At 38.9% G+C, this 144,179-nt stretch overlaps 6 protein-coding genes and 1 long non-coding RNA gene across 13 annotated transcripts; 6 read left to right on the top strand and 1 right to left on the bottom strand.

The window, feature by feature from the left end:
• The first annotated feature begins 1,712 nt into the window (after window positions 1-1,712).
• On the top strand, window positions 1,713-27,180 carry cbfa2t2 (CBFA2/RUNX1 partner transcriptional co-repressor 2). 3 transcript variants are annotated; one of them, XM_026923859.3, is made up of 11 exons: window positions 1,713-1,857; window positions 18,757-18,900; window positions 19,488-19,729; window positions 19,832-19,921; window positions 21,592-21,773; window positions 21,865-22,106; window positions 22,890-22,975; window positions 23,130-23,337; window positions 23,867-23,935; window positions 24,156-24,346; window positions 24,477-27,180. In XM_026923859.3, exons 1-11 carry the CDS (start codon window positions 1,830-1,832, stop codon window positions 24,768-24,770), a joined length of 1,776 nt encoding a protein of 591 aa, XP_026779660.1. In that variant the 5' UTR covers window positions 1,713-1,829; the 3' UTR covers window positions 24,771-27,180. The 3 variants fall into 3 exon arrangements, with proteins under 3 accessions (XP_026779660.1, XP_034153772.1, XP_026779662.1); XM_034297881.2 differs by lacking the exon at window positions 1,713-1,857 and adding an exon at window positions 10,494-13,514; XM_026923861.3 differs by lacking the exon at window positions 1,713-1,857 and adding an exon at window positions 10,496-13,509.
• A 2,156-nt stretch (window positions 27,181-29,336) lies between these two features.
• On the top strand, window positions 29,337-46,845 carry LOC113534445 (uncharacterized). The gene is made up of 3 exons (XR_003403497.3): window positions 29,337-29,697; window positions 35,802-35,908; window positions 46,725-46,845. It is a non-coding gene; the product is annotated as an uncharacterized LOC113534445 (long non-coding RNA).
• Window positions 38,183-78,996, bottom strand: necab3 (N-terminal EF-hand calcium binding protein 3). 2 transcript variants are annotated; one of them, XM_026927245.3, is made up of 13 exons: window positions 78,681-78,996; window positions 71,360-71,384; window positions 59,684-59,792; window positions 57,794-57,819; window positions 50,861-50,958; window positions 46,718-46,854; window positions 45,150-45,271; window positions 44,194-44,273; window positions 43,193-43,246; window positions 42,738-42,850; window positions 40,083-40,160; window positions 39,731-39,822; window positions 38,183-39,093 (listed from the first exon to the last, which is right to left on the bottom strand). In XM_026927245.3, the coding sequence occupies exons 1-13, from the start codon at window positions 78,795-78,797 to the stop codon at window positions 39,065-39,067; spliced, it is 1,080 nt and encodes a 359-aa protein (XP_026783046.1). In that variant the 5' UTR covers window positions 78,798-78,996; the 3' UTR covers window positions 38,183-39,064. The 2 variants fall into 2 exon arrangements, with proteins under 2 accessions (XP_026783046.1, XP_034155878.1); XM_034299987.2 differs by lacking the exon at window positions 78,681-78,996 and adding an exon at window positions 74,982-75,175.
• A 500-nt stretch (window positions 78,997-79,496) lies between these two features.
• itcha (itchy E3 ubiquitin protein ligase a) lies at window positions 79,497-97,231 on the top strand. Of its 4 annotated transcripts, none has more exons than XM_026916061.3 (25): window positions 79,497-79,672; window positions 80,655-80,761; window positions 86,453-86,517; window positions 86,657-86,798; window positions 86,907-87,031; window positions 87,994-88,125; window positions 88,579-88,621; window positions 88,916-89,094; window positions 89,340-89,523; window positions 89,723-89,818; window positions 90,003-90,177; window positions 90,305-90,374; window positions 90,547-90,631; window positions 90,856-90,984; window positions 91,173-91,245; window positions 91,368-91,439; window positions 91,551-91,639; window positions 92,107-92,266; window positions 92,586-92,719; window positions 93,107-93,247; window positions 94,004-94,124; window positions 94,223-94,327; window positions 94,436-94,532; window positions 94,655-94,727; window positions 95,177-97,231. In XM_026916061.3, the coding sequence occupies exons 3-25, from the start codon at window positions 86,493-86,495 to the stop codon at window positions 95,274-95,276; spliced, it is 2,550 nt and encodes an 849-aa protein (XP_026771862.1). In that variant the 5' UTR covers window positions 79,497-79,672; window positions 80,655-80,761; window positions 86,453-86,492; the 3' UTR covers window positions 95,277-97,231. The 4 variants fall into 4 exon arrangements, with proteins under 4 accessions (XP_026771862.1, XP_026771852.1, XP_026771871.1 ...); XM_026916051.3 differs by having other exon boundaries at window positions 80,599-80,761; XM_026916070.3 differs by lacking the exon at window positions 80,655-80,761 and having other exon boundaries at window positions 90,311-90,374.
• A 5,961-nt stretch (window positions 97,232-103,192) lies between these two features.
• On the top strand, window positions 103,193-107,538 carry snrpb (small nuclear ribonucleoprotein polypeptides B and B1). The gene is made up of 7 exons (XM_026937005.3): window positions 103,193-103,349; window positions 104,104-104,255; window positions 105,783-105,894; window positions 105,981-106,133; window positions 106,430-106,562; window positions 106,869-106,994; window positions 107,358-107,538. Exons 1-7 carry the CDS (start codon window positions 103,347-103,349, stop codon window positions 107,393-107,395), a joined length of 717 nt encoding a protein of 238 aa, XP_026792806.1. The 5' UTR covers window positions 103,193-103,346; the 3' UTR covers window positions 107,396-107,538.
• A 2,224-nt stretch (window positions 107,539-109,762) lies between these two features.
• Window positions 109,763-125,341, top strand: ddx27 (DEAD (Asp-Glu-Ala-Asp) box polypeptide 27). Its single transcript, XM_034300796.2, has 21 exons — window positions 109,763-110,058; window positions 111,453-111,602; window positions 111,701-111,760; window positions 111,842-112,070; window positions 113,531-113,580; window positions 113,718-113,801; window positions 113,974-114,079; window positions 114,845-115,018; window positions 116,413-116,563; window positions 116,866-116,965; window positions 118,489-118,630; window positions 118,758-118,911; window positions 119,132-119,213; window positions 121,353-121,530; window positions 121,710-121,816; window positions 121,923-122,019; window positions 122,126-122,217; window positions 123,501-123,621; window positions 123,745-123,841; window positions 124,677-124,748; window positions 124,893-125,341. The coding sequence occupies exons 1-21, from the start codon at window positions 109,975-109,977 to the stop codon at window positions 124,906-124,908; spliced, it is 2,346 nt and encodes a 781-aa protein (XP_034156687.1). The 5' UTR covers window positions 109,763-109,974; the 3' UTR covers window positions 124,909-125,341.
• An 804-nt stretch (window positions 125,342-126,145) lies between these two features.
• znfx1 (zinc finger, NFX1-type containing 1) lies at window positions 126,146-138,761 on the top strand. Its single transcript, XM_053229443.1, has 15 exons — window positions 126,146-126,283; window positions 128,596-128,665; window positions 128,782-130,109; window positions 130,270-130,556; window positions 131,034-131,275; window positions 131,618-131,740; window positions 132,018-132,166; window positions 132,374-132,514; window positions 132,671-132,776; window positions 133,631-133,902; window positions 134,548-134,687; window positions 134,915-135,215; window positions 135,609-135,719; window positions 135,866-135,961; window positions 136,091-138,761. The coding sequence occupies exons 2-15, from the start codon at window positions 128,626-128,628 to the stop codon at window positions 138,536-138,538; spliced, it is 5,784 nt and encodes a 1,927-aa protein (XP_053085418.1). The 5' UTR covers window positions 126,146-126,283; window positions 128,596-128,625; the 3' UTR covers window positions 138,539-138,761.
• Window positions 138,762-144,179: the final 5,418 nt, after the last annotated feature.

Raw genomic sequence — 144,179 nt, 5'->3', positions numbered from 1 at the left:
CTTGTTTCTACTGGTGTCCCATCCAGGCTGTAGTCTTGCCTCCATTGTTCCCAGAATAGGCCCCAGATCCAAAACGCCCCTTAACAGGGTAAGGCAGTTACTGAAGATGAATGAATGAATGAATGGACAAGTAACATTAAATAGGCAACATTTATTTCTCATGCTCTGATTATTGAATCCTGTCTTCATGTGTGTGGGTGTATGTGGTCTGTGTTTTTGGTGTAGGCATTGTGACGCCAAAGGCAATTTTCCAGAAATGGACAATAAATCTATCTATCTATCTATCTATCTATCTGTCTGTCTGTCTGTCTGTCTGTCTAGCTATCTATCTAGCTGGCTAGCTATTGTATACACTTATATTTTATCATGGCTAGTATTTTATGCTAGCACTCTAGTAGTATTATTATCAAGTTTGTGATTAAGTGGTTAAATTTAACCTTGGGCTTTTTTGTCTGTTTAAGGATGTGAATACTGTGTGGCCAGTCCTACTTTCACCACACTTAATCATTTTATGTTTCTCTTTTGAGCATTATGGAAGAATTTTTCTGTTATCTTTATCAACATTATTTGTTAATCAGTAAAACAGTTAAACTGTATTGTAATGTGATCTTGTGTTAAACCATGACCTTAAATCACCTCATGTATTCAAGGAAGTACCTAACTTTCAGAGTTTCACCCATACACTACACTGTATCTTTTCTCATAACTCTTTATTTAAAAAAATAGGCAAGTATAATCAAATATAAGAGATTTAGTACATTTAGAGAGTGACTTTATGCATATAATTTTACAAGGATATTTCTGTGTATGTGGATCAAGAAAACAAACTGGTGTGACCTTGCAGTTGGGCTGTGCTTTTGGGAAATACAGTAAGCACACCATTTTCATTCATACACTGTATCTTATCCAGTCCAGAGGGGAAGTATTTTTCTCTCTACCAGACTACTGAAGTGCATTGCTGAAGTTGTGATGAAGGTTAATGTTTTGTTTTTTTTTTTTAAATAAACTGACTGAACTGAAGACAAAGGGACAGTGAAATAATTGTGGCAAGAGGCAGGTGTGTGATTACAAGAAAAAAGAGAAAACTCCATCTAATGAGATAATTGTTTTAGAATTGTATAAAAGCATGAACCACGACTGACAAACCCCTTGTCTTTGGAAGTTTTTTTTCTTATTTTGAATTGAAGAGTTTTCATAATTTCATTCATATTTCAAGAAATATTGTACCCTAACCACTAAGCCACTGTGCCCCCCACCACTGTTGGCAAAAGGTTACCAAACTTGACCTAGCTTTCTGGCAAACCTGGCTACTGCTTTAATAGCATAACAGTTACCCTAATGTGAGCTGCCTTGCTAGTGAATTTGGATGCTAGTTTTCATTATAAAATATAGTTATCTAGTTAGACTGAAGCTGAAGTTGTAAACGGAAGAGTTTTTGCCACGACAGCATCTGCTAATTAAGTTAATTAGAGTGACATTGAAGGTGCTAAATATTTGCTTGCAGTGAGTTACAGAACAAAGCCAGAAGCTAATGGCTATTGGTTGAGCAGGTAGCTAATTAAAAGCAGGTGTTTATAGGGCGCTTATGAATTACGAATAATTTTTTCGCACGTGGTGAGACACGTGACGAGGCAGCACGAGCTCGTGTGCCTGTTCAGTGTTAGCCCCGCCCCTCTGCGCCTCTTATTCCGCTTTTCTGTCAGTTGTTTAGTTTAGCGCGCGCGCTTCAGTCACAGAGTTGCGCGCGTGAGGCGTGTAGGCGCGAGCAGGACAGCAGAGTCACTCTTTTTGTTTTAACGGACACAGCGCTGACGTTTCGGACCCGAGTAATGGTCGGAATTTCGGGCACTTTCCAATGTAAGTGATTATTACTACATTTCGGTTTGAATTTTGTCAGGCTTTTAGAGCACCGGTCAGCTGAGCCGGCTTGTATTATTGATTAAGTTGCATTTCATTTCAGATGATAATTAGGTCAGCGCTGCTAACGTTAGCTATATTTCTCGAGGTGGTGGTATTGTTTTTTATTTTACATGCGTTTGAGTTTTGCTCACTGACGTTTGAATCCTGTGGGTTTTAGTATAGAGAAAAGAAATATCAACATGTTTATAAAACTATAGTATCCTAGGAAGTGTTTTTTTTTAATCTGGTGGTAAACTACTTTCCATAATACTTTACACTGACCGGAAAAAAAAACATTATTTATAACAAATCTTCATATAAATATACATTCTCAGGAATAAAAACTGGCACTAAACCCTACTTTTCCTTGTCACTGGGGTGGTTTATCTTTTGTACCTTTTAGTGTGTGTGTGTTTTACATTGTAATATGACTGTTTGAATAGGATTTAAGGAACATAACTGAACCTTAAGGACCACTCTTGTGCCTTTTTATTTAGCTTTTTGAGTAATACACTATATGCACCTTTCCAGGTAAAGGTTAAGACCTTTGAGGCTGCTACAACACTGACAAGGAAAGGTACAGTTTAGTAAAAAAAATTTCCCTGAGTGTAGAAACATCTTTCGTTCCACATGTTTGGACTTCTCCATATAAAATTCTTAAACTGTCTATTTCTGCTTGGTTTACCCCTGTGGGGTAAAATAGCCTCAAACCCTAGGAGACCCTAGGAGTTAGTTCACTGCTGCTTTATATACAGCTTCAACCTGCAGAAGTTCTGTCAGACTTATGGAGACCAAAGTTTCCTTCAAGCAAGTCTTGTTTTTGTGTGAAATGCTTAGAGGAGGACTACAGCCCCCCCTCTTCCCCATCCATTCCTCATACTGGAGGATTTGGAGCTAATCCACTCAGCGAAGTTTCACACCATCTGGACCTTAGTGCTGCTAAAGAACAGAACTGCAGGAGGCCTCGCTGTGCCGGTGCGTCTGTCTGTCTTGAGGCACATCGGTGCCAAAAACCCAGAGACGAGACCGGCTGTTGTTGAACCGTTATGGTGTAGCTGAAGCATAAATAACGAAACTTAGTGATGAAGGCGCGGATGCTGCTGCGAATCATGATGATGGTAATGAAATAGTGTTAAGAATGCTTGCACCACAAGAGGGCAGTGCTTAAACTCTCAAGTGGTAATGGTGACTGAACTATCTTTCATTTGTTCATCTTCAGTAGGTGCTTTATCCTAGTCAGGGTCGCTGTGGTTCTACAGCCTATCCTGGAAACACTGGTGATGAGGCACCAGTTCATCACAGATCACCACGTACACATGTATTCGCTCTCTCATTCATACCTACAGACAACCTAGAGCCACAAATCCACCAACTGGCATTCTTTGGAGAGTTGGGGGGATGCGGACACAGGCAGAACATGCGAAACTCTGCACACACAGTAACCCGAGATCAGGATGGAATCGGGGACCGTGATGCTATGAGGCAGCAATGCTGCATGCTGTGCCACCATGATGGTGCTGAACCATCTTAAACAATGAAATACACAATGCCTCCAAACAGGCTGCTAATGCATGTGTGTGCACGGGTTGCTGTTTTATAACTTATTACAACTGAATCCCACTTACTGTATATGTCACATTTACTCCTTCTGTTTGTATTATTGTTTTAACCTTTGGAAATGTGTGCCCACTTGGACAGTAGACTAGTTTTCCACTTCCATTCTAGCTGTGTGTGTGTGTGTGTGTGTGTGTGTGTGTGTGTGTGTGTGAATCAGATTCCTTTCCTCTGACTTGAAGCAAGGAAACTGCGGACAATGAGGCCCTTCAGGTTTGAATTGGAGCTCTAATTGGTTTTGGCTCTTGCTGCTGTGGGGCTCCAGTGCTGGCAGTCCAGCGCTTTGGTTGCACGGGAGAGTTTGTGAATGTCAGAGAAGAAGCAGGAGAGAGAAGAGGCTGAAGTTTGGATCTCCCCTCTAGCCTTAGCAGCTGTATGTGTTTAAAGAAGCCCTAGGATAGGAGAGTCTTGGGCTGAGGTTTTGCCTTAGAACCTCCTGAAACGTGTTGACCTTCTGCAAACCATCAGGCATGTTGTGTGTGCCGCTAGAGCCTAGTTTCTTAGACCGTATTGGAGACTCTCTTCATTCTTTTAAGGGTTTATTCACTTTCATTCAGCCTTGCAGAAGGCTATCAGAAGAAACTGGTCCATTTTTTTGGTGGGATTTATTTTCAAAAATTTATAATGAAAATGTAATGTATCTCAGATCTAATCATCAGTAAGTGGATGTTTGGTAACATATGCAACAGCTTCCCTTTCAAACAAAGAATGTACATATTAAGTTCATCCTATATGATACCTGTGTTCGTGTCCAGAAGGGGATGTCTGGTGCGGTAATTCTTTGGTCTAGCAGCTGTGGATGTTCCTGTATCATTTTGTTGCTCTGTGTGAGAGAAAAAGAGAGAGGGAGAGTGTTTAAGAACAGATTATCCATGAAGGGAAATGTGATGAAGTAATTGACATCAGCTTCACCAGATGTTTCTTGTTGCGTGGCGCTGTGTGGACAGGCTGGGAAAGATGGGATCCAGATGCTTCGGCTCCCTCCACCAGCGCCTGTTGCCCAGAATGGCGCTCCACTGGAGACGGGGTTATTAGTGGGACCGGACCTCCTGGAGTCAGGCCTCTGCCTCGAGTTTAGAACTGCGGATATGAGCTTGACTTTAATGCTGATTGCTGCCTTCTGTCTTTCTTTAAGTTGTCCAATGCTGACCAAGTCTTGATTCCATGCTGATAACACTGAGCTGGTGTTGGCTCTCTTCTGAAGTGCAATAGTGCTGGGTGATTTTCACGATTAATATGGTTAATTCAAATTAATGTTTTAATGCGATTTTTGAAATGTTCTAGTACATGTTTTTATACATGCATATTTAAATTTTTAGTTAAAACATCCATAAATGCTATTTAAAAGGTCAAACCAATACAAAAAAAAAACATAGCCTTCTTAGCTTGATGGATGACTCCTACAGCCTGTGCTGCTCCCAAACACTGCACACTTAGATTTAAAAGAAAAAAAAAAAGAAAGGAAAAAAAGCCAAGATAAACAGGCAGCACTTTGCCGAGGACTGAGCCGTACCAAAGAAAGGTTCAAATATCACTTCAGAGATAGACAGGTTTGAAAAGTCAGATGAACAAGTTTATGTAAAATATAATGCTGCATTACATCCTAAGCGATAATTCGCTGTTTGGAGCTATGTCATTTGTGACTTCGACATGTTCGACAGACAAAGTGGGAACCTGGACGCCCCATGTTTGTATTTTGTTAGCAAAAAGCTAGGCAGCTAACATGGATGAGTGATGTATATTCTTTCTTAAACAGCAAACTGTATAGTCAGTGTTTTAGATTTAACAAATATGTCTGTATGATGATTAATCTAAAGCTAATACTTTACAGTATAACTAATTTAAAGGTATATACAGTATAACTAATTTAAAGGTAAGAAGTTTTACTTTGTTTATTTCTGATGCTGTGCGCATGTGTGATTTGATGCAGATCATCAAATGCTGATTTGATGTCACTCTGTAAACGGGGAAGGAACTCGGATTTGCGAAGAATGCCCCAAGTTAATTTCAGTTGCGATGGCATTTCATGTCATGAAAGACATGGTCCCCATTTACTCTGTGGACAAAGAAGGATTCACTAAGTTGCACAAAAATAGTAACAGCACCATCTATAGCAAATAATGCAAATAATGTTTTTTTTTAAAAAATATCCCTTTAAATATTCTTTGTTTGCACTATTTGATGCGGCTGCTACTGTTTTTGCATCTACATTTCTACATCTACATTAAATAAAAAAATTTTATAAATAAATTGCATAATTTTTCAATTGCATTATGCAAGAATTTTTTAATAATATTCAAGAATCATTTATAAAGTTGGAAAAAAAGTTTTTTTGTTGTTTTTTTTGTTTGTTTGTTTTTTTTTAAATTTTGTAATATTGCCCAGCCCTAGAGTGGAATGGTTGATTCAAATGGAATAATGACAAATTTCATTAACTGTGACATTGATGGATGGATAAATGACTTCTTAACCAGCATTTGTTTTGAGATCATTCAAAATATTCTGACAAGTTCTACACTGTACTAACAGTGGTGCTCTTTGGTTGCCTTTGAGTGTTGTAGAGCATACACATCATCTACCAGAAGTTCATTCAGTAGCTCACTTTCAGTTGCACAAATGAGCTTTGAAAAGCCCTCGCAGTAGTGAGAGGTTTGGGTTTCTCTCTCTCTGATTGGGGTCAGACCCCCTCCCTCTCCTTTCTCTCTAGTTTTGTGTGCTTAATAGGACAAAGCCGCCAGTCAGTCAGTAGACCATCATAGGGAGAGTGTTCAAAACCTTGTGAAAGAGGCTTATCACCACATTAAGCTTCTCTGACTTACACACACACTCTTACTGTCTCTGTCCTGCTGTCTGCCTCTGTCTTCCACCCCTCAGTCTTGCTTTCCTACCACTTTCAATAGGAAAGCCAGCTGTTCCATGGTTGTCAGCGGTCAATGGATTATTGAAGGGGGGGAAAAAAAAGGAAAATTTCCCTCACTCTAGACTCTGAGAACTCTTACTGTGTGTTGACAGACTGTATATGTGTGCCTAAGTGGGAGTGTGTGCACATACACATCTCTGTGTGTTACAGTGGCTTAATTTGTATTCACCTTGTCTACATCATACAGAAGATTGTCATGGACAATAATAACAGATGCTTTTGTATTTTTAACAGAAGGAGCAATTTGGTAGAGATGCATTACAAATATCTTGTCGATAAACAACATGGTCAAAGTAATCTTGGAAGTGTTTCTGAGGGATCAGATTTTCTTATTGTTTATGAGGGATCAAATTTTCTTATTATTAGTTAAATATTATGTAATTATTCAGATATCCATAACAGTCAGTGAACTGATGTTCAATTAACTGGTATAATCAACTAACTTTATCATACCAGCTGAAAGAAAATATCCAAAAACAAAAGCTTTAATGCAAGTCAGCTCAATATTTCAGCCTGTAGCTCTCTGCACATTGGTTTTCTTCTTGATTAAAATTAAAACTTTGTGAAGGTTGTAAGTGCCATTAACTTTTAAAGGCTGCACTTTACACTTTGATGTTTCTGGGCAGTATGTTTAAAAAATTGCATTAACCGTCTTTGTGATCACTGTGGCAATGCCTGTTTACAATAGTTTTGAGATCATTACAGATGTTCTGTTTCCTAAACTAGTGTATGGGAAAACACGTTAATGCTGAGCTTATTTGTTCCCATTAAAGTTTAAGACTTTTAATGGAGCTGTACTAAAACATTTTTGGAAATATGTTCTCTCTCTTTTTGTTCCATGAGCTTAATATGTGGCTGCCCGCTCTCGTCTGCCCGAGAGTTTAAAAAAAAAGTCTGCTTCTGAGACTTTTTAGGCCCAATGTACACCTCAAACTTGTAAACCATGACAGTCCTGATCTCTGCATCAAAATATAGCCAGGTGTATCTTTTGTTTTTTTTCATATGTGTATTTCCCTCACTGATTTCATGTGATCGTAGGGCATAACAAATATCCGAATACTAATTTCAGTATTCAAATTCTGGCATCTCAAAAGGTTCACCAGCTATTCAGGTACTGGTGTAAGTGGTAGTTGTGGTCATCTCACCTATGGTGTGGATGTTGCAATTAGAAATTTGGTTGAAAAGCACTGGAATATTCATGGAATGATCTATTATCTCATTCAGTGGAAATGTAGCATACAGCCATGAGAAAGTAGAAAGCCTGAAAACAGGTGGTCATTTAACCTCTGTTATTTTGTACAGTAAACATTTTTACACACCTACAAACGTTTTTCTCTGTATTATATAATTATAAACAGCCTTGGAAAGAGATGCAGATGCAGATGCAGAGGGTGCCCTTGACAAGTGAGAACATGTCCTGCAATCCAACCTGAGGAAAGGCATGCTCCCACGCAGTCTCTTCTTACTGCCAGGTGTTCCCAACACACTACAGCTGAGCCACCTGCAAAGCACAGGTGTGTGTGTGTCTGGGTGTGTGTGTGTGGTAATAACACAGCTGCGTCTCTCGCCTAGAGGCCAGCAAGAGGCAGAAAGACGGATTAAAGGATAAATTTCAGGTGACAGACACGCACAACCATAGGGTTGTGCAAGGGTTTTAGCAAAACAACCATTTTTGAGCAGAGAGACACTTTCACCTTCTGTCCCTCTTTTTTCCTTCTCACTTCTTGTCTTTTATGTATTTATATATATGTGTGTGTGTGTATATTTATATATATATATATATATATATATATATATATATATATATATATATATATATATAATATTATATAAAATATATATACCGATCAGCCATAACGTTATGACCACCTGCTTAATATTGCGTTGGTCCCCCTTTTGCTGCCAAAACAGCCCTGAGCCATCGAGGCATGGAATCCACTAGATCCCTGAAGGTGTGCTGTGGTATCAGGCACAAAGACGTTAACAGCAAGTCCTGCAAGTTGTGAGGTGGGGCCTCCATGGATCGGACCTCATGGCCAGCACGCCCCACAGATGTTAGATTGGATTGAGATCTGGGGAATTTGGAGGCCAAGTCAACACCTTGAACTCTTTGTCATGTTCCTCGAACCATTCCTGAACAATTTTTACAGTGTGGCAGGGCGCATTATCCTGCCGAAAGAGGTCACTTCCATTAGGGAATACCATTGCCGTGAAGGGGTGTACTTGGTCTGCAACAATGTTTAGGTAGGTGTTATGTGTCAAAATAGTATCCACATGAATGCCAGGACCCAAAGTTTCCCAGCAGAACGTTGCCCAGAGCATCACACTGCCTCCGCCAGCTTGCATTCTTCCCATAGTGCATGCTGGTGCCATCTCTTCCCCCAGTAAACGATGCCCCATACGCCCCATACACAGCAAGCTTCGATGCACTGTGTGTTCTGACACCTTTCTATCATTGCCAGCTTTTCAGCAATTTGTGCTACAATAGCTCTTCTGTGGGATCAGACCAGATGGACTAACCTTCACTCCCCACGCGCATCAGTGAGATTTGGGTACCCATGACCCTGTCGCTAGTTCACCGGTTGTCCTTCCTTGGACCACTTTTGGTAGGTACTAACCACTGCATACCAGGAACAACCCACAAGGCCTGCCGTTTTAAAAGATGCTCTGATCCAGTCATCTAGCCATCACAATTTGGCCGTTGTCAAAGTCTCTCTAATCCTTACACTTGCCTATTTTTCCTGTTTCCAGCACATCAACTTCAAGAACCGACTGGTCACTTGCTGCCTAATATATCTCAACCCTTCACAGGTGCTATTGTAACAAGATAATCAATATTATTCACTTCACCTGTCAGTGGTCATAATGCTATGGCTGATCGGTGATGAAGTAGTGAATTAATTTATCCAAAGACTGTCATTTATTTATTTATTTTAGCTAGCTAGCTAGTTGGCTATCTAACATTCACCTTCAGTTAGTGGATATTAATAAAGATTGAAGAATTTACATTAATGTACTAATGAGTTACATTTGTTTGAAAAATATCATGGTAAAGAGTTGAACTACAGCAAGAAACAGGGCTCCAAACCAAGAACAACACAATCAACTGAAATCATGATCATCCTGAACTGTTTATTTTTAAATGGGTTACTTGTGTAGCCCACTAGCTTATCATTGATATCTTAACCTGGATGTTCAAATGTTTTGCAATCAATATCGCATGTGGATTTGTTTGGATTAGACATAACCTGGACTGTTTGTTGTTGTGCTGTACTTGTGAACATGAAAGAAGCACAGTTAAGATAGCTAACCCAGACTACGGATGGGCATTTAGCCAGCTAGCATATCTGTGCATTTTTAAACTGTAATTTTTCTAACTCTATTGACAATATGTAACAGTGTATTTGACATTTTGATAACACCCATTAATCCATTGCAGGCTGTTTCTTAGCTATATGTTGCTGCATAAACAATACAATTCAAATTAGGAATTAACAGCTTTCCAAACTTACTATTTTATTATATTCAGGCCTGCATCCAACCTGGGTAAAATAAACAGAAATAACCAATATTTCATTTTGTTCTAACTGGCTCAGGAACACTGTGTTGAGGTTGGAAAACAAGATCTGAAACTTTAAAATATCGATTCTGTTCAGAGAGAGCCAACAGATTTTTTTATTTTTTTTTTATTCCATTTCTGAACCCTGTTAAAAATGTTATACAACAAGCATATTGTTGGGAATTTGGTTTTGGTTAGCTCAGAGGGACAAACACTATGAAGTGGCATACTGACTTCTCAGGTCATCATGATTTTGTATTTGAGACTTAGAAGACAAACTGACTTTACAGCTTGATTATTTGGTTGTGTGTGCACGTGCGTGTGCGTGCACGTGCTTCATCTATTCTCTTGGCTGCAAGTTGTGGAAACTTTGGGGTGCTGTAGCCAAGTGTGCATGTGACCCACCTCTCATAAATTTTAGTGCAGACTCATGCACATACAAACACACTCTCGTTACCCATGGTGTGTGTGTGTGTGTCTCTCTCTCACACACAAGCACACACACACAGAGATATCTATTTACTTATCTTTAGGACACTCTCATTTCACTTCATTCACCATCACACAACACTTCTCTGCTTATCCCTTTTCTTTTTCTCTAAAATGTTCTATTTCTATGTATACACAGTCTCTCTCCACAAACTGTGTGTGTGTGTGTCTATGTGTGCGCACGCTCGCTCATGTGCCTATAATGGGGGTAGGCAGGGTGCGTCAGGCTTTACTTGAACTAATGGCTCCCAGGCGTGCAGCATGGCCAGACATACTGGAGCCGAGAGCAGAGAGAAGGAATGCCACTCCAAAACCCAGCATGAGAGGGGAGAGATAGAGGGAGAAAGGGAGGGAGGTAGTGGGGAGTGCGTGGCTGGAAGAAGGTTGTGAAGAATTTTGTTGGCAGGGAGGACAGTGGTTTTGGGTAGGTAAGACTGGAATATCTGCCTAGCTTTGAATTCCTCCCCCCTATGTGTTGAACATCTGTGTAAACCGCCTTCTATCAATCCGCATACCGTATTAAAACATAGTCAACATAGGTTCTATAAAATGGATTTTTTTTCCTGCTAATTCTATGAGCAGATGTTTATTGTTCTTTCAGAATGCAGTCTAGCAGGAGTTCTATGTTTTTGCTCTCAATTTCCACTCACAGTTTTGAACCCGAGATCACAGCCATAGCTAATGGAAACGGCACTGTTTTTTGAGAAAGAAGACTTAAATAGGGAAACTTGAGGTGCCAGATAAAACTCAGCACTGTTTTACTGGCAATCATTTTGAATACCCTACTCAGCTTATCTATCAATAACAGGACTGCTTTGAAGAGTGCAGTGCGGATGAACAGACAGTACTGCTGACTGAATGATGAGCAGATTGAAATCTGATTTAAATTAACAAACAGCATTGTTTTGCCAACCTGAGAAACATGAGAAACTTCAGTTATCACACCTATGGCAAATTGGGCAGTCTTAAAAGTAATTCTGACTTAGAGTGTCAATTGAGATACTTTTGTCTTCTCTGTTTCTCACACTCGTGTATTATGCTGTCTTACATTTTGTATGCAAATTCTATAGCCCCACCCACACACATTGTGTAACATCACATGTGTGCACATCACCTCACATTTATGGGTCCTGAACTTTTCAGGGGTGAGGCCTATAGCTCTTTATTAGCATGTAAATGAAATCAGTTGGCGTAAACGCACATTAACTCGGGGCTGTGAGCATTGACCCCGCTTGATTGAGTTTGAGTTACTTGCACCCATTCTGTAGCTCTTATTTGAATGAATTTAGCTTTCTCCAAACAGAGTGACGTAACCTAGACTGGTTTGGTATTTAAAACATGAATAGATTTCAGTAGACTGAAATCTCGTGTAAATAATCAGTAAGATATTGAAGAGCTAATCATGGCTACAGACTTAAATGAGCAGTAGATGGGATTTGTAGGGTGGAGAAGTTTTCACATGTGGGAGTTTGTGTCCTCACATGCATTTCACCGTGCTCCCTCGCAGCCTGGGAAGAGGAACACTTCGCATGTGCAGCTGTGTGAAGTTTGGCTGCACAGCTGTTTCCACCGTCTGTGTATGTGTGTGCTGTATGCTCTGCACACACATCCTAACGTAGTCATGCTGGAAATATAGACAGTGAGTTGAGGATTATGATCAGCCCCCTCTCTGTGCATGTGCTTTTTCTGAAGATTTTTGTTTCATTTTTCAAGTGTGTGTGAATGTTTGCAGTGTTTGTTTTTTTAAAAAAACTAAGAAACCATTGAATTCTGCAGTACAGTAGCAAAATACTGATATTTTTACATCTAATCCTATTCTTAATCTCTATCAAAAAATAAATCTTTTGCCTTTTAGTTTTGCAAATGAGTTTTTTAAGGACCATGCAAAAGTGCTGACAATCTAGAAATTATTGCGTATTCTGATCAATATGGGGACATTTGCTCCACATAAAAGGGCTTTAAACATGCAGCAAACACACACTTGGTGCGCAGGGCCAGGGGAAGACATTAAAGAGATTCACAGATGCTCTGTGAAGTGCGCACTCATTATTTAGCAGTTTTCCTTTTCGCAAGTACACTTTGAGTATTTAGTAGTTGTTTTGTGCCTCATTGCTCCTCTCTGACTCTTGAAACTAAGTCTGCAAAATAGACATCTAACACCTTATAATGGACTGCTTGTGTTTCTTTGACACATCAACTGTGTTTGTTTAGCTCTCCTCCTGCCAAGCACTAATGCCATAAGAATAGTATATACTATTATTTTTCTTTATCAGTGGGGTAAAAGGTGAACATCACAGATGGGTTAATGATTAATTTCAACAATAAAAATCTTTTTTTCTTAAATGTAGGTCGCTTTAAGTGCACAGCACTATGGTATATTGTCAGGTCTCATTATTTGGGGTGTTTCATTAAGTGACCCGTCTCTCCCCCTCTTCCTGGCACATACTTTGTTTGACCTTTTAGTGCCAGAACAATTAGTTATGTTAATCACCAAACCCGCCTCACTAAATACATTAAATAGATTATCAGCTGATTGGCCAGGAGCCACCAAGTGGGCGTGTTGTTAGCCCAGCCGGCTACGCTTCAAGTGAGCATCGTGAAGTGGGGGAAGTGTGTTTTGTGTGTGTGTGTGTGTGAGAGAGAGAGAGAGAGAGAGAGACAGAGATGGAGAGAAAAACAAAGTGAGATTGTTAAGAGAGGTGAAACATTTGGATAGCTGAGCAACAAAAGAACGAAAGGAAAAAGAAAGTGGAGCGACAAATAGAGCTACAACGCAAGTGAGAAAGGAAGTGAGAGAGAAATAAAGAAGTCTTTCTGAATCTCCTCGCCCATCTGGACTCCATCTGTGTTTCTCTGGCTGCAAGTGGAGCTTGGACTACAGCTCACATATGCAGGGGGCTTAGACACATGCCCCACATATGAAGGAGAGAAAAGGGGAGCGATAAGGAGCAGTAAACAAGCTAAACCAAGGGACTCACTTGTTTTTGGAATAAGGAAGAAGGGGGGAAAAAAAGGACCGTCCAGAGAGGTGAGGTGTGTGTGTGTGTGTGTGTGTCTCTGCAAATATCTCAATGTATGTCTTCACTTGAAAGATATTTTTGAATTTTATATTACATCCATGAGGCAGAATTGGTCATTCTTGGAACACAATATCTGTAGTTACATTTAAATATCTATTTGGCAGTGTACTCTTTTGGAAATGGGCTATTCTTAATATTTAGACCGGTGTTATGGTGTAGTGCTGATTTTTGTTGGCTGTGGATAAAGGTAGTCAGTGGCTATTCCACATAGACATATACATACAGGGAAAGTATGAGAGAGATCCTTCATCACTAACTCCTCCTTTGCTGGATCTGTGTCAGCATCACTTTATCACATAAACCTTAGCTTTACCTCACTTCCCTGTCTATAACCAAAAAAAGTATTGATTTTTTTTTTTTTTTTTTTTTTTTTTTTTTATAATTGTGCTTTGTGTTTGTATGTTTGTATTGGATGATCAGATGGATGGTATGCATGGGCGAATTGTGTAATAAATACGTTCAGATTGAAGGTGGCATTTGAGGCTTTGCCAAAAATGTTTGTTTAGTAACAGCACATTTCCAAGACTTGCTCGAAGCTGTGCTGCGTCGGACTGGAAAAGGGCTCCAGGGCAGTGTTTGTAGACTGCTCGTCACTGCAGGTCTGCATAATCTTAGCAAACACAATCTCCCGGGCAAGCCCTGACAGACACACACCAGAGCACGCTGCAGACTGTCAGCCTGACAGTCTTGAGTGTTTGTAGAGGGGTGTGTGTGTGTGTGTGTGTGTGTGTGTGTGTGTGTGTGTGTGTGTGTGTGTGTGTGTGTGTGATGCTTCCTGCAGACTGGCTGTCTGCTTTGCAGTAAGTGTAGCGTTTTGGACTATGTGTAATTATCACGCTCCATTATTCAGACCTCATGAGAAAGAGAGAGAGAGATAAAAGAGATGTGGAGGGCAAGACAGTTCAGCTTGTTTACTTGTTTTCTTTATTTGGATGGAAGTTAAAAGATATGATCTGAATCTTACAACATGTGTGGGGCACATGTCAGTGGGCATGTTTTCTGGGCTGAAACAAAGATGCTATAATAATTCATGCATATGGACACAAGCACACGTGTGGGTCAGCAACAGGACCAGGCAACAGGAAGTACCCTATTAGCACTAACCTGCAATAATTGTTGACATGTCATGAAACATTCTGTTGATCCAGCTGATTTTCCGTGCATGTGGAGGTGTCATGCTTAATAAGCTTGCCGCTATGACCCTGCTCTTCTCAGGGTCGAGTCGAGAGTGGCGCCCTGCAGGGCATCGGCTGTGTTTGCTGTGTAAGTGCACTATCAGTAGCCACAGTGGTGCAGCTTCTTTGTCTGAGCTGTATTCACTGACCCCAAACTTTAACCTACACTGTCCGCCAGATTGCCCTGGGGACACAGCCGTAAGTTAATCTCCTCATGGGCCCCACAATTAGAGAGAGGGGACTCAGGCTTGACCTAATGTTCACAGGCTCTGCGGGGCAGTGTGAGAGGGAAAAGTAAAGACTTTCCCTTTTTTAAACGAGTCAGTTGAGTTTGAGTATTCATTAGCTGGAATAGCATTATCTGTTGTAGCTAGTTATAGCTCATATAAATAGTGCCACAAGTTTAAAAGTTTAGTATTAGTAAAATAGAATATTCTAGAATTTTAGGTCATCTCGTATTTCATTTTGAGTATCGTATCAAATGCCCTCAATAACTTTGCAATAACCACACAATTTTTGAAGCTGTTTTGAATGCCTGAAGCATGCGGAAACCACTTTCTATCTAGCCACACTTTCTCCATCCTGTTGGAATGACGTTATTTTTCATGTGTATATACCTGTGTTTGCTTCAGTATGTTTAGTACAACTTACGTCACTGCTAATGAGGAGACACACACACACAGGGTCTGTGTTTATTCAAGACCCATTTGGGAGATCTCTGAATTGCTCTTGTGATTTGTTATAAAGGAACTTAAAAGCCTGAGGCTTGTCCTTTCACAGAAAGGAAAGCTATAAATGAAGTTCATTTGAATACGGTTGATGAGTGTGGGGTCAAGAGGGGGGTTTGCTTTGTTGCAATTAGTAAGGCCAAAGTAGTTCTATATGCAACACGCACACAGTCGTGCAACCTGTTGCTGAGCGCAGGCAAACACACACACACACCCGCCTACATTGCTGGAGAGGAACAGATGTGTGTGTATTGTTAGTGTGTTAGGACTGACAAGCACCAGGTGCAGCCTTTGTTTTGCTTGCCTTTGCCCAACCCCCAGCTGCCACACCACACACACACACACACACACACACACACACTTCCCATCATCATCCATGTCTTCTATCCTCTTCGTCTCCATGTCCCCCTCTCCCCCTCTCTCTCCTCCCCTTCTGCAGAGACACAGGTGACTGTTGGAGCCTCCAGCTGCCAGCATGCTGCCCCATTAGGTCCATATGGTAGAGATGCTCTGAGGCTGCCCCATACTCTTCCCCCCCCCCTCCCCACCACCACACACACCCTCTGTTGAAGATTTGATAGCTTAACCCTTTGTATCCATGGCTCGAGGGGGGTTTGTGTGGGTGCTGGGTGCCCGAAGGTGGTACGAGTCTTTCAATCTTTTGTTGTGCTGTGTTTAAATGATTTTCCAGTCTGGATGCACTCAAGTGCTTTTAATGGAAAGTTGTATATCGTTTTAAACAAAGGCGGAGTGGAGCTTTTAAATAAGCTCTTTGTGCAAGTTGCTCCAATGTTAAGCGCTTTAGCCAGTGGAGAGGGGGAGTAAATATCTCTGCTTATTCATGCTAATGGACTTGGTTACGCTCTGCAGTGCACTATGCATGAACCTGGGCTTATGTGTGCATCTGAGCTTTGATGATTGATTGAGGTAAGACGTGGTTGGTTTGATTGGTTTGGAGACACACCTTTGGAAAAACCGACTGCTTTCAATGAAGTTGTTGATGTTTTGTGTGCTTTTTGTGGAGACACTATACAACAGTATAATTCATGCTTAAATATCATACTTTTTTATATTCTCATATAAATTTTCATATTCTATTCATTTAACTTTAAATTAAACATTTTGTAGTTAGTCTAGTCACCCTGCCTATTGAGAAATGCTGAAGCCATTGTTTGTATCATGTTAGTTTTTCAGTTTTTGACTTGTCTGTAGGTAAGACGTGTAAGTGCAGTGCAGAAGTGTGTTTAGCTTTGAGGTTACACAGGCTTGTACGCCTGATTAATTGTGTGAAAGTCTCAGGTAAATACACCGCCACAGCATGCATAGCTTAATGCACAGATGTGCCCCCATGCTCAACCTCCCTCAGAGTACTAACAAAGCTAAGCAACAACATTTAAATAACTAAAGGCAGGTGAAAGCAGCTCTGCTTTATTTGCATAACAAAAGTGCACACCTGCACATATAAAACCAGGTTTCTATTTGAGCTTCCTTGTCTAAAGCATTTTTATTTCTTTCATATTTCTCATCTGTTCTTATTTTATCACACACCTTAGAGTGCTCTGTTGCTCTCCCACTCCTTCTATACACAGTATTTTGTATTATTTTATGCCATATAGTAACAGTTGGTACTCAGGGGAAGTGACACACTCACTGTTTTTTGTTGGTGAATCAATATTTAGCTGAGCAGATAAAGATGGGCTGTGTTAACAGCAATGTGTTCTTGCCAGGTGATCAGTACACCCTGAAAGCCCCGTACTCCAGCTGCTTTGTGTGTATGCACGCGCATATGTGTTTAATATAGCATGATCATCTCCCAATTGCAACATGTAGTGCAGAGCAAAGTCCAAACCTATTCCAAGAGCTCCCAGTAGTCACACGTAGCTTATTTGGACTAACATTCGAGGTGGTGTCTAGAAAAGAGAAGTAGAGATCAGGTGAGATCTTAATCATTACCTAAATGGTAAAATGGAATGATTTTGATGAAATATATAGAATGATTCCACTTCTTAGCACTAAAACATGCACCAGTGCATTTATGGTGGTGTTGGTGTGATTTTCTTCAATTAAAAAATGAAAAAGTATTTTCTTTTATGGCACAGAGCCAATCCACTTGGCCTCATCTGCCTCCATCCCTATCATTTGTTCTGTCTTTTCTTTCCTGCCTCCTGGGTGAAAAACAGGTGGTCACACAGAAGAGAAAAAACACATTATTTGCAGTAAGGAATAAATATTTAAGGTTTTTAAGAGCTAAGTAGACAGGTGGGAGGCCTTTGCCATGCAGAACTGGGCTATGAATTAAACATATAGGAGTTAACTTTTTTTTTTTTTTTTCTTCGCTCTTTCTTGTTTTTGCTACAAACTTGTTTGTTCATGCAGCCTAGTTTTGATTCATTGAGTTCTTTGTTTGTAGAAGTAAAACAGAAAAAATATATGGATAAGGAGCTCGAAAATCACTTTAGCCTGCATTTTTTAAGTGAGACGTCTTCTTTTAAAACTATACTATAATAACTTTCCATAGACACCAGTTCATCCTATTAGTCCCAATGAATAAACACAGAACAAAAATTTTCCTGCTCACAAAGAAATGCCCATAAATCTATGAAACATCTCATAAGAAGCATCTCATGACCTTTGACAGCTCAAGCTACGCTTGTCTATTAGGCACTATTCTAAAAGCATTTTCAAGCATCAGATATACTCGGAATGGAGCTAATGGCTCTGCTCATGGTTCTTTCAAGGACAATAGTTTCTCTGATCTACGACTGTTGAGCTTGGTGGTCCATTCAAAGGCAGAAAGTATGTGGTGAATGGCCTTTGTGAAGGCTAGTTAGCAAGCGTGAAATAGCCAAGCCACTCTTTTCTAACTGGGGGCTCAATGATGGACTATTCTTCCCAGGGACAAAGCTTGGTTCATTTGCACCTCAGCTGTGGGGCCTTCACGGTTAATAAGCAGAAGACATCTGGCATCCTCCAGCCATGGGAGAGAGGTTTCTCAAGGCCCTGTGTTGGGCCAAAGCTCAGTTTGTTTTGTGTTGATGCTGTGATCCTCACTGGCTTTCACTTATTATTAGCCAGAAAAAAAATATTTTCTAAGTGAGGTATTAATGTAATATTAATAGTTAGGTGATCAGTTTCAGTATTCGCCCTATGCCACTACTTTTTTCCACTTCCAGTGTAAATCTAAGAGAAGAGAATGTTTTAGCTTCCAGTGAATATTTTATATAGCAGAGAAATATTTGATGAGATTATAACGAATGTATAATTAAAATTAAATCTCTGTTCTCTTTCTCAGACAGTGGAGAGAAGAAGGTTCTTGCCATGCCCGGTTCTCCAGTGGATGTAAAGACTCATTCCAGACCGGCAGTATCCGCCATGCCCCCTCTTCCCTCAGTCAACCCCAGTGGGCCCCGGCCTGCTGCCTTTTCTTCCACAGCATGTACGTTCTCTACACGAATTCACAATTTACATACTAAAAACTTAGCACACACTGTCCATTAAAATCAGTGGTAGGAGATCAAATGTAGCTCGCATGACCAAAAAACAGATCATGTTGATTGAGATGGGAGCATAGTCTCATAGCACCCTTTGCTACATGTTTATTATTATTTGCTACAGGCTCATTGTGTCTTAAATTACTTAATTTTTTTTATATTTGAGACATGGAACCAAATCCATTAGAAATGATCACATGTGGGTACAAGCAAAAATAACTGCAGGAACAGGCAGGAATGGTCAGAATTGCTTTGGGAGCACAGTTGTGCGCTCACCTGTAAAGTCCGTCTGCTTTCGCTTTCACACCTATAGCTGTGTCGGCACACATCTGTCTGGCTTTAAAAAAAAACTCCCTTTCTAGAAAGGAAACTTCTATTATTCCTGTATAGTTTCTTAATTTAAAATAAGATTGGAACCATTTTATTTGCTACTCAGGTGTTGATTTGCTTCATTTAATTAAATTTTTACATTTTATTTTATTTAATTCGATTGGTCATTCTGCCAATTAACTCTTGCCATTTCTTTCAAAAGTGACCAATGGGATGAACCATTCTCCACCAACCCTCAACGCTGTCCCCTCCCCACCTCAGCGCTACAGTAATGGGCCATCCTCATCCTCTTCCTCTTCATTGGCCAATCAGCAGCTTCCAGCAACATGCGGTGCTAGGCAGCTTAGTAAACTGAAGCGGTTCCTCACTACATTGCAACAGTTTGGCAACGACATCTCACCTGAGATTGGAGAAAGTGTGCGGAGCTTGGTCCTTGCCTTGGTGGTACGTATTGTGGTTTGGGTGGGTGTGTGTGTGTGGGTGTGTGTGTGTGTGTTGCGTGTTCTATTCAACTCAACAAAACTCTTAACTCTCTCCATCTAACAGAATTCCACAGTCACTATTGAGGAGTTTCATTCCAGACTACAAGAGGCCACTAATTTCCCTTTAAGACCATTTGTCATCCCTTTCTTGAAGGTAAATGCATTAAACACTCTTTATCCACTTTTCTGTATTCTACACTTGTGTGTGTCCAGTGTTGTGAGTAAATATGTAGTCTATGTCTCCATGCTCTTTTTCTGAAGTAAGTCTTGCTAGCCAGAACTCTTGAATCTTAACTATTGATGGAGCATTAAAAGCACATCTGTGTGATGAATGCAAATCTGAGTAATATTATTTGAAACCATTTGCTTACCCTTTCCTTGGTGTCCTCCCCAGAGATGAAACCAGAAGAAATCTCAGACAAAATACTTAATCCTGTAAATGAACAGAAATGCAAGGGTATGCTGGCCCACTGATGCCATTTTTAAAAAAGAAAGTATTTGACATTGATGGCAGTTACAGAACTGGACTTTATACTGTTTGAAATGGCATGGATGGCATGCCCAATTCCATTTCGTTTATGGTTTCACGTTGCATGGTTTCATGCAGATTGGAGTTCCGGCAAAGATACCATGGCAATTCTCTGAGAACTATAATTTCTCTGATTTATTTCTCCGGGTTTCTGAGACTGTTCTCCTCCCCTGGCACATTGATCTAAGGCATATTCGGAATATTCGGAAGTGTGAAACATGGCTGTAAAGTGTCCCAGCACTTTTTATGGGGACTGAGCGACATATGGACTCCAGCTTAGATTAACACAGGCGTCCAGAGGATCGGCCCGTCCTGGAAATGTCTTGCCTGAATGATGGGCAGCATATGTACTGGCAGGGGCTTGAGAAGCAGGAAGGGAATGGGTAATTATGCATAGTATGGTCTTGATTAAAGAAAAAAGAGAGCAAGGAAGTCTACGTTGAAATGTTAACCTACTTGAGGGATATTTATCGGGCTTGGTTAAGGCCAGGTCAGGGTTAAACATGCCTTAACCTGTAACTGTAGGTAGGGGTGAAACTTGGGTTAGCCATTTACATGGTTTTATATGCAGTTAAATCGGCTCAGATAGGTTCTGTTTTTCCTTATTGAATAAATGTATCAGCATTGATGGAAACCAGCTTTTCAGTAATCAGCATGTCTGTTCTAATAACACGGTCCATATACCAGTCCTGTGCAAGGAATGCTATAGATCTGTTTTGTGTCATCTTGACAACTTTGCAAATCTTTTCTCCTCCCCTCATCTCTGGAGTTTTCACATGACAGATTTAGTGTGTATTTTGTCTGGAGACGTTAATGCCAACAGTAGTCTGGAGGGGGACGTAATGCTAAGGGAGTGTTTAGTAATGCTGAGCAGGGCCTCCATCAATCAAAGACTGCATGCAGACGCCACAGTCCCAGACATGGAGGCTGCTTTGAGGTTTTTGCACAGATTGATTCTAAGCCCTGATTCAGGACCAGTGTGTGAGAGTGGCTAATTTGAACCAGCTTAGGGGAAAAGATGAAACCGCTTGCAAATCTGCAGGCTGTAAAAACTTTAGGCAATACAGAAAACTCACGGTATAATTTAAAATGAGCTCGTACATGTCAAGGATCCAGAAAGTAGAAACTATATGAAGACACAGCTGATACATTTTCCTGTTTATGCTGTATTTGACCTTGATTCCCAGGGCATTTTTTTTCTTTTCTTTTCTTTTTTTCTTTTTTTTTTTTTTGACATTTCTATAATGTTCCCATATTTTCCAGCAGAGTTTTATGCATTTTTTTTCCCCTTACAGGCAAACCTACCATTGCTGCAGAGAGAGCTGCTCCATTGTGCACGAGCAGCTAAGCAGACTCCTGCACAGTATCTGTCCCAACACGAGCACTTGCTGCTCAGCACAGCTGCACCTTCTCCCGCAGACTCCACCGAGCTACTGCTAGAGCCAAGCGACAACAGCAAGAGACACAGTCCTAGCAGGTACCCACATAACACGTACTGGACAAAGCTGTTCTCTCTGTTTGACCACAATATGACCCCTCATTTTCCTTTACTAACCATCTTTGATTAGAGCCAAAGAAAATGGCTTCCATGAGCGACCCCCAGCGCCAATAGAGCCTCCAGCCAAGCGGATCTGCACCATAAGCCCCGCCCCCAGACACAGCCCTGCCCACCCCATGCCACTCCAGATTCACCCAACCCCACCCCCTCTCCAGCACTACGCCCTGGATGACATCAGCACTCCACACCTGTACAGAGAGCCCCATCGCATTCTGGAGCTCAGAGAACTGAAGGATAGGCCGCGACTTCCAGGTAATTACTGTACTTACATGTGCACCCATACACATTCAAATAATGGCAGTAGTCCATGCAAATACCAGGAAAATCAAATACAGATAATTACATGAATTAATGTGGGTGGATAATGAGAGATGGCATTATCCATGGATGAATGGATAGAAAAAGTTTTAATGGTTGAGGTCCATGCTGGAAAGTGATTCCTGAACGTTCACAGGATAGTGGTAGAGAGGAAACTAAAGGGGAAAGAGGAGGTCATTTAAGTAAATTGATATAGGCATGAGCTAAATCCCCTTATGCTTGTATTGAGCTTCTGCCAGTTCCCTCTGCACAATACTCAATCTTCATTAAAGTGCGTTTGAACTGCAATAGGAGTAGAAACATCCCAACACTGATGGTGGGCTCTGTGTGAGTGCACGCATGCAAGTGTTTTGTTAGAGCCTCATATCCAAGCCTTGATTTGTTTAGAAGTGGGCTGCTCCACTCAGCCAGAGCGGCTCCCTGAAGGAATGTTGAGTGTGTGCGTGTGCGTGTGTGCGCGCGCATTATGGGGTGGAGAATGCGTTCTGACAGCTGAGTTCCAGATGTGGGTTGTGAGTGATGTGGTCTTTTTTGCAGTCTGTTTTTCATCATTTTATTCCTGTACTTTTTCAATTATTTCTATTTTTATTTGTTCTTTCTGTCTTTTTGTGTTCTTTTTTTCTTTTATATGGCATAAATATCCAAAAAGATTAATGCCCTAGTCTGATATAGATATTGATCTCATAGATCTGAATAGTCTTAATTTTTTGTAATCAGGTTCTAACGGGGGCTACCATGAGGAGCCAGTCGACCACAGACTGACTGAGAGGGAATGGGCTGATGAGTGGAGACATCTAGACCATGTAAGAACTCCTTATTGATAATTCACACTTGGTTCAATTACTGTTTATTTTCTGTTTGCACCCATGTTGAGTCTTATGAATTCGAACATTTACAGAGGAATAGACAAAATAGCAAAGGATCTCAAAAAAAAAAAAAAAAATTTGACAATTATAGGTGCTGAACTGTATCGTGGATATGGTGGAGAAGACAAGACGTTCAGTGAGCGTCCTGCGGCGCTGTCAGGAATCAGACCGTGAGGAGCTCAACTACTGGCGACGGAGGTCCAGTCAGCTCGATGGTGCACGCAAGAGCGCTGCAACTCCCAGCACTGTGTCCTTCTCCAAATCGCATAGTCCTCTCTCTGCTGATGTTGTCAGCGCCGGTGAGTCAGTTCTCTAGAACACTATTATTGAACTGGTTTCAGGCATGATTGGGGAAAAAAAAAAAGGTTTATTCCGTTAACCACTGCTGTAAAATATCTGTTCATGAGTGTTTGAGGTGGGACTTATTTGTGCCCTCTGGTGGTGATCTGAGGCACTACAGCACTAAGCTCCAACTGACTTCGTTCTGACTAATGGACTGAGTGTGTGTGTGCGCGTGCGTGCGTGAGCGCACACGCCTGCCTGTGTGCCTGCTGAGTGAGCAGGTGTTGCACGCTTGTGTCCAGGCTGCTACATTAGGAGAGTGTGTTGTTTGAGGTCTGCTTTCTGGCGTTCACTCATTTCTACCATCTGTGACCAGTCCCTGCCCAAAACCAAGTTGCCTTCTATACAACTGCTCTCTCTCTCTCTCTCTCTCTCTCTCTCTCTCGCTCTCTCTCTCTCTCTCCCTCTCTCTCCCTCCCTCTCTGCATTGGCCTCTTCTGGTGTTGAGTGCTGTGTTTTAATGTGAACGTTCTCTTCATCTTTCAGATCCTCAGCGGGAGCTCTCTCTGCATGCTGGCCCTGGCTATGTGCCTGATGAGATCTGGAGGAAAGCTGGTAAGGGTGGCAACCCTAGGAAACCTGTTTACTACCCCCACATGCACCTGTTCCTTAGTTTCTATCTTATCCGACATTTATGAGCATTATACAACCTGTCTAATCCTTATAAATGTCCTGCATAGACACATTATATCTGAAGAAGAGATAAAGTAATATTTGATCTTTATTTTGTAATCAGTGGATGAGTGTAACCTCTGATTCTGTGTGACTACTGTAGAGGAAGCAGTCAATGAGGTGAAGCGGCAGGCAATGGATGAGGTGCAAAAGGCTGTGGCAGAGGCAGAGCAGAAGGCCTTTGAAATGATTGCAGCTGAGAGAGCCAAGATGGAAAAAACCCTGGCTGAGGCCAAAAGGAAAGCCACAGAAGATGCAATTCAGGTCATCAACGAACAAGAGGACTCCAGTGAGGTAAGTGTCTATTAATTCATCTGTCCATCTGTGAGCCTGTATCCCAGCCTAACTATCTGTCTGTTTATCTGCTGAACTAAGCATGCACTCACTCCCACCCACACAAACTCTTGCTCTCGCTTTCTCTCAGTGCTGCTGGAACTGTGGCCGGAAGGCAAGCGAGACGTGCAGTGGGTGTAATGCGGCTCGCTATTGCGGCTCTTTCTGCCAGCACAAAGACTGGGAGCGTCACCACCTGATCTGCAGCCCAGGCCTGCAGGCACAACCCAAAGCAGTGTCCACCCTTAACACACGCGTCCTGACCAAAGCCCCTGAGAGCGGCCCAGCCCAGAGCCCCAGCCTGGAAAAAACCTCCAACACCTCACGAGCCTCTACCCCTCCAAGCCCCTCCTCAGCCTCCACCCCTGACACTAACACACATTAGAGGAAAAACTAAAGAAGAGATATGGACATATTACATCTCAGTGACATGAAAAAGGCTATAAACATCAGAAAACCATGCAAAAGGAGCCAATTTAATACATGCAGTTATTGGGTATTTCACACAAATGATGTGAGTAATGGCTCATTGTTTTCAGTTGGACAAAAAGACCATTCGGATATTTCTTTTGCTTTAAGTAAACAATGTGAAAATCACTTTCCTGGAAAGTATAGCAATGTTCTGTGTTCACCATTCAAAGAATAGAAAGATGGCTGTATCTCATTACTGACCATTATACTGGTTTTTAATGATTCTTCTTGCACAAAACATGTCAGTCATTTTTGTGTGTGCGTGTGTGTGCATGTTTGTGTATGTACACATGTGTATGTTTCTACTGCATGTGTTGGACAATTTGATTGCTTGTAGAGCAATGTCTAGAAGCAGGAACACCATTGCTGGCCATGCAGCAATACAGTTGTGATCCAGCGAGCTTACATGTCAGCATATATTAATTTTATACGAGTCTGTTTTTGTTGGGTAAAAGTGATATATAACAACTTAGCAGACAGCAAACAAACAGTACAACGGTACGACAACTAACTTGCATGAATTCATGTTTCTGTATTGAGCATGGCTACCAAACCCTGGGGAGTATTTCATGAAGCGAGTTAATAAAATCCAGGCTTATTTGAAATAGTCAGGCTTAATCTAGCCAGACAGATCACTCCATGCTCTGTGCATTCCAATAGCGAACTTCAGCTGTGGACCACCTTAGCTGTGAGGTGGATTTATTGCAACTTGCAAATGATAGGGATGGTCCTGTCCCAAAATGATCTAGGTGCTGTGCGCTCTTGGCTATGGGCTACATGCTCCCTCGTCCACTTGATTTTTAAGAAACATAGTTGATCATGCAGTACTTCTCAGTGTACGATTCATTTTATAGCTTACATTTTGGCCAATGTAGATTACCTGCATGCTAATAAGTTTCTGGCCTACTAATGGCTTTTATATGTTATGAATATCCAAGTGAATGAACATATAAAATGTTTTATGAACCTATAGTATGTAGGCTACTTTTTTTTTTTTTTTTTTTTAAATGTCCTTAATAAAGCTTCTTAGACTGCGCAGTGCATCATGTAATAAGAGATTTATTACGTTTGCGGCAATTTAATTGGGCACCAGATAAACTTAACCATTAGCCTGCCACAGAGCAGGCTTCTTCAAAAGCATCTCCTGCCATAACTGAGCAGGGCTTAAGATTATTGAAGAAAGTGACAAAATTAGCCAGGCTTGCTGAAATAAGCCTGGCTTAGCAGATTGGCTCACTTTGTGCAATACTCCCCCTGGTCTAGAGGGTCCAGGCTGCAGTGAAAACACATCTGTTACAAAAATTTGTCCTCAGGACACAGATCTTGTGGCCACTATGTAAGATAACAGTATGTTCCCAGCAAAATGTGTCAGTTATGTGCTTGCAGGTGACTTTATCTTCTCAGGTTTTATTTTTTGTTGGACTATTGTGTGTGAAAATCCCAGGAAATCAGTTTCTGAGTCTGGTACCAACAAAAATTGTCATAAGCTTGTTGGTTAAATGTGAAAATTAAAAATTGGGAACTTCAAGTTCAACTTGGGAACAATCTGATTCAAACTAATTTAACATGGCTAGGGCTAGGTTTCATTTAAACTGTTAAACTTTTGAGACTTAATGTTTTCTTCTACAAAATGTTCAGTTTGGGCAGTTTACAGCTCGTTCTTTCACAACTCTTCCACAAAGAAATACTCGAGATTAATTTTGGATGATAATCAAAAAATCATGACCTTACTATTATGAGGTTCTGTCTGGATTAAGAATGAATGGGAAACAGAACCTTATAATACTAAGATCATGAAATTGCCCTTGATATTACTTGATATCATTTTATACTGTGGCTTACAGATCTGTGATGGGTGGCATTAACTCGCCTCTTCAGGTGATTTGACCCCAATACAGAAATGTCATACCATTGTGTCATATTTGATTAACTGCATAATTAACTTTGTGTAATATGATCCTTCAGTGCCAGGTTTAGAGCTCTGTGAAATTAATGTTATGTTTTCTGGTGTTGCCTGTAAGTGTTGCAACTGAATCTATTTAAATCTCAGGAGTACATTGTATGTAAATAAGTTTATTCCCTTGTTCACATTTAGAGAGGCTAGAGTTTAACCTTTTTGCCAGATTGGTGTCAACATTCTTTTCACATTTTATGTAACAAAATAAATTCCATTATTTTTTCATTATGAAATGACTTACCTGTAAAATATGATTATAAACAAAAAGATCTGTATTTTGTGAGCCATGTGTCACTAAAACGTTTGTTTCTCACAAGACACAAAGAGAATCTTGATATGAAGTAGTAATAAAGAAATAAGTACAACAGAGTTTGATTATATTCATTATTTACGAATTGTTTGCTTGTAAATAATGATTCTATAAATGGCTTAGATGTATAATTGAAGCTCCTCCATCTTGTTTATATAATTTTTCAGAACAAACACAAACTGCATTTTTGCCACAAAAAATCACAACTCATTTAAGGGGCAATAAAGGTGCTTTCTATTCAAAAAGATACAGGATTCTTCTCCCACTCTCCAAAACGTGACAGTAGGAGGATTGGCTACGTTGAATTTGCCCTAGGTGTGACTTTGTGCAAATGTGTGTGTGAGGACAGTGCCCAGTGACTCCTGATTAACCCTGACCAGGACAAAGCAGTTACAGAAGATGAATGAATCAGTAATGTTAAGGCCTTTGGCAACTCTACAACCAGCTAAATGTAATAAAGAACTATTTTAATTTTTGTTCTGCAGTTGTGCACAGGCTTTTATTTTGAAGTATCCATACAGGCCTTATGCAAATACTGCTGAACAACTGCACTGATCGATGTGTAGAGGGTTGAGAATGGTTTATCCAAGACTTTTGATTGGTCTATTGACATTAGGCTACAGTACAATAAGTCTGACTAGCAAAGTCCAAAAAACATTAGATTTCACTGTTACATTCTGAAGTCTATGAACAGACAAGTTGGCTTCCTGAAGACACATGGGTCGCTCTTGCAAAACAATTTAGACTAAATTTCTACAATTCATGTCACGGTTGCAATGGCCGACCCCATAAGTGTTTCACTGTTGATATATTAGTTTTCAAATCTCCAATATGTGGTCTAGTGTATACCGGTTAATTATCAGGTGTGTTCAGCTTAAAGCAGACCTGTGCAGCCCAATTATCACCTGGCTTGGTATAATGCCACTGGTGCACCATGACACAAGGCAGCTGGAGATATTAGAGCCAGGGACTGCATCTACTCTTCACTGGCTACACAGGTCAGAGTTGCGATAACGATGGCAGAGCTTTGGTTTTTTAATAAAAAAATTAAAAATTCTTTTTCTCTCTTTGCATGGGATACAAGTTCACCATGATGCTGCACACCCACTTCTGATGTACAGACATTATCCAGTCCATTATCTACCGTGCCCTATTATTATTATTATTATTATTATTATTATTATTATTATTCTAAACATTTAACACCTTCTGTTATCTGTAATAAATGTAGCTTTTATCCCACATGAAAACATACGATATAGTAATAAGGATGTACATCCTTACAGTAGGCTACAGTCTTTTTTCATGTAGGAAATAAATAAAAAAAAAAGTGCAGACTCAAATGTCCTGGGACTTGCAGAATATGAATCCCTTCATATAGACACACTGTATATAAAAACGTAACCTTAAACCGTAACCTATAAAATCAATTTTATACTGTTGATTTTTTTTTTTTTTTTTTTTTTTTACATTCCACTTATTTCAAAATTAATCTGCACCCATACATTTTTTTGCACCCTCCTGTGCAAAAGCCTTTGGCACATACAAAGAAATGCTGTAAAGCAAAGATGCTTTTAAAAATAATGCAATTTTATATATATAAAGAGCAGGTTATGGTAATAAACTAAACAATCAATATTTGGTGTGACAACCCTTTTCTTTTTTTCTTTCTTTTTTTTTTTAAAGTAATCTTTTTTTAAGTAGTGCCACAGTTCTTCTATATATAATTCTTCTTCCACATATCTTCTATCTTCTATATGGAATGCAGACTTTGACCTTTTACCTGTCAAAACAGGAAAAAGGAACAGTCTTTGAGAACCAAAAAAGTCCAAACATGATCCTAAAAAAAGACAAACATTGCACCAAATCAGTCATTGTCAGATTCATTGCAGTCTTTGTGACTTTGACTGCCACACTTGGTTCTGTTTTGCAGCAAACCCCAGCAGCCTTCATTATGTTTTGTCTGGAAAGTGGTCTGTTATGTAGTATGTTGCTTTCTTTACTGACATAACATTTTTCTGTAACTTTTTTGGTTGGAAAAGTAACGTTTGGAAATGTAAAATGTTGTACTGACGCAATAATGCAAAAATTATAAAATAAATATCTATCACAACATTTGTACTTATACATATACATATACAAGTGTAAAAATAGGGTGCCTAAGACTTTTGCACAGTACTGTTCATTTGTATCTACTGCATAGCTCTTATTGCAATATCTTATGGCTCATGACTGCCAGAGTTTAATCTCACTGATAGTCAAGCTGAGGTAGCTATACTCTAACATATCTAATACTTTTCATCTTTTGTGTTTATGACAACTTTATAAATAGCAAATTGTCCTGCCTAATGTTTGCTGTTTGCCTTAGAGCCAAAAAGCTCAGACGCTATCAGACAGCTACCAGACTTAACCGCCAGATGGCAGCAATGATCTGTGTAGCACATGCAGGGCCCGGTCCCATCCCCACTGCAGGCATATCGCTCGAGGATGAACTTTGTGGATGTTTCCACTGCACCAGTGGAGAAACTGGAACAGGTCAGAAAGTACAAGTAATTAGCCACAAATGCAATAAATGTAAGTTTTTGCTCACATTTATCTTCATTTGTGACAAAATTTAGTTAAATTTTTATGAAATAATATAGTTCTGTAGGCATTACGTAGGCAATACCTTTTTTTTTTAGTTAGCCGATGTTAGCCTGATGAAAATATTTGAGGGGAAGATGTGGTTGGCTTAATTCTTGTAATAAATAACACAAATTAGTCATTTTTCTTAGATAATGTTAAAGATTATATAACATTCTTGCATAATTATATTTACAGTTAACATTTTGCGCTGCTACATAACTATTATTGTTACTTCTGGCTAGTTAAAAATTACCTCACGTTTTCTCTCTAGCATTAGCTCAGATTATAACTAACACTAGAGTCATGTTCACTGATATTCATCTCTAATGATTTCAAAATGTACATGATATGATATTGAGTTATCATGTTTTAGTCAAGTAAGGATGCTTTCATTTTTTTTTTGCACAGATATGGAAATAAAGCTGCTCCCGCAACAAGCCCACTATTAACATAACAACTTAGTGTCATTTTTACCTACAATTTCAGATTTAAAACATCATCCTGGGTTCATACTGCATACAGCACTGGCTTTCCAAATTAAACCGAATTGAGTTATTGAGTGTTGAGACAGTACAGTAGATGATACTATTGCAGAATTCTTAACATTGATCAAATGTCTGGCAAAACTAAAACATATTTTAATTACATATGAACGAGCTTAATTTCAAGAGCTTAATGCTCCTTACACAAGGATGAAGCTCCAGCATATTTTGCAGATCAAAGAAAGTAACCAACCATCAGGTCTAATCTGAGCATCTGCACCTTCTCCCTGAGAAAACAAGTTCTTTTTTTTATTTATTTTTTTTTATTTTGTTACAGCCACCATTATCAAAGTTATTATATTTATCACTGAGTTCTTACAGTTAGTAGCCTTTGGTTTTATCTAATCTGATCCAATTTGATTGGTTTAATTCAATCCAACTGACCTTGAGTTTAATCTATAAATAAGTTCAACTTGAACCTAATGTGCTCTTCTGATGGAAAGTTGAGGAATAAAAAGCTCATTGGGCCCAATAAATAACCAAAATATTATTGTACACATTTAAATAACAAGCGTAATATTTGAATAGATCATTGTGTTCATAAAATAAATCTGTATTGAGGGCGTCCAATTAATTCATTTCACTTTACAGTTGGGTTCCCTGGCTGAAAAAAGTTTCCAAAGGGCTTTATCCTAGAAACATTCTCTAATGGTCCAAGAATAATATGAGAGATAATGATTCACCAGGTCATTTCTTTTGCAGAATAGGCACAGGTGATTAAGTCAGGTAATTAAAAACCTGATTTGATCACAGAGACATACGACAGTATGGGAGTGTTCACTCCAGTGTTCGCGCCAGTGTTCACTCACTTCATGCCTATTACACATACTGCTTCATGGCTCAGTACATTTTCTCAGGGTTCAGCTGAACGCCCACCAACTGCCACTTATACCAGTCAGACATGCTATCATTAATAACCGTCTCAAGGTAAGAACAAAGGTTCGTTCAGCTATGCAAACACTGGCAGGAGCTTTTCAGGGTCACTCACAGTAAAAAGGATCATGACAAAACCTTAAAAAGGCTCAAAACAAACTTATAAGTGTAGTTCTAAAACTTCATCCATTAACATGTCCTAATGCAGTACATTTCAGAAAGTGAATCTGGTTAACTGTGGAAATAGAATAATGTGTAAAAACGCATTTTTTACATTGTGCAGCATTTATGGAACAAATTTATTCATTCATCTTCAGGGTCCTAGTAAGCGTTGCAGCAGAATTCACCACCCATTACCAGCCCATCACAGAGCACCATGCATACACACATTCACACACTCATGGGGCAGTTTAGCTTAGCCAATTCACCTACCTGCATGTTTTTGGACAGTGGGAGGAAAGCAGAGAACCTTGTAGGAAACCCATGTAAACAAAAGGACAGTAACCTGAGCTAAGGATTGAACCAAGACTCTGAGAATACCCTCTGCACCATTGTGCTGCCCCATGGAACACATTTACCTATAAATTCAAGCAAATACACTGATCAGCCATAACATATGACCACCTGCCTAATATTGTGTTGGTCCCCCTTTTGCTGCCAAAACAGCCCTGAGCCATTGAGGCATGGACTCCACTAGATCCCTGAAGGTGTGCTGTGGTATCTGGCACAAAGACGTCAACAGCAGATCCTTTAAGTCCTGTAAGTTGCGAGGTTGTCGAAGTCTCTCTAATCCTTACGCTTGGCCATTTTTCCTGTTTCCAACACATCAACTTCGAGAACCGACTGGTCACTTGCTGCCTAATATATCTCAACCCTTGACAGGTGCTATTGTAATGAGATAATCAATATTATTCACTTCATCTGTCAGTGGTCATAATGATATGACTGATCGGTGTATAATCATGAGGAATTTTTGCATTTGGATATTTTGAAATTTATGCATTTTTTCCTCACATGAAGTGATTAATTTACATTAGTTGGAAAATGCATATATCTGGTTATTTCTCTGTTGTGTTTCTCACACCATTGGGTCTTATGTTTCATGTTATGAGGACCACAATGGAAATAAACTTTATAGCTTTATTGGGTATTTATACTTGCTGTTTTTAATGTTTATAATGGTTCCTGGGCAAAGTTAAATGTATTCTAACCATCAGAGAAATTAGTTTATTTATTCAGCCCTCATGCTCTTTTGACTACTTAGTAAAGAGTATACTGTTGAGCTAGGCTGGGTGGTGTGGTGGTGCAGTGGGTAGTGTTGCTGCCACACAGCTTCAGGGTCTCTGGTTCAATGTTACTGCCAGGAATTGGACTGGCTATGCTTAAGTGCCCCTAGGTGTGTGTGTGTGTGTGTGTTTGTGTGTGTGCATTGTGCCTTCAGTAGATTGGTGTCCCATCCATTGTGTGTACCTGAGATTGACTCTGGTTCCACCCTGACAAAAATTGATAAATTAAAAAAATCATTTCAGCAGAATTTCTTTTATTCTTGTCTTGTCATTTGACTGACATTATCCAAATCTGGATCAAATTGAATTAGACATCAGTAGTTTTGTAAAGTTCTGGTATGTTTTCCTCATTCTCCAAAAGCTAATAACTAAGCTAAGAACTAAGAGCTATTCTGCATGGTCTTTTTTTTTTTAATTTAATGTTAATATCTACAGTTAAAATGACCCAAAATTCAGCTCTTGGCTTTTTCGTTCTTATTTCCAAAAAAATGAATGGCTGTACCTGAAAAAGTGTAAAAATGCCTAAAGCGGAGTGCTGTGGAAGAAAAATTTATGAGGTTAGCATTTCTTGCTTTGTCTTATTACTGAGAGTTTCCTGGCTCAGCAAGTTCTGTGAAAGCCTGCAGTCCTTCACTAAACAGCTTTTTCCTGCAACACTCACTTTCAGCCATATTTATTTGGCATGTTCTGTTATTTGATTGGGTTATGAAACAGATCGTGCTGCTGTTATCCAATCACAATTTCCCAGGGGCATTAGCCCACACGTTGCTCATCATCCCAGTCACATCCTGTACACCATTATTTAAACGCAGAAAATCTATTTGACACCTCAGATGCTTTTGGCACGATGGTAGAAGAGCTGATTCATTCAGCAAATTCGGGAAACCACATGCTTTGTCATTGCTGAGCCCAGCACGTACAAAATGAATACAGGACAAAATAATGTAGGAAAAGGGGAAAATAACACAGCTCGAGTCAGCCTCTTTGATATTTCTGCATCTTTTGATCTTGCATTCAATTGTGGTAATGCTAGAGAAATCCTGTTTAGCTTTTAATCATGGAAACACATATTCTGTGCCTCAAAGGCCATAGACCAAAGACCAAAAGCAAAGATTTGGATTTGATAAGGTATGAATGTGTGTGTGTTCTAATACATACACTCACTGTCCACTTTATTAGGAACACCTGTACAACTGAAAATTCTTGCAGTTATCTAATCAGCCAATCATGTGGCAGCACCAACAACCATACCATGGTCAAAGTCACTGAGATCACATTTTTCACCATTCTGATCATTGATGTGAACATTAACTGACGTTCTTGACCTGTAGCTTCATGATTTTATGCATTGCGCTGCTGCCACATGATTATTAGTATTATTTACTAATGTCCTGTCCTAATTTAGAAGCACTCATCATCAACTTCAAGCCTTTTTATTCGCCGCCCAGTTTTTCCTCATTCATTCGGGTGAATGTCTACATCCCTCCTCAAGCCTGCACGATCACGGCGCTGCAAAAGCTGGCTGATCAGATTACAGACACGGAGCAACATCACCCCGACTCACTTATTATTATTCTTGGTAATTTTAATAGAGCAAACCTCGCCTGGGAACTACCAAAATACAGACAGCACATTACGTGTCCCACCAGAGACAATAACATACTTGACCACTGTTACACAACAATAAAGGATGCATATCGTTCTGTTCCTAGAGCAGCTTTGGGACTCTCTGGTCACTGCCTAGTTCATCTTGTCCCAGCATATAGGCAAAAACTAAAATTTGTCAAGTCTGTATTAGGACTGTGAAGAGATGGACTAATGAAGCAGAGTGGGCTCTGCAAGCCTGTTTCGACTGCAGTGATTGGAGTGTTTTGTAAGCTGAAGCCACTGATTTGGATGAGCTCACTGATACTGTGACATCCTATATCAGTTTCTGTGAGTACATGTGTGCTCCCACCAGGACTTATTTAACATATAACAACGACAAACCATGGTTTACTATGAAACTCAGACAGCTTCCTCAAGCCACAGAAGATGCTTACAGAAGTGGGGACAAAGTGCTGTACCACCAACTACAAGACATTATCCCCTCAATCCGTTGGGAATCAACAACTGGCTGACAATCTGAACCATTTCTACTGTAGATTTGAAAGATGCAATCTCACACCCCACACATACTCTGACCAACATCTCTCCACACAACCATCAACACCTCCTGTTTGACACATGATGTGGTATACTTTGGATCATGAGCTATTTCGTTTCTTTCACCGTACTTTTCTCTTCTCATCATTCTGGTACAAGTTAATCTTGTTTTCATCAGTCCAAAGAATCTTAGTCCAGAACATGGGAGGCTTCGTTAGATGTTTTCTGGCAAAGTCTAATCTGGCTTTCCTGTTTTTGAATGTTACCAGTGGGTTTGCACCTTGTTGTAAACCCTCTGTATTTACATTCATGAAGGCTTCTCTTGATTGTAGATTTTGACAATGATACGCCTACCTTCTCCAGAGTATTCTTGACTTCTGTTGATGTTGTGAACAGGGTTTTTCTTCACCAAGGAAAGGATTCTGCGGTCATCCACTTTAGTTGTCTTCTGTGGTCTTCCAGGCCTTTCGATGTTGTTGAGCTCACCAGTGCTTTCTTTCTTTTTAATAATGTACCCAACTGTTGGCCACACCTAAGGTTTTTGCTATCTCTCTTATAGATTTATGTTGTTTTTTCAGCCTAATGATGGCCTCCTTCACTTGCATTGAGATCTCCTTGGACTTTGTATTGGTTGCTCCAGTCAAACAGCTGCCAAATGCCAACTCAATACTGGACCTTTTATCTGCTTCATTTATCTTGAACTAACGAGGGAATGGACCACACCTGGCCAATAAACTTCTTGTCAGTCAATTGTCCAAATACCGTTGAGCCCCTGAAAATGGAAGTACTTTGCTTAAAATGGCTGTAATTCCTAAATGGTAAATGCCATGTTTTTGTGGAACCTCTTAAAATAAAGCTGAAAGTCTACACTTCGATCCCATCTTGATTGTTTTATTTCAAATCCATTGTGGTGGTGTAGAAAGGCAAAATCACAAAAACTCTGTCATTGTCCAAATAAGTCCAGACCTAACTGTATCTATTCCATTTAAGCCTATTGTATGTGTGTGTGTGTGTGTGTGTATGCGAGCACACTTGGCAAAAGTGCTCTTTCTGATTCCGATTTAGTAAAATCATTAGCATTGCTTAAATTGTCTCCCTGTCACTGTTTTTATTGTCCACACATTGTGGTCAAGATATCTGTCTGTGTGTGTCCAAATCAGTGCTAACAGCAGGTTTGGGACCATTGTCATTTTCTCTTCATCTGCAGCATCATCATTTTTGGAGAAGGAGTATAAAGCCACTGGAGAAGAACAGAGTCAGTCATGGTGATGTGCGTAATTTCAACAATTTCAGCTCTCCAAGAAAACAGAAAAGGTACCACCAACCACCAACAAATTATTTTGCTATATAATTCATTATAATGACCTGTAAATTCAAATTTTTTGAGAAATATACCATTACATTTTCAAAAGAACTTGCCAATGAACAGATAATCATCTGCCGATAACCAGCACATGGAGAGTTAGCAGAACTGTAGTAAAAAGATCACACTAATAAAGTTGTACTATAAAAATTCTGCATACACAAATAGGTAACAAATTTATGTAAAAACAAACAAACAAAAACAACAACAAACAAAGTAACTTAGTAAGGTGCTGGTCCACCATGAGCCTCCAGAACAGCCTCAGTCCACCTTGGTATAGATTCTACAAGTCTCTAAAACTGTACTGGAAGGATGAACACCATTCATCAATACAATATTCCCTCAATTGTTGTTTTAATGATGGTGGTGGAGAGCACTGTCGAACACTGTCTAAAATCTCCGATAGGTGTTGAATTGGGTTGAGATCTGGTGATGGAAGACCATATCATATGGCATACATCATTTTCATATCCCTTATTCTATTCAGCAAGTCCTCATGCCCTATGGATGGAGGCAGAGTCTCTCTGGAGGAGGCCACTCCCATTAGAATAAAGATGTTTCATCATAGGAAGTGATCAGTCAGAAGAACTTTGTACTGATTTTCAGTGACCTTTCCCTTTAAGTGGACCATAACCTGGGCAGCAAAATGCCCCTACAGTATAACAGAGCCACAGTTTTTTTTTTTTTTTAATCTATAGTTGAGATGGATTTTCATTCATTTATTTATCTTCAGTAACAGTTTTATACTGGTTTGGTCATGGTGGCTCCAGCTTAACATTGGGTACCACAAGGGCACATGGAGAACATTCAAAACTCTGGACAGAGAGCAACCTGAGCTTAGGATCAAAGCTGCACCTTTAGCTGTTGAATGGTTGGAGGGACCAATGCTAACAGGACACATTTGAAACATAAAGCTTCATTTTGAATAAAAATTTAAATGAAACATCCAAATGGAAGTGTTGATCAGAGTAAGCTAATATTCTCTGTTTTTGTGTTTGTGTGTTACTGACAAACCCAGCTGGATCATTTGAAATGTATGAAGTCCTTCGGCGAAGCTTGCAGCCTGATTAATGTAGAGCCACCCACCCACACACAACACACACACACACACACACGCACATACACACTGACAGCCTGTTTAATACAAATCTTCAAATTCTTTCATTCTGGCTTTAATGTTATTTGCAGCCTTAATATTTCTCACATACAAAACAAAACTCAAACAGACAAATATACTGTACACCACATATATATCACATCAGAAAGCAGGTTCTTGAAACAGTTCTTATGAACTGACCTTTATCAGTGAGATAACTGGGCCAAGTGTGCCACAGTGACTTACTGTCATCTTATCTATTAAAGTCTTCAACTGCTTGTCAGCAAAAACAAAAAAAATTATTACCATTTTTCTAAACAGTCGAATAACTATATTTTTTTACAGAGAAAGTTAAGATGAGTCAATCATTAAGTGAATAATTAAAGAGTGTTTTGGACGTTCACACTTGAGAACAGATTTAGTTCTTATTGTTAGCCTGAGTGACAAGCAGGTGACACTTTCTCTAAAATTAAACTTTTCACAAGTGAGAGAAGTAGGAGAGTGTTTCTTTGTCCCAGCTGAATATGCAGCTGTACCCATTAGCCTCAGTTCCGTTCAAGTTGACATTAATGCTGGTATTTTAACTGTTGACCTCATTGGAATGAATAATGGGCTATGTTAATATAACTGACAAATTAGTGAATTAATTTCAAATAATTTCACAAACCAGCAGTTTTTATTTGCTTTAGAGCTTTTCCCCCCTCAGACTTCTTCACTAGCCTTACTGAACAAGGTTTTTAATGGCTCCGGTTAGTCTTACTGATTTGCCACTACACATCTCTGACACCTCATTACTATTGTTCAGGTTGTATATGTGATTTATGTGCAACGTTAAAACCCTTTATGTGTCTGTATATAGCAAAGAGCTTCAGCAAAAGTGCCTCACACAGCTAAATCAGCTCAGTCATAATGTTAAGAGCTGCTATGCATTGTCATAACATTCACAAAGTTCTATCAGTTGGGAAGTTTGTCATGTCACTTCATAAAGTCATAAATAATATTTTTTTAAAAATCATATTTGCAGCAAGAATAGAAGCACAGTGTAATCACATTTTGACAAAATTGACTGAAAGCTTTGAAATAAAATTCTGTGATCAAAATGACAAGAAAATTAGGGGAACTAGAGAGGTACACAAATCATGTTTTTAGTTTTATTTTGCATATGCTTAAATGCAATAGATATAAGTAAGTAATAAGTAAATACATAAATAAATAAATCTGAGCAACCTTAGGTCAAGCAATTAACATATACAGGCTATATCAACATATAGAGATATGCTTATTCATCAAACAATAGGAAATAAAGAAAATAGACTCAGTTAATGAGTATACTTCTTTAACTGAAATACTTAATATAAATACATAAATACATATAATAAGAGCTTATCTTAAATTGGTAGGACTTGCGTAATGACTGAGAAACCACAAGGCAGAACAGTCAAGTTCCAAATATGGGCTACTCTATTCACACAATCACACAGTTGAGTTTTATCTTTAGAAACCTTAAGCAAGCATGGACAATGGTTTAAGTCAACAACGTCTTAAACTAAAATTTCTAATAAGCATGCAATCTATTTTTGTTCTATGGTACCCAAGGAAGTAAACATTGAGTCTAAAGTTGTCAAAGCAAATAGCGATATACCTTCTTTCCATTTACACATTTAATTTTTATAAGTGAAAAAAGCTCCTTTCTTAATCTGAACACAGTTTCCACCTCAAAACCATGTAAGCTCTCAAGGCTCTTTCAACAGCCTCTGCATGAAGCAAAAGTCACTTTGATTTTCTATACATGCTAGAGAGATTAGAACCATGCCTGGATTTGTTTGATCATTTTCATACAGATGGAATGATAAAGGAACACAAACGAAGCCATGAGGTGGAAGGAAGACAATATTTTTGTCTGAGCTAGGGAGCAGCAAGACACATACACACAGGGTCATTTTGAGATGCTGTACTTATTTTTTCTTTTTTTTTCTCATTTGCAAAGGTTGCATACTGCATATTGTGGAGGTTAATTGTTTGTCATAATCCACCAGGATGCTGAGAGGGAGAGAGGGGGCGAGAAAGAGAGAGAGAGAGAGAGAATTTTTGTTACTTTTAACACATTCAGTATGCTACTTTCATCAAATTTAACAAAGGCAGTGTTGCCTATGTGTACCACATGCTGAAAAAAGAGATGCTAGTTAAACGCTGTTCAGTTCAATCTATTATCACTTGATACATCAATTTTTTACTTCCTCAAATCGAACATCAAGTCAAGATGAAACCTACAATAGAAAACCAAGTTTAGAATAGCACTGTTTGCTTAACTAAACATTAGCACATAATATGTTAACTAGCATTTGCTTACGATATATATCATTTAGAATTGTGTAGATAGGGCTGACTGCATAGCTTTTATTTCTTGATATTGCCTTCCAGCTATATAATTTTCAGGTGTCTGTTAGCTCAAGTTACCCGAATCTCAAGCAAATATACTACAGACAAATAAAAAGCCTATTTTACTACACAAAACCTGTCGAACTCTCACGAAAAGCAGTACCAAAATGTATTGCTTAAGTTATTACTTCAGGTGTGGGGGCAAGTTAATGGCTTGCCAAGACAGTCCCATCACATCCCCATACATAGCCAACCTCTCTCAAAATAAAACACTTCCAACCTGCACACAATCACGTACCAGGCATAAGCATGGTGGAGACGAGTTCAGGATCCTCCAGCATATCTATGATACAGCGCTGAAAAGTCTTGCTCGCCTCAGACTGCAGATAACTGAGAGAAAGAGAGCAAGAGACAGACTACTAATTCATAGTCTAAAAATACTACTTGCCACAACTATAATCCTAAGGATTCAGTAAGAAAACAGATCTATGCGTGTAGAGGATGGAGCAGCATTTCCTAGATGATCTGCCATCTGCTCATCAGCTAAGTGTGCCTTTTAAACAAACAGGAACACAGCTGATACACACTGACCTCATTTCTTGCAAAATGACTACACACATGCGTTATGTATTACACACATAGACCCCTACCTCATCCAGGATATACGATCTTGCCAAAACTCGTATATTATATAGCAGCTCTTCTCAGGCAGCTTCTGGATGGACACACTGAAAAAACAAGGTGTAGAATGGCTGATGAGTTTCTAATCAATATTAGTGGTTGCACTTATAACACCACAACACCTTTAGTTTCTCTCCATACCTGATGTGACATCATTCATTCATTTATTCATTCATTTCAGTAGCTGCTTTATCCTATTCAGGGTCACAATGGATCCAGAGCCTATCCTGGGAGCACTTGACACGAAGTGGGAATACACCCAGTCCACTGGAGTGCAACAAGCTCATGCACAGTCACATACTCATTCGCACCTAGGGGCAATTTAGCCTAGCCTTTAGTTTTTGGGAGGTGGGTGAAACCAGGAGGAAACCCATGCAAATTTGTGGAGAACATACAAAACTCCACACAGTAACCCAAGCTAAGGCTCGAATTTGGGACTCTGGAACTGTGCCACTGTGCCCATGGGGAATTTATTTGTTTCAAAAATGTTTTCTTCTTTGTGATTCATTATTATTGATCTGATCTTGCTCTCCAGTGGGCAAAAGCCCTTTAAATAAACCATAATCTACTGGTTATTACCACATTGCCATGGGGAATCGGTAGGATAGCAATTTGATAAAAAAAAAAAAAAAAAGTCCTGTTTATTTTTACTCTGCTAGTGGAAATAGATCCCGAAGAAGCCACACTCACTTTATAGCACGTCACATTGATTTGTACATTCCCATTAACGGTGCTTCTGGTAAAACTGGTGTCTTTTGTTCCTTTTCATCTTCATCTGATAATATTTTCATATTAAGTCAAAACTTATATTCCTGAAAATTATCATTTGCCATGTCTACTGAGGATGTCGCTAACAACACTGTAGTAACCATTTCGAACTAGGAAGTGGAATTTTATATGGCAAACACAGATGAACAGTGTGATACAATCAGTGAAACATCTCAGAGAGGTCATACTAAATGTAAGCACTAAGAATGCTGCTCGACCAGTCAAATTAGTGGACTAGAACCAATATAACCAATATAAAATATCTGTTTTTGTATACACTATATGGCCAAAAGCATGTGGACAACTAGCCATTACAATCACAATGTGCTTGTTGAACATCCCATTCCAGATTTTATGCTATATTTTGGATTGTGGCTGTGGAGATTTCAGCCACAAGAGCATCAGTCGTCATTGTAAATGAGAACTGGTTCTCAATTGACTTACCTGGTTAAATAAAGGTTATATCAGTGAAGTCAGGTATTGATATCGAGCGAGGAGTCCTTGTGTGCAGTCAGCATTCCAGTTCATCCCAAAGGTGTTCTTCCACTCCAAGCTTGGCAAACCATGTCTCTGTGGATGCTGCTTTATTATATATTAAGCTTTTAATGGTTTTACCAACAAATCACTGGTCAGGAAATTAGCAAGAGTGAAACAAATAGATAAAGGAACTTGTATGGGATAGTTTTTCCCTTTGATTTCTTTAAATGTTTAAGCCTTGTGGCCCTTGATGAGCTGTATCAGGTGTGGCAGATAACCAAATAATGACTAATCTTTTAAGAAAAAAAAAATCCCAGAAGATTTTATCTTGAAAATTTTATGCACCCAGACATGTGTTAGTTTGAATTTTACATCAAACATTTTATGATTTTACCTTTGCATACAGGAAGAGTATATAAGTGAATTTCCCTGTTTCTAGCTTTTCCCCAAACAAACAGTTTACTGCAGCAAAAGTAAACCAGCAAATGGAGGCACAGGAGCTCTCAGGAGTGCATTTGATTAATTCTTGCTAATTTTCTGACCAAAGTTATTTAAGACCATTAAAAGCTTAATATTTGCCATTTTGGGCTTGGCCCATTTTTGTTTTGCCAAGGAGCGTACTAAGACATTCTAGACAATTATGTTCTTCAATTTTGTGGCAACAGTTTGGGGAAGCCCCACATATGGGTGTGATGGTCAGGTCCGCAAACTTTTGGCCATATAGTGTATATCTTGCATATTCTAGTTTATTACAATAAGATCTTTAAGAACCTGAGGTTATATACAGTTAACACTAGAATTACAAGCACCCTTTAAGACAATATAAAATAAACATTCAATTTTTAATATTTTATTCAAATTTTCTACTCAAACTTACCACCTTATCCTGCTCAGGGTAGATCTAGAACCTTACCCCGGAGTTACACTTACACTAAGTCCAAGGCAGGAATACACCCTTGAGGGGATGCCAGCTGCGAAGCCAATCTGCCTAGCTGCAGTTTTTTGGGGACTTGGCAGGAAACAGGACATTATTACACAGACAGCAACCCTAGCACAGGATTAAACTGGGGATTCTGGAGCTGTGAGATGGCTAAGCTACCCATTGTACCACCATGCTGCCACAGTGTTTATATAATTAGTAGTAAATGAAAAAATGAGGCTTTCCAAATATGAATTGTAGGGGTGCCAATTATTTTAAAACAGTAATAATTGCACCAAAAAGAACAAAAAGAAGAATTTTTTTGTATGTATAAAAATATTGTATTAAAATTAGAAATAATTCAGCATCCCTATATGCGTAGGCTCAAAATATCATGCTGGCATGTTATTCATTTGAGATTTTTGGGGTAATTTTCATGTGTAGACATGTAAATTCTCACTGAAGGTTGTCACTTTGGTTGGTGGTGGAGTCAGCATAGCTTTTCAGGGCCTTTTGAAACTCCTCAAGATTGTCCTCCGTCACTGCCATCTGCCTCTGCACCAACAGAATGTTCTAGATGGAAGAGAGGGAGCAGGGAGAGCAAGGAACATACAGTGAGAAATGCTCACAGAATGCTAGATATAGAACAGAGTGAAAGAAAGGAAATACAGTGCATGGGGAAAAAAGGATAAGGATAAAGTCAATATGAGAGGCAGCGAGGAAGCACTGAGAAAGATAATATAAAGCTTAAAAACGAAGTCAGACTTCAAAGCCTATCGATCTACTGGACCTGCATTCTCAGATTACATATCTCCTCAGCACAGAGAGTAGAACTGGCCAGCTTCTGAGAGCTGTTAGTGCTACTTGGAGATACCTGATGGTGCAGGGAGCTCTGCAGCAGATGCAAACACTCACTGATTTATATGTGCTGGCAAGTGGGTCCTCTTTCAGCGGCTCCAGCTTTGGACTCTGGAAAAAGGAGAGGACATTTAGAAAATTGCATAAAGAAAGTACAAACCTTCCACTGGATCACTGCAAACTATTAGTGTGTAATTGTATTAATGACTATCTTGTGAATGGGTGGATGAATGACATAATGTCTAAGTGGCTTCATGTGGAAGTGTAAGATGCACTATATGAATAAATGGATGTATAGACGAGGAAAAATAAGACAGACTGACAGGTATACTTTACTTAGGGTGGGTGGGTGGTTGGGTGGATGGATTAGATAGGTGGGTAGGATTGAATGGATGGATGGATGGGACTGGATAGAAGGATGGATAGGATTGGATGGATGGATTCTTGACAGGTCACATACATTTCTGAATGGATGGCTGGATAGGATTGGACGGATGGATTCATGATGGGTCACAATAAACATCCCTGGATGAATGGCAATTGATAGATGGGATTGGATGGATGAGTGGATGAATGGATCAATGGATAGATGGGATTTGATGGATAGACTGATGGATGAATAGAAGAGATTGGATGGATTGTTAGATGGATGGATGGATAGGATTGGATAGATGGATTAAACGTTAAACGTCCCTGGATGGATGAGTGCCGCTGGATGAATGAGTAGGACTGGATGTATAGAAGGATGGATGGATGGATGGATGGATGGGATTGAATGGATGAATGGATGGACGGATGGAAAATGGGTAGGTGAATGGAGCACATTGACAGCTTAATGGAGAGATATAGTTTGATGAGGAATAAATCTATGTAAGGTAGCTGAATAACTGGCTAAATGAAATGACAGATGAAGTCACAGATGTAGTCTGATGGAATAATAGATACATAATGGAGGTGGGTGAACAGAAAGACAATATGATGTATAATGGAGACAATAAGACGTATGAAGAAATGAATGAACAGAAGTGTGTCAGAAGTGTGTGGTCACAGGTGCTCACCTGGCACTCCAGTTTGTCAATGAGCTGTTGCAGTCTGTTGATCTGAGAGGACCAGTGGTCATCTGTATCCACAGTAACACCTGAGGCATAATAGACACCATCTGTCACAAACCAGGCAAGCTCGTTCAGGCTCAGTGACAAAGCTCAAGGCTTGTCAGTGGGAGGCACAGTGACGACTCTTCAGTCTGTTTGCTAACAATACACCAGCCAATCAAGCTAATGTTTTTAGCTTAGCATTGTAAAAGAGCCTTCCTTTTTTTTACCAGTTATTTAAAAAAGCAAATGGCTAGTCACATTAAATGTTTCTGAATTGCAGAAACTGTTCATAATCAATAAAACATCACTTAGATGTTATACAAGTCACAATACAGTGTGAAGAACACTAACTGGCCTTTTCCAGATAATTTTTTTCAAACACCACCTTTTTATTAGAGGAAATCACAGGGAAAAAATCACATAGTAAATGCATGAAATTTCATTCTCCCTTTAGAAATCCAAAAAGATTTTATTATCGATTGTATTTCTGGCATATTTACACCCCTTTGATGACAAGTGGTTTTATTATATTTTAATCATGTGATTGTATTGATTATATTTCAATGTTATAAACATCAGTAGTGTGTATATAAACTGCGTATGTATAAGATCAAGGCCATACCACATCAGAGCTAGCTATAAGCCAGCTATAAGCACTCATTTCTGATATAGAGCTCTTAAGGACAAGGTCTAACACTCACACCAATTTCACCATATCAAAGTGACACCCAGACAAGTGCCACAACAGAAAGGCTAGAACCACTTTGACAGTAATTGCAGCACCAATGATGAGGACTCTTGGCAGAAATGACATGACATTCAGGCTAAGGCTCAGATGAAATGAAATGTGTGTGTGTGTGTGTCTCTGTCTGTCTGTCTTTCTGTCTGTCTGTGTCTGCATGTGCTTATATGTGCATCACCTGTGGTAAGGATGCCAGAGTATGGGTCTGTAGGAGAGAGGCACATGTTTTTCTGCACTCTGCGACCACACCTCCTGTTATTCTTCTGTAAGGAGAGATGCTCTGGTACCTTCACCTCAACCCTGGGTAGAAAGAGAGCGAAGGGGAGGGGGGGTAAAGAACAAAATTGATTGTCACTGTTCTTAAAAGCATTATTTTTATGGTCATTACCATCATGCTCAGTTGCTCTGGCAACACTGTAGGAAAAATATTCATGCCAAAAGCCAACCGAGCAATGAAGTCCAAGTTAGGATAGACAAATAAGAAGGACACTAGGCCTATGGCTGACAGTTCATTGTGATATGAATAATTGTGAGTCAACATTTCTGCTGACTTTATGCCACTGCTAAATATGTCAGTAGTGTGATTATACATGTAAACAGCCATTTATTACATAAAACATTACTGAAATACAATAATAGGTTACTGTCTAATAAAGAATGTAGCAACAACTATGTAAATAAATAATGTTCTATTCTGTTCCAACTGAACAAAACATTACTGTGTTCCATAACAAAACAGTTACTAATAGCTCGTCGTTCAAAGCTGAGAATAATGATTACAATATGAGGATGCTGTGATGTGATTACATCAGAATTATTCAGAATAAACTGACTATATACATACAAATATGACTGTAGAGTACAAGTGTTAATTAAGTGATTACATAATAATTATATTAGGCTTAATGGCTTCAAAAATACTTTTTCTGTGAGTTGTCATGGTCACTGGAAGAGCACACACACACACACACACACACACACATCTACACCAGTGGCATAGCTAGGGTGGTGTTTTTCAGGTTTGAACCCTCCCTGAAATAATGATTATAATGATTATTATAGCACAATTACTGCACAAAATGATATTCAGTGTCAAATTGTAATTGCTATATAGTAACTATGTTCATAACTATGGTGAGAAGCAGGATTAACCAATGAGGATTTGAAACCCATTACTGTTTGAAATCCAGCTAGCTATACTCTGAGCTGAGGGATATCTAGATGAAACTCCAGCATTAGAAATACCAGATGTTAACTGCAGGAGTAGGAAAAGAAGGGTAGTTCTCATTTTATAAGATAAAATATAATTTCTTCACATTCCTAGCATGTTATTTTAATCATTTTCCATGGAACTGTCATAAAGGTATCTTATATCAACATTATTAATATGACAAGATTGGTTGATCATGCCTTAAATGATTAAGTAACAAGTTTGTGCCTCACTGCTCTTACTATTAAAATGCACAACAAACCACATCAATTTCACAACAAACCACATCAATTTAATTGTACACATCATGCGGTGATTTTTATTTAAAAATCCCCCCCAAATTACTTCCTGATAATATGGTAATGTCACTGATCTACACAAGCAAAATGATGCCGAGATTCATTATGAATGCCACCGAGATGAACATAGGTTCAATTTCACGGTTATGGTTAGAAAGCAGTCCTGGCACTGCTTCAGAATCTGTGACTTGTGTGTGTGTTTGTGTGTGTGTGTGTGTGTGTTTGTGTGTCTCTCACGGTGCAGGGCTGCTCTGCTCCTCCACGGCCTCCATGGCACACTGCAGAGACATCTGAAGAGAGAGCAGCTGGCTGGACGTCTCCCTCAGCATAAAGCGTGTCACAAACTGCCCCAACACGGACGAGCCCTGATACTCCTGCAGAGAGAGAGGGAGTCATGTTAGCTAGATAGTAGCTCATTAATGGAAGTAGAATGTGACATAAGTGCAGTCCATGAGTAATTGGACATAATGTTTGTGTTGGCTGTGTGGTCCTGATTGATTGGAAATTAAAAAAAAATGGTTATGAGTACTAAACAAAACTGTATCACTGTCCAGTTGTTTACAGACTACATCATGTACAAAGACAATGAGACTCAACTACTGCAACAAGGGAACTGAACCAGGAACATCTGACGCATCCACAGTCCTATGAGGTTTCACTAAACAAAAACAGCTCAAACGGAACTGAAGAGTGCTGGTAGAGTCCTCTCATTTAGCCGCTAGTGGTTCAGACACCGGCATCACCTTTCTAATTAGACCAAAATTTTTTGTTGTATGATACAATAAAAACTGATGTAATCCCCGAATCATTGTCATTTTTAGGTAATAACTTTACTCTCTGTAAACAAAGTTTCATACAGTTTTGTTGGCTAGTAATCTGAAAGTTCCTCATATTTATGACACATATTTCTCTCTCTCTCTCTCTCTCTCTCACTCTTTCTCACTCTCTATGATTTACAATACATCCTGCAATATTAGGTCCATTTAAATATACTGTATTTATTTTGTCAGAATTTTGTGTTTTTGTTATCAGAACAATCATACGCTATATAAGCAACAAAAGAAACCCCAGCTGACACAATCAAATGAAGCCAAAATGTAGTTTGATTGCAAACACTAATGTAAAAAAAGTAATAATTTCTAATTGGAAAACACCCTGTTATTACAAATATGTGCAATCACAAAATATCTTTAACATGGTACCTTTCTAGAAAAGATGAAGAAGTCAGATTTTGTAGTTTTGCATTTTTTTAGTCAGTGGTCAGTATTTGGCTTATAATTAAGCTGGTTTTTAGCACTCCAGTTGTGCAATTTTGCCACCAATTCCAGCTTTTAATGGCTTGAACTGGGAATATTAATAACACTCACATCTATTTGAAACAATCTTGCTCATCATAAGCTTTAAAATGATGTATGATCTGGCATGATCTTCAATGATCTAGAAGACATTTCTCTTTTTTTCATGTTTACTTTTTTCATTAATATATCATATTTCAGTATCTCATTTACAGCCTTCTTCATACAGCCTTCAGTGGCTTGTGTAGCTTCATCATCAGCTGTTACCTCTCCAATACTGCCAAGTACATTATCGTGTAATTGTTCTGGCCAACAGGACTGTATAGTGAAAAACCTTATATCTAGGTCAGTCCACTGTGTTTGTAATGTCTTGTTACTGACCACAACAATGGACGTGAGATGTGCCTTTGCTGCGTGTTCTCTAGAAAGAAACAAGTAATGTGCTGTTTACCTCCTGTTGTCCCCCCAACCTACTGGGCTGCCTTCAAGTAGCTGAAGGAGATGTTTACTAGGAGATGAGTATTTTGTAGAAATGTCACCCAAAAACCAGTTTTATATGATCATGACATGACATGTTTCGATAGGGTTATGGATGGATAGATTGGGGGGGGGGGGGTATTTATGATTAACATGCAGTGTGTAAATCTGTAAATATTCACATTTGAACCAGGCTAGGTAAAGAGGTCCATTTCGGCTGGCACCACCAGGTTAAACCAAATGTCTCAAGAGTTATTTAAAAAACAGTTAGGAAAGCATTTTCCTTATTAGGTGAAACTGCTCAATAATCGACTGGGAGCCTGTGGCTAGAAATTATACATGAATAATTGCCTTCCCCTACTGTGCAAAATCTTACTGTGAAGTCTTAGTCATTTTGTCTTTCACCGTCTATCAGCTGCAAAAAAACTAACACGACCAATGGAGCAGAACAGGTTCTTGATTATACTTTATTAAGCAGTTGCAGTTCGAGCACTTTATGTCAGACCATACCATTTGAACTGACATTTCGTCTGTGTCTGTATGTGGGCTTGTTACAGAGCATAAGAGTGAGAGTAAAATATTTGCCACACAGTGAATGAATAAAATAGCAAAATATTTTATAAATATCGTATAAATATAAAGATTATAAATATACATTATTTGTCCTGGTTTTCGCATTAGCTTCACATTGGACATTTCTGCCAAAAAAAAAAAAAAAAAGGCAACAAAAAGAACAAAGTGTTTTGTCGACTCAGATTTGATACACAGCATCTTACAATGGCATGTTAGTTTTACAGCTGTTCAGCTTCAAATATTAACCACATTTCCATTTGTAACACGTTCGTAAATAATTGATCTTAAATATATTTCTTTTTGTGAAGAGGTAAAGCAAGTGTGGCAGTAAACAACCAGATTTTGAAATATGCATGTGCATATAATACATGACTGTAACATCTCACAAGAACTATGTGTAGCTGTTACAGCCCTTTACACACGGCAGGAACTTGGTCCTGGTCCTTTATTCATGCTAATCAACTCTTGCCATTATTTAATGTGTCCATGTTATTCCTCATGTTTGCAATTTGTATCATTCTGATAAAGTGGGAAGACATTCATGATAAAAGAAAAGAGATATACCTTTGGTTCAAATAAGTACAGCATCTGTATTGAGACATCAATCATGGTCCAACATCAAGTGTCATAAATGATGGAAAGTGTGGAAAATGTGCAGTAAATGTTTAAACAGAGTTTATGTTGAAGTGCTAGTACAAATACAGACGAAATTGGATGAATGAGTGATACTTTGCTTAACTAACCTTATTTACTGCCTTAGAGGACATTAATACACCATAACCAATGATAACAAAGGAACAAAGTAAGCTTACACTTGTATTAAATCACATTTGTTTAAATATGAACTAAACATTTAAAGACTAAAAGGTATAACTAAAAGGTCTACATCAGTCCACATAATTAGGATAAATTCAATTACAATGTTACTAAATTATTATATGAAAATATTGGAACTAACCATTCATCCTTACTTATAAAGACTACTAATTAACCACAACATGAATAATAAGTATACGTTAGTTTGTAATTGTGATTTTAATTATAGTTGAAATAAACAATACAGGTACACATTATTTTAAATTGCAGTTATAAAAAAAAAATCTACTAATACAACCATTAAATACTTTGTAGACATTACTGATGGTGTATTACTGCTGAAGTTCATGCTTTGCTCCTACTGACTGACTGTTTCATTGATTGATTGATTGATTGATTGACTGATTGATTGAGAATAATGTGAACAAATGCTAACTACTCTATTCTATCTACAAGAGCTCAAAGACACTGACGAGTGGTTAGTGTTGCCCTAATCAACAGGGGAGAGAGTAATGCCATCCGTCCCACCCAGAGAGAAGAGCCAGTTAAGCTCTCTTAGACTCCCAGCCACAGATGGCTGTGGTTTTGTCAGGATGTTAATTCATGCTGTAAATAATGGAAGCTAAGGAAATCTAATGTAGTGTTGGACTGAATGCAATGGACTGAATGCAAGATGGACGTATGATTAGGTAATATTATTAATATTAATGCTATATTGCTTCAACACCACAGAACTGCAGCATATTTCTGTTTTTTTTTTATATCCAGCTCAGCTCATCAGACGTGACCTAAAGGAACAGTTCTGTAAGTAAAGTAACAGTGAAGTTCAATAAAGTTTCCAGTCACACACAGCTGGAGTCTCTCACCACAGGGCTCTCCTAATATGTTGACAAACTGCTACAGATGCGCAGACCCGCATCTCAACAGCCAAACTCCACCAAACGCTGTTCTACTTCTCCAGAATAACAACCCAGCAGCGCACAAGCACTTTAACATGCTAATTCATGCAAACAAGCAGCCTGGAATTTTCACTGCTTAAAACAGACATTATGTATAAAGCCCTGAAAGTCTCCATCTGTGAATTGGTTCTTTCTGCCTGCTTCATGGCAGAATCACACTCATTCTGCACATTTTAATGACATTGAACCATCATCAAAACATTCATATTTTATTTTTATAAATATATCAGTGTTTTGAGGGTTTTGTTAAGTTTTCTTACCTCTTTAGTCTTGTCCATTGCTTTTAGGATGGCAACGTTGAGTTTCTCTAGAGCTGAGAGGACATTCAGATATTCCCCAAGATGTTGAGAAAAATAATCTGAAAGGAGGCAAAGGAGAGGGAACAGGATCATAGAGCATAGAGAATGTAATGGCCAGATCAGCATGAAGGCTGTGTAGTGTTTAGGAAAAGACCAGAAAAAGGTGTATAAATGTTTCATGTTTGGATAATGACAAAGTGATCTCTCTCTCTCTCTCTCTCATATCCCCTCATTCCCTTTATATCCAACTGTGACTTTCCAGAAATTTCCCCTGCACTCCCCTAAATCATACTCCAGCAACTTCTGTTTCTGTGCACAGGGGATGCGACTGCACTGAAAACACTGCACTGGCTGCGTAATCTGCTACTGTTGTAAACATGTTAGATTGCAACCTCTGCTGCAACTCCTAGCATGTTCATAAGTTTATAAGTTTATAATACACAACAGCTATCAAACGCACAGAAGAACATGGCATTGCTGTCCAGAAATGAACAAAACACCCATCTATTTTTAGATAAGCAGTGCTGCACACTGCCGCACTAGTGAGATATTTTTTTTCCAAGGCACCACCTTTCCTTGCAGCCACTCTCACTTTCAGCTTAAGGACAATGTGATAAATACTGACAAGGTATGCGATTTTACAGAAAATTTATATATATATATATATATATATATATATATATATATATATATATATATATATATGTATACATACATACATACACCGATCAGCCATAACATTATGACCACCTGTCTAATATTGTGCTGGTCCCCCTTTTGCTGACAAAACAGCCCTGAGCCATTGAGGCATGGAATCCACTAGATCCCTGAAGGTGTGCTGTGGTATCTGGCACAAAGACGTTAATAGCAGATCCTTTAAGTCCTGTAAGTTGTGAGGTGGGGCCTCCATGGATCGGACCTCATGGCCAGCACACCCCACAGATGTTAGATTGGATTGCGATCTGGGGAATTTGGAGGCCAAGTCAACACCTTGAACTCTTTGTCATGTTCCTCGAACCATTCCTGAACAATGTTTACAGTGTGGCAGGGCGCATTATCCTGCCGAAAGAGGTCACTGCCATTAGAGAATACCGTTGCCATGAAGGGGTGTACCTGGTCTGCAACAATGTTTAGGTAGGTGTTATGTGTCAAAATAGTATCCACATGAATGCCAGGACCCATAGTTTCCCAGCAGAACGTTGCCCAGAGCATCACACTGCCTCCGCCAGCTTGCATTCTTCCCATAGTGCATGCTGGTGGCATCTCTTCCCCCAGTAAACGATGCACAAGCACCCGGCCTTCCACATGATGTAAAAGAAAATGTGATTTATCAGACCAGGCCACCTTCTTCCATTGCTCCATGGTCTAGTTCTGATGCTCACCTGTCCATTGTAGGCACTTTTGGCAGTGGACAGGGGTCAACATGGGCACTCTGACAGGTCTGTGGCTACACAGCCCCATACGCAGCAAGCTATGATGCACTGTGTGTTCTGACACCTTTCTATCATAGCCAGCTTTAACTTTTCAGCAATTTGTGCTACAATAGCTCTTCTGTGGGATCAGACCAGATGGACTAACCTTCACTCCCCACGCACATCAGTGAGCCTTGGGCGCCCATGACCCTGTCGCTAGTTCACCGGTTGTCCTTCCTTGGACCACTTTTGGTAGGTACTAACCACTGCATACCAGGAACAACCCACAAGGCCTGCCGTTTTAAAGATGCTCTGATCATTAAAGAAGATGATCATCTAGCCATCACAATTTGGCTCATAATGTTATGGCTGATCTGTGTATATATATATATATATATATATATATATATATATATATATATATATATATATATATATACACACATATACACACATATACACAACACACACAAACACGCACAGCTACAGCACTTTTTCTATGTGGTAAAGGAACAAAAGTAATTGGCCAAATTAACATAATCATAAATTAAATTTTATTATATTCTCATTTTTAAGTCTTGGTGGCAAATCCTTTGAAGTCAAAGTCTGCCTGAGGTCTGAAACCCATAGACATGACCACCAGACACTGGGTTTGTTCCCTGGTGATGCCAGGCCTTTACTGCATCTGTTGTCAGTTCCTGATATTGTTCTTAGTGTGTTCTGTCTTCAGTTTTGCCTTCAGCAAGGGTTGCTTTGGGTCATTGTTCATCTGCACTGTGAAGCACCATCCAGTGAGTTTTGAAGCATTTGGCTGAATCTGAGCAGATAATATAGCCATATGTTGTTGTTTTTAGGCCAGATGTCCTTCCTGACGCTACCGTCCCCAATTTTATCCAGGCTTGGGACCAGCACTGGGAGTGCACTGTCATATGCAACCCCAGTGGCTGGGGCTGCTTCCCCAGCCGGGAAACAAACCTGGGCCGTGGCAATGAGAGCGCTGTGGCCTAACCACTAGTCCTCAAGGGACCCCCAGATAATACAGCCCTATACACTTCAGAATTCATCCTGCTGCTTCTGTCAACAGTCAGATCATCAGTAAACACAAGGAAACCAGTTCCATTGGCAGCCATGCACTCCCATGCCATAAGATAACGCATCTTAAGCAGTTCTTTCTCTTTTTCATACTCTTCTCTTCCCATAAGTCTGATAGTTGATGATTTTCTCCTCTGTCCATATTGTTGTTTCGAACTTTTTTAGATGTTTGTTGCAAACTCTAATCTGGTTTTCCTGTTTTTGAGGCTTACTAATCATTTACAACTTGTGGTAAACCCTCTGCATTTACTCTGGTGAAGGCTTCTCTTGATTGTTGACTTTGAGACAGATACAGTTACCTCCCGGAGGGTGTTCTTGATCTGGCCAACTGTTGTGAAAAGGTTTTTCTTCACCAGGGAAAATATTCTTCTGTCACCTACCACAGCTGTTTTCTGTGGTCTTCCAGGCTTTTGGGCATTCATGCACTCACCAGTGCGTTCATTATTTTGAAGAATGTACCAAATAGTTGATGTGGAATGTTTAGGTTATCATATTCTGAAATATCCGAAATTAACATTCCTAATAAACACTTCTGGATGTAAATCTTGTCAAGATTGAAATGTAGCCTGGAAAGTGCACTTAAACAGAGCAGACTATCACTGCACTGCTAGGTCTAATGACTTGTGTAATTTAGTTTCTCCCAGTCAAATCCTTCCGTCACTTTAATCTCAGCCTTCATTAGTCACTCATACTAGATCATTTGACTGAAGGGGTATTCCACAGAAAGCAGCATTAAATGCTTAAATTCTCTTAATGCATTCTAGGCCCATACAAAGCGTTTGACACACTTACTGCTTCTAACAATACTGTTTCTGCATTCTTTGTTGAATTTCAGATACATTTCTTTCTATAGAAATATGGGTCTATAGAGAATGACTATGATTGATTTAATGCTTTTCCTGAAGTGGTATAACAGAGGAGAGCAGCATTATCCACAGAATCAATGTAGTCTGGCAGGCAACAGTCAGTACACAAAGAATTATGGACAATATAATCAGAGGTCCAAAGCTGTTAATGATGAACAAGGTACGGGTCTGAAAAATCAACAGGGCAGCCAGGGAAACAAGAAGACTCATAACTTACACAAACTATGTAGTTGGCAAGACTTCACAAGGACACTGAGTGTTTCAGGTGTTCACATATAGTATGAGCTGGTAGTGGAAGCTGGAATTAAATCTACATGTATATTTAGGAGATGGCAGTCTTCAATGATGGGGAGGGGAGTTGCTGTGACAAGTGGTTTCATTTTTATCAACTTCTTAGATCATTTAAGCGATATATTTGCTCTTGTGTACAGCGTGTCTTCTAATGTTGTGTAATGCAATGTTGTGTAATTACAAGGCAACTCATTTTTCTTCCACCACATGAATGGCAGTCATGAGACTGTATGCACTGCCACATAGGACTGTGTGATATAGACAAAAATGTGAGATGTGATAAAGACATTGCAATAGTGATATGTGATAAATTGTATCTGACTGGATCTGGTACAGAACTCAAAAATGACTGATTCTGCTATTATTTCAGGTTTACTCAACAAAAAATAAAAAATTATCCCAATATTTCTATCATTGAAGCAAATAAAATGACTACTCTGCAAAACAAATGGTAAATACTTATAGATACCACATGGTTGCATGCTGCATTATTTTCGTATAACAGCACAGGTAACATGAACGTTAACATTAATGCACACATTCTAATATGTTATTGTTTCTATAGTAACAGCTCATTCACAGGAACTTGTATAGTGGACACTCCACATAATCTAATCTAAGCCTAATAATAAACAAATTAAAACATGGGGTGTTGTTTAACAAATTAATTCTTATAATCATTGATGTCGTTGCATTTTTTTGTTCAAAGATTAACATTTATGGAAGGATTCTCATTTGTAAGCATTCTCTGTCTCTGTACTGCTTTCCGTTTCCTCTGTTTTCTCATAAAATAACAGGCTGTGCTGAGAGAGAGAGAGAGAGAGAGAGAGAGAGGCTGCTGAGGGAATGACTGTTTATTGCAGCTATAATGTAGGTGAGAACACGAACTAACTTGTCTCTCTGATGTTCCAAAACATTAAATCTAACTATAAACCATTAACATGCGCGATGTGTCATTCATTAATAAATTAAACATTGTATTTGTTGGCAAATCATTGTGGTATAAGTGGAATACCACATGACAGACCGTGCTGTTATACAAAACAATGCGCTTCGGGGGGGGTAGCGGCACTCAGCTTTCATCTCGTGCCGCATCATACCCCCCGGCGTGCATTATTTTTGTATAACAGCACGGTCTGTCGTGTGTTAATCCTTACTTATTGGACAACTCAAACATTTTGTATTGTAGGCATGTTTTAGTGAGGACCATTGGCTCTTTAATTAGTTTTTTTTAATGAACAAATATGCACACTTTGCTTTCACAAATATATGGAATGACTCAATATGCACCACCATCAGCATGCTTTCACAAAGGAATATTTTATTTATTTAAGCACCGCCAACATGCAGTTAAGCCAAATTCCAAAGGACTACCTACTGTTCACTTATCCACACCATGTAAGGAATAACATAACAGCATTTTACACCCTAATTACTGCTCTACACCATATATAGTGTACTGTATTTGAGTTTCAGCCACAGGAAAATGTTATCACAGAAGACCAGAGCTGAATGCAACATGTTAAAAGGGCATTTCTGTTTGTACAAATTTATTCAAGTAAGATGAAAAGGTACAAAAGTGTACATAAGATTAAAAACAGTGTAACAGCTAACAATAGAGCATATGTTCAAGTTCAAATTAGTGTGTTTCCGCAGCGTTGTCCTACCCCTTCATGCACATAACTCTGCAGTGTGAGAGTCACTCAGCTGGAATCTGAGCAGTGCTGTTATTTCCAGTTTTTACGACACATTTATTGCATTCATTTACTATGTGCTCATTGCTGAAAATCACAACAAGATAACTATAAAAAATATGATGAATCATTCAGCCATACTGCCACAGAACACCCTTTTACCTCTTTCTGAAACAGGAGCACTGACAGAAATCAAGAGTCCAATAAAACATAAATGCTGGGGATGTTAAAGAAGTTGACAAAAGAAAAAAATTGACGTTGATGAGCGGGGACACATAGTGGAGCAATATGTCTGAATTTGATTATTCCGAGGAGAAACTGAGACAAAGACAAGAGGTTTCCCAAACCCAAGCATCTTCTTGTGTTCATGCTGCAGCTTAGTGTTCATAACACAGCAGTCCTAGTTTGTGCCAGAGGCCAGCCTACTGATAAAAAGTGAGAACAAGTCTGGAACTGTTTTAGGGAAGGTATACATTGCATCAGTTCCTAAGAGGAACTGCTCCTACGGTGTCAGGAGAAAGTGTGTCCTTGCACACTATATGAGCCAGTTTATCTGGCAGTTGTACATAGGTATCATACACCATATACAGTCCCCTCTGAAAGTATTGGAACGGCAAGGCCAATTCTTTTGTTTTTGCTTTTCACTGAAGACATTTGGGTTTGAGATCAAAAGAGGAATATGAGCCGACAGACCAGAATTTCAGCTTTCATTTCCTGATATTTACAGCCAGATGTGTTAAACAATTTGGCGCCTTTGGTGGTAGACCACCAAATTTTAAGGTGAGCAAAAGTATAGGAACAGATAAGTAAATTAAAGTAAGTAAATTAAAGTAAATAACACTTAATATTTGGTTAATATTTGGTTGCATATGCCTGGCTTGCAATAACTTCATCAAGCCGGCAACCCACTGACATCACCATACTATTGCATTCTTCTTTTGTGATGCTTTTCCAGGCTTGTACTTTTTTGACATGCTGAAAATGTATCAAGAACCCCTAAAGCCAGTTACATCATAACATATCTCCACAAGCACCAACATCATGAGAATAAATGATTTTTATACAATTAATTGGGTTACTATTACAAAGTAAAAGCCCCAGCCCCATCAGCAGTGTCTCAAGCAGAGTCTGAAATGACTTCTGGAGGCTGACATCTTAGTCTGACACCAATCTGTTGGCCCGTGTAGACTCATGAAATGTCTGTATTGCTGCAACTTTCTTTTAACACTCTAACGCTGCCAACTCCACAGGCTCATCCAAAAACAATTTACTAACCCCACCAGGTTCCACCTTTCTGCCTCCACAAGGCCCTGACACCTTTCAGAAATCACAAGATGAACTGATAAAGGAGCCACAAGTAGCCAGAAAAAAATTGTCAGAGGACAAAGAAGACAATTTTAGTGGAATTCAATTTTATGTGTTTATCATAAAGCTCTTGATGAGTTAATAGTCAATTAGTAGATTAGCACGACTGTCCGCCCTTATATATTAGAGAAATATAAAGTTTTCTGTAAACAGAAAGGAATGGTCTAAACTCACCTGATAACTTGTCGGTGTCAAGGTTGCTGTAAAGGGGAAGCAGAAAATAAAAGAAGGAAAAGTGGTAGTTTAATACAAGAAGAGTGATTTTTACTGTACTAATTGTAACATATCCTGTCAGGTTGAACAGATTCGTAGGGTTAGACTATTACACACCCATCAAAATGATAATGATATAATTGTGTGTCATGTGTGTAAGAGTACAGTCGGGTCCATAAGTAGTTGGCCAATGACACAACTTGGAATCAACTCCAGACCTTTTATCTCCTTAATTTATCATAAAATAATGTGGAAAAGGGTCACACCTGGTCATGAAACTGCTTATCAGTTAATTCTCCAATTATTTTTGAACCTGTGAAAATGGAGGGCCTATGTAAACAAATGCCTATAATTCCTAAATGGTTAACGTAATATTTTTGTTAAACCCTTTGAATTAAAGCTGAATGTCTACACTTCAATCACATCTTGATTGCTTCATTTCAAATCCATTGTGGTGGTGTACAGAGGCAAAATGACGAAAACTGGGTCAGTGTCCAAATACTTATGGACCCGAATGTATAGTTTTCACAATACAGCAATAAGCAGCTGAAAAGCAATATATATATATATATACATCTAGGCCAGATATGCACAATTTAAATCATGTATGTAACTGTATAGCTGTATAATTAGCTGTTCATAATTAGCAAATGATCTCCAGTTAAAAACAAGATAACAGTCACTATCATATTCTCTCTAAAATATGGCCTGTTCTATGTGCGAAATGCCACATCGAATTACAGATCAAAACAAAATGTAATCTTGAGCGAAGAAGCTTGGACTAAATAATTGCTTGGACTTGTCTCAAGTGCTCCCTGGAGGCAGTAATTGAATTTTAATAGAGGTGAGACTCAGTGGGCTAAATTAAAAGCAAAAATAGGGCTCTTTAATGATTTAAGTAATTAAATAGCACACACACACACACACACACATGTTGTGGCCAATCCACTATGTTACAAAATGGCACCTGTTTGACCTTGGTTGCTCAAAGTGATGGCGATTTGTCACTGATCATGCACTTCTGTGGGATAGCTCTGTGTTCTTTCCTTATCTAGATGACAAGTGAGGCTATGGCTAATTAATCTTTACAGATATGGTATAGATCATATAGACATGTCCTATATTTCTGTCTATACACATATACAGTATGTCTATTAGGATGTATAAAGTTAGTAATATCTAATCATGTTTTTTGAGTAGCAAAGAAGCAAGGAGTTTATTTTGACCCTATAGTCTGTGGCAAAGGAGGACTATTAACCAGGCTGAAAAATGCACCAGCCTCTGCAAATCTAATTGCTGGATTATGCTTTAATGAGGATAGGCGAGTTGGGTTTCTGTTGTAGAGAACCAGATGCATGCTGAGCATGGAACAGATCTCTATTTCAGAACTATGGGACTCTAATTTACTGTAGATTTCTGAATACAGTAATTACTAAGCAATTGGTTGCCATGATTGCAGATTGTGCACTCTTTTAGAAAGAGTCTGTGAAGTGTTTCGATTATACAGTGAAAAACCAAAATTGAAACCATTCCCATGTGGTCCTACATTGCAGTGATTTTTAAAGCCTCAAAACCAAGTCTTTCATATTTTTTTCAAATCCTCTTTGAGCCAAAGACAGAACTTTCTCTTTTGGAAACTCTATATGGAACCTTCACTGTTGCCTTGATGTTTTTCTTTTTTTTTTTTTTTAACCATGACAGATTTCAGCTTTTTTTTTTATTTATTTCTTGTTCAAAAGTCTTTAAAGCCAAGCTGTGCTGCAGCTTGTCACAGTGAATAGTAATTAAGGGGAAAGATTCCATATATAGTATAGATTTAAAAACGAGGGATAAAATTCAGATAGTACATACTTTGTCTGTCGCCCATCGATTGAGTAGAACAGCTCCTGAAGCTCTTCAGTCGTGAGAATCCCATCAGAAAAGTAAGCCTTGAATTCCTCAAAGGAGAGCTTGCCATCATCTACCACAAAGAGAAAAAAAGGTTTGAGGACTATAATTTTTATATAAGATGTAGCCAAGCACTTTCCCACAAACATTTCAAACAAAGTCATATTTAAAATGACTTTAATGAATGAATATGATTGTAACACAAATGCTTATTTTTTATAACTTCAATAATCACTGTTCTTACTATGCCAATCATGTAAATTTTATAGTGTCAAATCTTGTAAAAAAAAAAAAAAAAGATAGATTAAAACAAATATGATACAGAAAAATGCGCTGTTGGTAAATACTACTAGAAACAGTATTTGAATTTGACAAGTTTTCCTCATCAGTTCAGTTCTTGCAATCCAACACGAGCCAAACAGCTCACCACTCACATACGGATTTATCACACAGATGACTGGAGTCATACATCAGTCGTTATACATGAAGTAGCATCTGGCTTCTGTGCCCTTGAATCTCTGATTGTGCAGTATCCTTCATCAATCATGCTGATAGGGAGCCTAACAGAGGATGCACACTGGAAGAACTCAAATATCAAATCACCAGTTTGAGCCCTTAGTGCACAGCTTGATGGTGCCATATGTGACCTAAATCTCAGCAGGCCTGAGCACTGAGCATTTCTCTCCTCTGGGCACTTTCATTCATTTTTCCACTTTTTGTATTCAAGAGCTACGTTGGGCTGCTCAATCATGATGACCCAACATCAAGTACATGTTGCACTTCAATATAACAGTACAAATTTAGCATTAGAAGGAAAAAAAAAGTTCACACCTCAATGGAACATGTGCTTCTTGAGCTGCAGAGTCTGCAGAGCTGTGGTGATGTATGTGTCTTGCCTGGGCCTGGGCCTTCTGACTGCCTTATTTGAGCTTAGAAAAATTCCGGTCGTAAATTAGGTGAGACAGCTAAGAGACAGACTCCAAGGAAGAGGGAAGATTGAGTCAACATGCAGAGGAAATCTGATTTATCTCAGCCAAGTTATCTAACTGTGACTCGGTTTACAAAGAAGTGGGATATAAACAAAAAAGAGTAGCAAAGTCTACCTGAGTGAAGGATGACCTTAGTATGTGAGAATGACACTTATTACAATGTATTGGCTAGAAAAGGACCAGGAAAAAAACAAAATGACATTTTACTGAATTTGACTCAATTTTGCCTCATTGAAGAGAAATAATCTGAAAATGCTTACAATTAGTTTGCTTAAGATTTCTTAATATTTTAGGAAACAGGAAGTAACTTTGGAGTATTGCAGCCAATGAAGAAAGTAACATAATTGTCACACCCAGGCAGGACATAACACCTTCACAGCAGCAGAGGTCCCCCACTGAATACTAACTCCTTCTTCATCACCAGTCCAAAACTTCCTGTTTGTAGACTATAGCCAGTTCAAACATTCAGCCCAGTGTTGATGAAAATTTGTCACTAGATTTGGTGACTTAAACCCCTTTAGTGACTTTATTTCAAAACAGAGACTAGCAACAAATCTAACAACTTTTTGAACTCACTCGATACGGCTCTCCATCACATCATAGCTACCGGTTATATGAGTTCAGAGAGCAGGTTTGGTTAATTCACCAGCAGTGTGTAAAGCCTGACTGGGTTGCACTTGGACAAAGCAATGCTCCCAATGACCAATCACTGATCACCATTGTTCCCAATGACCAATCACTAATCACCATTGTTCCCAATGACCAATCACTGATCACCATTGTTCCCAATGACCAATCACTAATCACCATTGTTCCCAATGACCAATCACTAATCACCATTGTTCCCAATGACCAATCACTGATCACCATTGTTCCCAATGACCAATCACTAATCACCATTGTTCCCAATGACCAATCACTAATCACCATTGTTCCCAATGACCAATCACTGATCACAATTGTTCCTAACAACCAATCACTAATCACTATTGTTCCCAACAACCAATTACTGATCACCATTGTTCCCAGTGACCAATCACAGATCACCACAAATTAGTCTATGATGCAATCTAATGACTTCTAGCCACTTTTTGAGCATGTGTTAGCTACTTATCTCTGAAAAGAGTTGGCAACACTGATTCAGTCAGTGTTAAATCTTGCTAACTCTAATGTTTGTTAAATTCTGAGCCTTTTATTGTGTAATTGCTGTTTCTGTGTTTTGATCCTTGCCATGTTGATCGACTAGCCTTTGAATTTGCCCTTTGTCTGGTCTATTTGTGAATTGTTTTGACTTGATTTTGAATTGTTTTGGATTTTGTAAATAAACCTTCTGCCCCTGGACTCTCACACATCTCCTGAATTTTGTCTGTTGCAATAAGTTTACCAGGTCACAGACCATATCAAGATCTAATATCACCATTAAATAATATTTTAGTGGGAAATCTTACCTTAGTAAGATTTCACTTTGCAAACTATGCAAAACTAAGACCTAACTATGCAAATGATAAGACCTAACTATGAAATGATCTAAAAAACCAGAAGAAAATATCTTTGGAGACAATCCAGGAGACTGACATGCTGGCTAAATGACCAGACTTTTAATTACCCTGGAGGGTGAAAAGGTCCATATTATGTTCTGTCAGAACAACATCCAAGGACTCGGCCTCTGCTTAGTTATTTCAAGGACAAATTTGGCAGCCATCTGGTCCCAAGCAGATTTGCGGAAGAAGACATCCCTGATCAGCATCTTTAATCTGCTTCCCTTCTGACTTATTTCTTTTAAAAATCAAGAACTTCATCTTTTTTGATCTTTAAGGGGATCAGGAAACAGGAAAGCAATTTATAATATGCAGTCAAAGAAAAAGAGAAAGAACTCCCATATATTTTCCGGAAATCCATTTATCTGGAATAAAAGAGCTTACAGGCACATTTTTCTCACTTGACATGTCTGTAGCATCACTGAGGGCTTTGGAAAACTAGAACTCAAAAAAGCCACTAATGCACAGTATTTGGACATTTTCTGCTATATTGTTGCTTGTGTATTGGTTTGGCCATGCTATAGCGATGTCTTTGACAGGGCAGACTCCCACACAGAGCTGCAAAAGTTAAGTACCTAAACAGCAAAGTGCTTACCAACAAGGACACAGTCTCATTGATTATTACTGCAAGGTCAGTCCTAAGAGGTCTCAGCAGGGGAGGTGTGCTGTCAGGCAAAATTCTAGTGCTGTGTAAGAGCTACACGCTGCACACTTCAGTCTGTAGGATGGTGTTTGATGTACACCCTAAGAGTAGATTAAATTCCCCAGGATTCCATCTACTCTGCTGCTCTGTCTTACTCGGGCTATATCTAATGGACTGGTTTGTCTTATTCTCAGAGCAGCAACAAAACCAGGGATGGAAAATCCTTCAATAATTGTACTTCTTTACTATAATGAGGTATTACTTCAGTGTTATTGAAATTGAACACATGTACTCTTAATTAAATTTCCAAGAAAAAAGTGTACCTTTTTCTCATTTCCATATTCCTTTTACACATATTTGTTTAGACCTTCAAAGTACTTGTTACAAATCTTAAAGGTCTCTTGTTCTCTCATCCAGGCAATGACTCATGGGCTCCCATGCATTTTATTTTTTAAAAGGCATTTTATTCACATTTCAGTTCAAAGCATCAAATCATCATCAAAGCATCAATGTAGAAAAAAATATGATGAATCATGCAGATCCGTTATCTCCTGTGACCTACTTAATTTCATCAGTTAAAAACATTTACTTTTTAATTTTTTTATACCTGAGTACATTAAGTAGGTTGACTTTTGCCTGAGTACATTTTTGCCAGAAACGTCCACTTTTAATTAGTATGTTTTTGACAAACTATCAGTATTTTAATTTAAGTATAATTTATCAGTACTTTTCCATACATGTAAAAATGTTTTCTATGAGGATTACGAATCTTGAAAGAATAATGTACTGAATGCTTCTCATCTGTACTAGAAGACTTGAAAGTACTTAAAGTTTCTAGTACATACTCTCCATTACCTTTTTTTGTATGACTGTCACTCAATCTTACAGCAGTGTTCCAATAATCCTCCCAAACCTCCCAATTTTCTGTCCATCATCTATGTTACATAAGTGGTAGCACAAGGGAAAGAACACATCATACAAATTTTTTTTTAAATCTAAATCGCATTCCAGTGCTTTTCAGTTAGCTAGCTTGTTAGCTCATTCATTTATTCATTCATCTTCAGTAATCACTTTATCCTGGTCAGGGTTGTTGTGAATCTAGAGCCACAGGATGCCAGTCCATTGCAGGTCACCATGCACACACAATTCATATACTCATTCCCACCTACGGCAATTTAGTGTAACATTCCAACTCCTGGCATATTTTTAGAAGGTGGGAAGAAACCGGAGAACCCAGAGAAAACCCACATGTATATGGTGACAACATGTGAAACTCAGGCACATACAGAAGGCTGAGCTCAGGCTTGAACCCTGGAGCTGTGATGCAGCAACACTTAGTTTGTAAACGATTTATGAGAATCAAGTAATAAAGTTGTGTCAGCTTGCATGTCTCAACGAAGTATGGCTACATACTTGAAAAAATCTTGATCGGAAATGAATAAGATCGCAAGTCCTGCTCCTAAAGTCTACACTTGTTATGTTTTACTTGATCCCTCAGGGCTCAGCTAACAAATTTCACTTGAGCTAATCAGCCACAAGTCACAACAGAGATTCCCCCCAATGGGAAATCATGAGACATAGTCAACAGGTGTGTGCTAATAACAGTATTGGAAGGCATCCAAAGTTTGTGACACTTTAACCACAATATGCTAGAACAGCACTGCTGTCATTCTTCTTCACCATCAGTAACTTCTTATTAAATAAAGCTTACTTTCTGTGAAGAAATTATACTCGCTCATAATGGGGTGTGTTCATATACCCCTGCAATCGAGCACGCCCTATCCCTTGATCGATCAATAGGCTAGAAATCCAATAACGGTTATTTAAAGTAAGAACAGAGCCTAGACTGATTCACCACTAGACTGGGATTACAGTTTTTCTCAAATGCACAGACACTAGAACTGGAACAAACAACAGGATATCCAAAAGCTTCAGTTCTGTTCTCAAAAGGATGACACATTTAACAGAACTATAAATAAGGGCAGTGGTGGCTCAACAAAGGGCAGTGGTGACTCCACGGTTAAGGCTCTGGGTTACTGATCAGAAGGTTGGGGGTTAAAGCTTCCTAACAAGACGGGATACGTGAAGAAAAGAATTTCACTGTGCTGCAATGTATATGTGACAGAAAAATCACACTGTATTCTTGGGTTTGCTATTGTGTTTCTGAAGTTGCTCTTGTGTTTTTGGTTTTGCTGTCATGTTTTAGAATTTGCAGTTTGGTGCATTTTTGGTTTGTTAATATAATAAAGGCTTCGGCTTCTTCTTCTAAATACAGTGTTTTCACTCATGTTACAGATCGGCTGCACTATTTGAGCAGAATTACACACAGATCCCATCGTGTGCACATTTAGAAGTACAAGCACTAAGCAGCAAAATGGCACACCAAGCAGAACATCAGGATGCATAAAAAGATCTCTTTTGGAAAAAGTGACCAAAACAATGACAGTAGACAACAAGGATAGCTATATCACATGAAATTCAGGCCACTGTGATTGACCATGTCCTTGTCCATGAGATCAAAATGAGAGAAGCTCAGTAATACTAGTAATACTGTACTTCAATGCACTACATGGAGAAAGAGTAAGAACTATGTATTTTTACTCTGAAGTGAATGTACTTACTGTATCACATAATCATATAGCCCTGTACGACTTGCAGTAGTTGCTGAAAAAAGGATGACTGTAGCCCTAATAAAGCAACAGCACTTGTCATTCTGCAGAACTGCAGACAATGACTCTTGTCGAATGAAAAGGAAACGGCGACTTTGAACATGGTCATGTGAACCTTATTCACCTACAAGAAATTCAGAGCATAGTGTATTTCCCCTGATGGCTTGCTTCTTGCGTGATGTGGATGAGGTCATGTGACCCCTGAGATCAGACATGCAACAGGTAGTGTGTGTGTGTTGTTTGTGATGTTGAATGTGATGTCTTGTGACTTTGAGAAAATGGGGTAATATTCAATGAAATGTGTTGAAGCAACTGAGAAAAACTGTAAAATCAGTAAGATTATATTTCTGCAGAGTAACATTTTGTTTACTATAACTTCTCTAATATTTAAGGAAAAGGCATATAAGTTAGAATTACCTAAGCAGTGTTGAAGTAATTCTTCAATTAACAAGTAAATATTTTTTCCCCTATTTAAAGACTGTAACGAACATATCCTGAATAAAAACACCTCAGATATAAGCCTGAAGCATTAATAATTGAGTACTTATTTGTACTCAGGATAGTCAAAGGATATGGAGCTTTGAAATCTCAAATCTGATCTGTCCAGCCTTCCCATCTGTCCACAGCCTAGTCTTTATCCCTTCTTCTGTTCATTCTGCCTCTTTCCAGATTTTCTCTGCCGTGCTCTTGCAACACCCATCAATCTTTTCTGCTCTTTTCTCCTCACTCAGTAACTATCCCTCTCAAATTAGCTAATTTTTCTATCTAAATCCTCAATTTACTAAGTTTGGGGATGATCTTAGATGAACTTTGTTTGTGTTGGGCTTATTCTTTGTTTTGATGCTTATTGCTTTATAATAAGAACAGTGCAACTGTATCACCAAAGTAAACATACAGATCTGATTTTAAATTTATTTCTACACTCACCTAATTACTCAGCCCTCAGCTAGACTGTGAGTTACTGGAGCTACTGCATTTCTCCGCTCTGTGCACAAACTGGAAGTAATTTTGCTGCAACATAAACTGATTATTATGTTGTCATTGTTATTAGTCCAGCCTTTTATTACCACTTTATGTGCAATATTTTTGTATAACAGCATGGTCTGTCATGTTTTATTCCTTATTTAATATGCCATTTGATTGCTAATTGGTTTTAATTTTGTTTTTTTTTTTAATATCTTTTTGTTTTGTCCTATAAGTGCAAAACAACCAAAAAAATGCAACAGCAAATTAGATAACCCAGTAAGAATGCCAAAAACACAAGAGAATTACAGAAATACAGAAAAGCACACTGTATTTTTGGGTTGGTTAATGTGTTTCTGAAGTCGCTCTTGTATTTTTGATTTTGCTGTCATGTTTTAGAATTTGCAGTTTGGTGCATTTTTGGTTTGTTAATGTGTTTTGCACTTACAGGCCACTGTATGTATGTATGTATACACAATTAACTAAAGAAAAAAAAAAGGTTAGCCGAATTGAACTCTATTTTGTATTACAACTGTATTACTGATAAACGTGTTCATAATATATGATCGGGTTTGACAACAGGTCAATGGGCAAGCAATGTTAAAAGTTTCCCAGTGCCTAAATAGTTATTTCCACAACGTCCTAAATGGTGTTGTATTTTGTTCTAATTTTAAAATATCTAAGACAGTAAATATAAAAACAACCCGCACTGACATTTTAAACGTAACCTGATTCTGCAGGGACTCACTTGGGAACACTGCCTCTAAAGCTCAGAGCAAGTGAGTTTTGAGAGGCAAACAAAATCACACGCATGTATGTCAGGGTGAACGGTGCTTAATTACGGCAGTTTCATAATAACACGCAAGACATTTTTTGTAAGGAACACACCACTAATTACGCCTAAAAACTGCTGCAAACAGTAGTAGATCTCTCTCTCTCTCTCTTTCTCTCTCAAAGCATATTGGCTCTAGCCCTCTGAGGAGAAGTAGATGATAACATGTCCAGGAAGCCATCAGACATGGTTGATGTTTATCGTTTTACATAGCGCACCTCAGTAAAATAACCGATGGCAATCAAAAAGAGTGACACAGAACATCTTCACACAGGAAAGTGTGAGGACTCACTTTAACAGTTAAACCCATGTAGGTAAGTCCTGTAACCAGCCAGTCACTTCGTACCAATATTTTATATTCCATCTTTCCAGAGGGCATCTGCAATTTTAGGCAAATTAAATTCAAAACCTTTTAAGACTTTTTTAATGCCACTAAGAGGAAAAGTCAAAACCACTTTCACAATAACAAAATGGCAAGAAGCACCCAAGGACACCAGTACTAGGTTTAAAGGCTTTACTGTAATGTCTGAAAATTGAACATGAGGTGTCTCCCATTGTCTCTTCTCTTTCACAATTATGGCATGAATCTGAGTTCTGTGTCCTTTGTCTCCAACTCTTCCTCCACCATTTTTCTTGGTATCATTTCCTTAGTGCGTTTGATTTATGATGATGCACAATATGCTGCGTCCCCAGGTATCTGGACTGGACACGATCTTCATGTAGGTCCAACTGCTTCGTTTTGTTCTTTCATTGTTTGCTTGCGTCATTCAGACTTTCATCAGATCAAACGCATCCTTGTCGAAATCCACGATGACAAGTTTAAATGATATAAGGGGTCAGTCCAAATCTAGCAGTGTAGGCTTATTTGTCTTTACCACACGCAAAGGTGTGAGTGATCTTGAAGTCAGGAAACAAGGAAAATTTCTCCAACTCCTTCATTGACACCAGGGCACACTGCTTTAAGTGTAGCGGTGGAGTTAAACAGCGTTCAGAGGACTGCTGCTGTGGTTGGTGCTGCCGTTGCTGTTGCTTGTATCTGAGATGGAGCAGTGCTCTGTGGTACTGAGGTAGAAGTGATGGAACAGTACTGATGAACGCCAGGTGTTTGTTGGTTGGTTTTCACAAAATGCTTCATGCTTCTTGCACTGCATGTGGAATTCCACAGCTTTGATTCTCATTGTGTTGAGTTCGCACACTGTCCAAGCACTTCTTTACTGTGCTATGTATTCATTCATTTGAAACAAATGTTTAGTTAACTTTACACTTTCCCATGCCTATATTAGCTAATGTTACTTCAATCTAGCTAAATGCAAGTTATTAACTTTCCTGAAACTAGAGGCCCTCTAAAACATAAATTATTGCTGTTGGCTCTGATTCCAGTCTGTGTGACATTAAAATAGAAACTGTAAGCTACCTCGTGTACAAAATCTTTCCATTCTGTGCCATCAAACTACTTGAGAAACTAAATTCAAAATCTAACTTACATTTTAAGACCTTGGAAAGATGGATTTAAGACATTTTAATACAAATTACAAACCTTTTTTAAGGTTCTACCTAATTTAATGCTTGTCAAGACTTTTTAAGGATCCATAGACACCCTGTTCCATCCATAGTTCACTAAACAAGTGTGTATACATTTCTATAGTACATGAAAGTTCTCACTTATGACAAAGCATACCTGTCAGGTCAATTCAGTCCACAAAGTCCAATTCCCTCGGCCTACAAACATGGCCGCCCCAGACTACACACCTCAGAATCCACCACCGCTAACCCGTTCCCAATCACAGGAATTCTGATCACACTCACCTGTTCACTAACACACACACTATATAAAGGATTTTTCATTCACAGGAACTTGCGAAGTAAACGCTTAGTTAGTGTTGCGCATCTGACTTTACTAAGCCTGCTTGTTATTGTGATCGTTACTCTGGTTTTTCGACTTTGCTTGCTTCCTGGTTTAGGTGTTTTTGGTTACCCTCCCATTAATACTGTTTGCTGATCGCCTGACCTGAGCCTGTGGTTTGACCCTGTCTCTGCTTCACGATTTGGATTTATTCTGCCTGCCTTTATTAAAAAACTCTTAAATGCAATTGTATCCATCTCAGCCTTCATTCCATGACAATACCTAATACATCCAATACAGAAGTACATGGCTTTACATTTTTAACACATTCTTTGGGCATGGTCACACTTGGCCTGAATACTAGAATCTGTACCCAGGATTAACTCTGGGCTCATTTTCAGCAGGTAGTCTTCATCGTAGGTTTGTTTCTACTTCTAAACTCTGGACTGTTTTTTCTTTTTTTATATATATGTATATTATTAAGACGCCATACTGTTTAACCTGCAGGCAACCAGATACTTTTTCCCATCACTCTAAGACATATGAAATATGAAGAAACAGCCAGTCCTGTTATTTGATGCTGGGATAACAGGAGCAGATCGCTTTCCTGGAGCAGCTCGCTTTCACACACGGCACCATGCAGTCCGCACTCATCTTTACAGCCCACTGGGTTTTTTTTTTTTTTTTGGTTTTTTTGTTGGGTAGACCAGTGATTGGATCTCAGGAGTATCTGGTTTCAGAAACAGTTTTCACACTTGACCAAACATACCAAAATCTCTGTGCAAGTCTGAAAACACCCTTAAATTGAGTTTAGCTAAAACACAGTAGATTCTGTAATTATGTAAAACTAGAAGAGAAATTACACACTAGCTAGAATCTTGTGTTTTAGGAGCTTTTTACCCAGTAACCAGTTCCATCCATGCCTTAAATATACCCAACCCAAGTTATTCCAACCTCCAGCAATCAAATCGGGGTTAAAACTCCTAGGTTAAAAGGGTTAAAATTGAAAATAAGCCTAGACTTATTTTCAAGAGGAGAATGCAAGCCAATTCACTATATGTCATACTTTGCTCTAGTTACACGTCTCAGCCATGTTCTGTAGACCAGTGGTTCTCCAACCAGCGCCCACACACTCACACAACACAGTAACACAGCAACAATGTGGAGCGTCTGGGCGCGGCGAGGACTGGTTTAAGAACCCCTAATCAGAACCAATCAGCCATTTTCTACTCTTCCATGTCTAATGAAAGGTGTTAAGGCAGTGAGTTAAAATCTTTCTTACACCTTCTGTCTGACTCACACATTCTCTCTTCCTCCTCTATCGTTTGCACGGATGGAGGGTTGATTGAAGTGGAGAGGTAATTGTCATTTTGGGAGCAGCGATTACCATTTCTGCGATGACGGCTCAGCTCAGTGACTCCACTCCTTTCTGATTTGTTTGGACAGCATGTAATTTCTTCCATCTCTCTCATTCTTTCTCCTCATTGTTTTCTTTGAAATGAAAAAGTCTTCAAATGAAAAAAGCGTCTGCCTTCAAATGAAACTTTTTTTTTTTTTTTTGCTTCCTGTACAATAATGCTGTACATGCATTATATGAAATTAGCATCCATTTACAGTACATAGCACTGCATATATTTCCCTTTATTATTCTTCTCAAGTGAGCTTACAAACTAGATCAGTGCTTTTTGTGTACTTTTTTGTGTACTCCTTAGGCTGTTTCTTGCTTCACATGCTCCAAAAAAGCCTGAACATTAAATTTCAGCACAGATCTTTTCTCTTTATTAGTTATTAGTTAGCTAATTAATCAAACTACTGAATGCAGGCACTGACATGTAAATTCCCTGAGATGCTCTGGAGTGGTGAAACAGCCTGTCTCTGCAAAATACATTTATGCAAATCACTCACTCATGGTGGCTTAACAAAGCTGAACGAGAGACAACATGAAAAGCGACCAAAATCCATTATCGTTTTGCTTTCTCATGCTATTTTACATCTAAATTGAGGGTAACAGTAAACTTTTTTTACAAATTGCTGTGAGAAAGTGACAATGAAATAAAGTGTAAAAGCAAAGTTACTGAAATGTCATTATGCAATGTCAGAAAAAACAGAAAAACATCTTCCATAAAATAAGTTTCTTTTAATAAAGGAATAAGTCAGACTTACCATTTTTGTCTGCACGGCGGAAAATCTGGAGGGAGAGAAAAAAAGAGTAAAGTGCATATGATGTGAAAACAATTCAGAGCAAGGTTTGCATTGGAAGAGCTAGAGATGATAAAAGCAAGATGATCAGACTTAAGTGAGGATGTGCATATATTTTTTGCACCACTGTTAAAAAATCCATGTCCCAGAAGCTTTCATTAAGATGTTCAGATGTAAAGATTTCAGTTTTTCCTTAGCAAATGGCAGACATTTTGAGAAAAAAAAACAGGGCTCGATTATGCTAGTTAATGCTGACATGGTCCTATTTTGTTTCGTGTTTGTGCTCTATTGCTATTGTCGTGGTCAGAAATGAATGCCCTGGGCTGACATTTGTGTAATGGTGTAAAACATTCAAAATATTCCAATGTAATGGGAATTTCAAACCTATTTTGGTCCAAAAATGTGTGTGCATTAGCACCGCCCGAGACCCCCTCTTAGCACTGATGCAGGATTAATACAGCATTTTGCTGTCGTAAAGCGCAGTCTTATCAGTCCTGCCCAATTTTTTTAACACCTGGTTTCATGGATGTTTACTATTTATCTATCCATATCAATATAAATAGGTAACATCAGCTAAATACTAACCAAATACAACAGACTTAATTATGATATCTGTAAGAAATAAGACCTGGCTACTAAAGGCTAATTTACACTGAAAGATTTTAGTCACACACCGTTTTCTGTTCTAAGTAGGTTAACTTGATGCATCATAAAAACACAACCATTGTGCTGCTGGGTTTTTTATGTGCACGTATGTACGTAAAGTGCAAACTCCATATAAATCCAGTCTAATATACAGTAACACTACCGTATTATAATAACCAGTCTATTTACATAATAGTCAGCAGTATCAGTGCTGTTAGAATACCAGCAGAATTATTGTCATGAATTCCCCTTCTCGGCACGTCGTGCAGTTCTCACGTTTTGTTTTGGTTTGGGTTTGTCACGTGCTTGTGTCTAGCCACGTGCATTTGTCATGATTCTGGTCTCGTTTCCGCCCCTGTCCAGCCATTGGTGTGCTTTTCCGATTGTTTTCCTGTGCTCTGTGTTTGTGTGACTATTTATACCCCATGTGTCTGTCTTGTTGATGTTATCTTGTTGATGTTATCTTGTTTTCTCATGTTTCCTTGTTCCTCGGTATACTTTCCGCTTTCGACCTGTGAATGTTTTCGTGTTTATGATTATGGGTTAGGCTTGTGCGATACAGATTTTTTTTCCCTGATTGCGATTTTTCATTTTAAAATATTGAGATAAGCGTCCATTTCAACGGTTGTCCATTTCAACCATTTGAGGTTTAAGAAAAGTGCAGGATAATAATATTAATTATTATAATTAAAAGTGTAATAATAATATTATCAGCTGTGCAGTCAGGAACTGCAGCAATCACGAAAACTCAGGTGGATGGTGGATTTTCAGGTGCAGCGTAATAACTCGTAGGGACGATACTATCTTGTATATTACACAAGCGTATTATAGTGTATTGTTTAGGCTGCATTCTTGTTTGTTGCTGTCTGCCTGTGAATTAACCATCACTTGGACTTATGATAAAGATTAGTGCATTACTCCTAATAAACTCCATGCTGATTTTATGCACTTATCTCTTGCCTCAACTTACCGCATGTTACAATTATCAGTGTTGTTCTTCATACAAATCGCTTTTCCTGAATTGTTTCCACAATATATAAAACTTTACAAACGTGAAATCAATGGAGCTCATGTGAAACAGTTTATCTAGATAAAGCTCTCTGGCACAGGCCTTTAATTTTGCTGTCATATATAGCTATTTGTTTTAAAAAAATGGCTGAAATTATGTTTTTTTAGAGACACTTGTCTTTCAACATCATGTGTTTGCTTGTAATGCAATCAGACTTAATTATTATGGAGTGACCAATGACCATTCATTTCCATTGGTAATAGCACAAATTTGACAATAATTATGTATTGAAAACAAACATGATTAACTATAGCGTATATAGTGATTTAATTGCTGGTCTGGACTGCACAATTTAAGCATGACAATTTTATATTGCTTATATCTGAAAACCCTGCCAAAGGTAAAAACCATGTACAGAGCGCATGTGACTGTGGTGTGGCTGTTGACACTCTGTGTCATTCTATTTACAGTCATCATTTACCTTGTATCCAAGTGTGTGTGTTTATTACACTACCACTGAAATATCAACCTAAAACATAGTGGAAAAATGTCAGAAAATGTCTGTTAGCCAGCTAGTTATTTCTTAAATCTATATAAAAATCAGTAAGTGAAATCTATCTGTATGTCATTGTTAAAGGTTGTTAAAGGGACAGTAAATAATTGATATTAGGGTATTAGCCACAACTCTTAATAATGCATTCATTCAAACCTAACCACTTTTTCCATCTGCAATGTTCTGCACCATGTGACCTCCTACACCAAAGGACATGAAGATACCAAAAACACACAATGCCTCATTCTTTTGCATTGTTTTTCCATGTGTGCTATAATCACAAAAATAAAACACATTATGTGTTTCACCCTGATCAAATGTACCTAAATCACATTAGTATGCACAAAGGACACACACATGTGCAAAGATTTTTATGCAAGCACATAATCGCACATCTTGATGCTCCCTACGCCTGCAGAAACTGATAGCCACATTCTCAAGGACAGATGGAGCCTGTAGCCAGGCTACAGCTGCTGAGTAAATATCTTCTGTGTGTCCTGCTCACACAGCACTGTGTGTGAACATGTATGGGCCAACTGCGGAGGCACAGCAAACAGCCTTGTACAAACACCTACTAAATTACAGACTCAAAGAGATACATTTAAGATGGAGCGCCATAGCTGAATCAAATGCAAGAAACCACAATAAGTCAGGTTGCTGATACTGAAATGACAGCAATGACTCAGGATTGTCATTTAAATAAACCTGGATCCAAATAGACTCTTTGCTTTTCAGCTCTCTCTAGCCTTTTGACACAGACTAATAAAACTGAGTCATCACCATCGACCAGCGCAACACCAACAACAAGCCATCAGTCCTACTCACAGAAACTTTATTCTCTGTGCCTGCTAGTTGGCAATAACTGACTGTTAGCTGCTAAGCGCAGGGTAATACATCATTAACTATTCACTTTAAAGGTCAATCCAAGCTTCCTAGAGAGAGATATTGCATCTGGTAGCTCTTTGGCAGGTGTTGAGACTGTAGGGAAACTCACTTCCCACTGTCTGTTTTCCTCTGAGACAAAGAGAGGAAGATAGAGATAGAGCATGAAAAGAGAAAGGACCTTGGAAAGAGCCTTGAACAAGGTGCATTTATTCTATCCTTATATATTGTATACCATTATACCACAGCACTGTTGATTTCTTGATTCTGACTGGTCAGAAGGTGTTGATTAATTAACGGTGTCGGCTGCAAGGCAAATCGGAGCTTTTTTTATGCGTTTGTACTTACATTTCTATAGTAACAGCTGATTCACAGGGATTCATGCAGCAAATGCTCCACGTAATCTAAGCCTAATAATAAACAAATTGTCGTTTAACAAATAAAAACATATCATTTTTGACATGGTGAAGTTTTCTGATAGGAGATGTTTTATTTACCATTTATGGAAGGAGTCTCCAGTGTCAGCGCTTAACAGTCAGAGGTGAAGCTGTTCCTTTAAGTTTTCCATTACATTCCTGACAGGTTCCGATTTCTCTGTAACACGGCAATGTTTAGGTTCCAGAGTGGAACAACAGAGATGCATCCACATTACTTACAGTGAACAGTCTGTAAGTGAATCCTGACAATACCACAACCATCCGTAGCTAGGAGTCCAAGAGAGAAAACTTGGCTGTTCTCTCTGGGTGGGAGGGATAGCCTTAGTCTCTCCCCTGTCAATCAGAGCGACGCTAACCAATCGTGGGTGTCTGTGAGCTCATGTCTGTGGTAGAGTGCCGTTAGCACTTTCCAGCAAATGTGTTTAGTTGTCATGTGATTTGGCACGCAAGATGCAGTGGCTCAGAGGAAGTACATGCTAACCTTCACCCTCCCCGGTTAGTAGCTGGAATGTGATGGGGAAAGCTGCTAATATGTGGCGAGGGGCAAAATAACCATATTGGGGGAAAATTATAACTGCTAAAATATAATATAATTTAATAACATTAAATGTAACTATAAACCGTTAATGTGTACGATGTGTCATCCACTGATTAACAATTTCATTTATGGCAAATTGCTGTGGTATAAGAGGAATAAATCACTTTGGGATGAGTACGAAAGAAAAATTATCAACTTTGAATCATACTGTTACATCATTGATTATTTTCCTACATGCCAATAACAGCCTACCCAGTTGTATTTTATTCCCTACACAAACTAGTTTTAAATGCTTTGCAATGCTCTTTTGAGGCTTGTGCATCATTTGTCTAATTAGAAAATGTCTACAGTACCAAAGATTTCTAATAAAAAATAAACACTACAGTGCACAATGTATAATGATGGTGTGTAACCACCAGTTACATTTGACTCCTGGGTTTACCTGATTATTTAAATATATTGCAAAGCAAAATAAGGGAATATAACAGCAGTATCATATTTTGTCTGTATTGTGCAGCCCTACTAAAAATAGCTGCAAGACCTTAAGCAGTTCCTGGGTTCTCTTTTACCATCAGCTACCTTTAGAGATTTGAAATTGTGGACTCTGATAGAGCAGTCCGTTATTAGCCTCAGGGAGTGAAACTGGGCTCAAAGTAATAATTCTGACGAATGCTTCAGATTATGGAGACCTCTTCCATGCAAAAACTCATGCTACTTACAGAGAGCAATAAGCTCTCGCTGCATTTGTGAGCTCTTTGTGTAATTGAATTAATGTTTTATTATCAAGTCATGTTCTTCATTTCCCTCTAAATGGTTTGTCTTTCTGTCATTCGGAGGAAATTGTGAAATCAATTCTCCATTTATACTGTATTTATGATTTTATGGTCCATGCCTTAATTTAATTTGGCTGTGTTTTGCTGGGGAGAATGGCATAAATTGGAGGTTTGTAAAGAATGAATAGGGAGGACAGGAATAGCCTCTCTGGGTCGTTATATAGCACTCATAATCCCATCTATTCATGATAGTGGTGTAAATAAGAAATTAATTGATTTGATCTGCGCTCGTTATTGTTCATGGAGCCACAGCGCTTCTTCAAGGTTCCTTTCAAACCTGTGGTTGAATCCACAGCCTAGTACATACTCCAGCACTTTATTAACTCCTGAGGTATTGACTAACTCCACAAGTCTGACATGAACAAGTTCACAGTGTAGATTTTTTCTGAAAGACAAATATACAGTGAAGTTTTAGACCACATTGAAAATCTGGGATTTAAAAAAAAATAACCAGAAGGTTTTAGAATTTTGAAATATTTAAACCAAAGAAAGTAAATGCTCAATAACTTGAATATTTAGTTTCAAGATTCTGCACTATTTCTAAGTCCCTATATAAATGCAAGCAAATCTGAGATCTTGACCATGGTACCTGCTTTGTACAAAAGGTCAGATTTTCCTCATGCGTAATCTCTTCTATTGAAGCATGTGTTCAGACAACATTCCGATGGATTTGATCTCTTTGATCTAAGGTTTTGCACAAACATGTGGAGTCCATTCCAGCTTGAGTGCACACTGTCATTAAAGCAAAAAGGGGACAGACGTATACTAAGCAACTCTGAAATTCATGTAAACATTTCAAAGATTCTACTTTTCTCTCAAGTTGTTGTCAATGCATCCATCCATCCATTTTCTGTACCGTTTATCCTACACAGGGTCGTAGGGAGTAACCCGGGGGGACTCAGGGCACAAGGCAGGGGACACCCAGGACAGGGTGCCAATCCTTCACACACACTCACACACCCATTCACACACTACGGACAATTTAGAAATGCCAGTCAACCTACAACACACGTGTTTGGACTGGGGGAGGAAACCAGAGTACCTGGAGGAAACCCTCAAAGCACAGGAGAACATGCAAACTCCATGTACACAGGGTGAAGGTCGGGAACAAGCCCCCAACCCTGGAGGTGTAAGACAAACATGCTAACCACTAAGCCACTGTAATTGTTGTATTAAATTAGAAAAGAATGCAAAATAGAAGCATTTTCACTAGTGCTCTCAGACTTTTGGAGCCCACTGTACAAACAAAGGAAACCTGTTCAAGCTTAAGGATTATAAACATGTTTGAGTAGCAATACCATTCTCTCTGGTACATATATGTTCCAGGGGCTAAAATGGAATATCATCCACTTTACTCCAAGTCACGACCTGCATATTAGAACCACCCTGACTTATCAAACATTTCATTATGTTAACATATAACAAATTTAACTACCTGTACAAGCATGAGCTTGAAATGCTGCTTCTCTGACAGAAAAGAGAAGTGAGAAATTGTAGGGTTGCAACTGCAGAGGAAAAACTGGATTTTGTGCTTTGTGTGTGTTTGCAACCTCATCCTCCAGATCGTCTCTTCCCAAATCTGCCAGTGTGTGACACACACACTCACACACACACTCACACACACACACACACACACAGGTGTGTGGCTTTCAGACCCCTGTACAGGAGCTTACTTAACCATGCAGAGAGAACATCTGCACCTTTTTCCTGCATGAAGCTTCAACACCATCACCAATCAAATTTCTAATTCAATCTAACACACACACACACACACACACACAGAATCTTGTCCTGCATTGACAACCTCCTACTTGGCTCTGCGATTTTCAAAGAAAAGCAACAAAAACCATCTCAAAGATGGCATGTTGACTTAAAATTCAAGACCTTCCTGTCACTCATGATAGTGTCAGTGCTTGTTTGGTAGATGAGGTGTCTGTAACACACCTCTGTGTCTGTAACACACCTCAGAATCTGCACATTCACTGTGATCCAGAACCGTGAGATAAGATCTAAGATCTAACCATTTTTAAAAAAATCATCACTAAAAACAAATATGTAACATTTTATCTTAGTGTGGTTTTGTGGAAACCTTCTACCTCCCAAGTTACTGACTTCACAGTGATCATCAGGGAAACACTGTGAATAATCAGCAGGCATGGCATCTGTGTGTTCAGGTCTGTGTCTCTGCAGCGGATGCAGGAGTCCTCAGTGTGCAGGTCATTATTCAGCCTCACAGGAGACTCGTGTGTTTCAGACAGCCACAGACATCTGGCATGATATCTGACAAGCTGCTACCCTAGCTCCATGCAATATCATTTCCAGACTGTGCGAAAGCAGCTGGATAAATCCGCTTTATGGACACAGGCTATGTGTAAAGGCTGGACTTACGTCGTGAAAAATGGAAAGTCCGTGGTTGTGCTGCAGCTGCTGCTCTTGCTCTGAGCGAAGATATTCTCGCTTCGCTGACTGAAGACACATTGTGATCATCTCCGTGCATGCCAGCATCTTCTCCTGTGCTATGTACACGACTAACAAGATGATGTCAACTAGACTGGATCCTTTTGTTTGCAGGATCTGAAACAGATCTGAGAATGTTCTCTTCCGAGCTCGGTGTTGCGGTACTGTACCCTGCTCCAGCTAGCGGTCCTCCGCAACCAATGATGCTGAAGAACTTTTGCTAGCCAGAAGCTCCGCCCACCTGCACGCTGATTGGCTTGCATCTTATTTCACACTCTTCCGGAAAGACACTGAAGCCGTGATGCGGATTGATCAAGTAAGACTACTAGACTAGTATTAGGATTTAAAAAAAAAGAGAGGCCTAGAGTATTTGTACATGCCTCTTATTATCATTATTATTATTATTATTATTATTATTATTATTATTATTCACAAACTGTTTAGGGGTTGGGTGAATGCTGGGCCTGACAAACTATACACTGCAGATTTAAATAAACAACTGACTTGTTAAGTGTCTAAGTTTTAGTCCTAAACAAAAACCCCACACGAAGTCGACAGTGCTATCTGGTGGCCTTTACATTGATTTCCGGTGCTGAGAATGCTTTCTCTGTTTTTGTTGTGGTTGTTGTTATTATTATTATCATTATTATTATTATTATTATTGTTAAAGTTGGTGTTGTCACTGTTCTTATTATTAAAGTTGATATTTGTTGTTAGTGTTACTCCATGCGGTTGCTATGCGGGCTGTTTAGACCGGAGCCCGTCACCAACGTCACGGTTTAGGGAGTCACGTGACCGGTAAAGGCGGCCGTGTGGAGGACCTCTGGTCAATGGAATAAAACGACAAAATGTCTCAAGAGGTGGGAGTCTGTTTTCTCTGCAGCTGCTGAACGTCAGGCACCACATACCTTCATTAAAAGCAGGTAATGTCTCTTTTCGTGTCTTCATAAATAACGACAAGCTGATAAATACCCTTGTGTTTGTACTAGCGTTAGCTAGTGAACTAGCCGTTTCCGCCTGGTAGCTGCGGCGGGTAGCGCAGGCTCGCGCTGTGTGCTAGCTGCCTCTGATAGCGAGCTAAGGCTAACGAGTAGAGGAACGAAGCGCGTGAGAGTCTGGGAACTTTCTCCAGGACTCTTTCGCTTTACTGGCTCTGTTCTTCAACACGACTAATTACCATCATCACGATAAGCACACACTTGTGATAGAAGGTCTAGGAAGGTTTAATACTAAAATAAATAATTTATTTCAAAGCTTGCTATTTAAATGAATGCTAGCTGGCTATGGCGATGCTGTTTAACTTGCTGGCTAACTAACCTACGAATGTATGACCCAGCGCTAACACTGGGCTTTACTGTAGCGTTTCAAATACCGATAAAACACCAGAGTGGAAAATAAGAGGTGTGCCACAGTGGTGGTCATTAAAGCTAGCATACAGGAGCACATAGCTGTAACTGTTCAGTTCCTGTCAGTGCTACGTTATGAGCAGATTGCTCTAAGTGTCGGGAGTTACCCTGATACAAATAACAAGCACACGCCAGTCTCTGGGTTTTAATTCACTTCTGTTTTGCTGCTTTCAGCCTTTTATTTGAACAACGTAATCTCCTGTGTTACGTAACTGTCGGCTTTACAGTGGACTACTGATATTTGGCTCTGGAAATAGTAGCGTTGACGTCACGCCGCGTTGCATGTCGGTGCAGCTCCTCGTGTTGGATAGAAGCTGAGTGTGGGTAGTGTAGTGTAGTGTAGTGTGTGTTGTATGTAGTGATCATGTCACCTGTGACTGTGAGTGGGTGTGTCGTGATGTTTGGCAATGCTGCCGTGTCCAAAACTGCCACGAATCTTCCAGGAGAAAAACAAAACTCACCAAGTGAATCTGCTGTTTCACTTTTCCTACCTGGAAAGACAAGAAACAGAAGAAGTGATGAAAAGCCAATGTGTGGGCTGAGTGAGTGCTGTGTGAAGGGAGATCATCACACTCAACCACATCCTACACCCGCATTTTCATTCCGGTAAGTTTGTGTGTGTTTGTAGGTGTTGTTTTACCTATTGATGTATCAAGTGTTAATGTCTTCATATTTATACACTCACCAAGCACTTTATTAGGAACACATGTACACCTACACATTCATGCAATTATCTAATCAACCAATCGTGTTGCAGCAGTGCAGTGCATTAAATCATACAGCTATGGGCCAGCAGCTTTAGGTAATGTTCACATCAACCATCAGAATGGGGGGAAAAAATGTGAGCTCAGTGATTTTGACTGTGGCATGATTGTTGGTGTCAGACGGGCTGATTTAAATATTTCTATAACTGCTGATCTGGGATTTTCATGCAGAACAGTCTCTAGAGTTCACACAGAGTGGTGCAACAAAGAAAATACATCCGGTGAGCGGCAGGTCTGAGGACAGAAATGCCTTGTTGATGACAGAGGTTAACAGAGAATGGCCAGACAGTAACTCAGATAACCACTCTGTACAATTGTGGTGAGCAGAAAAGCAAGTCAGAATGCACAACACATCAAACCTTGAGGCTGCAGTGGGCACAGGCTCACCAAAATTGGACAGTTGAAGAAAAACGTAACCTAGTCTGATGAATCTTGATAGGGTCAGAATTAGGGTCAGAATTTGACGCCAACAGCATGAGTCCATGGATCCAACCTGCCTTGAGTCAACAGTCCAGGATGGTGGAGGTGGTGTAATGGTGTGGGGAAAGTTTTCTTGGCACACTGTGGGCCCGTTAATACCAATCAATTCTATTTGAGTATTGTTGCTCACCATGTGCATCCCTTAATGGCTACAATTTACCATCTTCTAATGGCTACATCCAGCATGATAATACACCAAAGTCATCTCAAACTGGTTTCATGACCATGACAATGAGTTCAGTGTTCTTCAGTGGCCTTCCCAGTCACCAGATCTGAAACCAACCTTTGGGATGTGGTAGAACGGGAGATTCGCAGCATGAAAGTGCTCCTGAAAAATCTGCAGGAATTGTGTGATGCAGTCCTGTCAACATGGAACAGAATCTCAAAGGAATGTTAGCAACATCTTGTGGAATCCATGCCACGAAGAATTGAGGCTGTTTTGAGAGCAACGGGAGGCCCTACCCAGTATTAGTACAGTGTTCCTAATAAAGTGCTCAGTGAGTGTATAATGTACATTAATCATACATGTTTTAAATGAAAGAAGTCCTTGTCCTTTGAACACGCCGAGTTAAATTCTTTAACTGTCAAAATGTATTTTGGAAACACATGCAAAATGGTATGAAATCATGTACAGGGTGTCCCAAAAGTCTCCACACATTGGGGACTATGTACGCCAGCACCACGTCGTTTGTGCCTTTATCCGTGGATGTTCGTGGGTGTCCACTTCTTGGTTGGTCCAGTCTTTTTGAATTTGTTAATAAGTAATAAGCCATAGTGTCTTGCGTTGATATACTTGCCACGTTTCCTGTTAAAGTCCATTGCAATCTTGCGACACCTTCCCAATGATTTCAATACGTTCTTCTTTTGTCAAAGGCATTCTTAAAGGCTATCTGAAAAATATATATATAATATGTACTAAGTATGAAAAATTTTGAAAGACATTTTGCTAGAAGTGTGTTAATTTCCCGCTTGTATGGAGACTTTTGAGACACCCTGTAGTTTGTTTACAGCAGGATGACAGAGTCCTTGAGAGGAATTTTTTTTTTTTTCTCCTTCCGCCCTTCCCCTCTCCCTCTTCTATCTCCCCTCCTCTGGTTCACATACCTCTTGGCAACATGTGTACAAAATGTGGGACAGATGCCTACAAGCATTCAGATTATACACATCATTTTCTACATGGTGCCTTTAGGCATATCAAAACATCTCCTTCGGCTACTTGGCAGCAATATTTTTTTCATTGGATTGACCTCGATATGAGGTTCGACAGAAACAAATGTTGTACGCTGACAAACTGACATTCTCTCGTCAGCCTGATGTCTCTAGATTCACAGGAAAGAAAGTGCATCCTTTGCATTGTGAAAGAACAGAGCAGCAGTGATGCTGTAAAGACAGCAGTGGGTCCACTTCACCAGCCTGTAGAACATCCCCTGTTGTTAGACAAAGAGGGAACTCGTACCTATCTGGAAATAACTTGCCTAAAGGCAGGCTCAAAGTGTTTATATAAGAATTACCCCCTAAAAATACTATTACAGTACGGCGGTCATCTCTGAGCCATACTCACGTTGTAACTTGGCAGGTGTGAGGGCTGAGGCTCTTGTTCAAGGGCCCAACAGTTGCACCTTCGTGGTGCTGAGTCTTGCACTCACTACCTTAGGATCAGTAGCCCAATGCTTTAACCACAGAGTAATCACTGGCCTATTTTATTGCTTATAACATGCAGGACTTTTGATGTTGATATAATATAAATATGCACATTTCAATTCAAGCATGTTTAAACCTTAGGGCAGGTCAAACTCCTTTTGAGATTTGTATCCAGCAGTTTCACAACTGTATGAAGCTTTGTATGCAGAGAGTTAAGTTATTACTTATAGTGAAATAAAGACTGAAGATAAGATCAGTATTTTCATAATATGAACCAAACATATTTGGTTTAATTAGAAACTGGACATCAGTGTCTAAACCAGTAGTGGGCTATTGCAAAGAAAATATGGTTGTAATATTTAAAAGTAGTCACATAGTTTAAGGAAGTAGTATTAAAGCACTGTTGACCTAAATAATTTTGGATCCTATTATCGTAAACAAAGCATAGCTATGAGAATGAGTAGACCAATTCACTTACACATATCATAATACACTGCGATAGGCTGGCATACCATCCGCGGTGTTTCCCGGGTTAGGCTCCGGATCCTCCCCATCCCTAGCCAGGAAAAAGCATTTACTCAAGATAAAGTAATGAACATCATAATATGTTTTTATCGTAAGGTAGAGAGCTCATGTTGAGAGTGGAAACAGCAGGTGAGCATATGAGAGAAGATGTGTTCTCGTGGCTGCTAGGGCATGTTCAGAAGTACCCAGTTATGCAGGAAAACCTGGCAACAACGCTACCACTGTAAATACACAAGGCATGGGTTCGTAGTTTTGTTCTGAAGCACTTTAATGACTTGCTTTATTCCTGTAATAAGGAGATGTTGAAATTCACTTTAAAACTGCATCATAGTTGCAATAACCATAAATCTTTTCTTGACAGGACAAGCAGCATATGAGATACTGGAGACCTGTACAGACTGGAAGCCATCTTTACATTTGTGGCGCAATGAAGAAGGGTGATTTGCTCAGCAGGCAAATAGAGACCAGCAGCATATGGAGAAGGAGGAGAGAAGACATAAAAATAGTAAAGAAAAAGTACAGTGAGAAACAGAAGCGATAGCAGTGAGAGCAGTGCAGCAGAGCATGCAGCCAGAGAAGCCCAATGATGTGAGAAGGAGATGGCATAACATCTTGATGTGACAGTAGAAGAGTGCAGTTTGTGCACACCTAGTTGTCATTAAAGCAGTCGTCTGTTGAAAGAAAACATGAACGCAATAAAATAAAGATTGTGATGGCCAGGTACAGTACAAAACTCCAGCACACATCTCTTCAGTGCACACCAAAAACTGTTTATGCACTTAAGCACACTGTGTGCTTTGTAAACTTTGTTAGCGGCCATGCCAGTTTGCCAAAGGCTTTCAGAAACCGCAGTGCACTCATTGGACCATGCAATCTGAAGTCACTGGAAGGATCATTTTCCAACAACAAGCACAGTCTCACAGAGACATAGCTTCTTAAAAACAAGGAGCTCTCTCTTTAATTTCTAAAGCATTGAATTAGAAGCACAAGTCACAGACAACAGTGGTTTTCTTGACAAACTGCATCCAGGTGAAATGATTTTGGCAGATCATTCACGTCGTAGGACTGAAGTGAAGATCTCTGCGTCTCCACGTGGATTCTGCAGGGTATTATCTGTCTCATCTTCTCATCCATGGCATCCGCCTGATGAGGGCTTTTGTGGAGGCAAAGTATGTTACGTATAAAATGCTGAGCAGGCTATTGTCTATCAGTACAGTTCTGCCCTCTGACACCTTGTTGTTACACCTTGGACATGAGGCCAAGTTATCAGACAATACTTAGTGCAGTAGATGCAAAGCTGTTAGTGTAGTTCTGTGTTGAAATATTTCAACTTTTCTCTGCATGAAGAATAAAGTGAATTGTAAATAAATGCCTACTGTTTTCATTGCACATACAGAAACACACATCATATGACACAAATGAAGCAAGATTGATTTGGTTGGTATTTTTTTATTGTGTTTATTTGCCAGATTTGTCTTTGTAAGATTAAACTCTTCTCTTGCTTTTTCCAATTCATTTTTACACATTCATTCATTCATTCATTAACTTATGCTACTGCCTCATTAAAAAAAAAAAATCTTTTTTGCCTTCATTTTTCATACAACTGTATTAATTGTGAGAGAAAACTTAACAAAACACAGTTTCATCCTCTTTGTATTCAATCATACTTAATCATATTTAATCCTACACTGCAGCGTCTTCGTACTAGCACTAACAGTTTAATGAACTTCTCCTCACCCATTCCAATAAGCAGTGCAGATCCAGGGGATTCTATTGTGTGAACCTTAAGAGACAGTGTACATGACCAGAGTGTACTCCTCCTCATGAGGGCCTAAACGTAGGAAAAATGGGAACCTATGCCGGACAGAACTTCCTTAAACTTGTTAGGGCCCAGAGGATTGGGTTCTGCTTTAGGTATGATCGTGACCTGGCCTAATGGAAAGCTGTTAAGATGCTGTAAAGGGATTTTCAGCAGAGTGGGGGCTAAGAAGGGTTTCTGTGAAGACTGTTCCTACTCTGTAAGATGTGGGAATCTACTTCCTTCACATGAGGAAATAATGTGACTCTTATCGCAGCTGAGCTTGTGTGTGTTTAAGAAGAAATTTCTCCAACATTAATTAATGATAAATAATATGTTAGGATTTTGTAAAAACAATGCATCAACTGAGGTTTTCATGTGAGGGCCATTTTCATATTGTGCTTTTTTAGTTAGTGACCCATAGGTTTATGTTCATGCAAATGTCACTTTTTCATTATTTGAGCCAAAAGTGAATCTGTGTTTACACATTTTGTCGAAGTTTAGTTTTGCATGTAGATTTATGTCCAGTGATTTACAGCTGTAATAAAGGGAAGTTTAGCAAATCCAGTTAAGATAACCATTTTATAAGGGTTTATTCTACATGCTACTGCCACAACCCTGTTGAGCATGCACCATGACTGCCTTCTGCATCACTGTTGTGGCTTTAAATAAATCATTACTTGTGGAAGCAAACTTATTGAGAGGCCAACAGGCACTTGAAAGGCAATAGGAAAAGGACTAATGCTAAATGGAAAGTAAATGTTTAAAAAAAAAAAAAACAGTGAGAGATGCATGTAATCCTAATTATTTGTTAATAATACAACTGCATTGCTACATATTGCAATTTCTTGTGAATTTCAACCTGTGTATTGTTAAGTCTAAAATATAGATTTTACAATCTGATTAGGGATTAAAGCTGTACATTTAATCATTCTCCACAGTGCTTTCTCTGCTGAGCTTCTTCGGCTATCTTCAGTCTAGTGTTTGTTAGAACTGACCTGTGCCTGATTGTCCTGTAAAATCCGGCCATATTTTATTAGAATCTCAATGCATGTCCATTTTAATTGTGTTTAATTTTTCCCCCCACAGATGCATCTGAGCCATAGCAGCTACTGTTAATGGCTACACAATGAAGGCCCAATTACAGATAACAGGTGGGTATTTCTAGAAACATGGATGCGCCGGATTTGATAATATGGATTATATGATATGTACATTTTAACTATTTGTCTACTCAATTTCAGTTCAAGGTCATTTTGTGTTTATACTATGGTTTTATCTCTTGGTCATTAGTTTTGTCAGCTAAGCTGAAAGAGAACAAGAAGCACTGGTTCAAGCCTAGTCCGTATGTGGAGGTAGCTGTAGATGGCCAGTCAAAGAAAACAGAGAAGTGCGCCAACACACTCAGCCCCAAATGGAAGCAGCCCCTCACAGTGTAAGTTTGAAAAGATGGCATGCCATGTTGAGCTTACTATCGTCTCTCAATTATAGATATATGTTTTTTTTTCTTTTGCTTATCTTTTGCTTTTTTAATCTCCTGTAGAATCGTTACCCCTTTCAGCAAGTTAATTTTCCGTGTCTGGGGTCATCAGACTCTCAAAGCAGACATTTTATTGGGAATGGCAACTTTAGAAGTCAGTGAGACCCTCAAATCCAGTGACATGAAGAGTAAGTCCTGTTGTCTTTCACATTTGGGTTTTATGCACAGTAAATTGTCAGTTGTGTGCATTGTATGTGTGTGTGTGTGACTTACTCCCTGCTTTGCTGTTGAGGAAGGCAGGTGAACTGGATTAGTGCCTGATTCACAAAAGCATTTATAGGGACTGCACACTCATTGGCCATGTGAACATGAGACACAAGCATGAAATATTGCCTCAAATTGCAAAGGCTGGAGCAGTACCTGCTGGTGGTGGAGGTGAATTAATTATTTATACTGAGCATCCTTTTCAGATATCAAGCATATGGTGTCTGAGGGAAAAATATAGAAAACAGCCTATATATAGGCCTATATTGGATGTCACATAATGTGACATAAGAAAAATTAGTTTTAGGTGAATCTTTTGAAATATAGGACATAACAAACAGCTTTAGATTAACCCTAAAGTATGTCATGCTGTCATATGATTTTTGTGTAGAATCTTTTTTTATTGTTGTTGTTGTTGTTGTTGTAGGGGGAACATTTTGCTTTGTGTTATGGTCTTATTATTCCCACATCGATAGCCTAAAGATTTCACAAAACATTTTATGCCCAAGACTCCCCCTTGTTCAGTGGATCATCTCAGTAGTACTGTAGATTTGTACCTAAGAACTGCTGCTGGAATTATAAAGACCATGATGCTCATATTGAACACCCTTTCAAAACACTTAGTATTGAGTGAGTTTATAGTATCTAAACTATGTATAATCCCAGGGTTTTTGTTATTTATTTATTTATTTATTTAGCCACTGTCACCTCTGGCTTTCTCAGTGGGTACCTAAATCTACATCCAGATTTGTGTAAAGCTGCTTTGTGACAATGCCTATTGTTAAAAGCACCCAACAAATAGAAGGGAATTGAGTTGAATTATTATTCACCTTTATCAACACATTTCTTATAATGCTCCTCTAATGGTGTTCTTTCCTTCTCTTAGTCCATGAGGTGATACGGACTCTGCCTCTGAGTGCAGATACAGATGGCAGTGACTTGGTGGGAGATCTGTCTGTGTGTCTGGATGGAATGCAGGTGGATCCTGAAATATTTGCTTCCGAGGAACAGAAGCACAGTAAGACATCTCCTTGCTAACAAAACATCAGCTCTGCTCAGGTTTACCCTTTACACTGATCTGTACAGAAGATTCAGTGCCAGAGCAAAATGCAATTACACCTGTGGAAAAAAAACATGAAATGCAACAAACAAGTCTTTACTGACATGCAGAAACCATACCATACTGTAAAACAAAAGCTTCATTGTAAGTGATCAGCAAGGGATTGCTTTTTAAGAATAAATGCTGTCAGAAGTTGAATGTGATCCACCTTTAAAAGCAATCCACTACAATTTCAATGTGTAGTCTCATTTAAGACAGAAAGGCATGGAATCTTCTGGAGCTTTTCACTAACTTACATCCTAACATGAAAATAATAATAAATAATAATAATAAAAAAAAAAATAAAAAAAAAAAATCTAATACACATTTTCAGCTTTTTGCATAAATTAACTGTGCATCGTTTTTTCTCAGATGGTCCACCAAATAGGGAATCTAAGCAAGAGGCACCTGGAAGGTACAACAGCTTTCTCCTTTTTATTTAATACCCAAATGTTGCTGTTTTTATGGAGTCTGAATAATTTTTGTCTTTATCATCTCACATTTTTTTTCTGTTTTTGATTTTTGTTTATGTGACTATCAAATCCAAGAATCCAAAGACGTGCCTTAAACTTTGTAAACTAATATATGCAATTCCTATTTAAGTTGGACATTTTTTCCCTTTCCTGAAACCAGTGTACCATCATTTTAACACAAGATTTTCATTCTGTATAAAACATCATTTCCCGGCATGTGCGTTTGTGTGTCTCAGATCGAGTCGAGATTCTTCACCCTCCAGTGACCTTGCTGATGATTCTTCACTGCCCAATGGTCATGCTGTGGGAAGTACAGGGTCTCCTTCAACTTCGACAGGAGCTCTGAGACCCCCAAGGCCCCCTAGACCCCAGAGACCACCTCCTCCCTCCCCCCAGAGACCAAACTCTTCCACAGGTACCACTTTCACTTTATTGTTGCTGTTTCAGAAGCGTAATTATTTGATTTAACCTGAGGATGCACTGAAGGATACACTGAAACTCATTTGAAGTAGCATTTTTGTTTCTCCAGTGAATGTAATAAACTGTGCAAAAATGTTGATTCTTGATTTATACTGAATAAATAGATTATAAAAAAAAATCTGTGATATATTGTGATAAATATTTTTGGCCTCATCATTCAACAACTGTCAATCTGTTCAGCCTCCTCTACTGGCTCTACTCCAACCCATGGCAGTGGTGGCCCAAGTCCAGACTCATCCCCGCGCTTATGTGTGAATGGAGAGGCAGCAAGCCAGGGATCAAACTCAGGTTCAGGGTCAGCCCTAAGAGTGAGCCCCACTCCCCGCAGAGTGTCTCCCATCAACAACGGCCCACTTCCTCCTGGGTGCGTCTCTCTCTCTCTCTCTCTCTCTATGGAAACTTTATCAGATTCTGAGATATTCATGACTCTTTCACACTCTGAGTTAAGCACTAAAAAAATGAAAAACTCATTATAATCCAAAAGTGAACAATTTGTTTCTAATTGGTAGACTTGATGTACATTGTCTGACTTGATTTCCTTGTGTTTGTTTTGCATATTGTAGCTGGGAGCAGAGAGTGGATCAGAATGGTCGTATCTACTATGTGGATCACATTGAGAAAAAGACCACCTGGGAGAAACCTGAACCTTTGCCTCCTGGGTACTGTAGTCTAATGCATTGATATTTCTAGTGCATTGATATTTGTCTTTTAAATTAACATGGGTAGCAGCAAAGCCTAATAAAAAGAATAAAATGAGAAAAATCTGCACTTAAATATGTACTTAACAGATCTATTTGTAGTATACTGAATGAATGGTTATTAAAATATTTTTGTCTCGGTTAGCTGGGAGCGTCGTGTGGACCCGATGGGCCGAGTGTATTATGTGGATCACATTAGCCGGAGCACCACGTGGCAGCGGCCCACTGCAGAGTCTGTGAGGAATTATGAGGAGTGGCAGAGCCAGCAGAGCCAGTTACAAGGAGCCATGCACCATTTCAACCAGAGATTTATTTTTGGGGTTAGAACACACACATATCTCTCTTTACCATTTTCTTGCTGTCTTTATTGCTCTAGATAACAGTAATTTTTATCTGCCATAATGAAGTGATTTTTCTTTTCCTTTCTGTTTTTTTGTCCTTGTAAAGCAACAGGATCAACTAGGGACAACTCCTAATAAAGAGTTTGATCCACTGGGTCCTTTACCACAGGGATGGGGTGAGAGTCACTAACACATTCCCAATGCATTAGCTGAACTTTTCCTTCAGTCTCACATCACAAACCTGTATAATTGTGTGAAGTATGAAATCTGAAATCCTAAATCCTAAATAGTTTGGCATTGGCCCAGTGCTTGAGCTTGAGCTTGTGTGTCTACCCTTTCTGCTTACAGAGAAGCGAACTGACGCAAATGGGAGAATGTACTTTGTTCATCATCCTACACGTTCAACACAGTGGGAGGATCCTCGTACTCAGGGGTAGGAAAATACTCATCATTAAAGCAAATGATACATTTACATTTAAAACAAATGATACATATATTTGTATAGCTGTCCTCAGTTTAGTCCCAAAACCTCAAAGTTCTTGAATTTAAGAACGAATTTAAACATTACAGTTAATGGTGACAAAAATACTAGCTCTGTTCTAATTAGCGGTACAGTGTATATAAATAAAATGTGTGTGTGTGGGGGGCGGGGTTCAGGTTGTTGAATGAAAAGCCCCTGCCAGAAGGTTGGGAGATGAGGTTCACAGTGGATGGGATTCCATATTTTGTTGACCACAACAGGAGAACGACCACCTACATCGACCCTCGCACGGGCAAATCCTCACTGTGAGCCCTTTTCAGCATTCTTTTGCATGTGTGCAGCTTAAATTAAGAGCTGCTGATGTTTATGATAATGACAAACATTTAGCCAGCTTTATCAGTCTAAAAAAATATTCCTTGAGGCTAATTCAGTTTACTGGAACATATTGGTCAGTGCATCTTGTCAGTTTTGACTTTGTCTCTATGCTACACAGAGAGAATGGCCCTCAGATTACCTATGTGCGTGACTTTAAAGCCAAAGTGCACTATTTCCGCTTCTGGTGTCAGGTATGTTCAAAATCTGCAATAATGATAGTGATTGACTTTTATACAAGCAATTTGAACATGTAATTTATTATGGCAGATTCTTTCTTGTAACATGAATTATTTATTTTGTTCGCTCACTATAGCAACTGGCAAGGCCTCAGCACATCAAAATTCATGTCAGTCGCAAGACACTGTTTGAGGATTCCTTTCAGCAGGTCAGCATGGACACCTTTGTTCAGTTGACTTGGTTAATCAGTTGCTTTAGAAGTCCTTATTTACAGCTAATTATGATTAATAGTTCAGAGTCCAAACATTTTTTTTCATAGATCATGACTGTCCACCCACAAGAACTGAGACGAAGACTATGGATCATCTTTCCAGGAGAGGAGGGACTGGACTATGGAGGAGTAGCTAGGTGTGTTTATTACTCGGCTACATAACATCTTCAACCTGTGAGATGAGATGACCTGTCATAATTCAGGAGGGCGCTTTCCTAGAGCTATAGCTACTTATTTTGTTTCACGTATCTGTGTGTTCATTGCCACAGCTTTTTAATGGTAGACTGCCTTTATCCTAGGAACAGCTGTGAATCCAGCTACTGAAATACACACATTTCCAGGGGTGGTGGTTAAAAATGGATCCAGATATTTTCCCTGTACATTAATATGCAGATTTGGTTCAAACTGAAGCACCATTTTCTTGCTTAATTAGGTCATAAATCAACTCCTTTTCTGTTTCTACAGCCTACTTCAGTTGTGATTTTCAGTAATAGTTGGGTCATGCGGGTCACGCACATCAAACTAGGCCAGTGATAAGCAACATAAAAATAAACAATATTTGCCAGCTGTAATAAGATTAATTGTATGTATATGTCCATTGCAGGGAATGGTTTTTCCTGTTGTCTCATGAAGTTTTGAACCCCATGTACTGTCTTTTTGAATATGCGGGTAAAGACAACTACTGTCTGCAGATCAACCCCGCCTCGTCCATCAACCCAGACCACCTCAAATATTTCAAGTTCATTGGAAGATTTATTGCCATGGTACACACATTTTCAATTTATTCCATAAATGATAAACTAGTAAAGCCGTAAACAGAGACTGCTGTTCAGCATTAATAACCAGTTTTGTCTCAAATCATTCCATTGATGTAAAGCATATATTTATGTATACTGTGTAAGGCATGTTAGAGTGGAAGTGCAAAAAATTGGAATTTTGGCTGAGATGGCTGAGATCAGTATAGACAGTTAGTAATCTAATTATTTTTTGGGTGCCTGAATGCCATTTGTCTGTTAACCCTAGTTGAGTAATGGTTGTGTATTGTACCTGAACTGTTTGTTTTAATTGTCTGTTTTGCCCCAGGCTCTGTTTCATGGGAAATTCATAGACACTGGCTTCTCACTGCCCTTCTATAAGCGGATCTTGAACAAGCCTCTGGCTCTGAAAGACCTGGAATCCATTGACCCTGAGTTCTACAACTCCTTAATCTGGATCAAGTCAGTGAAACTATGCTACTCTCCGTAATAGTCGTGTTAATCATGACAGAGCAGTATCTGTCAAGGACTGCTGTGTGATGAGGGGGGAAAAAAAGAAAATAAAGGATTTGTGATGTTCAGGATAAGGTTCCTTTCTTAAAGATAAGAAGATATGCAGTACGGGTTTGAGAAAAGTGATACTGATATCTTCCCAGAGAGATTTCCCTGATAATGCTATTTACGCATTTTATGTATGTGGGTTGGAGATGTCATCCCCATCATCCTTGTTATAGAAATACGATGACATTTTTTATGACAGGGAAAATAACTTGGAAGATTGTAGGCTGGTGATGTGTTTTTCTGCTGATCCTATTACTGAATAATGTTTGCAATGGCATTTACACACAGGGAGAATAACTTGGAGGAGTGTGGGCTGGAGATGTATTTCTCGGTGGATAAGGAGATCTTGGGTGAGGTCACTACTCATGAGCTGAAGCCAGACGGCGGAAACATTCTTGTAACTGAGGAAAATAAGGAAGAGTATATCAGGTATTAGCACAGTAAGACCTATTGTACTACTCCTGAGTAGACTCGCAAGCCAGACGTCTAGCTTCTTTAGAGAGTCTGGTACATTTTGTCAGTAAACATGGGCTGCCTTCTTTCGCAGCAAGAGGCAATTTGACCAACCACAGTCCTTTTCCCAAACATGCGAGAATAACTCGTCACCACTATGTGCTTCACAGAAAACTCATAAACTTGGTGCAATATCTTGATCCAAAATGCTCATTGTGTATAGGTGTTCAAAAATTTCCTGCTGGAAACCAAAACATTGAACATTTGGCGGTTGTAGCCAGAAAAGCATACAAAATATACCAGACGTTTCATACGACATGAGCAGATCATCTGAGGCTAATTCAGGAGCAGTTTTTAATTTTTAGAGCCCTCTGCTGCCTTTAATGCAAATTGATCTCACCGACTGTTCAAAATTCACACCCGTTGTGAGTTGCCTTTTAAGGAAAAGTGGCAGAGCTGAGCATTTCTCTTTTAGCTGGGGTGAGGCTAATTTATGGCCCCAAAAATGTAAACAAAAGTCTGAAGAGAAAAAATTAGCCAAAATACTTGCATAGCAATATTGCAGGCCAGTTTTTAAGGTGTCTGTCAAATTATGTGGTTGTCGTAGGCCTTGAAACCTGTTTAAATGTTATATAAACTGCACCCTTACAACTTGGTAAAATAGCTGTATTAATAATAGTTTCTCATATGCCTGAGAATACTGAGAAAATGTGGGTTTTTCTTTTTTGTCAGGCTGGTGGCAGAGTGGAGGTTATCCAGGGGGGTTGAGGAACAGACTCAAGCTTTCTTTGAAGGTTTTAATGAAGTCTTGCCTCAGCAGTACCTGCAGTACTTCGATGCCAAAGAGCTGGAGGTACAGACCATTACATCTATAGTTGCATTATTATTTGTCTTCTAACTCCATTCATCTTTGAAAACCACATATCATAGTATATACCCACGTGTCCTTAGGTGATGCTGTGTGGAATGCAGGAGATTGATCTTTCAGACTGGCAGAGGAACACAATCTACAGACATTATGCTCGCAGCAGCAAGCAGATCATCTGGTTCTGGCAGGTAAGTCTGGCTTCTTGTTCACAAACACTCATACAGCACTTTGAGAGATGAGTTCAGTGCTTGATAGAAAATTGCCTGCAGTCTCAGTCCTTCACTGTCCATTTGTAGCTTATGAAAGAAATGGACAACGAGAAGAGGATGCGTTTGCTACAGTTCGTGACTGGGACTTGCAGGCTTCCTGTTGGGGGGTTTGCTGACCTCATGGGTAAGTGTGTTATGAGCTGCTCCTGCATCCATCATGTGTATTAAGCTGTAACCTGTCTATATATTACTAATCTCTATCAAGGTTTCCTAGGAAGTGAATATAAATACTGTTTTATTCAATAGGGAGCAATGGGCCACAGAAGTTCTGCATCGAAAAAGTGGGAAAAGAGAACTGGCTTCCCAGGAGCCACACATGGTGAGTTTACTACAGGGCAAGTGGTGAGATTTGAAACATTTTGAGCTGGTCTCTGAAATATTGTAACCTTCACTTTTCCATGTCTCTCTTTATAACGGTGTGTAATTCTGACCCTAAGAAAGCATTTATTTGGGCACGATAAAAGTCATAATAGCTTTTCCTTTTTTGTTGTTTATTTTGTTCTTCATTTTCCTTAACATTTACTGCCACTAAAACTTACTGGGCAGTGGTAGCTCAGTGATTAAGGCATTGGGCAACTGATTGGAAGGTCATGAGTTTAAATCCCAGCTACCATTGACGGGCCCTTGAGCAACACTCTTAGCCCTCAGGTGCTCAGCTGTATCCTGTCTCAACTCTAAGTCACTTTGGATAAAAATGTCAGCCAAATGAGGAAAACGTAAAACTATGTACTATTTGACAATAAGGTTATTTTGTTTTTACCATAACAGTTTCAACCGTTTGGATCTGCCTCCCTATAAGAGCTACGAGCAGCTTAAAGAAAAGTTGATGTTTGCCATCGAGGAGACAGAAGGCTTTGGCCAAGAGTGATGCATACATCCACACCCCTGCATGTCCTCTGCACGTCTCCATGGCAGCAGCTTACCATTCAGACTTATCTGAAAGAATGCTGCTGAACGAATGAAAGAGACGACGTGAGAAAAGAAAAATTCTTGAGAGCACCATTCCTTCATCACATCACCAAGGCTCACATTTCCCCTCTGATTTCAGATGCACTGTTTGAAATTTCACTCTTTTGTGGTAATGCTGTCTTCTTTAGTCATCTATGCACCAGAATGCCTGGGCTTAAATAAACTAAACCCCACATAAGAGACACATGCGCATATACATACACACATACACACATGCACATACACACATGCGCACACACACACACACACACACACACACACATACACATACACACTGTCCAGGCTATGCACCCCGGTTGGCTGGATTCACCATTAGTATTTTACAAGACTGTTTTCCTGTTTGTTTGTTTTTTTGTTTTGTTTTGTTATGTTATGTTTTGTTTTAACCGTATACCTGACTCGTTTACAGTTGGGCACTTGTTTTTCTGGCAGCACTTACAGTAGTACAACTGTATGCATGAATATTCAATTTTATTTTATGGGCTCTCAATCATTTAGGTAGCTGTCTGAGTCTGCTGAGGTATAGAATTCCGATCAGAAAGTTTTCTCACTGATAAAGCACTTTGAGATATGAGCTCAATGGCTAAGAAATTTGCCTGAGGTGATGATAGTCGATAAGCATATAAGGCATTGGGTTAGTAATTAAATCTCTTAAGAAAACCTGGAGAGAATCAGCATCTAGTTTTAATCTCCAGGTGACTGGAACCAACTTTCCCATTTTAGAAATGGGTGCATGCTTTTAGTGCAAGTTAAGTCATCTGCTTTTAGTGAACCAAATTACCCTAACATGTGAAAGGAGTTGGGATGTAATGGTCCAAGTCTGGTTTACTTGTATCTCAAATAATATACAAATCCCACATCCTATTTTCTGAGAATTTTTCAAAAATGAGCAAGGCTGAACACGAATGCATATTTTAATACTAGGACGTACATGAGTTCAAATTCTGGTTGATGCTATTATGCTTTAATCTGGGAAATAAAATTAATTAAAAAAAAAAAAAAAAAGTTAAACTGCACCTTAAATGCATTTAAGTTCCATTTTGACAGTTTTCTTTTCTCTCCGTTATCAAGCCCCTGAAATGTTCTGAGGTGAGCCGATTTTCAATAGCTGTGAGTCTGACCATGCACTTGTCACTTTCTAGTTTTCTGAGCAGGTTTAGATTTCTCCAGAACTGTCCTGAAAAGCTCTATCCCTTTAAAGACCTTGCCATGCTTTAATGTAGAAATCAGATGTTGAATACGATCACCAGTAATGATTTTCTTGGGCATTTCAGGTCGTCTACTGCTAAAAGGTGCTTCATTTTCATTACTGGTGTTTTCTTTTTAAAGAAATTACTGACAGGCTGTTTGCTTTAGGAATTAGAATTATTCGGAGAAATGCAATGTTGTGTATATAATCTACTATGTTAATATACAATTCAAAAGGAAAATTCTAGCCACATAGTTTGAAAGACCATAGTGAGGTACCTGTTTTCACTGTAGGGTCCGACCACATCTGTGTTTGACAAAAGCAACAATAATTATTACATTTATTAATAGTAAGGTTAGTATAGCACTAGCTCGAAACCCAAATAGAGATAATGAGAGAGTTCTATCCCGAAACCTCTTTAATATGCTACACAACTCCCCTCTCGAAACTGTGAGCCTGTGTCATTAATGTGGGAGTTGTAGTACTTATTTTCTTTATTAGTTTTGTTCATAAAACTAATGGATATGCCTGAATAGGTCAGACCTATTGACATTATATCTTCATGTGTCAGCACACTAATAAAGCAGACAAATGCACTGCAGTTTGAATAACGTGTCTGATTTAAGAAAAGAAAAAAAGTAAGTGAACAGATCAGCAATCTGTGATTTCTTGGCTAATTACTGGATTAATCTGCCTGACATTAAAATTATGCAAAATTAAAATATCATGTTGTGATGTACAGTGAGATGGATTCCAGTGCTGAACATTAAATGGATGAAGTTGTCTACATTTCTGTGAAATCAACTATTTATTTTGTAAAAATAGTGGTTCTCGTTTTTTCAAAGAGCTACAATGTCCGAGTATGGTTTAAATTTGCACACAGCACAATGCACAACAGACTCAACAATGTACTATTTTATCTTAAGTTAATCTTGAGTTAAATCCTTGTAGCCAAAACAAATCCACATAATTGATAATGCAGCTGTAGCTCTAAATGCTCTGAGATAATTTGTCAACAAATTGAGGTCAATATTATGATGTTCAGACGACCCCCCCCCCCCCCCCCCACCCCATGTAATCATATCTTAAAAACCATTAGAAGGTATGCAGAAAGTTTCAGACTGTTTCATCTCTTTATTTTCTTATCTAACAAAGGCATTGTAAATCTTGTAACATTTAGCTTATCTTTTAATAAGTGGGGTTTAATGTTATTTTGAACGAATTTTATTTTTCTTATGTGGATGTGTACAGTTGGTTGATTCTTGTCAAAATATTCTGAACTGAAGAAATAAATATATAATGCATTACTTGTACTTGTCATATTCTTATATTGTAATACATCTTACATCTTACAGTCATGTTGATTCCTGTTAACAGAACTAGAAATTCAACTGACAATACCAGTTACATTTGAAATGGGGATAAAACGTTACAAATTGGATGGTTTATTAACCTCAGTTGGGTTAGTAAAGCATCAGGGTGCACATGAGGCCATTTGAGTGTTGAGGTTATTTTAGCCTGGGGTACTTTTAATAATCAGTTATTTGCATATAAATTAAGAGCAGTGTTTTCAGGATTTACTGCTATGAGTTTGTTAGTGTTGAATGCTAGCTGTACTTTTGTGCTAGTGTTGCCTAAGTGTATACAAAATGTTCAGTAGTTTCAGCTGTTATCGCCATCTACAAAGGTTTTTGAATATTAGGAGGGATATCTAAGTAAGAACTGAGTGACTGAATATACAGTAAAAGTGGAAATTACGGTCATTACACACTAATGTGTCATTAGGGCAGCCATATGTTATTATGCATTTTATGTAAGAGTGTGCTTAATTGTTTTTTTTTTTTTTTTAAACACTTACCTGCATTTTTTTTTCCCTAAAATAATCCCCTAAGCTGCTGGTCTTTCAGTGTGTTCTTATGAGGTCCTTCATGCTGCCTACAGTGTGTGTGAGAAGGCTGAAGAGAGAGAAAAGGAGAGGGCGGGATGCAGAAAACAGATGGGAGCTCAGGAGTCTGGCTTTGTGCCTCCGAGCCGTTGTCACGATTCACAAGCATCTGAAGTCTTGAGGAATTGGGGCTCTGAAGCAGCTCTGAGCTACGGAAGGAAAAGTGGAAGGAGCATGTTTCACAGTCATACACATCTCACTGAAAAAAAGTGAAATGACAATCAGAATGAGTACCACTAATAAATAAGTGAAAGAAACCTCTTGCATTGGTTGATACAGATCAAAAGCATGGAGAATTACCAGTGAAAACCAATTTCCCTCTTATTTTTTGTGCACTCTTATTTTATAACCATAATTACACCATTTTCATTATCTAGTCCTCACTGATAATCAGATGAAGCATTTACACACTTGTGCCCTTTTACTATATAATAGTAATTGTTGCTTTTCATAATCTGGTCACAATTACACATATCATTTTTAAAAATGCACAGAAACACCAACTCATAAATGAGCTCAGAGAATTCAAGCGTGGTACCGTGATAGGTTGCCACCTGCGCAATAAATCCATTCGTGAAATTTCCTCACTACTAAATATTCCACGGTCAACTGTTAGTGGTATTATAACAAAGTGGGAACGACAGCAACTCAGCCACAAAGTGGTAGGCCACGTAAAATTACAGAGCGGGGTCAGCGCATGCTGAGGTGTACAGTGTGCAGAAGTCACCAACTTTCTGCAGAGTCAATAGCTACAGACCTCCAAACTTTGGTGGCCTTCAGATTAGCTCAAGAACAGTGTGTAGAGAGCTTCATGGAATGGGTTTCCATGGCTGAGCAGCTGCATCCAAGCCTTACCTCACTGAGTGCAATGCAAAGCGTCGGATGCAGTGGTGTAAAGCACGCCGCCACTGGACTCTAGAGCAGTGGAGACGCGTTCTCTGGAGTGACGAATCACGCTTCTCTGTCTGGCAATCCGATGGACGAGTCTGGGTTTGGTGGTTGCCAGGAGAACGGTACTTGCCTGACTGCATTGTGCCAAGTGTAAAGTTAGGTGGAAGGGGGATTATGGTGTGGGGTTGTTTTTCAGGGGTTGGGCTTGGCCCCTTAGTTCCAGTGAAAGGAACTCTTAATGCTTCAGCATACCAAGACATTTTGGACAATTTCATGCTCCCAACTTTGTGGGAACAGTTTGGGGATGGCCCCTTCCTCTTCCAACATGACTGTGCACCAGTGCACAAAGCAAGGTCCATAAAGACATGAAGTTTGGTGTGGAGGAACTTGACTGGCCTGCACAGAGTCCTGACCTCAACCCGATAGAACACCTTTGGGATGAATTAGAGCAGAGACTGCGAGCCAGGCCTTCTCGTCCAACATCAGTACCTGACCTCACAAATGCGCTTCTAGAAGAATGGTCAAAAATTCCCATAAACACACTCCTAAACCTTGTGGAAAGCCTTCCCAGAAGAGTTGAAGCTGTTATAGCTGCAAAGGGTGGGCCAACTCCATATTAAACCCTACGCATTAAGAATGGGATGTTGTTAAAGTTCATGTGCATGTAAAGGCAGACGTCCCAAAACTTTTGGCAATATAGTGTATTAAACTCCATAAAGGTGGTAACCCAAGTTACGATTAAACTGGGGACCCTGGACTTGTGAGGCCTCCTATCTCATCTACTCCTTCTTTAAAAAATATTTGTGGCATGCACAATGGTCAAATGAACCATGTCACTATTTCTCATTGTATTTCGTAGGCATCAAGATCTTAGAAATAAGTTCTTGCTTAATTGAAAATAAATCTTAGCAGTTTTATCAGTCATGCTACCCACATGCCATATCTCATGTGTTTTGAAATAGACTTAACATGATCTAATAGCCAATATTATTAGTATTAGAAGCATGTCACAAAAACTTTATGATTAACATGTGATCTGTATTAAATGAAAAAATTGTAGGAATAGTAATTATACTTGTAAACATCACAATGATAGACTTATGAATGGTGACATGTTTAACATGTAATATATCTATTTAATTTTTTACTATTTAGAATCAGAATATCAGGGTAGACACAGTACACTGTGAAGGTAGGGAACAGCATTAATATTCTATAAAATATACACTTACTGAGCACTTTATTAGGAACACAATACTAATACTGGGTAGGGGCTCCCTTTGCTTACAAAACAGCCTCAATTCTGTGTGGGATGGAGTCCACAAGATGGTGGAAACAGTCCTTTGAGATTCTGGTCCATGTTGACATGATTGCATCACACAATTCCTGCAGATTTTTCAGGTGCACTTTCATACTGTGAATCTCCCGTTCTACCACATCCCAAAGGTGTTCTATTGGATTTAGATCCAGTGACTGGAAAGGCCACTGAAGAACACTGAACTCATCGTCACGGTCATGAAACCAGTTTGAGACCAGTCTTCCACTGTCCAGCTTTGGTGAGCCTGTGCCCACTGCAGCCTCAGCTTTTTGTCCGTGGATGACATAAGTGGAACCTGACGAGGTCTTCTGCAGTTGTAGTCCATCTGCATCAAGGTTTGACATGTGGTGTATTCTGAGAAGCTTTTCTGCTCACAACAATTGTACAGAGTGGTTATCTGAGTTACTGCAGCCTTTCTGTCAGTCTGAACCAGTCTGGCCATTCTCCGTTGACCTCTGTCATTAAGGCTTTTCCGTCTGCAGAACCGCCGCTCACTGGATGTTTTTCTTTATTGCGCCACTCTGAGTAAACTCTACAGACCGTTGTGTGTGAAAATCTGGCACCAACAATCATTTCACGGTCAAAATCACTGAGATCACATTTTTTCCCCATTCTGATGGCTGAAGTGAACATTATGTGAAGCTGCTGGCCCATATCTGCATGATTTTATGCATTGCACTGCATTGAATGAGTAGGTGTACGGATGTTCCTAATAGTGCTCTGTGAGTGTATACTTGAGAATGGAACCTTTATTTTATAGAAAATAAATACACTTATCCTGATGCTATATTGAAAAGTTAGGGCAAGTCATCTCCTATAATTCACATCCCAGACATAAAAAGCTGTAAAATACACAATAGCAGCAATAAAATATGTGTGCACCTGCATCTTTATTACGATATTCCCAGGGCTGTTAGCTCTTGCTGCTGACTGTCTGCATCAAAGCATCTAAGGGCTTGTCTCAAAGGTTTTGTATTTATATTTAGAGAAATCTTTTGTGCTGGCAAGAATTTGATCGTAAGCAGCCACAGAAGGTAGAAATCTAACTTGCTGAGCAAACTGTTATTGTCACTTAAAGTTGGTTTCTGCAGGACAAGCTCTGAATTTGCATGTGAAGACTTAATTTTTTACCTTTTTTACTGTTTTTCCTATCTTAGTGTAGGTCAGGGTTTCTCCATTCATCCCTGCACTGACCGAGGTTGTCCTTACTATTTGCTTACTTCCTTACCTGATACCACTTTCAAACAGCTTGATCATAGCTGATTAGTTGGTTTCAGGGCCTGGAGACTGAAGTTGAGAACCTTTGGTTTAGGCACATTATTAGCTGGAAGCAAACTGAAATGTGGCCATCTGGGGTCTCTGAGAAAACATTGTTTTAGTGTATGATGTGAAATGAAATGTGGCTCAGTGAAAGCCTGGAGCTGGGTCTGGGGGTCTGGTGGTGAAATCAGAGACTCTCAGTTAACTGGGTGTTGCTGAACACAGAAGAATGAAGTTGATTCCGTGCTGTTGGTGTTCATCTTGGAGATCTGACGCCAATCTCTCTGAAAGAAACAATCTTGAAGTGACAAAATACTGATGAGGAAGCTAACATACATTCTTCTGTAACCCTGCACATACACCTACATGCTATCATTAATATCAGTAAAAAGCAAATCATCGCAAAAGACAAACCTCTTGGACCATCCTTGTAACATGGTTCTGTTTTAATTTCAGTTTTTATATTGTGCACTCTTTTTATGCCATTTTATATAAGAACATTTTTTATTTCCAGCAAACTCTGACACAAGCTCCTCTAACTCAGCTGCACTGAAATTGATTTCTCCCCTCTTGTTTCCTCTTGGTTTTTCTCCTTTTATGTGTTTCCTTTGGCACTTGGATGACTGGATGAGAAAAGACGCAACATGTACTTCAAAAAACAGTCACAGACAAGCTGCAAGTTATTTGGTTATGTCCCAGACAACAAGCTAACATCTGTCAGTGATAATGTGCATAAAAAAATAAATAATTAAAAAAAAAAAATTAACGGGTGCCTGTTTATGAATATTACACTTGTGATTATTAACATTCATAAAAACATTCACACACATTGTTCTAATTAATAAATTGTACACCATTTTCAAATAATAAATCAATTCATTTGTATTTATAAATGTGATATTTATTGCATTATAGTATTTATATATTGTTTTATTCTTTATTATTTTATAAATACAGGCTATTGTTTACTAGGCAAATATTTGTTAAGTTAAATTACTAACTTTACCCTACATACAGCACACATCAGTGATTGTCATGAGGAAGGTAAATTCCTCTTATCATTATGAAGGATGAATATTTTCTTCTTTCAGGTACAATGAGAACACTTCTGAAACATTTATAAAATATGTTAAGTTGACTTTATAAACTAAACTAAACTAAACTAAACTAAACTTATTTTGTCGTCAGGAACGACTCGTGTGAGAATTTCGTGTTTCCGGGGGAACACTTTGCGAGTCGGATCCACTTCCGTTCAGCCACCAATAAAGAAAGGACTCAGCGGCGCCAAGCTATTGGCTTCGCGGGTCAATTTTTGAAAGTTGTTTGGCAGAATCCGATTTAAATCGGAGCCATCTCAACAGCAACCATGGTAAGACTTAATTAATTTAGTTGTTTCATTTGTCTGTTTATGTGTTTGTTTAATATTTCATGGCATAACCAAAAATAATTAGCAAAAACTTTTATTATAGTCAGGCAGCTACGTTTGTCTTACGTTCTGTTCTCCTAAAGCGGCTAGCTCTGCTGAATTAGAAGAAATTTACATGATTATTATGGCTGAGCTGAATTAATAGTTAATGTTACACAAAGTAAAATTGTACTTATGCAACTTTTAAATATATTGCATTGTAAAAGCAGGGTAAAATGGAATATTAGACAATGAATGGAAAGTTAACTAGCACCGAGACGTAGCTGCAGAGGTGCCATTTTGCTAGCTAGTTAGCCGGTTAGTGCAGAAAGTATTTTTTCCTTACTGCTTTACATAAAACTTTTCCCCAAATGGCGTCTAAAAGTAAAAAGCGAGCTGGCTAACACACAATCCCTGCACGCCTGGAATGACTAGTTAGGGAGCTAAGGGCTAAATCTGGCTTGGGACGCTGTTTACATTAGCTAGTAGTATTTAGGTTAATAAGTTTGCACGTGTGTGTATGTATGTGTGTAAAATTTTTATATATATATATATATATATATATATATATATATATATATATATATATATAAATTTGTGTGTATGTGTACCTATGTATGTATATAATCTCACAGAGGCATGTTAGGTTTAAACTAATTCTTACCAGATAAATACTATTACACAATGACTTAAGTTGCTGTGTGTGTGTCTTCTCCAGACGGTCGGGAAGAGCAGTAAGATGCTGCAGCACATTGACTACAGGATGCGCTGTATACTCCAAGATGGTCGGATATTCATCGGGACATTTAAAGCATTTGACAAGCATATGAACCTCATTCTGTGTGACTGCGACGAGTTCAGAAAGATCAAGTAAGACCCAAGAAGAATAATACAAAATTGTTCTCTTTTTACAGGAAATTTAGTTTCAAGTCAAGTGGCTTTATTGTCATTTCAACCTATACAGCTAGTACAGTACTCAGTGAAACGAAACAGCGTTCCTCCAGGACCATGGTGCTACATAAACAACACAGAACTAGAGGAGACTACACATTTTTACATAAAGTGCATGTGGAACATGTGCAAACAGCACAAGACAGTACAATAACTACCAAAACAGGACAATGGGCACAGTAAGAGACAGTGCAGTGCCGACCAGTAAACAGTTCTAGTATGAAAGTGAGTCAGATATAACAGCAGTGCAAAAGAGTAACAATATAATAAATGATTGTGAATGTAAACATAACATAATATAAGAGAAGTTTGTAGCAGAAAATATAAGACTTCTCCAGTTCTGCCACATCACATCACTGCTGCGTTCCCTCCACTGGCATCCTACAAGCCAAAAATAGATGAGACCTCGCCTACATGAAGGCGACTTCAAACCCGTCTTAGCGCCTGTAGCATGGCTCAGCTTAAATCACGATCTCTCAAGATACAAGGAAGATGTGCAGTAAGACACTTCTGTGGTGGAATGAACTTCCCCTGGCCGGCTGAACGTCCAGTCATTAGCTTCAGAAGAAGACTGAAGACTTCCCTCTTCACTAAACACTTAAATAAGCTCGTGGTTTTTTCTTGCTGTACCAGTTTCTCTCGAACACTGTTTTAGTGTGACTGTGTTCTTAGATCCTGACCTGTGTGTATGAGTACGTTTTTGCAGATTAAGTTCTGAGCAAGTTGCTCTGCTAGGGTTGTGGGTATCACAGTGTATGAATGGTCAGTTATCTTTCAAAATATCCATTAAAATACATTTTTGTCTACTTGTTCTTACCTGAACAATGTTCTTACTCCAGTGGTTCTCATTCCTTTTATGCCCGGCTGCAACACCCCCAGAAATACAGGATAGATTTTTTTTTTTCTTTCAGTCCCCTCCATTCACCCAAATCATCATATAGCCACCAATGATTCTGCACACAGGGGATGGGTCTGCACTGTAAACTCTTTGGCTGTGTAATCTGCCGCTGTTCTAAAGAGGTGCATTGCTACCTCTCTGATCATGTTGATACTTTACTATACAAGACAGTCATCACCTTGGCATTGCTGACCAGAACTAAATGCAACAATTGCCCCTTTTTTTTTTTGAAAGCCTTCTGTAACACCTTTCGTTGCAATGCTCTTTCAGCTTATGACTTTCACAGTATTTACACAGTAAGAGATTTTGTGAAAGTCATTCTAAAAAAAAAAAAAAAACTTTTTTTGTTATACAAAGCTGTATTAAAGAGGCTTTTGCACAAAGATCCTGAAAATACATTTTTTGTGTAGTTTCCACCACCAGCTTGTTTGTTTAGATCAAGATGTGATATTTTTATAGTAGGTTATCATACTGTGAAAATTTCATATTGTGACATGACATGTCTGCTGAATGCTTTAAATGTAGCTGCTCCCTATTATGTTTCGCAGGCCTAAAAATTCCAAGCAGCCAGAGAGGGAGGAGAAGCGAGTGTTGGGTTTGGTGTTACTCAGAGGAGAGAATCTGGTCTCCATGACTGTTGAAGGACCACCTCCCAAAGATGTAAGTTAGACAACCATCTCACCATGCTTGGTTTTGTAATCGTATGCATTCACATTTGCAAGTCTAAACTCTGGCTTCTGTTATAGACTGGCATTGCCAGAGTGCCCCTGGCTGGGGTGGCAGGAGGCCCAGGTGTGGGCAGAGCAGCAGGCAGAGGTGTACCAGCTGGAGCTCCCATGGCACAGGCTCCTGCTGGACTTGCTGGACCAGTGAGAGGAGTCGGGGGCCCATCACAACAGGTGAGTTACTAGTCCTTTGCTTTCTGTGATTATAATAGGTGCTTTAGTTTCTACACCACACCTGAATATCAGCTTCCTCTTCTAGCTTAGGCAGCACATGTGTGTTCGAGGCGTGTTTTGAGGGAACAGTCTGTTTTGGGTACTGACTTTAAGACATAGTTTCAGCTAACAGTTACTAGACTGATTGACTATTGACTTATGTTGACTTAAGGTCAACCAGATTGGCTTTGGTTGCCATTATATGAGGTTTTAGCTCCTGGTGATGCTCACGGCTGTTCGCTTGCACCTCCTTCCAGGTGATGACCCCTCAGGGTAGAGGCACAGTGGCTGCAGCAGCGGCTGGTGCTAGCATCGCCGGTGCACCCACACAATATCCACCAGGCCGAGGTGGCCCTCCTCCTCCCATGGGCAGAGGTGCACCACCTCCAGGTAACCTACACTGACAACTTGTTCATTATACCATAAACTGCTCTCAGATCAGTTTAAAGGGGAACATCGTACCACATACCAACACCCCTGTCAGTTTGCGGAGTAGAGTGGCAGTGAAGCTGGTGATTCTGTAGCCATGATGAACACTTGTGCAAACTGAGACTGATGATGAGGCATTTCTGAAGCAGGATTACTCTGAGCTCAGAATCACGCTTGAATGCAGTGTTGGATTGTGGGCCTCAGATCATTTTTACTTGATGATGATTGAATGTTAAACTGAAGGCTATCGTCTTGCATTCTCCTCAGGCATGATGGGTCCTCCCCCAGGCATGAGGCCACCGATGGGCCCCCCAATGGGCATGCCACCAGGCCGCGGTGCCCCCATGGGCATGCCTCCTCCAGGCATGAGACCTCCACCACCAGGAATGAGAGGTGAGGATTGTTTGGAGTCCAGTGTATCATTTACACAGTATGCCCAGGCATATGTACATTGAAATGTCAGACATAAGGCTCAAAATATACTACAGGCGAGAATACAATATATAAAATACATTATAATGGAAAGGAAATTGATTAGTGTGAATGTGACATTAAAACTATTAAAGTACTAAGTAAGGTGTAAAGTGATCAGTGCTCAATAGGGAGTAGCTTATTTATTTAAAAATAAATAACTCATGGCCTTACTGGACTTGTGTAGAGTGACTGAGGTCCTCTTCTTTAGATATACTTGTTGTACTTGATATTAGGCTTTGATTATAAAACAGTGTCCTTATTCTGTTTGTCTTTGTCCATCAGGGCCTCCTCCTCCAGGCATGCGTCCCCCAAGACCTTGATTCGCCACACTGGAAGAGAATGTGTTATGAACCTTTTCTGTTCACAGCTCTGGGCTCTTGTATAGTTTCAAATGGTTTTGTTTTTTGTATTTTTCTTTATTTTAAAATAAAGTGTCTATTTGGCGTCTTGTTTTAAAAAATGACTTTCTGTTTGTGTGGTTATGCTTTAAGGGCTTTTCTTTCTCCTGCTTAGTAAGATATTCATAAATGCAATGCATTAAGGTTTTGTTAAGGCAACCACTGATTTACTTTTACCAGTGGTAGTCATGGCCTAGAGCTACAGCTTGAGGTGGGAAATGTAGGCTGAAAATACTTAACTATAATATATGGGGTATATACAGCATTTGGAAGGGGCTGGAAATGTCACCTCCAAGTCATTAAACTTTTGTGTAAACTTTGTCAAATGATGATGCATGTTCCATTTGACAGGAATATATTTTACACTGAGCTATGAACAGGGTGGATGGTTTCATTAGGAATGGTTGCTAATTGTACTAGCAGCATATTATATATTACGCCAGTATATACCCTATAACATCTGCTCAGTGTCAGTCTTGTCCCTTTTAACTGATTCACTGGTTCCTGTCCTTTCCTGCATGTTTTAGTCTTCATCCTGATTCACATAATCAGCTAATTACCAGCCCTTCCTGGGTGGAAGTGGGTGTGTTTGAGCAGGGAAACTCAACAATGTGCAGGACTCGGGTTTGTGAACCTGTATGCTGATGGAGGGGGTAAAGAGAGTGTCAAACTGCATTATACCTACAAAGTGACTTAAATGGTAGCTTTATATACACTCACTGTCCACTTTAATAGGAACACCTGTACACCTGCTAATTTATGAAGTTATCCAATTAGCCAATCATGTGGCAGCACAATGCATAAAATCATGCAGATACAGGTCAAGAGCTTCAGTTAATGTTCACATCAAACATAAGAATGAGGAAAAAATGTCATCTCTGTGACTTTAACCGTGGCATGGTTGTTGGTACCAGATGAGCTGGTTTGAGTATTTCAGAAACTGCTGATCTCCTGGGAATTTCACACAACAGTCTCTACAGTTTGTTCCAAAGTATTTTTATTGAATATTTTGTCAAACATGAAACATATAATATAGTTAGACATCTTTTTCATCTTTTAAATAACATCCCTACCCACAACAATTCCCCCTGTTGCATAATTATACATTTAAGCTTTCTAATATGAAGAAAAAGAAAAAAAAAAAATTCTACTCCTCTGAGATAACTGAGGGGGTCCATCTTCTTTATCTGATCTAAAACAGGTTGTCAAGTAATATAAAACATGTTGGTACAGCCTCTTATAGTGTGCCGTATTTTTTCTAAGGCCATGTAATGTAGTAAGTCCTATGGAAATGTGATGTTAAGATTTTTTAAGTGTTTACTATGCATTACTGCAGAATCACTTAAAAATTCACCATTCATCTGAGTTTCTGACTGTACAGCTCGTAATATTTTTACATCTCCCATACTCTATCTAAACCAGTAATGGTGGAAATGCTACCTTTCCTTTGCTTTTTTAGGCTAATGGTGATTAAATCATCATTAAAGCAAAATCAGGGAAAAATCAATATTGCACAACTTTGAAAATACATTCATCATCCACTTTATTAGGAACACCTGTACACCTGCACATTCATGCAGTTTTCTCATAAGCCAGTCACAGCAACTGGACAGTTGAAGATTACAAAAAAAAAAAAATTCACTTGATCTTTTTCCAGTCTTCAACTGTCCAGTTTGGGTGATTGTGTGCCCATGATAGCCTCAGACTCTTGTTCTTGGCTGACAAGAGTGGAACCTGATGTGGTATTCTGCTGTTGTAGCCCATCCACCTCAAGGTTCGATGTGTTGGGTATTCTGAGATGCTTTTCTGCTCACCACGGTTGTAAAGTGCTTATTTGAGTTTTGTCAACTCAGACCAGTCTGGTCATTCTCCTCTGATCTCCCTCATCAGTAAGGTGTTTCAGCCTGCAGACCTTCCGCTCACAGGATGTTTTTTTTTTTTTTGCACCATTCTGTGTAAACTCTAGATACTGTTGTGTGTGAAAATTCCAGGAGCTCTTGATGTGTCTTGAAGCTCTTGACCTGTATCTGCATGATTTTATGCACTGTGCCACATGATGCCTCATGACTGGCTGATTGGAAAACTGCATGAATAAGCAGGTGTACAAGTGTTCCTGTTAAAGCGGATGTGAGTAGTTTTGGTTTTTAGCTTTGTGGGTATTCTCAAACTTAAAGCTAGCATTCCCTTCTCGCCGTTAGATGTCGCTATCGTTCAAAAAAAAAAAAAAAAAAAAAAAAAGAATTGCGGGCTGAAGCAGTAGAGGAAGTGACGTATGACGTACAGCCTTGGACTTTTACAACACGTGGGGTTTGATGCACGAGTCCTCGATTATCATTCCGTAGCAGTTTTAAATGAATGTACTCTTTTTTTTTTTTTTTTTTTTAAATATAACTTGCACTAAAGAGAAGGTCGCAGGCGTTACTGTATTGTGGTTACAGAGAGTGTTGAGTTGTGGTTAGCTCGTGTGCTAGGCAGTGGGATCTGCAGTGTTGAGCAGAACCATGTTGTCGGATTTTGATCTGATCGGAACCATTGCTGACGACGCAGATGTACCAGAAGACGAGGAATCAGGCTCTGATGATGAGGTGGGTAAACACCACACCGGTTCAGACTTCTTTATGGCGGATTTTGTGCCTATTGTGAGCTACTAGCTATCCAGTTAGCTACATGCACACGTCTTATAGATGCGACGACACCTTCACGTGTATCTCGCAGATCATACACTGAGCCTCGTGTGACTTCAGACGAGGTAGGAGCTGATTCTCAAAGCCCTGAAGACAGATGCGATTAGCCGTGCTCACAAAACAAAACTAGCTTTCTTGATGTCTGGGCTGTTTGACGTCATCTTTCCTCGACATGTTGGCATGCCTTGTTGCTGTTAATTACACGATTACAATTAATTCAAGCGATTACAGAAAGTGGTGGAATATCAATTGACACCAACTGCTTAAAAAACAAAGCAAACAAACAAATGTTTGGATTCACTCTGTTACTTCATAGTCTTATTTGCAATAATACCTGATTACACACACACACACACCTGCTGGAGCCTCAGGCATGAGAAGTGCTTCCCTGTGTCCTCACCAAAAACATACATGCATTCACAGTTGCTCATATCAAAAATTATTTTGTCTCAGTTATTACCTGTGAACAGTACCTCCCTAACCAGTGAACAGAATGTGAGGGTTAAAACTGCTGGACTAACTGTAAGTTAAGCAGTTCAGGATGACATGATGTGACTTGTCAGCCTGTCTGTCTCCTCAGAGTAATGCTTAGTTGATAGACCATAGATTTGCTTTCAGGATCACTGGAAGTAAGTCATTAAATGTATAAAATTCCCAAACAACATTTCTACCTTTATTATCATGCTACTGTACAACTGCCTATAACCTCCTGTAGTGAAATTCAGCTCAACTTCTGTACTGAAAACCCAAATCTGTGTCTTTGAGCTTGTAGCTGAGATAAACATTGAGAGAGATCAGAACTGCTGTGGAAACTCTGTGACACTATGTCTGTTTAATACATAATTCATCTGACATCACAGCGGAACATTGCTAGCATGGTTACAATAGTGTTTCTAATACTGTTAAAAAAATAAAACACTCAAATATAAGGGATTTCACTGTTAGGTCTGAAAAATAAAGAGTAATTTCTTTCTCACTCTCAATTTTACAGTGATCTTTAATGTCATATTAACAAGGAATACACCATTGATGTAGTGGAGACAGAAAACATCAGACTCAAAGGTCCAGAATTTAGTGCAGCAATACAATACAGCTGCACTGAGTTACAGCAGAGACTCAGTTCAGCTAGTTAGTGATGTATGACTTGATGAAATATAGACCAATGTGTTGATGAAAGAAGTTTAAACTCTGAATTTCATTCTAAAATAAATCTTGGATGTCATTGAAGATCATATGTTAATTATAAAGATCAGTATGCAAGTCGTTCAAGGTGGATTTTTCCTTTAAATGGACAGGAGCAGCCCATCGTGTTGAGTAAGGAGAAGAGAGCGCTGAAAGGACGAAGCAATGGTGACTTCAATGCTGACTTTGAGTTCGGAGAGAGAGATGGACTGTACAGTGAAGACTGGGCCATGGCAGATGTTATGAGCCAACTTAAAAAGAGAGTGAGTGCATCATGTTCTCATCTTCCAAGCTCTATAGGAACAATAGACTCCCCTGTCGAATGTGCTTAATGTCACAGATGATTTCTTCTGTTTTCTAGAAAGCACCCACCACATTGGATGAGAAGATAGAGAAAGTGCGTAAGAAGCGCAAAATGGAGGTACGACTGTGACACTGAGTGCTGCTTTCAAATTGTGGTATGATTGTGCCATGACTTACTTCCTGTTGTGTTGGTGTTCAGGAGAAAGCTCAGAAAGGGGGCAACAAAAGTGATCCTTCAGTCACCAAGGAAGAGGGGGAAGGTGATGATGAGGATGATGATGCTGAAGATGATGATGCTGAAGATAGTGATGACAACGGAGGTGAAGATCGTGAGGATCAGACTGTTGAAGATGATAATGGTGGGAGTGATGATGATGAAGACGAGGATGAGTTTAATTCAGGGGATGAAGAAGTCCTCAAAAAAGCAGGTGAGTGTTAAAGGCCTGCATCATTGCTGAAGAGTGCAGTATGTAATGTTTAAAGACTAAAACACGATAGGGCATGCTGTTATGGGGCATACTGTTACCACCCCAAAACTGATTATTTTTCCAATGCCAGCATGTCCTGAGGTGTTGAATTCCTCTTATAGCACAGCAAGTAGCCAGTGGTCACAATTTCTATTAATCAAAGAATGACATAGAGTGATTATTTATTGATTTATAGTTATGTTTAATGTCTTGGAACATCTGCGACACAAGTTAATTTTTGTTATGTTACCATGGTCTTTTAGAGTTAGTAAGACAAACAGTGTTGCTTTTCATGTTAGACTTTACCATGTCCGAAAACTTTAAGGAACAGCCTTACCTCTGTCTGTTAAAAAGTGCTCTTAAAAATTCTAAATAAATATCTCCTCACTCAAAACTTCTCCATATCAATGGTTAGCTTTTAAATCTATTAAGTCCCTATGAAAGAATTGTTATTGTAGAAATGATAACATATTAGAATGGTTGCATTCATATAAACCTGGGATTTGATTTGATTCAGATTATTATGGCCCTAAAATTAGCCCCGCCCCCAGTCAGAACTAAGATGCTCAGCCTTACCTCCTTTTCCATAAGGGGCAATTAATAGTGCATATAAACACTATATGGCAAACAGTATGTGGACACCTGACCATCACACCCGTATGTGGCTCTTACTCAATCTGTTGCCAACGGTGTCTTTGTATTCTTTAGCTTTACAATTTCCCTTCACTTAAACTAAGGGGCAAACCTGTTCCAGCATGACAATGCCCCTGTGCACAAAGCGAACTCCATGAAGACATTTTTTTACCAAGGGTGGAGTAGAAGAACTCAAGTGTTCTGCACAGATTCCTGACCTCAACCCTATTGAACACCCCACTGGATGAACTGGAACGCTGACTGTGCACGACGACTCCTAACTCGACATCTGTGCTGACTTTACTAATGCTCTTGTGGCTGAATGAGCACAAATCCCTATAGCCATGCTCCAGAATCTAACGGAAAGTCTTCCCAGAAGAGTGGAGTTTATTATACCAGCAAAGGGGGACTAAATCTGGAATGGGTTTTTAAAAAAAAAAAAAAAAAAAAAAAAGCACATATGGGTGTGATGGTCAGGTGTCTACATACATGTGGTCATATAGTGTAGTTACAAATAGTATTGTTCAATAGGTGGCATTATAATATTTACATTTTACTTATGTTTATCCAAAGTACAAATAAAATCATGTACTTATTATTTTTTTTATTTTCATTATATTCATCACATTAAGATACCACCCAGATAACAAGGGCAGGTGTGGTTGGCTTTTGTAATTCACCTTTCAGAGGACCCTAAAATTATATTAGAGTGCATGAGTTTGTGTATAATAGACATGCAAATTTGCACATGTAAAGTCCTTGATCATCATTATACCTTCACATTCTAGATACATTAAGAGAAAAAGGCAAGAAAGGAAAAAGAAAGGCAGCAGAAGAGGTATGTCTTTATATATCTATTTTTACATGACCAGGATAAATTATGGCCAATGTCAAATGCATCATTGAGTTCATCAACACTTAAGTGAGTGTTTCCTTTTTTTTTTTTTTTTTTTTTTTTTTTTTTTAAATCTGCAGCCTGAAGCCTTCTTTGAAGACGCCTCACAGTACGATGAAAACCTTACATTCCAGGACATGAATCTGTCGAGACCTCTGCTGAAGGTCAGGTGCCATGACTCACTTCTGTCCAGCAGTACACTCCTAAGTGCTCATGTTCACCACTCTAAAGATAATTAGAAATCAGACTTGTATTTTGGTAGAGAATCTTACTAAAAATTCACTAGGTTTTACATCTAAACGGTTTATAAATGATATTGGCCTGCTGTTTCCACAGGCCATCACTACCATGGGCTTCAAGAAGCCCACACCTATCCAGAAGGCGTGTGTTCCAGTGGGTTTACTGGGGAAGGATATCTGTGCTTGTGCTGCTACTGGAACTGGTAATTCTCAAACTTTGCAGCCTTTTTACATGCATGCTGTAGAAAAAGGGAGCTGTACATTCTTTAAACAAATCCTTGTCTAAGAATGATATACACCTGATTGATTTTAGATTTAAGGTAAGAATTTAGTGCTGAGTTCTCAACCTTTTTTGGACAATGACTCTATTTTATGGGCTCACACCCACACCCAATAATTCAAATAATGACAACTGATTAAAAATAAATGGATGACTGCAATAACATTTAACAGTGTAAATACATGCACAATTGACAGAATTATATGTAACTTTCTTAATTAAAGATTAAATCTGAGCTATAACAAAAAAAACACAAACACGTGTCACACATCACATTTGTTATACATCAGTGAGGAACAATAGCGTATGGGTTCTTTTTATTTACACATTTAACAATGTAAGGGTCTACAACTGCAGACACTCTGCACACACACACACACACACACACACACAGTATGTAATGAGAGGACTGAGTTTGTATTGAGAACATATGGTTTTATGTTTTGATTGTGGTGAAGCAAGCTGCTGTTTAAGCACACTAATGGGATCACTTCAAATCACTGTAGGGAGAGACTTGTAGAATCTATGCGAAAATGCACTGAAGTTGTTCTGGTGGCTTGTAAGGTCCAACATTTGGCTCATGCTGATCATAACCTCAGTGGTACTTACTTACCTCATTCTCTCTCTCTCTCTCTCTCTCTCTCTCTCTCTCTCACTCTCACTCACTCACTCTCTCACTCACTCACAGGTAAGACTGCAGCATTCATGTTGCCTGTACTGGAGCGTCTCCTTTATAAGCCGAGAGTAACGCAGGTAACACGTGTGCTTGTGCTCGTGCCCACAAGAGAGCTGGGCATCCAAGTGCACTCTGTAGCACGCCAGCTGGGCCAGTTCACCAACATCACCACCTGCCTAGCCGTGGGTATGTGCCCCATTCTCATGCTTTTTGCTCTCATTTAAAATGTCACGTTTTTATCACTGAAGGTGCTGTGTAATCTCCCTGATCTTTTTGTCTGTACTAATGCTGCCAGTGGACCTGACATTCAGTGTCATTCATTAGTTCATAGTTCATAGTTAATTATTTAAGCAAATTATTTAAGCAAAATTAAGTCAAGCGCAAACCATGACATAATTCAGTTAAACACATCAAGAGAAAAAAGACGCTAGCCATACTCATATTTTTCACTTGCAATGCGAGAACAGAACACTACAGCTCATAGCTGAAACATTGACCAATGACTTACTGGCTTTTAGTCAAGATTGCAGTTAGGGCTGGGCGATATGAAGACATGATATCGATATCATGTCGATATCGTGATAAATTATGTCACAATATGCTTTTCTGAAATATTAAGATCTTTTTTACAGCACTATTTAAAAAATACATTTAATTACAAACTGACTGGAAGCATCTTATTTGATGTTAAAATTTTGTTCCTAATTTTTACAGATTTTGTATGGAATGGAATATTTCTCCATTTCAGTGTTAAATATACAGTATATTGGTTTATTTTCTATAATTAAAAATGATTAAAATGATTAAAATATAAATTATGATATATTTTTTTTTGTAGACATTATATAAATCATCAAAAAAGTTTTAGAAAATTACAGCACTACTGTATTAGTGGCAGTTTGGGAGCAAACCTATATATTGTGTATTGTGAGCCCTTGAGAATCACGATATGATATTTTTACATATTGCCCACCCCTGTTTGCAAACACAATATGCCAAATCAAAAACTTGAGCAGAAGAGGAGAAGGAGCATAGATACACTGACACCCTCTTCAAAGGGATTCATGTGTACATAGGTTTCCAGGCAACCAAACCATGAGACTGGGAAGCTAATAAATGCCTGATTAGTCCACCCCCGTGTTAGGCAGCCACATATTTTATGTGCGCTGATATCTAGGGTTATTTTTTCATGATGGTGGTTAACAAATCATGTCTGATTACCACAGGCAAAGAGGAAGGAGTAGTAACCCAATTTTGTAGATAAAATAAGCTGTACACTGTTTTGGTCTTTGAAATGTCAGAAGCCAATGAAATTTATTTTCACTCCTTAAATGTCAGTATTGGTATTCCAGATCTATGAATGATTATGTGTAGAATAACTAATCAGTAGAATTACTTATTTTTTTTTTTAAATGTTCTTGTTCTGAGTAACTTGTTCAGATTAGTGTCTGTCCTGTTAGATTTTATTTTTATGATACAGAAAGTGTGTTTTATTGTGGGAAGAGGCAGCACAGTTTTAAGTGTTAGGATGCGGAACCAACATTCATATTTGCATTGACCTTTTGTTTGTCTTTGCTCAGGCGGCTTGGACCTGAAGTCTCAAGAGGCGGCACTGAGGTTGGGGCCTGATGTCCTGATTGCCACACCCGGTCGCTTGATAGATCACTTACACAACACTCCATCTTTTGAGCTTAGTCAAATCGAGGTGCTTATTCTGGATGAGGCTGACAGGTAAGACTCCAGGAAAAATATTTATGTTTAGTAATATCAGAAAAGAATGAATGTAATCTTTCTGACAGACCTTGTTTGTCTAATGCTAACTGTTCTTTAGTAAAACTAATCTGGACAAGCAGCGTTAACAGTGGGTATTAGCTTAGATTTACTCCTGGCTTTATAAGAATAGGTTTTGAAATAATTATGCACAGCCTTGACATTTGGTAGTCATGTTTGTTCTGTTTGTTTGACCAGTTCTTTGAGAGATCGAGTTTGCACACTTGTTTATTTGTTGGTGGATGTTCTCTGTTTTTGTACAGGATGTTGGATGAATATTTCGAAGAGCAGATGAAGGAGATTATCCGGCTGTGCTCCTATCAGAGACAGACTATGCTGTTCTCTGCCACCATGAGTGAAGAGGTAGCCTCCCTTTTAATGTCCCAGTACTTAGACTGGTGGTTTAATGGTCTAAGTACCCATGTACATCTGCCATTTTCCACCAATATTCCCTTACACGTTTAGGGTACAGGGCTGGCCATAGCATTTTGAGACACCCTTGTTTAATAGGATTATATCTATAAAATGTCAGAGGTTGGCAAATGGTAAATATTAGCTAGTCCATGGGGCAAGGCAGAATGCCAGTATGGTACCCACTTCCATTTTAGTTGCCCATAAGTCGAATGAACTAGGCAAAAAAAATAGTTATATAGCAATATGATGTATGTATATGGTTAGCTAGTTAAGCGCATTAATACAAACTAAGGGAAACGAAGGACTACATGATAATTATGCTCTCCTGATAAAGTTCCTAATGTAGCACATCGTGTTTGCAATATTGGTAAAAAGTCACCAAGTCATTGGCAAACGTTTTGGGCATGAGCCGTGGTAGTCTGTCTTCGCATCGCATTGGTGACTGCGTGTTGTGCTGGCAAGAGAGTGATATGTCAACTTTACGCTGCATGTTTTTTTTTTGGTTTTTTTTACTACATTTTATTAGATTAGATTAGATTCAATTTTATTGTCTTTGTTCAAAGTACATACACTAAGCCAATGAAATGCAGTTAGCATCTAACCAGAAGTACATAAGTGGCATATTTACAATAAATTACAAATAAGGATCTATAGCTATGAGGGTGATATGTACAGGGGAATGGATGACAGGAGGTGCAGTAGGTATTATAAATAGAGATAAATAGGGATAAATGTGATCTATCTATTTATCAGTCTATTTATCTATTTATCAGTCTTTTCACATACCTGCATGTTCCTGATTCTGAAAAGATTAACTGTCATCCGTGCATGCTAATTAATCTGCCTAGTAACGGTTATTTCAAAATGTTTCATGCCTTGCTGATGTGTGTAGTGATGTGTTCAGGATTCAGAAGCATGCACTATAATTACATCAGCAAGGTGTGTCTCATCACAGTGAAGCGCATTAGGTTTGAACATGCATACTAAATGAAAACTTTTGGTTTGTGAAAATCAATAGGAAGTAGTGTTTATTCTCATTTCACTGGTCTCCACTTGTCTGTCTGTCACAAAATCTGTTTGTCCAGGGCATTCGTGTTGCTGATTTGTCCTCCCCTGAATGCAGGTGAAATGTGGAGAAATAAGTGAAATATAAATATAGAACTGAATTAAGTGGAAATTTACTCATTTGCTCATTGCTGACCCTAAACCCTCATCTACTTAAGTTGTATTGTATATGGTCTCATTTGTAATTCACTTTGAAAAAATTATCAGCCAAATGAACAAATGTAAATTTAAATGCCTATGCAAATGATGCAACAGAGAACTTAACAGGAGATGATATGTTATGAGGGCCACTCAGCATGGCTGTGTGTGCAGAGGATTGTGTAGGTGATTAAATGGGCTTTTCACACTGTATCCTGAGTGAAAGTTAGATTCTTGAGAATCTTAAATGTGAGTTTTGTGTAATGCAGGTAAAGGATCTGGCCTCAGTGTCACTGAAGCAGCCAGTGAGAATCTTTGTGAACAGTAACACTGATGTGGCTCCATACCTCAGACAAGAATTTGTAAGGATTCGAGCAGCCAGAGAAGGAGACAGAGAGGCTATAGTTGCAGGTGAGGAAAGGCCTTTTTCTTCATTTTATCTCATTCCTCTCTTGTCTTTTCCACTCTCCTAACAGTCTGTATCACATCATCGTTCACATAAACTAAACTGCCCCCCCCCTTCTTACCCTGTGAGCAGCGCTCCTCACACGCACATTTCAGGACCATGTGATGTTGTTCACCCAGACCAAGAAACAGGCCCACCGCATGCACATCCTCCTTGGCCTCATGGGGTTAAAGGTCGGAGAGCTCCATGGCAACCTGTCTCAGACACAAAGATTGGAGAGTCTCAGGTACACTTGTGACTTTCAGAGCACCTGAAAACACTTTCTGCACAAATCACTCGGCAGAGATATTAACATGGTCTACACAGAAGAATAATTTTAAATTGAACAGTAGAAGAACTGTGTAAAGGCACATTGTACAAGGAAAATACAAATTATAAAAATGTATTTAAAATATACACTTCTGTCCTCAAATGCTAAATTGCTTTTCTCTTGTCTCTCTCTTTAGGCGATTTAAAGATGAGCAGATTGACATCCTGGTGGCCACAGATGTAGCAGCCAGAGGTCTGGATATTGAGGGAGTCAAAACAGTAGGTTCCTTAAATACTTTTTCCTGAATACTATAGAGCTCAATTTTGAGATCTTTTGTTTTCTGAGATTACATTTTTCTTATTCCTTTTTGATGTACAGTTTTTGGTAGGGATGTGGTTGTATATCTGTAAGACAGTGTACCATAATCTGAAGATCTTAAATGGTAGTTTACTTAAAATTGTGCAGTACTGCTATAGATACAGTGGTGCCAAGATGTACGGTTTAGTCGATGCATCACACAATGGTATGAAGAAATCATACAATGATATGACGCAACACTGTGGGCTAGCTGTAACAATCCCAGCACTATAGATTCATGCAGCCTGTCAGTGACGGTCATGTAAGGTGATTACACAGAGTAACACACCCCCTACATTTGATCTCCATTAGGGCTAATATCCTTAAGCCCGGTTTGCTGACACGTCCCTTATACGTCATCAGCCATCATGTTACATACTCGGTATGTAACCGAGTATGTAACATGATGTGAATTATTTACTTTATCATCCTTTTTTCCCCTGAAATGCGTTTGGAGGAGAAACTAAAGGTTGAATACTTTTTGGTTTGAATGAAAGGGTTACGTCTTTTCTGTTTAGTATGTTTGTTATTCTGGGGTAACACAGTATGAAACCAGTCTTTGTGTGAGTATGTGGGTGAGTGTGTAATAATTTGCCCCAAATTTATTTACATTTACACTTATATAAACACACTTATCCAGAGCATTTACATTTATATAAACACACTTATCCAGAGCATCTTACAGGTTATTTTCTTCTTATTATTATTATTATCAATAAGACTGTATATATAATGTATATATAATATATTGCTCAACCCTAATAGTTTAATTGTTGAGCTATTGATCGATATTAGATTTTAGCCCTCTTATCTAATGTTACCACCAGCCACTACTGGAGCCAGTAGAAAATAAATAAACAGGACTTTGGTCTCTTTTGTCTTTTTTTTTAAAAAAAAGAAGCCCTAAAAAAAATTAAGAGCTAAAATAAAAGGAATAGCTAATGTTCACTGTTGCTTGGCATACATTTGAAAAAAAAAATAGCTGTCTTGTCCACTCACGCTATGCTCTGTTGTTTATTGTGGTAAAATTATTTTTTATCTATTTATTTTTTTTAAACCACAAAAACTATTTCCAGGTGCAGCACATACACATTTTTTAAGTAAACAATGTAGTCTACTTTGTATCCATACTAGTTAAAATTAATAATTAATTATAGTTTATTAATAAATAATTAATAAACTATACACAGAATATTGGCAGTTTTCAGATAATCTGCAGGGTAAATTAATTCATTTTGATGTGGCCTCAGTGTGGTCTGTGAAGGCTTATAGCAGCAACATGCTGATTTAATGATGTGCTGAATTAAAAGCTTGCCTGGATGACAAAAATCTGTTTCTGAATATTTGAGAGAGTTGAAGATGGCAGACTTTCATCCCGGCTGAGAAGTGTGTGCTGAGCTAAGCTGGGAAACAGATGGCACTGAGGTTAATCAGCATAGCACTAGTACAGGAGGCCTCAAATAAGTCATTTAAAAGCTGATTAAATGTTGTGGTAAATTCAGCCTTAAGGCTTTTTAGGCCTTAATATTGCATGACTGTATTCAGCCTTGTTGCATAGTTTGGGCCATCATGAATACAGAAGTGGGGAGCATGAACTCCTGCTTGTCTGAGAGGAGTCTGTAGAGTAATGGAAGAGAGCTTGTTAGTGAGCTATAAGCTAGAGTGTCCTTGATGCCAGACATCAACATAATTCAAAGGGCATTTGTAACGAGAGGCTAATATCTTGTGTATTCTGTGAGCTTAAATAAAGTCTGTTATCCTTTCCACAAATCAAATGCATGTTTACTCTCATTCCTACACTCTAAATGATGATAAAATGCAACACTACTAAGTGTACTTATACTTTATCGGATTAGATTTACTAGAAGGTACAAGTGATAGTTTTTCTTTTACATTTCTTTCAGAACTGATTGCAAATTTAATTACTCTCCCACCAAACAACTGAGAAATTATTGTGATTGCCTCTTTATTTTCTGCCTGTCTTTGCACCCACCACTATGTTTATTAAGATGTTATTTCCTTCTCTTAGAATAAAATTTATTTTTCCCAACTTTCCTCAGGTTATAAACTTCACCATGCCAAACACACTGAAGCATTATGTGCACAGAGTGGGCCGCACAGCGCGAGCAGGAAAAGTGGGTCGTTCTGTGTCGCTGGTGGGGGAAAGCGAGAGGAAGATGCTGAAAGAGATTGTGAAAAAAGCCAAAGCTCCTGTTAAAGCCCGCGTTATTCCTCAAGGTAAAAACACAACACAATGAGCACGTTTATTATCAAATTATACCAGTATCTCAAGACTTTAGGTCCTCACAGACTCATAGACAAGTTAACAAGTTGACACAGTCATTTACAATTTTTGCAATTGAGAAAGACAACTTTCATTCTTGAAAGACATTTTTATGTCTGTTTATTTGTGTCAGAGGTGATTCTGAAGTTCAGAGATCTGATTGAGAAGTTAGAGAAGGATATATATGCTGTCTTGCGTTTGGAGAAAGAAGAAAAAGAGATGGTGCAATCGGAAGCACAGGTAATGTGTTCTATCTTTAAAAAACAAACAAAAAAACTTCATTCCTCCATGACCTTTTTTTATGATGTCTTGCTTTTTATGTGGTTAAATTGTATGTTATTTTTAGATTAATGCAGCTCAAAAGAGACTAACACAGAAATCAGATGAAAAACAGCTAGCAAGGTCTTGGTTTCAAACCCATGAGGAGAGGAAGAAGGACCGAAGTGAGTTTTTTTTTTTTTTTAAATCATGTGGTGGCCACCTGCTGCACTGTAATATAGCACTGTAATATAGTAGTTAATGACTAACACCGAATGTGTTCTTGTTCAGTGAGCAAAGCACTTCAGGACTTTGACTTGGCCCTAAGGGGGAAGAAGAAGCGTGCTCAATTCTTAAAAGAGGGCAAGAAGAAAGTGCTGTCGGTATGAGTCTTCTGTAACCTACTGTCTTTTCACCACAACTGTATTCCTTTTATGTACATAATATACACTCACTGAGCACTTTATTAGGAACAGCTGTACACCTGCTAATTCATGCAATTATCTAATCAGCCAGTTGTGTGGCAGCATTGCAATGCATAAAATCATGCAGATATAGGCCAGCAGCGTCGGGTAATGTTCACAGCAACCATCAAAATGGGGAAAAAATGTGATCTTGACTGTGGCGTGATTCCAGACAGGCTGGTTTGAGTGTTTCTATAACTGCTGATCTCCTGGTATTTTCACACACAGCAGTCTCTAGAGTTTACTCAGAATGGAGCAATAAAGAAAAAACATCCAGTGAGTATATGAGTCTTGTTGCTGACCGTGTTCATCCCTTCATGGCCACAGTTTATTCATCTTCTAATGGTTACTTCCGGCATGATAATGCACCAAGCCACAAAGCAAAAGTTGACTCAAACTGGTTTCATGAACTTGACAATGAGTTCAGTGTTCTTCAGTGGCCTTCCCAGTCACTGGATCTGAATCCAGTAGAACACCTTTGGGATGTGGTAGAACGGGAGATTCGCAGCATGAGAGTGCACCTGAAAAATCTGCAGGAATTGTGTGATGCAATCATGTCAACATGGACCAGAATCTCAAAGGAATGTTAGCAACATCTTGTGGAATCCATGCCACACAGAATTGAGGCTGTATTGAGAGCAAAGGGAGCCCCTACCCAGTATTAGTATAGTGTTCCTAATAAAGTGTTTTTTGAGTGTATATTATATATGAAAATTTAGAGCAGCTTGCATAACTATTCACCCCTTTTGAACTTTTTCTGTATATTTTAGTGTTACAACATGGAACTGAAATTGAATTAATTGGGATTGTATGTAATGAATTTACACAAAGTAACCCATAATATTGAAGTGGGACCAAAAAAAAAAAAAAAAAAAAAAGAACAGTATAGTTTTCACAAGTTACAGTCCAACAGTGTGCAATTAAAGTGCAACTTGATCTCAATATAAATACACATTTCCTGGGATATCCCAGAGTTTGTAGATGAAACCTTCTTAAACAGACATGCAAGAGCTATATACCAAAGAGCTATAAAAACAGTCAGAGACAACCCCAAACTTAGACACAACTATATACCTACAGACTGTGAATAGTGGCTATATCTGTTTGCCTCTGTGAACTAGCTGCTCAGGAAATCAGTGAATCAGTTTCACTTTTGTTTCTGTTTGTTTTATTGGTTTTCCCCTTGTGTGTGTGCATGCCAGGCTGAAGAAAGAGCTCAGTTTGAAATACTTAAGTCGCAGATGTATGTCGAGCGGGCTGCAAAACGTGACCGCAAGCCTAAGAGAGCCAGAGCTGTACCAGAAGATGAGCCCAAAAGCACAGGTTTGTGCTTTCATGGCTAATCTTATTCAAAAGACTTTTAGAATAAATTGTGTAACCTGGAGAAATGACTTCAGGCTGGAATCATATATTTTTTTTCTGTTGTTCATGTCTCTTCTTTGTCAGCCTCAAAACAAAAAGGTGGAAAACCTACAAAGAAGTCTGTGTTTGACAAGGAGCTCACCAATGTCAGCAAAAAAGTCCTGAAGCAGTACAGATCCGGGTATGTTCTCTGTAGACATCCAGGATTGATTCAATGGGAGATTAAACCTTATGATGCGTATAATACATTCACTAAGTATTATAATACTTATAAGGCTTACAATAAGGTCACAAATTGTATTGATTGAAGATGTGTAGAATATACACTCACCATCCACTTTAATAGGAACATCCTGTACACTTGCTCATTTATGAAGTTAACCAATCAACCAGTCATGTGGCAGCAGCACAAAGCATAAAATCATGCAAATCAAGAGCTTCAGTTAATGTTCACATCAAACATCAGAATGAAGACAGATGTGATCTCTGTGACTTTAACTGTTGTTGTTGGTGCCAGTTGGGCTGGTTTGAGTATTTCAGAAACTGTTGATCTCCTGGGATTTTCATACACAACAATCTCTGAGTTTACACAGAATGGTGCGAAAAACAAAAAACATCCTGTGAGCAGAGGGTTTGCAGGTTGAAACCCCCTTGGTGATGAGAGAGATCATAGGTGAATGACCAGACTGGTCTGAGCTTATAGGAAATCTGTAGTAACTCAAATATTCACTAATTCACTAATGTACAACCATGGTTAACAGAAAAGCATATCAGCACACACAAAACACTGAACCTTGAGATGGATAGGCTACAACAGCAGAATACCACATTGGGTTCTACTGTTGTCAGCCAAGAACAAGAATCTGAAGCTATCATGGGCACAGACTCATCGAAACTGGACCTATGACCTAATATTAGGGCCTAATGGAAGTTTACCTGAATGTTCCTTAACAAATGGTATTATAAAGTCACGTCTCATTCACTGGTGGTGTTAACGTGCTTTTGTATTTCTGTAGGCCTTCCTTTGAGGACAGAAAAAGGCTAGGCCTTGCCCATAAGAAAGGAGGACACTTTAAATCCAAAGCCAAGTATGTTATATATCATTATTATAATGAGAAGTGTATTATTTACCAAACCACAGGCTATGTTAGACAACTGTTAAAAAGTCTGTTTTTATTAAACCTAATAAAAACCTGTTTTCCAGCTTAACCTGGTTTTATGTGTCTCTTCAGGTTCAGGAGGAAGTGAAGTGTCGGGTACAGTGGAAAACCGATTTCTCTCTGATCCTGTCTGAGCTCTATCTATCTAGGGAAATGATGTTTCCTTTGGGCACTGCAGCAACAGGGCAATTTTGTTCTCATTGCGTGTACCGCTAAATTAAGTATAACAGAACTCTTTGCTGCTATGTTCGGGACATTATAGGAGCTGATTCGTGTGGATGATACAAAAAGTGTGTGTGTGGGGGGGGTGGGGGGATGATACGTTATTCATATCTTTTTGTTGTATAAGCCATGTAAAAATAGAAACTAGTTGCAGTTTTGGTGGATGTCTCTGACTTCCCATTGTTAATGTTATGGTTTTTGCAATTTTTTTTTTGTGAAATCAGCAAATAACTTCTGCATAAATCGAAACATTGCCAAATAACATAGATATGCTGTTATTAAAAAAAGTTGTATTTGAACTTCATTGACTTTGTGATCATTACCTAGAGCATGTATTATACTGTGTTCTACCCAGATAGCAAACTGACACTGGGCCAAGTTTGGTGCCAACATTGGCCCAATGTTGTAATGTTCGTTTGGCTAACATTGGACCACCAAGGCCAACAGACTTTCAGCCACATTTACATCTACTTTGCCAGTGTTGGACCAACATTGGCTGGATTGTTATGAAAAGTGTGCATTTGCCAACGCTGGGCCAACTCTGGCACAATGTTGTATGGATGGCCAACATAGACACCTAAAATGGATGTTGTGCAAAAGTCAGTTAGCTACCTGGGAAGAAAAACAATTTTATTTGAGAAGATAGACGGGGTATGCATGAAGAGGCCTTGCTGTCTCTTATTATTCTCACACAAAGCAGTAAAATGCATGAAGTTAATGAATCTTTAATGTACTTCTCCTCGAAATATACCCCTGAATCAGCATCATACTTCCTGTATATGTTGCTTGCTAAGATGACATACTCTGAATTGTGAAAGTGTCAACTCCACTGCCTTTTTATTGTCAACAGTCAAGCCTTCAGTTGGTACTGTACTATATTGCACTAAACTAGTATTATCGAAGAAAACAAAAGGTTCAGTGCAGGAAGTTGTTGGAGCTTTGCCTCCTCCTATTCTCAGAAAACAGGCTAATTTTGTTGTAACTGTAAACTCCGGTACTAATTTAATATTTGGGAGCCTCTGCTGTCGCTGAAAGGTCCTGACGTGGAAGCAGTACCGCTTTTAAAACTTGCCACCCCCTTCAACAGCGCCCTGGTGAAGGCTGCTGTTTTGTTTGTGCCTCGCCAGAGGTTTCGGTTATGATGAACTGAACACGAAAGCGAAACTTACAGTCGGTATTTAAAGGCGCTGAGCAGCGCCCTGCTATTACACAACACGAAGCGACTGGACTGAAGACAACCGGTAAGTTTTTGAGCTTTAGCTCACCCTCGTCCTCCTAGACATACCGTTAGAAATGTTAAATGTTTAAAATAGTGTAGAAGTTGCGTATTTTACCTTTCAGTACACAAGTGTAAATGTATTTTGAACCGTCTTCCGCAATGAGGCAGCATAAAGCGCTGTGTTGATCCAGATGCTTACTAATGTAGCTGCGTGACTATTACTATTCTTTCAGGTGTTCTTGTTTTATATACACTCCTGGGCTAAAAAAAAAAAAGGCGGAAAGCCCAAAATGGCAAATATTAAGCTTTTAATGTTCTTAACAACAAATGATTGGTCAGAAAGTTAGCAAGAATGAAACAAATGAACAAATGCACTCCTGAGAGCTCCTGTGCCACCATTTGTTGGTTTACTTTTGCTGAAGTGAACTGTTTGGGGAAAAGCTAGAAACGGGGAAATTCACTTATATAGTCTTGTTGTACACAAAGGCAAAATGTAGCCCTTAAGCCCACAAGGCTTAAACATTTAAAGAAATCAAAGAGAAAAGCTATACCATACTAACTTCCTTTATCTGTTTCATTCTTGCTAATTTCCTGAAAAATGATTTGTTGACCATTTATATATATATATATATATATATATATATATATATATATATATATACACACACACACATACACATACACATATATGGCATTTCGAATGAAACCTTGTAACTATGAGACGCCGCTTTGATAATTACTCTGATAAATACTGATACTTGGCTGAATCATTTGCCGGGAAATAAAAGCATGCTGACTCACCCTTTACAGGGCGTCGTGTCCTAATTGTCCCTGTACAGAGGAGTTCCAGAGAACATGAAATCCAAACGTAGTGCTTTGTTATTTGTGTCATTCGCACGCAATGTGCCACACTGAAAAGCATAACCTTCATTACATTGCTCTTACATCGCTTCATCTCTTTATTTACAAACACTCAGCATGGGATTACTTTTTAGAATTAAGTGAAAACGCTATAAATATAGAAGAATGTCCTGTTAATTCCGCAGTAACATGCAAATGCTTCCATGTTAATATGGCAAATATTTGTATGTTAACGCAATGCATGTGTTAATATGTAACTTGTGGTCATGTTAACACGTTAAGTTTGTGTGAGAAGGCTTTCCTGCGAACAACACGTGGGAACACTCGGGCAACGCCTAATTTTGCATAATAACAAGAAAAATTTGCACATGATGACATAGCAAAACAAACAAACAAACAAAACACTTGCACTTTTATGCATCCACTAGTAAAGTTTTAGGGCATCACTGAATGTGTATTTCAACTGCCAACTGTAACAGTATTTACAGTATTTACTGATTTCCCATAGCTCTAAGTGCAGATATCATTAATTTAATTTATTTATTTTCTATATATGGTTATCTAGATATAAATGGAAATAATGCATAAATACACAAAAGCTGATCAAAAGCTACATGTTAACATGTTTATCTTGTTAAGATGCACATATTTGTCCTGTAAAGCATTTGTGTGCTATATTATACATAATATATCTGTCACTTTTGTTATCGTTTACTTTATCGTTAGTTGCACTGCTTCATTATACTATGAAATCTTTTTACTGTTAACTGTTTTTATTGCATACAGGTTCTCTAGTTCATACTGTAAACTGACTTTTGCTATTGAGTATTGTTTATTTTTATTATTCTTCCTGCCTTGTTCCTTACTGTATATTTTTTGTATTTTTATTGTCTTTGTAATTTTTGTTTGTTGCAATTCTACCCCATCTTTCTCGTGAGGAAAAAACAAAACAAGAATTTCATTGTACCAAAGTACATATGACTATAAAGATCTTGAATCTCTTGTTGGAGTAAACCTAGATTTTACTGCCACCTACTGATGTCTGGTGTGGCATTAGTGCTCAAACAACATAAAGGGGAAAGAACAAAAATTGAAAGTTTCTGTTCTGAAATGATTTTATAATATAGTCTAAACAGTGTCTTTTGGAAGAAATTGGTTATTCATAAGCATAAATACATTGTATTGTTGAACAGTTTGAAGCATGCAAAAGAAAGCAAGGAACAGAACATACACTCAACAGTTAATATATATATATATATATATATATATATATATATATATATATATATACACACACACACACACACACACACACACACACACACACACACACACACAGAATTAAGGCCTCCCATTGGTGGAGACCGTAAAAAAGATGTTTAAAAGGAATTTTACAGTGAAAGAAAATGTAGTGGAGGGCAGTGGTGGGTTGTCCATAGGGGATACAATGCAATGATTTTTATTTTCTTGCAGCACATCGTGACTTGACAGCTCTGATGAACCATGGAAAACCAAAACAGGCCACAAGTACAGCAAAGACGAGGTCCTGCTTCTTTTTCTTCTTTGGCTCCTGTTATACAACTATTTTTGTTCATTTTGTGCTCAGTCTATGACCAATAATTTGTATTTTCTAATTTGGTTCATCTTTTATTGGTGCAGATCAAGAGAGAGGTGGTAGAGGTAGAGGTGACAGAAGAGGAGGTGCTGGAGGAGGACCAGGTGGAGAAGACAGAAGACGAGGTACAGGGGGAGGACCAGGTGTAGGTGACAGAGGAGGAAGAGCAGGTGGAGATGACAGAAGAGTAGGTGCAGGAGGTGGACCAGGCAGAGGTGATAGAAGAGGAATTGCAAGGGGAGGACCAGGTGGAGGTGACAGAAGAGGAGGTGGCAGACAAGGGAATGAGAGAGGTAGAGATCAGAGGAGAGGAGACAACAGGGAGAACCACAGGCTAAATGCATCAAGGGAAAGAGATGGAGCGGAAGGTGCTCATAGAGGAGAAAGGGGTGGAGGATATGGTCAGAGAGGAAGAGGAAGCCATGTGAGAGGGAAGAGTAGAGATGGTACCCCTGAGGTACGTAAACTTGGGTACAAAACACTGGAGGAGCTACTGGAGAAAGATGCATCTGAGGTGGCCATTACTCTCTCCTCCAGTGTGGGTCTGCAGGCTTTGCTGAGCGAGACAACCATGCGGCAGAATGTCGTACAGCTGCTCTGCCAGGTTCTCTGCAAAGCTTTTCAGTCTAGGCATGACCGCAGAATAGTTCTGCACTTAGCTCAGGTGGTGAAGGACTCTGGCTTCTTCCAAACTGTGCTTCCTCACTATGTGGCTGGAATGATGTCTGATCATATCCCTGCTCGGAGACAGCAGTATCCACAGCACCTGGACAACATTATCAACCTCCTGTCTGGCGTGCTCAGCATGTTTCCTTCCAGCTCTATCCGCTCCATCTCAATGTTGGTGGCTCTCTTAAAACCAGTGGTCAACCAGCTGCGAGGTGCTGGCATAGACATTCGATACACAATTGATGAGGATCTGGAGAAGATCCAAGGCATGGTGGAACACCTCCAAGAGAAAGCAAGAGAGGGGACTTTGAGATCAGACAACTATACTGTTCTCATTGGCAATGATGATACTCCTGAAGGGGAAGAAGACTTCAGGAACATGACCATCTACCCAACTCCTGAAGAATTCCGCCAGGACCAGAAACCTTTTCTGCGGGCTAACATTATGTCACAAAGTTACCCCAGTGCCCATATCTACCTGGATACACATTTTAGGCTTCTGAGAGAGGACTTTGTGAGGCCATTACGTGAAGGTATTAGGGAATTGCTCCAAAGCCAGCATGATGAGAGCCTCAGTGGCGTGCCAATAAGAAAGAGACGCTTCGATGATATCAGGGTCTACTTTGACACTCGATTGGTCATGCCTCTCTGCACTCCAACAGGCACCGCCTACAGAGTACAATTTGACCCACGGCCCCTTCAGGTCAGACAATAATAAATCTGAGCTTATCTTTAATGATAATTAATGCTAATTAATATTCAAAAAAATTAACAAACCAGGTTCATTTCAGTTTCATGTTAACTTTATACTGATTCCAGAGAAGTTACAGAAGATAACAGGTTTGCTCTGTACTAATTCACAGTTTGTTCGCTGGGAGAATTCCAAGCGGTTGCTGTATGGGTCCTTGGTCTGCTTGTCTATGGACCATTTTGAAACTTTCCTGTTTGCTACGGTATCTAACCGTGACCCCAAAGAACTGAGAGAGGGCCAGGTGCAGTTGAGTTTCTATAGAAATAGCCGAGATCAACTGGCTACCACCCAGGCCTCTCATTCCTTCCTGATGGTTGAGACCACTGCCTACTTTGAGGCCTATCGCTATGTCCTGGAGGGGCTTCAGGAACAAGAGGAGGATGATCTCCCCTTTCAGAGGTATACAGTGTAGATTAGTTAAATGAGTGTTTAGTTGACCCATGACTTTCTGTTTATAAGATAACTCCTCCTTTGTCAAATTCTGAAACACAGAATAACATTTGGGTGCGATGTCCTGTTCCCTGTAATAGGTGCTGTGGATTAAATAGCCAAATGTATGAAAGCAAACTATGATTCCTAAAGTTTGACAAGTATTTTACAATTATGTCAATTTGCCAACCATATTTGTTGAATAATTGTAGGTATCTCACAGTAGTATCCACTAGCCAAATAGATTGTCTCTCTCCATAATGGTGCATAACTGTGTGACATCCCTTTAAATGATTGTAGACACTCCTTTAATCAACAGAGAATCAGTAAGTTAGAGATTTTGTGGGTCTGGCAGAAAACATTGTAGAATATTATACTCCCAAATATAGTCCCACACTACTTCCACCCCCAAGTAAACGTCTGTCATATTTCTCTGTTGTCTTTTAGATACATTGTAGAATGTAACCAAGATGTTCATCCACCAGCATACTTTGTGCCATTTGAGAGAACTTATGATCTGGCCTGCATCGCAGCAGAGGGTCATAAGGACAGTATGAAACCATTTAACCCCCTCAACCCTACTGCCTGGCCGACTGAGGAGCAACTGGGTCTTGATGACAGCCAGCTCCAAGCCCTTAAACTGGCCCTCACCAAGGAGCTAGCCATAATACAGGGTCCACCAGGCACAGGTAGAGAAATGGAGATTTTAATTACATTCAGATCAATATATTTCTAACCTTCTTCCTATTAGAGCTACTATTTCTTGCAGTTTAACTTGAAGCAAGCATTCTTGATCTAGCTCCTTAAAACATCCAGGTGTATCTCAGTAATAGAGCAAAATGTTCATTGAGGTTGTAAATCAACTATGCACCAGGGGAAGCTGTCAAATAGAAGGATCAGAGTTACTATTATGTAAATAAATTTGGTATAGAAAATAACTGGTAATATTGAAATTAAAATTATATATACCTGGGTTTGAAAGTCTAATTGCTCAGTGCCAAAAACACAATGTCATGTTTTGTTCTTTGCAGGGAAGACATATGTGGGGCTAAAAATTGCTCAGGCTCTGTTACAGAACAGTGTGGTGTGGTCGGCTAATTCTCCAATGCTGGTGGTCTGTTACACCAACCATGCTCTAGACCAGTTTCTGGAAGGTAATATATAGCTAATGCAGTGTTCATTTAATTTTTGCCCTTTTGATAGTGCAGAATTATGCATTGGATAAAATAAAATATATCCATACATACTCTGTTGTTGGAGCAGAATTTTAAGGCTAATTGTATACCACACATTTGATCATTCTTTCATACTGAAGATCAGGAAATTCTTTATAAATACAATTCTATTTAAATACAATAGGAAATGTTTTAAATACAATATATAGGATCCTGCAAGTTTTGCAATAGAGCAGTCATGTTGTGTTTGTCTCAGGAATCCACAGTTTCTTGCAGAAGGGCATTGTGAGGGTTGGTGGCCGCAGTAACAGTGAGATCCTGAAGCGTTTCTCTCTGCGGGAGCTGACCAGGTTGTCAAACTTCCGCAGAGACCTGCCAGCACACCTTAAGAAGGCCTATTTTGAGGTGCCACATAAAGTTTTTCATGTTAAGCATTTTAGCATGTCTCTTTTGGCTTTGAACTGAGGAAGTACATATGGTATTTATTATATACACTGAAATCTCTCAAAGTTGACTCTCACAGGTTTCCATTCCTGACTCAATATGTGAGTATGTTTATATGAATCAGTCTTTAAGGTATATTGCATGTAACATTCTGATGATATTCCACAGATCCAGAGGGAGATGCAGGATGCACAGACCCATATAAAGAAACAGTCAAGTTACCTAGAGTGCAGTCTGCGTGGAGTCATTAATGAGCGCTTCCTGCAAAAGTACATATCTGATGAGCACTGGGACAGTCTGAATCAGCAGGTCAGTCTAAACTGCTCTATTTAATTAAAGAAATGTGTATGTGTAAATTAGGTACAGTATTTAGTTGCTGTTATTATTATTATTATTATTATTATTATTAGTAGTAGTAGTAGAAGTATTAATGGTTTTGCTTGTGTGTGTGTGTGTGTGTGTTAGCCTGAGGTGCTGGGTGTATTTGCAAATGTAGGAAAGAAGTGCTCAGTGATCATGGACTGGCTTTGCCTTGGGGTGTTTCAGCAACAAACTGGCAATGATGAAGCAGGTAAAAAAAAAAAAAAAAAAGTTTAATTTTGTCAGCTGTTTTTTTTTTCATGATCCTTCATGCTCACAGTGCAGATGTAGGTTTTTTTCTTTCTTTTTAAAAAAATTTTTTTTTAAAACACTATCTCTGATGACAGGAAGCACCATAAAATATATTTACTACTTACTAAAATATATTTTATTATTATTCCTCTTGCATTTTTCTGCCTGCTCTTACTTTGTTAAAATTGGAGAAGAAGTTAGACAACTTTTAAAAATAATTATTATAGCTACAGCAATTATAATATTCCATTTCTCACAAAAACTACTTATCATAAATATGTGATGTTTATAATACCTTTGACGTAGTATTTGTGTTTTAAGTAAAGTGAGATATTTGAGAAATTATAACTATACTTACAGCATTTACAATCTATACATCAGTTACAGTTCTCACAATTGTAACACTGAATAATAAATAGTCAACTATACTGTAGTTATTAATAGACAGAGTAATAACCACTGAATAAGTGACTATTCAAAGTGAAACCAAGCCTCTCTGCTATCACTTCGCTATCACTGTTTTACAAACACCACTTATAAATGCATTACAATAATAATTAATAATGTATAATAAACATTGCTATACAGTGTAATCCATTTATTCATAAATACTTATTACCTTGTATATAATAACTTCTGAATGCATTGCAACATATGGACATGTTCATGATTCATTATACTTTATATATGGCCTTCATAAAAATTGTTACCAAAAATATTTTTTCTTTTACCCTTCAATCTTTTAGAAGGAGATTTGCCCTCTTATGCTCTTTCCAATTTTTATTTTCTTACTAACCCCCTCTCTGTCCCCAGAGGCAAATGATGAGGGGGAACCAGGAGAGGATGATGAGCAGTTTTTGGAAGTGGATGAAGAGGCGGCTCTGATCGAGGCTGAAAGAATCCTGGAGGATTCAGACCATAAGGGCCGAGATGGCCGTGAACGCAGGAAGGAGGAGGAGACCATAGCGGAACTAGCTGAGATCATGCTGGCCATGAACCTACATCAAGCTGATGAACAGCTTTCACAGGGACAGGGACTGGGACAGGGACAGGGACAGGGACAAGCTGATAATGAAGTGTGGGAGGTAAGAATTTTCTGAAAAGTCATAATTTAGTATGATTTAGCAAAAGCATATGAATAGCATATGCCTTCAGGTTGGGAGAACTGAAGAGATATACTGTTTTAATTATTGAATTCATTTATTAGTTGTTTTATCTTTAGAAACTCAAATGATCTTGTATTTAAAAGCTAGCACTTCTTGTCAATCCTGCACTCAAAAAAAGCACTGTAAATACATTTATAACATGTTATCTAGCATACATAATACCATATACTACCTGCCATAAGCCTGCATAGTGCTCTTAAAATGTATATGTATGAGCATACAACTTTGTAATTACGTAGCACTTTATAATATCCGTTCTTAAGAACATCGTAGGCAATAATGATACACAGGTATAGTAAAATTAAAACAAGTTATAATGCAGAGCCTATGTTACAGTGCATTGTAGCATTCACATATATACAGTAAAATCCTTTGTATTTAAAAACTTACATGGAACTATTGTAATCTGACATTATGATATAAGGTATTATGAATGCAACATGTTGTAAATGCATGTATAGCACATTATGAATATAGGATGTATATGAAGTGTTATCAAGTATTTTATTTGTGTGCTAATACCAACACCACAATTCTTGTCCGGGTGTGCGTGTGTGTATTCAGATGCAGCGTCACCAGAAGAAGAAGTTAAAGCAGACGGTCCAGAAGGAGTTGAGGAAGAGTGAGGCTATGAGTGAGGAAGAAGAGCTACAAGTGTGGAATGTATGGCAGCTTAAACTAAAAGACAGATGGAGACTTTACCGGTAATTATATGCTGTACCAAAAGCAAATATCTTGCAAAACACCCTTTATATAATTGTGTGAACTGTGCAAGAGGACCCAACCATAACATTGTTCAAAATTTAATTGAATTTAAATTAAACTTAAAAACAACCTGTATTTTCATCCATGTTCCTTTGTTCTTTCCCTGCTCCCTTGCTCAGTGTCTTTTTCCCTATTTATTTTGCTCTTTCACTTTCTCACTCAATAGCCGCTGGGTGTTGCGGTATCAGATTGACCTTCGTGGGAAAGCTCTCCAGGCTGAACAAGTCTATCAGGACGCTGCAGAGCGCCTTTCTGAAATCCGTCGCCGCGAGGATCTGTGTGTGCTCCAACATGCCAAAGTCATTGGCATGACCACCACTGGGGCAGCCAAATACCGACAAGTCCTGCAGGAGCTCAAGCCAAGGCTGGTGATTGTGGAGGAGGCAGCTGAAGTATTGGAGGCCCACACCATTACCACACTCAGCCGAGACTGCCAGCACCTCATTCTGATTGGAGACCATCAACAGGTACAACTGGCCTATAGCACATATCAGTGGGTCACATGGAAAAAATGTTATGCTGAGTATGTAGGCAGAATCATAAAGGCTAAAAAGCCACTATAGCTAACAAAACTCTTATATAAAAGACTTGTTGGATCTTGTAAATTTTTAATATTCGTAGAACTTAAGATAGAACAAATCTTCAGCTCCTGAACAAATACAAATTCATGCATGACATACAATCTACATTTCATCATTTGCTTGTATAATAAATAAATTATTACTATAAGTGAACTGGTAAATTTTAATGTGCCACAGGCTGCTGATAAATTACATTTTCCAAAGGAATACAGAGTTTCAGGTACTTTCCAGAAACTGTTGAATTTGTTTCAAATTAATTTGGTTCACTTATGTTTACAGCTTAGACCTAGCACCACAGTATATGAACTAGCCAAAAATTTCAACCTGGAGGTGTCTATGTTTGAGAGACTTGTCAATGTGGGATTTCCATTTGTCAGACTGAACTACCAGGTGAGCTAATAAATCCATACATCATGCAATTTATTACATTTTATCAAATGTTTATAACTCAAAATATCTTTCAAATCAAATCTAATTAATTAAGCATTTTAAATAAGTGTTGCTTTTTCATTTTCTTTATAAAAATGTTACTACAGCATCGTATGAGACCAGATATTGCTCGTCTTTTGACTCCTCATATCTACTCAGAGCTGGAGAACCATGCTTCTGTACTGGAGTATGAAAACATCAAGGTCAGTTTTTTCATGATTAAAAATTTCAGTGTACACTGGCAACTCACTGTACTTTAGAAATGTCTTCAATATCAAGTACCAAACATTCGCTTAGTTATAGTAACGCCTGTCATTTGTTCCTACTTGTAGGGAATTCTGACAAACATTTTCTTCATCGAGCACAAGTCCCAAGAGGAGGAAATAAAGGATGGACGAAGTCATCAGAACTTTCATGAGGCACGTTTTGTGGTGGAACTCTGTCGATACTTGTTGCGTCAGGACTACCAGCCCTCTCAGATTACCATCCTCACCACCTACACTGGGCAACTCTACTGTTTACGCAAGCTCATGCCCTCAGCTGAGTTTTCAGGGGTCAAAGTTCATGTTGTTGATAAGTATCAGGGTGAAGAGAATGATATTGTCATATTGTCATTGGTGCGCAGTAATCCTGAGGGCAGGGTTGGGTTTTTGCAAATACCAAACCGTGTTTGCGTAGCACTTTCTCGTGCCAAGAAGGGACTATACTGCCTTGGAAACATGGATATGTTTAGCAAGGTGAAGCTGTGGAGTAACATACTTCACACCCTGAGGGAGAAAGGTCAGGTAGGACGTTTTTTGACTCTGAGCTGTCAGAATCATCCAGAAACACAAACCCTGGTGTCATCTTCAAATGACTTTTCAAAGGTCCCCGAAGGTGGGTGCAGCAAGCCCTGCGAGTACCGCTTGGACTGTGGCCATGTGTGCATTCGCATGTGCCACCCTTATGATGCTGATCACAAGAAGTATAAGTGTACCAAGGACTGCCCCAAAGTTCTGTGTGAGCTTGGGCACAAATGTACTAGAAGGTGCTATCAGAAGTGTGGTAAATGTGAGGTACGTTTGGAGAAGATTGTTCCAAAATGCCAGCACAAGCAGAAAATGCCCTGTCATCAGGATCCAGAAAAATTTGTCTGCAGGGTCCCTTGTCAGAAAAAGCTGAGATGTGGACACCCATGCCAGGCAAGCTGTGGTGAGCCATGCACTGTCGATTGCAAAGTGCTTGTTCCTATGGAGTTAAAATGTGGACATACCCAGGAAGAACCATGTAGCTCCTTGAGGAACCTTCGAAATCAGCCAGACTGCAGGACCCCTTGTGACACAGTCCTGAAATGTGGACATTCTTGCTCAGGGACTTGCCACAAATGCCACCAGGGTCGCCTCCACAAAGCTTGTACATATGAATGCCAGCGTGTCCTTCCCTGCTCACACAAGTGCTGTGTGCCTTGCCCAAGATACTGCCCACCATGTACCCTCCCTTGTCAAAATCGTTGTGTTCACAGTGTGTGCATGAGGAAATGTGGACAGCCTTGTGTCCCTTGCATGGAACCCTGTGAGTGGCAGTGTCCACACCAGAGCTGTAGCAAACTCTGCCATGAGCCATGTGACCGTCCACCATGTTTAAAGAATTGTGACAAGGTCTTGCCCTGTGGACATCCCTGTATAGGTCTTTGTGGAGACCCTTGCCCAGATAAGTGCCGCATATGCCATCGTGATGACGTGGTTGAGATCTTCTTTGGTAATGAAGATGAGCCAGATGCTTGCTTCATACAGCTAGAGGACTGCAAGCATGTCATTGAGTCTACCGGCATGGACCGGTACATGGGCATGGATGAGGATGAAGGAGCTGATCTAGACCAGCGCGCTATCCGGCTGAAGGAGTGTCCCAGGTGTCGAACCCCCATTCGTAGGAATGTGCGCTATGGTGCCCATATCAACCGCAGCCTGGCAGAAATTGAGAAGGTCAAGGAACAGATCAATGGTCTGCAGTCTGACATTCAGAATAAGCAAAATGAACTCCAGTTGCTTTTGGAGAAGAAGGACAATTTTAAGGAGCATCTTCCTGTAGAGTACTTAATAATTACTGAGAGGCTTCAGAAGTCTGGCTTATCTCTTCTAGACCTCTGGTACCAAGAGAACTTGATAACATTCCTGGAGAGCCTTGGGAAGCTAATAAAGATGCAAAAAGATCACATGTCTTCAGTTATGGAGGATTTATTCTCACTGCGCATTAGGGAATGTCTCGATTTCCTGCTTGATACATTCCAGAGATTCTCCGATCAGCAGATGGATGATCTAGAACGTGAAATGAAGAGGCTTTCCTACTTAGCTGAGCTCAATGTTCGTTGCAGCATGGCCAAATACACTGTGCTGGAAGTAAAAGTCAATGCAGAGGTGAGACAGGCAAGACAGATTCTGGAGGACACACGGCCATTCACTGAAAATGAAGAAGATAAAGTGAAGGAGATTTTTAAAGAGCTGGAAAATAAGCTTCCACACAGTGGCCTGGGTATCACTGATGAAGAAAGGGTGATGATTGTTAAAGCCATGGCTCTCCCACAGGGACACTGGTATAAGTGTCCTAATGGGCATATATACGCTATCGGCGATTGTGGAGGTGCCATGGAACGTAGCCAGTGTCCTGATTGCAAAGCTACTATTGGTGGAACCAACCATACCCTCACTCAGGGTAATGATGTAGCCAGTGAAATGGATGGAGCACAACATGCTGCTTGGTCAAATGCTGCAAATTTGATTAATTTTAACCCAAGGGATATTTAAAACATTTTGTAATCCTTACAATGAAATTGAATGGGATTGCTATTTTATGTATGTAAACAAAAATGCTGTATGAAATTATGATTTTAAGACAATTTTAAAACTGTCTTATAATACACACATCTACCAATGTAGTGCATATTTATAGTTTAGAACCACATAAAAAATCCTATCACTGTAAAACTTCTAATAAAATAATTGTTGAGGTATAGCACAGACTTTTTCCTTTCTTTTTTTAACCAGTAGGGGGCAGGAGTGTACTGATGAAAGTAACTTTCAAGGCTGAAAGACAAATGAAATGACAGAAATGTATTGTTGCATTACTTGCATATATGTTGATGCCAGGGTGTGTGTGTGTGTGTATGTGTGTGTATTTGAAGCTGTGTAATCATTTCCCTATTTTTTCTAAATGTTTGTTTCATTACTAATATTACTCCCCTACCTATTCATACTATAAGCTCTAAACCATGCTGTAAACCATATACAGAGACCTGGGGTGCATCCATTGGCTTTTTGAGCCTCACAGATTTACTACATCTTAAAGTGGCAAGACAAGGTCAGCAAATTTATCTTACCCTCTAAGAAAACATTGCAGCGCTTCCATTTAACCTGCTTTGTGGAAGCGTGTATCAGTTTATTACATGATGAATGTAGCTTTTTCACAGCATGAACTCAAATGCAAACTTCTGCTCTTTTCAAGAAAAAAAAAAAAACCCTGCAAGGGCAGGAAAAAGGTTGTGTCAGAAAATGAGGAAAAAAGCAAGCCTACAAATGGATTTTTGTCAGTGTTTATGGCAAGTGTTTTTAGAGGCAGGTCAGAGGAGAGAGTGAAAAGACCCATAAGAAACTATAATATTCTCTTGGTCTTTCTGCCATCAATCAGATTTTTTTTGTGAAAACTGCTGCTTTATAGTGAGAAGGGATTCATGGTGATGTGCTGCTCTGATAAGACTCATTCAGCATTGGCCTGTGACCATAGATTTTGGTGGGGTAGGTCATTAATAACAACATAGCCTAAAATAAAATTGAGAGGCTAGCACACTTGACTTATGCTATTGGCTACTAGTGATACAGTGAAAAATGATTTTGTAAACCTCATAATAGGCAGTTGAACATCAACAACATACAGTAATTCAGCATACAGTCTAGCAGCTCATTTGGAGTAGTTTCACATGTACCTTTGTTCAACTGTGTTTGAGGTAATATCATTAATTAGAGTTTACAGGTTTCAGCTAAATTTCTACCCCAACTACATCTCAAAATCACACAAAAGACCTGAAACTATCCCAAAAAATAGGGCATCGGAAAATGTGAGACATTTTCACACACATTTTTGATGAATGAACATTATCCCTCTCTCAATCTTTGCAATATATCTTACAATAGAAATGCTTCTGTACATCATAGATACACTGTCTGCACTAACACTTTGCCTTTTGGTAGAAATGTATTAGATTTAATTTAGATTATTTTCTATAATACAAACAACCCGGTCATTAGCCATCTGTCTGCTGCTCATACCCCGAGCATGAGGCAGCATGATTCCTGCCCCAAAGGTCCTCTATTAGCACTCGTTGCAGTTCGATTTTTTGACCGCTAGGTGCTATGAAAGCTATAGATATTGCACTGCAATATCTAGAAAGGAAATCAGTGGATATATTGGTTTATTTTGTCAAATAGCAACATTTTTTAAAATATCATTGGTCATTCAAAAGTGGCAATCAGTATTTCAATGGAATTTAAAATGCATGGAGTTGTAAATGAAGACTTTATGAAGATTAATATTTGTTCAATGGCTCATATAAAAGGTGAGGTTCTGTGCCGCTTCCTCTATGATTGAGCCCCCGCTGCTCTTATTTTCATTTTCATACAAGAAAAGTAGATTATGAAATCAATGAAAATGATGACCCTACTAATAATGAATCACTATCCCTGTTAATGCCACAGATTAGATTTAGAGTTCAGAGGAGTGAATTTTAACAAATTAACTCACAATATCAGTGTTAATACATTACTAGGTGACAGCTTTTTACCACTGAAATAATATATTATCACAACCAGCATAAAATAAAACATTTATCTTAAATGAAATGGTTTATTGAAATCACCACTGTAACAGGCAAGTGAGTCTTAACAACAAGGACCTGCTGCCAAGAATATACATGTGAAATTACGAACATTTCAAAAGCTGAGCTGCTGCAGTGAACTGAAATTTATAATGTTAAGATGAATAACACAACATTTTTCTCAGTGGGAGCATCTGTAGCCTGCAGGTGGATCTGCAGAATGGCATCTGGAGCAGTGGCCTTAGCTGCATTTATCAGGGCTGCCTGGCTGCTAGGACAGAACTGATTAAAATTTCATCAGGCCTGGTGGTGACTGCTTCTGTGCTTTCATGAAATAATGTGCATGTGGATGTATAAATATAGATCTGCTACTGTTATAACTTTCCAAGAAAATCCCTAAGATGGATTTTTTTTAACACAGGCATGATAGAGGTAAATGCATTCTGTGTGTATGTGTGTGCTGCTTATTTTTGAATTTTAGCCCATATTCAAGCAGCTGTATGCCTAGCAAAAACAGCTATAATTAATGATGGATTATAATTTCTTTGAAGCGTCATGGTTTCATGTTCAAAAGGAAGGTTGTGTCATCATGTAGCAAGGTGTAATCCAGAGAAATGTTTCGGTATGTTCCATCATAAAAAAGGTTTGGCTGTGAACCTGAGAGCTTTTAATCATAATCAGAACTGGGAAAGAGAAAGAAAGAAAGCCTCAAGATTATTTTTACTTAAAAAAAAAATCAATCATATTCATAATGCAGATGTAGTGCAATATAGTGAAGTAAATTTATTATAAAACTGCAAGCAAAAATTAGACTCTGGAGTGCTTGGCGACTCTGTTCAATAATGGAGTGACTAACAGATAGATGATACAGAATATGTATGCTCAAACATAATTGAAAAAATTATGGTTTTGTATTGGGTTACAGTATTTCTAAATCTAATAATATAATTTAATGTCAGCTAAGAACAGGAATCTGAGGCACAGGCTCACCAAAATTGGACAGGCGATTTTTTTTTTTCCAACTTCCAGTTTTGGTGAACCTGTGCCCTGTTTTTGGCTGACCAGAATTGTACCCAATGTGGTGTTCTGCTGTTGTAGCCCATCCACTTCAAGGTTTGACATGTTGTGCATGCTGAGTTGCTTTTCTGATCACAATGGTGGTAAAGAGTTATTTGAGTTACTGTAGCCTTCCTATTAACCAGGCCATTCTCCTCTGACCTCTCTCATCAACAAGGCATTTCTGACCACAGACCTACATCTCACTGGATTTTTTTTTTTTTTTTTTAGTATTTCGCACCATTCTGTGAAAACTCTTGAGACTCTTGTTATTACAGGAGATCAGCAGTTTCTGAATCACTCAAACCAGCCTGTCTGGCACCAACAAGAGTACCTATATAGGGCCATTATTACACTGATACGCATTGCGTAAATCATTAAGAAAGCAATGCTGGAGAGTTTATGAAAGGCATATGTTAAAACTAATGCCGTGATTAGAGGTTTTATGTGACTTTGTCTCTACATGAAAAAGAGAAGAGAGAACAACCCTCAATTATGATTATGGGTTGAGAGATTGAGACTGTTATTGTGATTTTTTTTTTTTTACTGTATCCTTACCTTGCAAGTTATTTATTTATTTTAAATAACAACACATTCATGGTACTTTGAGAAAGTTGTAGAAAGTATACACAACTAAGGACACAGGAAGTGGGGGTGCTGACCCCCCCAACTATCAGGATTCCTTTAACTGCAAATGCAACTGCAACTGCAACTGCTAAAATGATAATAGTAGTAATATTAGATAATATATAGATAGTGCAGGTCATATGTGTCCTGCACTATACACCAATCAGCCATAACATTATGACCACCTGCCTAATATTGTGTTGGTCCCCCTTTTGCTGCCAAAACAGCCCTGAGCCGCCGAGGCATGGAATCCACTAGATCCCTGAAGGTGTGCTGTGGTATCTGGCACAAAGACGTTAATAGCAGATCCTTTAAGTCCTGTAAGTTGCAAGGTGGGGCCTCCATGGATCGGACCTCATGGCCAGCACACCCCACAGATGTTCGATTGGATTGAGATCTGGGGAATTTGGAGGCCAAGTCAACACCTTGAACTCTGTCATGTTTCTCGAACCATTCCTGAACAATATTTTTTTAGTGTGGCAGGTCGGATTATCCTGCCAAAAGAGGTCACTTCCATTAGGGAATACTGTTGCCATGAAGGGGTGTACCTGGTCTGCAACAATGTTTAGGTGGGTGTTATGTGTCAAAATAGCATCCACATCCACCAGGACCCAAAGTTTCCCAGCAGAACATTGCCCAGAGTATCACACTGCCTCCGCCAGCTTGCCTTCTTCCCATAGTGCATGCTGGTGCCATCCCTTCCCCAGGTAAACGATGCACATCGTGCTGAATTTACTGCAGACTGCTTGATGGGAGTTGGATGATAACAGAATTTTGTATACATTATTTTGGTGTAGTTAGTTCATGTGCTAATGTGCTAACTACAACAAGATAGTCAAGTGGCTATGACTAGTGAGGAAGCAAAACTTCTTACAGCAAAGCATATATAGAAACACATCCAATGTCAACAAAACAAAAGAAAGGACTGTACGCTCATTAATGGGAGTGCACTGAAATGAGTGCACTAAAATGAGTGGTTGAATAGGATTGGGGCAGTGGTAGCTCACTGCTTAATGTTTTGAGCTAGTGATTAGAAGATTGTCAGTTCAAATCCAAGGATTCCCAAAGAGCCACAGCTGAGCCCTTATGTAAAGTCTTTTACCCCTTAACTGCTCAGATCTCTGCTAGCATTGTATCCTCTAGTGATCACTTTGGCTATCCATATGCCAAAAAAAAATAAATAAATAATAAATTAAAATAAAAAAAACAAAAAAACAACAAAAAAAAAAACGCACTCTCTTGGAATGGGTGTACATTGCAATTACTTAAGTAATCATATGACTGAATCTGTAACAAATGTGACAGAGCAGAGATTAGATCATGAATAAATTTTTATTGCACTATATTCCACTGTACCTACAATGTACCAAAGCATGAATAAAGTGATGTTGCAATGTATTACATATGGAAATAAAGCTAATTGCAGCATGTAGTTACGTGCATGTAACTACACCCATGAATTCCACCGTGTGTTCACTTGTGAAGTGAATAAAATATAAACCATATTTTTGGTAGTACCTTTGCTATCGAAGTGAATTAATGTCAATATAAGAAGTCTATTGGAGAGGATAAATATAGGGACAGTTTAATAATATTGGATACTGCATAATTCCTGATGACACTTGATATACAAAAAGAAGCATTTTATATTTTTTCATTACAAGATTTTTTTTTTCTGTTTAATATATCCTTCACCATGTCTAGATAATGTACTTTATCATTATTTTAATTTTTATTACATTGCAGCGACCTTATATTCATGCCTATGTACATCACAGTTACACCAGTATTACAATGGAATATTACACTCATGGTAATGTGAAGCATTACCAATAAATGTACATTAGAATTCTATCATTGAACAACTGAAAGTTGTAATAGGCTTAGAAGTTGCC

Source organism: Pangasianodon hypophthalmus, chromosome 2 (genome assembly GCF_027358585.1).
Source record: "Pangasianodon hypophthalmus isolate fPanHyp1 chromosome 2, fPanHyp1.pri, whole genome shotgun sequence".
In the NCBI taxonomy this organism is placed as follows: domain Eukaryota; kingdom Metazoa; phylum Chordata; class Actinopteri; order Siluriformes; family Pangasiidae; genus Pangasianodon; species Pangasianodon hypophthalmus.
Note: the sequence above shows the minus strand (reverse complement) of the source record. Positions and strands in the feature narration are given on the sequence as shown.

Bases quoted from the DNA above. Each gene is read 5' to 3' on its own strand.
- cbfa2t2 (XM_026923859.3), top strand. From the start codon at position 1,830: ATGGTCGGAATTTCGGGCACTTTCCAAT. The intron at 19,730-19,831 runs GTACGTATTGTG...TCCATCTAACAG, and splicing joins GCTTGGTCCTTGCCTTGGTG to AATTCCACAGTCACTATTGA. The intron at 23,936-24,155 runs GTAAGGGTGGCA...TGACTACTGTAG, and splicing joins TGAGATCTGGAGGAAAGCTG to AGGAAGCAGTCAATGAGGTG.
- necab3 (XM_026927245.3), bottom strand. From the start codon at position 78,797: ATGCTGGCATGCACGGAGATGATCACAATGTGTCTTCAGTCAGCGAAG. The intron at 40,161-42,737 runs GTGAGAATTTAC...TTGTTTTTTCAG, and splicing joins AACCAAAGTGACAACCTTCA to TGTGTCCATCCAGAAGCTGC. The intron at 39,094-39,730 runs GTACGTGATTGT...TCTCCCTCTCAG, and splicing joins CTCCACCATGCTTATGCCTG to CATCCTGGTGGATTATGACA.
- itcha (XM_026916061.3), top strand. From the start codon at position 86,493: ATGAAGGCCCAATTACAGATAACAG. The intron at 89,095-89,339 runs GTACCACTTTCA...CAATCTGTTCAG, and splicing joins GAGACCAAACTCTTCCACAG to CCTCCTCTACTGGCTCTACT. The intron at 91,440-91,550 runs GTCAGCATGGAC...TTTTTTTCATAG, and splicing joins TTGAGGATTCCTTTCAGCAG to ATCATGACTGTCCACCCACA.
- snrpb (XM_026937005.3), top strand. The intron at 106,134-106,429 runs GTGAGTTACTAG...ACCTCCTTCCAG, and splicing joins TCGGGGGCCCATCACAACAG to GTGATGACCCCTCAGGGTAG. The intron at 106,995-107,357 runs GTGAGGATTGTT...TTTGTCCATCAG, and splicing joins TCCACCACCAGGAATGAGAG to GGCCTCCTCCTCCAGGCATG.
- ddx27 (XM_034300796.2), top strand. From the start codon at position 109,975: ATGTTGTCGGATTTTGATCTGATCGGAACCATTGCTGACGACGCAGAT. The intron at 110,059-111,452 runs GTGGGTAAACAC...TTAAATGGACAG, and splicing joins AATCAGGCTCTGATGATGAG to GAGCAGCCCATCGTGTTGAG. The intron at 112,071-113,530 runs GTGAGTGTTAAA...TTCACATTCTAG, and splicing joins AGAAGTCCTCAAAAAAGCAG to ATACATTAAGAGAAAAAGGC.
- znfx1 (XM_053229443.1), top strand. From the start codon at position 128,626: ATGGAAAACCAAAACAGGCCACAAGTACAGCAAAGACGAG. The intron at 128,666-128,781 runs GTCCTGCTTCTT...TTATTGGTGCAG, and splicing joins ACAAGTACAGCAAAGACGAG to ATCAAGAGAGAGGTGGTAGA. The intron at 135,962-136,090 runs GTCAGTTTTTTC...TCCTACTTGTAG, and splicing joins TGGAGTATGAAAACATCAAG to GGAATTCTGACAAACATTTT.